General features: G+C 40.7%; 2 protein-coding genes across 2 annotated transcripts; both read right to left on the bottom strand.

The window, feature by feature from the left end:
• Positions 1–21,366: 21,366 nt before the first annotated feature.
• Positions 21,367–88,927, bottom strand: SYCP1 (synaptonemal complex protein 1). The gene is made up of 32 exons (XM_077839332.1): positions 88,820–88,927; positions 86,695–86,779; positions 86,454–86,500; positions 85,044–85,208; positions 84,407–84,474; positions 84,123–84,196; positions 81,956–82,014; positions 79,118–79,187; positions 77,234–77,307; positions 76,124–76,232; positions 74,121–74,215; positions 72,653–72,840; positions 71,584–71,651; positions 70,335–70,396; positions 67,726–67,842; positions 65,871–65,975; positions 58,064–58,167; positions 54,736–54,853; positions 54,393–54,459; positions 52,321–52,406; positions 50,247–50,309; positions 49,479–49,541; positions 48,922–49,026; positions 47,798–47,860; positions 45,606–45,722; positions 38,665–38,775; positions 37,666–37,758; positions 36,550–36,624; positions 34,906–34,965; positions 22,097–22,240; positions 21,599–21,685; positions 21,367–21,510 (listed from the first exon to the last, which is right to left on the bottom strand). Exons 1-32 carry the CDS (start codon positions 88,925–88,927, stop codon positions 21,367–21,369), a joined length of 2,994 nt encoding a protein of 997 aa, XP_077695458.1.
• Positions 88,928–92,669: 3,742 nt separating this feature from the next.
• LOC144278096 (bile acid receptor-like) lies at positions 92,670–106,351 on the bottom strand. The gene is made up of 10 exons (XM_077839267.1): positions 106,261–106,351; positions 101,357–101,722; positions 97,780–97,920; positions 96,943–97,082; positions 96,730–96,834; positions 96,506–96,605; positions 94,709–94,837; positions 94,133–94,252; positions 93,837–93,950; positions 92,670–93,475 (listed from the first exon to the last, which is right to left on the bottom strand). The coding sequence occupies exons 1-10, from the start codon at positions 106,349–106,351 to the stop codon at positions 93,237–93,239; spliced, it is 1,545 nt and encodes a 514-aa protein (XP_077695393.1). The 3' UTR covers positions 92,670–93,236.
• Positions 106,352–106,994: the final 643 nt, after the last annotated feature.

Below are 106,994 nucleotides of genomic sequence, written 5' to 3' on the forward strand. Positions count from 1 at the left end.
GATCCAAAACATGTCACATAGCAACAGCCCAGTTCTCCATTTACATGGACATGAGAAATACAATACAATTAAGATTAACTTGACTTTGGTGAGCACACAGTGAGTTGGGCAGGAGGAATCCAGTTAGCCCAGACTAGTGCCAAGCTACTCCACTCGCTGGCACATTAGGTTGTGTCACTGCCATGACTTCAGACTGCAGTACGTGTCTCTTTGTTCTGGGTAGTCCTTCAGTGATACCATAATGTCAGAAAAAACACATTTTACTCCTCCCACCTCATTTCTCAGGGTCTCTAGTAATGGGTTTCTTTATATAACCTGCCAGGAATTAGGTATCACTCTTTCTGGCTTAAGGGTATTAGTGTAGTATTAATTGTACTCTCGGTAACATCTGTCCGTGCTGCCTCAGCAGTAAAATTATAATACTGATATTTTGCTACTATTACTATTTAACTCTTTCTTGTCCCGATATAATTAAAATGTAACTAGATATACTGTTTGTATGTGTACATATATTTTATACAGGTGAGTGTATGTGCATAAAACTAGTCTCAGGGAATAAGTTCCTGCCTGAGAAAATCTAATATTTACAAGCATGCACAAGGAGACTGGAGTTTCTATTGAGATCCAGAAAGGATAGAAAAGGTCAATGCAAGAGAAAACATACTTCCTCCAAAATGTGGTAAGGGGGAGATAAAATCCAGTGAGATGCAAAAACTGCATAGACACCTGTCCTATCCAGAGTCCCTCTTCCAGTCCTGCATAAGTCAAAGCACTGGCAACTGACACGTCACCTTCCCAGCATACCTGCAAAGGGTGCAGTTGGGGAACAACTAGTGCCTTTCACCCACAGATCTCAAAGTCCTTTACATATAGGACCCCAGGCTGTTGGGGTTGTGCTTGTATCTGTTGGTCCTGACATGAGGAACCCAGTGGATAAGGAATTAATGTGCCCTCACCATATTACATGCTGTTTATATTTATCATGAGCAAACAGAGGACACACCCAACCAAAAAGGTATACACTAAGTACTTCAAAAGGGGTAATTTTCCAAAGCTGAAGAATATTATGAGAGAAACCTTTAGACACAAAAATATGAGTGAAGATTGGTAGTTGCTTAAGAAGAGTTCATTACATGTCCAAAAGAGCCACAATTCTACAATCACCAAAGAGGAAAACTTGGGGTAAAAGCCCATCCTGGTTTAGAGGGGAAATAAAGACATCAATTAAAAATATATAAACAAATGGAAAAAAGGGAAATCAAGTAGCAATCAATTTAAATTGGAAGTAATAAAGTGCAGAAAATAGATAAAGGAAACGAATGAAATCAGGGTAAAATCCCTTGCTGACAGGGCCAAGGACAACACGGAGGAGTTTTTTTAGTATGGAACAAAAGAAATCCTAACAATGGCGTAGACCCATTCCTAGATGGAGACAGTACATTTGTTAATAGCAATGCAGAAAAGGCAAAAGTAGTCAATAAATATTTCTGTTCTGTATTTGGAAAGAAGGATGATGTACTGGTATCATATATGGAGGATTGAGTACTTTCCAGTCCATTAGTAACTGAGGAGATAGTTAAACAGCATGTATTAGGGATAAATATTTTTAAATCAGCAGGCCTCAATAACTTGTACCCAAGAGTCCCAAAAGTGTTGGCTGAGGAGATCTCTGGCCCGCTAAAGTTAATTTTTAAATAAATCTTGGAATACTGGGGAAATTCCAAAAAACTGGAAGAATGCTAATGTTGTAGCAGTACTGTAGAGGTCAAACAAGAGGATCCAGGTATGCAGTAACCTGGCTGGCTTCACAGCAATCCTGGGAAAAATAATGGAAAAGCTGATTCAAGATTTGATCAATAAAGAATTAAAGGATGGGAATCTAGTTAATCGCAGTCAATATGATTTTAGGGAAAATAGGTCAAATCAGGTTTGTTTGGCCTCATTTTTTTATGAGATTATGAATTTGGTTGATAAAGGTACAGTAGAATCTCAGAATTACAAACACCTCAGGAATACAGACTGTTCATAACTCTGAACAAAACATGATGATTGTTCTTTCAAATTTGCAACTGAACATGGACTAAATATAGCTTTGAAACTCTACTCTCAAGAAAAAAATGCTGCTTTTAACCATCCTAATTTAAATGAAACAAGCACAGAAACAGTTTCCTTACCTCGTCAAATCTTTTTTTTTTAAAGCTTCCCCTTTACTTTTGTAATAGTTTACATTTAACACAGTACTGCTCAACACAGTATCTGCTTTCTTTCTTTCTTTCTTTCTTTTCTTTTTGGGGGGGTCTCTGCTGCTGCCTGATTGCATACTTCTGGTTCCAAATGGTTGACCAATCAGTTTGTAACTCTGAGGTTGTCATAAACATACAGCTAAGGGTAGCATAAAATCCCTTCTACATTCTGATTAACAAATTAGCACTATACAGTATCAGTAAAGCAAATGTTAACTGAATTAAGAACTAATTGAACAACCCCAAATAGTAGTAGTTGTAGGCCTTTCAGGAACCCTTGGTGTACCTAAAACTGTGAACCAAAGTAAGTCTTGCGAGAATAGTAACACTAGGTATTAGCTAGCAATGTAAACACATTTTTGAGAGGATGATACAGGAACACACATACCTTTCAAGTAACTGCATAAACATATTCTTAAAGAGAATGGTACAGGAATACACAGAGCCCACATAAAATATGGAGGTAATGACAGAATAATGGATGAGGATGTTTTGTTTGAACTATAAAGGTACAAGTGCAAGGATAGTAACTAATAACATCTGGAATGTAATACGTAACTTGTTTGTATCATTGTATAAAAGGAGAAGTCATAGGAGGGGCAGTTTTGTATTGTCCTAGGGGACAATATTACATTGATTAAGCAGCTACCTTGTCACTCGCATCCATTCATTAGTGAACCTGCAGCTTGGTACGTGGGGCTCTGATACTGTGCCTTATTGACAATAAACCTTTGCTGAGCCTTCGCCACTGAACCGAGCCTACATTCCTTCTTTAGGAGTAACCTGAGGTATGCTCCATTAATAATCTATGCTGGTGCAGAATGCACAGATGCTCCAAGAACAGCAGCATTAGCAACACTAACAGTAGTTGTCAGTTGGGTATCGCCATCAGATGGAGGGTGTTTCTAGAGAGGTTCCAAATGGATTTGTCTAAGCCTACTGCGTTCTACAGTTTCATCAATGATCTGGAAGTAAAAGTAAAAAGAACCATTACTGATAAAATTTGCAGATAACACAAAAATTGGTGGAATGGCAAATAATGACAAAGACAGGGCAGTCACACAGCATGATCTGGATCACTTGGAAAGTTGGTCCCTTTCAAACAAATGTGTTTTAATATAGCCAGATGCAAAAAGTCAGAAATCTAGGAACAAATGTCTCCTACAGAATGGAGGACTGTTCCTGGAAAGCAGTGACTCTGAAAAGGAGACACAGTGGACAAACAAAGCAACCTAAGTTCTCAGTTTGACGCTGTGGCAAAAAAAATCTAATGTGACCCTTGGATGGAGAAACAGGGAGCAGTGAGTAGGAGTATGGAGGTGATTTGATGGCTCAAAGCTAAAGCCAGAACAATTCAAATTAAAAATAAGGCATACATTTTTAATGGGGAGAATGATTAACCATTGGAACAAACTACCAAGGAAAGTGGTAGATTCTTCATCTCTTGATGTCTTTGTAACAAGAATGGATGCCAAACACGTTATTGGTCTCCATACAGGGATAATTTGGTGAAATTCTTTGCCCTGTGTTATACAGACAGACTAGATAATCTAATGGCCTTTTGGGCTTGAACTCCATGAATAAATTCAGTGCTACAGGGAGCCATTGCACAGAATCTGGCATGGTGTATGAAGGCAGTGGAGCATAATTCATCACTATGCCTGGTGATATTTCTGTGGTACATTTGTTCATTGCAACTCAATGTCCTGACTAGTGACTTTTTCAGCCTTGCCACCATTGGGCTCAATTCTCTGCCTGTACCACTGAGGTACCCGAGGCCTCATCAGACAGGATATAAGTCTGCTGTTTTCTCCAGTGACTTACATAAGCCATTAAACTGATGGTGTGCAGCCTTCCCTTGTGCACTGGACTGTGTTCCCTTTCACCCTGGGCCTCTGTCTAAACTTGGGGCTCCTCTCACTGCAGCTAGGTCCCTGTCTGACTGCCTTGCTGATTCCTACCACTATGGTCTAAGAGCATTTCCTTAAGTTCACAAGGCTGCTTTTGCAAGTGTCTCTCTGAATAGTCCAGTAGAATCCAGAGTTCACTCTTAAAACTCCTATTGATCCATTTCTCCTCCTGACCCACTGTTGACCTGGTGCCTGCTCAGTTATACAGATTCTCAATGTGCCACTGCAGCCCTCGAGCTCTCAGCTGCATTCAGTGACAGTCAGTCACACAGTGAATTATTTATCTCTAGCCTTTCTGCTAACCAAAACAATTAGTTCTCTGACATCAGTAATCTACATTTTCATGAAGTGAAAGCCGTCTGTGCTGCTGCTACACAAGAAATGTTATGGGTGATCACAATGGAAGGAACCAAAAAGAGGTAAAAATATGTGGTTTGGTATGCAGGATTGTCAGAAAGATTCTGGTAGGCCAGAGACATTCTATACATACACTGGCATTCACTGAATCATTTGACAAGGATCTACAACAGAGACCAATGCCTAATGTCAAGATAGAGTCAGGAAAGAGAATATCAAGTGGGAGGAAGGAGGCAGATGGAAAGATAGCTTAACAAGAGGAGGCAATGATGGAAAACTTTGTAGGTGTTATGAGTGGGCTAGCCCATACATCTGTGTGAGTAAATCTGTTCTTACTACTACATGCAAGATTCTGGGTTTTGGAATTTAAAAAATCTCCATGTTTGCAGATAATACTGGAATTGGAAACAAAGCCAACATTTAGGAACAAGGCAGCTAGATCCCAAAGTATTGGGATAGTTTAGGTGATTGAGCGGAAGAAAAATGTTAGGAACAGGACCACAGTTATGGTGCAGGAATCATTGCCAGTATCATCCCACTGCAGAGCTCCAGTGACAAAGGGAAATAAGATCCTAGCAAAGAGATAGACACATTAGCTTTCACATTTAAAATGTTTGTGGCTGATGAATTTTCAAAGTCCATTTGTCCATCGCAGGCTCTCAGAGTAATCTCTTCTAATGTTTCCTTCTAGCTCTAATCTTTTGTAATCAAAGATTCACAGATCACAGTTCTGCTCCTCCGCTTCCAGGATTAGCTGCAGTATTTCCTTACCAAACAAGGATTTCAACACTAATACTCTCTCTTCGTTGCATAGCATATGATAATGATCTCCATTTAGATATTGAAAATATAACATAATCCGCTTAATTATTGTTGTTTATACAGAACAGAGCACTGTGTGCAGCCAGAATGACAGGAACTGAGGTTTTAGCCTTGTCTACCCAACTTTTCCATCACTGATCACAACTGTAATTTTAGTATGTATTTAGAACTGCTATCAATAAACCATTCTTGCTGCACATGAATCTGTCCTAAGAGAAGGCTGAGTCTGTGAAGTTCTATTGCTCTTATGCACTAATCTCAAGGTACTTGCAGTTTGACCCCCTCTCTTCATAAAAGCCATTGAAATTCAGTGGAATGTGTCCTATCTTTGAGTATTTTGTGTGCACATGTGTTTGGGGAGGAGAGGACACTACACCCCTTTCTGAAGGGCAAGCTGGAAGTACCAATGAATGTTCATCTCTCTTTCAGAACTAGAAATCAGAGGCAGATACAGGTATTGGAGGCCAGGATTGCCCCTTACCCTTCTATCTGCTGTCTTGCCTTCAGATACAACTGGGAATCTTGCAAAGAATGACTGCAGAATTTATCCCTGAAGCCTCCATCTAGTAGTCTGTGCTTCCTCTCTTTATATTAACCACCTAACTCATTCTAAAGTTGGGACTCATCTGTAATTGGGTCTGGCCCATGCTTCAGTTGCAACAACATGGGTTAATTAGCCTGGCAGACCCACACTAACCATTTCACTAACTGTGGGGGGCATATACCCCATCACAATATGAAAAAGAGCAAAATTCCCCTGAGAGAGGTTTCTTGACTCCTAAGATTACAACATTTATTTATTGTAGAATTGTTAATCTGTGATGTCCCTGAGTGATACTTTCATTAATTTCCAACTCCCTGTCTAGTCAGTATCTCATACTTGCACTACTCAGCCTTATTATTTATGCTGATTCGTTACAATGAGAATATAATTATATCTATTAAAAATGGGCAATTACATGTTTCAATGGATTAGAAACACAAGAATTCCTAGACTGGATCAGACTGGGGTCCATGTAGTCCAGTCCCATCTCTGACAGTGACCAACACCAAATGTTACAGAGGAATGTGCAAGAAACCACTTAGTGGGTAATTAGGGAGAAATCTGCCCATAGGTGAAGCTTCTTCCTAATCCACATTAGTAAATCAAAAGGAAGTATATCTAATGCAGAAGTCAAGCTGTGGAACTCTTTGCCAGAGGATGTTGTGAAGGCCAAGAATATAACAGGGTTCAAAAAAGAACTAGATAAATTCATGGGAGGTTAGGTCCATAAATGGCCATTAGCCAGGATGGGCGAGGATGCAAAACCATGCTCTGAAGTGGTCCTAGCCTCTGTTTGCCAGAAGCTGGGAATGTGCAACACAGGATGGATCACTTGATGATTACCTGTTCTGCTCATTCCCTTTGAAGCACCTGGCATTGGCCACTGTCAGAAGACAGGATGCTGGGCCAGATGGACTATTGGTCTGACCCAGTATGGCTGTTCTTAACCCGTGTAATGCAACTGTGGATGTATTCTGTATCCATATAAATGTCTAATCCCTTTTTATCCTGCTAAGATCTTGGTTTCAATGACATCTTGTGGCATTAAAAAGAAAAGGAGTACTTGTGGCACCTTAGAGACTAACCAATTTATTTGAGCATGAGCTTTCGTGAGCCACAGCTCACTTCATCAGATGCATACCATGGAAACTGCAGCAGACTTTATATATACACAGAGAATATGAAACAATACCTCCTCCCACCCCACTGTCCTGCTGGTAATAGCTTATCTAAAGTAATCGTCAGGTTAGGCCATTTCCAGCACAAATCCAGGTTTTCTCACCCTCCACCCCCCCACACAAATTCACTCTCCTGCTGGTGATAGCCCATCCAAAGTGACAACTCTTTACACAATGTGCATGATAATGAAGTTAGGCCATTTCCTGCAATAAGTGGCATTAAGTTCTACAAATTATTTGTACAATGTGTAAACAAATTTCTCTTTAATTTTGTTGCCTTTTAACAAACTAAAAAACAAGCTGTTGAACAATGGAAAGTGACAGGTTTCAGAGTAACAGCCGTGTTAGTCTGTATTCGCAAAAAGAAAAGGAGTACTTGTGGCACCTTTGAGACTAACCAATTTATTTGAGCATGAGCTTTCGTGAGCTACAGCTCACTTCATCAGATGTATACCGTGGAAACTGCAGCAGACTTTATATATACACAGAGAATATGAAACAATACCTCCTCCCACCCCACTGTCCTGCTGGTAATAGCTTATCTAAAGTAATCGTCAGGTTAGGCCATTTCCAGCACAAATCCAGGTTTTCTCACCCTCCACCCCCCCACACAAATTCACTCACCAGCAGAAGAGTGAATTTGTGTGGGGGGGGTGAGAAAACCTGGATTTGTGCTGGAAATGGCCTAACCTGACGATTACTTTAGATAAGCTATTACCAGCAGGACAGTGGGGTGGGAGGAGGTATTGTTTCATATTCTCTGTGTATATATAAAGTCTGCTGCAGTTTCCACGGTATACATCTGATGAAGTGAGCTGTAGCTCACGAAAGCTCATGCTCAAATAAATTGGTTAGTCTCTAAGGTGCCACAAGTACTCCTTTTCTTAATGGAAAGTGAGTGTCTTAGAGCTTTGGAAGCACCCTATGCCTTTCCCTCTGTAACAATTTAGGCATGCTCCATTTTTAGGTTACCTATGCCCCATGAACTATTCTGAACTGAAATGCAAATACCAACATTTATTTGAAAAACTTCGTCTACAAAATAATATAATGGTAGGAAACTTACATTACTGTCTCTGTAAAATAAAAACACCAACTTTTATTCAAATTGGGTTTTATTATAAAATAAGTAACTTTCCAAACTTGTCTTCAACCTGCTTTGCTAAATGTAGTTGTTAACAAACATAGCAAAATATGTTTTGCTTTGGCCATTCTGGATTTCATGTGTTTGTTTCAACTGGACTGCTGTTCACAAGTTGTTTTAATTACAATCTGTTACGTGAGATTTCAAGGGACATTGTGAGAGTCAAAATTTGCCAGTCATTTTGTAGCATGTCAGCCCTTTATCTATCCAAATCTATCCAGGTAAGATTTTTTGCCACTGCTTTTCAGGTGCCACAGTTTGACCTAAACTACCTGGGAAAACAAAAGGTCCTCTTTTCCACTTGTACTGTGAATGCAAAATGGCACGTTAATGATTTACCTACCTGTGAGTGTTGCCAAAACGATGATTATTACGTTCAGTCAGTTAATAGGCTTGAGAAGATTTAGTACTTTATTCTAGCACAGGTAAGGGATGTTCTCATAAATCAGGAAGGGGACTCTAGTGGTAAGTTCATTTTTCCTTTTCTTTTGCATCCAAGATATTAATAGTGCTACTGTGAGAGAGTGAGCCAAGAGCAGTGGCCTTTTTGCAGGAAAGTTTTTCAGAATGAAAAGGGCTGATTTAGTTCCCGAATCCAAGGTAGATATATGGATGAAACCTGCCCCCAAAAAGACTTCATGCTCTGTGATAAACTTGTGTTTCTCCCAGAGAGCTAGCATATGAGATGGATAAAGAGAAGAAAACAGGCCGTGAGAACAGGACACTCACTCTGGGGAAAAACCTACCATCACTGACACTGTCCTAAACCCAGAGTTGTTCCTTTGGCTTCAGGATCAGAGACAGCAGAACTTAGCCCAATAAGAGAACATGCAGTCAAATCTGCTTTTTACTTCCAGCCTATAAGCACCAGCTCACCTAACGATTCTGAGACTGATTTTCTTTTATACTAAATATAATTTATTCCCATCTTAAAGCCCCTTCATGCTATCAATGGTGTAAAGTGATCTTAATGTAAATGAGAATCAGGATTTTCATCTCTGCATCTTCTTCAGAGTAACATAGGAGTGAAAGATGGAAAAGACATTGCAGATCATCAAATTCACATCCTTCCCCACTTCTGAATTTTTACTGTTGATCTCCAAGAAATGCGAATCTAAAGACACAGGTGATTAGAGAAAAGGAGAAAGCCGAGAAATCTGCTTCAGCTGAAGAAATGGGCAGTCAAGAATTGGGTCGAATACTGACACTCACAGGAAGGAAAGAGCCCCTGGAGTATAGCAATAATGGAGCTTCATTTTTCCTGGGTCTTGTTTTATTACTTTCATTTAATTCCTGTACCTTAATTTTTTTTTTAGTCCTTTTGTATTTAGAAGTTGCATTGAGTATTATCTTTGTTCTGGGTTTAATTTGTCCTTTACTGTAACTATAGTTTTCAGAGTAGCAGCCGTGTTAGTCTGTATTCGCAAAAAGAAAAGGAGTACTTGTGGCATCTTAGAGACTAACAAATTTATTTGAGCATAAGCTTTCGTGAGCTACAGCTCAATGCATCCGATGAAGTGAGCTGTAGCTCACAAAAGCTTATGCTCAAATAAATTTGTTAGTCTCTAAGGTGCCACAAGTACTCCTTTGTAACTATAGTGCATGTCTGACAGGTTTTCTAAAACTCACTATTTCTGATCAGAGAATGGTATTGCTATTAGCAAGATTTAAACACCTACACCACTTCTGAGGGAAAACATTTGAAGGGATTGCTACATATATTCTTTACAAGAGTCTAAAATTGTCTCTAGGTCTGCAAAAGCTGCTTTTTAAAACTATTGTGAAATTAAGTTATTGGTAACTGCTAGCATGACACACATACCTCCCTGTAATGTGACCTTGCTAGATTCATAAACAGGTGAACCCAACCCTAGTGCAGTTATCCCTGACTAATCGCAAAACTCCACTGCAACTCCACTGGTTACCATAGAGACATCTCAGTGTTTCACCCTGCCCTCAACGGAGTGTATTCCGGAGTCTGAATAAACAGGAACATGCTACAACAGTGTATCTGTTACTCGGAACTACCTGCAGGTACAAGTGCCACCGTGTTTCATAGGTGAGGTGAGTTCTGAAAGTATTATTTTGATAAAATTTGTTCTGATTTAATATTTCCATATGGCATTTAAAAATTCCACTTATTTTGAATACTAAAGCACAGAATACAAAGTGTGTGGAATGTAACTGCGTCATTAATGTCAGCTCACAGCTACGACTCACCTGGAAGTACTTGGACATGCTTGGTTTGCACTGTAGTTTTAAGTTCCGAAAGTGTTTGATATTTCACTTGGAGTCTGTAAATTTGGGGTTTCTTTGCAGTTATCAAGATAACTTGTTGGTTTGACTTACAATGTGTAGTGTTGTGTCAGGTACTGTGTCAACTCTACTTTATTCTATTGTTTGACAAAACCAAAATAAACAACTGATATCTAAATCCCAAAATACTGGCATTCTGGGCTAAAGCAATAAAAACAAGCTAATAATTTTGCAATAATAGGTAATATTCCAATTTTCCATGCTTAAAAAAAGGCTTGTAGGTGATCATAGAAACTACAGTGATTGACATTTAAATATTTTAACAGGAACTCATGGTAAACACAGAAACTAGCTGAGTACTGCAAACAATTTTCCATTAATATTCATTCACACTTGTAACAAAATTGGCTTCAGCTGTGTTTTCCTTCAAACCTCCTCCCCCCAGCTTGTTTTCTGCAAATCTAGAAAATAAGTTCACTGGTAACAGTGAATATAACTGACAAGAACATTTGCAGAAACCGTAAATTTTAAGTGAATATTGCAGAATATTTGCTTTAACTTCACACCTTAATTCATTTTAACTTTACTACCTTAATTCATATTTACTTTCCTGAGTGTCCCTGTGTAGATAAGCAAGCCCTCAAATCCCAAGTAATAAAGCCCAGCTACTGTCACAGCCATCACCCAAAACTCCTGCAGGAACTAGCCCACAGGTACTAAGCTAATCTATTTTGCTTATCTTCATGGCTTTGTTTGTTTGTATATTTGCACAGAGAAGGGTAAATCTTCAGCTGAGCAGAAAGAGTGAGAAGCCATAATGGATGGAACACAACTTGCATGTGTCAAGCTCCTTTTGATTTGTCATATAGTAGTGAAGTTTTCTGTTCAGGCTGCAGATCAACCTCCCCCTGTGAACGAAGTCTTGCAAACAGAAGCAGCATCCAATGAATCTGGAAAAACAACCATATCTAGAAGCATTGTAATGTCCACCATTTCAGATAAAGAAGCAGTTAATACAACCACAGTGCAGAATATAAATGCCAGTTGGAATACAGTTATCGTGCCAGCAAAGATAACTAGTTCATTGGCTTTAACAAGTTTGTCACATTTTGCACGAAGCACTCTACATCCCCCCAACACAGACGCTAGCAGTCCTTCAGATATTACTATTAGATTCAACACTGTTGTGACATCACCTACAGTTTCAACCTTTAATCAAGCAACTGATAAAGATTCTAATCCCAGAATGTCCTCAGTCACATTGAAACCAACAGCTCAGTCTTCTACAGCCGCACAACTACATACTAGCAAAGCTTTGGATTCAGTTCCTATAACACAGGCTTCAGGTAAGTGTCATTAGATTCTATGGCAGCATTTCCTAACCTGCGGTGTCAGACTAGTTCACTGTGTGCACCCAGCTGCTGGAAAGAAGCAATGGCATCAGGCATTGGGGTTCATCATGTACACACAACAAATGTGTCAATAAGTATCAGGATTGGCTGCTTTCAGGGCACCAACATTTCCCCCCCCCCCCCCCGCCCCGCCGAGCTTATGTGTTCAGGGCCCCAGGCCCTGGGAACAGACCATCAGCTAAAGTTTCTCTTCTCTGTTCCCGTGAACTCAGTTCAGCTGCAAGAGCTATCATTGGATGCCCAAAAGCGTGTAACTTCTGTTGAGTGGAGGACTTGAGGAGGAGTCGTCTTTCTGGGAGGAGAAGGAAAAAAATTTTTAATGGAAAACCAAAGATTGAAAATTACACAGAAAAGAAAAAATTCAAGATGAGAAGGTGGAAACCAGAGACAGGAAAGGACAGAAACAAAGAGACATGCTGAGCCAAGTTGTCAAAGAGTATGAGAAAGAGGGCCACCCATGCCTTCTGAAAAGTAGGCACAGGTTGATGGAACACATATTGGGGATCTATGCTAGCAACATAACAAAGACAAATCATCACGTAAGCCAACATTTTAAAGTGTGGTGGCTTAACGTTAGATAGCTATATCCTTTTTTAGGCCCTTACATCAAAATGACCTGATTTTCAGAGGGCTCACCACCCACAGTTCCTATTGCCTTCAGTGCAAGCTGCAGGTCCTCAGCCTCTGTGAAAATCAGGTAATTTTAATTTAGGCACTTAAGTATGGATTTAGTTGACTAACTTTATGTACCCTGATTTTATAAATTTTGACCATGTGCTATATCTTTGATCTGCTGTCATATATTTACAGTAAACCTGGGAGGTTCAGACCCAAACTAAAACATTTACTTTGAAAATTCACCACAACAATAATAAAATAACCAGACTTTACTACAAGACTCATTTGAATAAACACAGCATCTTGGGTGTGTTGCTGTTAGGTTGCCCCATGGCAGCTTGGAGGTTAAGGCAGTTCAAGTCTATTTTAGGGAGGTTTTTTAACAGAGAGGTTAGAATTTGAATCCGTCTCTTTAATACTTAGCACATGAAAACCTTCTATATTGCCATACTGAAACCTAAAGATTGAGATTTGTTGTTTTTGTAGCTGTGAAATAAGAACAACTTTCTAAATGATTTTATTGAAACAGGAGGAATTCATCTAAGGAATTCAGAGGCCATTCTGATCATTATTTTCAGCAGCATCCTCACATTTGCTGTTCTAGCAATTGTCATATGCAGTCTTGATAAGTACAGGAAGAGAAGAGCTCAGTATTCCCATCACCCACTATATGACACCTCTTCTGAAACAGGTTGGCATATTTTTAATAAGATGTATCATATAAACACATGTGCATTCTATATGTGCACATTACAAATTGTTTATTCAAGGCAACCACTTCCCCCAGTAATGAAAGGCAGCAACCCCTGAGGAAGGTGGTAACTTTTAACACTGTAAAGCAGTGGTTCTCAACCTATTTACCACTGTGAGCACATATGCAGCTCTCTACATGTTATGTGGGCTTCATCCACACAATATATATACTATCTGTGTGGCCCTGAGGATGTTGCACGGGCTGCAGCTATGTGCTGATTGGGCTGCAAGCAGCCCGTAGGCCACGGCTTGAGAACCACTGGTGTAAAGTAATGCTACACAATGGTCTAAGTGCCAGATCTTCAGTGGTTGTAAAGCAGTATCGTTCCAAATATTTCAGTGGAAGTACACCAATTTACACCTGCTGAAGATGTGACTTTTGTGCAGAAACTGAGAACTTACCATCTTTTCCAATTACAAGTGGGGGGAGGGATACCTCAGTGGTTTGAGCATTGACCTGCTAAACCCAGGGTTGTGAGTTCAATCCCTGAGGGGGCCATTTAGGGATCTGGGGCAAAAATTGGGAATTTGCCCTGCTTTGAGGAGGGGGTTGGACTAGATGACATCCTGAGGTCCCTTCCAACCCTGATATTCTATGATTCTATGAACTGTTGTCAACAATTAGGCAGGCAGGTTTTGAACCTGGAATTTGACCGAGAATGTATATTATTATACTTAAAATTTATTTAGGTGTTTGTTTTGTTTAAATGAAATTAATTATGTTAAATGAAATAGCAACAATGAAAAATCCTTAAACACAGAGGGCCAGATTTCCAAAGGTATTTAGACACCTAACCTGCCTAGGGGCTTTAAAAAAACCCATCAGGCACGTATCTGCATCTTTAGATGCTGCTTAAAACAGCTAGCCAAATTCAGACTGGAACCACAATAAAAACAGGGCACTTTAGTTTTACTGCAAGATAAACTAGAGAGGTTGGCATTATTCCCCCATCTGGCATTGACCTCACCTAGTTTATCTTGCAGTAAAACCAAAGTGCCCCATTTTTACCGTGTGTTTATATCAAGATAGCTTTAGTTACCCCAAGGTAAAACAACTTTTTTGGCAGTAAAAACAAGGCCAAAGAATGCATGATACGCACACCCACCCAAAGTCAACTTTGGCACCAGTGCTTCCACAGCAGTAAACAATATTTGTCATTTATGAAAGCAAGAAAGCATATGGGTACCATGGGCCTTTTGTTACAGAATCTTGGCTTACATCCCTTGGAGCATATTTCACTTAATGGAAGGCTTACAGTTTCATAACTTTAAATGAAGTGGGAACTGAAAAGACAGCCAGTGACAGTTTTGACAAAAATCTGGTTGTTAATCTTGCCACAGTGTATAATTAGAGAGAATCTTCAGAGCTGCTGATGATATTGTAACAAGCCAAAGAATCCTTTGTACTGGCACACTATCCTACAAATAAATCTGGAAATCTTCCAAGATATTTATTTGTTTAGCTTACAATAGGACGCATTAATGAGACAGTCCCCAGAACAAACTCTTTTTATCTCTAGTCCTTGTTTTGTATCATTGTTGTGTCTTCTACTGACTATAGCAGTGGTGACAAATGCAAATGAGACAACACCAGCAACTTATTTTTGGATAATAAATTTGATAATTCATTTTATCAGAATTTTGCATTGGTAATTAGGGTCACTTACTGAAAACAAGTAATTATTTAGTATCTGGAGGTACACTGGGGTTATCGTTTTCAAACTGTGCCTATCTCTAGTTGGTGAGATGCTTTAGAGATCAGGTTCTGAAAGGCTATATCCTTCCAAGAACTAGTTAGGTGGATTAACTTCACAAAATAAAATGTTGTATAACAAATGTATAATGTGTATGTACTTCAGGTATAAATTAGCTGAGTTAAAGGAGATGAATCACAAATATGCCTAATAAATTGATGTCAACAGACTCACTAATATAGATTTGAATTAAAAAGCCATTGACAGAGAATCATCCAAATATTTCTTTGTATGGCTAATACATACAAGCATTGGGAAAACGACAGCTAGAGATATGCTTGTGCTGATTATACTTCTTGCAGATAATGGTAGAATAATATAATTTTCTTGAATTGAATGGGACTGGACAGATAACACAGATCTGGGATAACCAAGCAGAATTTAGTCTAAAAACTTAAATAAAAATGCACAGGAAAATGCATCAATGCTTCAATAGTTAAATGCTTCAGTATTATAAATTATAATCTTTAAAAATATTCTATTTTCCTGACTAAATGGATACAAATAAACCCGCATTTCCATGTAATAACAGTAATATTTTTGTACTTACTATAACATCTTTCATGGACTATTGAAAGGGCAACTGGCTGGCAATTAAGGATTTAATAAAATCCTGTATTAATATGACACATCTGGGTGGTCTCTCACTCAGGTCTTGACTGAGAAAATATTCCCTGTTAAAACATGTGAAGATTTGTCAAAGTACTTCTACATTTATCATACCCCCTCTTTTTTAATACCACTCACCCAAAACAACCTGGCATTCTTTCAGTGTTTTCTGGTACTTCTATTACTTCTTTTATTAAAGGTTATTTTATTAATATTCTGATCAGCTTCACAATTTGTTAGAAACAGATAATTTCTACCACTTTACTACCTGAAGAATGCACAAACCAAAACACAGATTATAAAGTAGATTCGCCAATTTTTCATTTGCTATTTTTCATTTGCCTCCTATGCTGTCTGGATTAGTGCCTGGAACAATGACGCTTTTTTATGTTTCCATTTTTACTTTAACATATACAGTCAATCCACATATACACAAAATAGTAGTACAATGTGAATACATCTTTTCACAGTGACGATTTTAGGCCTCGTGATTTGCTTGAATATGCTACATTTCTCCCCACAGTACTTTAATAATGCTTTCAATATTTTACAGCTGACATATACACTACTCCAGACGACACACTGATGATATCAGGAGGACTATATGATGCAGCAAGGGTTTATATCCCCAATATGACTGTATTGGACGATGATGAGCTTCAAGCTGAATACTTACCATTTGGCTCCAGACCTGGGAAGTTCAGACTTGAAATTTTATCTGGTGAAAATGAAAAAGGACATTCCCCAACCTTTGATAGATTTCAGCCACCACCACAACACTCATAATGTAGTAATAATGCCAGTAGTATAGAGCAATCTCTTTAATTAGTTGTAACATTTGTTTTTAAGTAGCATTTTATTACAATATTAATAATTATACTAGCTCTTAATCAATAGACCTTAATGCACTTCACAAAGGAGGCAAGTATTGTTATCCCCATTTTAATGATGGGGAAACAATCACAGAGCGGTGAAGTGACTCACCCAAGGTCACCTAGCAGGACTGTGGCAAAGCCAGGAATAAGTCCCAGGTCTCCTGAGTCCCAGTCTACTGCTCCATACTCTGTGTATGCCACTCTTCCCCACAGCTTCAGTTTCATGCCCAATATACTGATTAATATAATGCTACTTGTATATGTTCGGTTATACATGCTCAGTTATACTGAAGATATAATTTATTTCTCATATGAAGTCTCATTGCAACACTGGATTAAGCCTTTCACCTAGGCAGGCAAGCATTCAAATTCCTGGTATGCAGAGATATAGCAAAAACATGAAAATGTTTAGTAAAGGTTAAACATGGATTTTAAATCTTAATCTTACTGCTGCAAAATTTTGAAATGCATGGATTTATAACTGGGTCATAAAAGAGATGGGCCAACCACTATTCTTAGTTCCCTAGCAAGCTCAGTAAGTCATTAAGGTTCACATTTTAAAATGGGCTCTGAATTTAGGTACCACTGTTGTTGAATAGATCAAAAATGGCAGCACTCAAAACTTGAAATTGGCTGTTTTGAAATGAAATGGTAATTAATAGCAGATACTTGGAGCCCTGGGTGAAATCTGGGCCCCATTAAAGTCAATGGCAAAACTAATAGGGCCAGGATTTCACATCTTATATTTAAGAGGGAGGAATTAATTTTTTGTTGCAAAGCAGCTACAGATGTATCAATACTAATATCCATAGATGGTTTTGACTGTCAACAAACTAAGTGATTGCAGGGGAATAGCTGATTTTGAGTCACAGCCCACATACATGGTTCTTAAAGTAATTAATGTATTTGGCAAAGGTGAAAACAGAGAGTTTTACAGTATTTAGAGAGAATAGTCTCTGGTAAACAGCTGTTGGCTGTGTTATAAGAGGTTCTGTGCATTGCCTTCTAATATATCTGTTAAAAATATACATACTGAAAAAAACTAGAATAGAACACAATATTCTGTGTTTGTGTCAAATCACTACTTTCCTGTAAAAAAAGAACCTGTCTACAAATGATCCTGACTACTCAGAAGCTGCGACACCCCCTATATTCCAGTCACAATATTCTGAAGATATTTTGTACATCTTTTAAATCCTCCTCTGTTAAATGTTCATCTGCTTTAGCTATATGCACTGGAACAGTTATGACATAAGCGTCACTGCTCAATAGCCAATATATCAGGACCAAAGTTTGTAGCCTAATTTCTAGACACAGAGTGAAATCATGATCCCAGTGAAATCAATGGGAGTTTTGATTAACTGCAGACAACAGCAGCATCTTCCTTGCCACTCAGGCCCATGACCCATGTGTTGTATTTGATTCAAACCTGTCTCTAGGTCCTCACAACCAGGCTATGTCTAAAACTTGCAGATTCTTTCTGCATAACATCTCTAAGAGCAAGTCTATACTGGCAACGCTGAAGCGCTTCCGCAGCAGTGCTTTAACGTGGCTTGTATGGGCACAGCACAGCGCTGGGAGAGAGCTCTCCCGCAGTGCTCTAAAAAATCACCTCCACGAGACCTGAGCGAGAAAGTTGCAACGCTGTAAATTGCCAGGGTAGAAAAGCCATAAGACACAGACTTTCCTATCCACCTTCACAGCTAAAACTCTGGTCTCGGCTCTCATCATCTTCCATCACAATTAATGCAAGAGCCTTCTCTCTGGCCTTGCCCTGCTCATATGCATTCAGAATGCTTCTACCAATATCATTTTCCCCTAGCCCTTCACTTTCACCATGTCAACTCTCTCTTTAAGAAAAGGAGTACTTGTGGCACCTTAGAGACTAACCAATTTATTTGAGCATGAGCTTCCGATGCATCCAATGAAGTGAGCTGTAGCTCACGAAAGCTCATGCTCAAATAAATTGGTTAGTCTCTAAGGTGCCACAAGTACTCCTTTTCTTTTTGCGAATACAGACTAACACGGCTGTTACTCTGAAACTCTTTGCATCCCTCCATTGGCTCCTCCTCCTCTAAAGCATCAAAGAAAGGCTACTTGTCTACACTTCACAGCCTATCACCACCCTACAAAGGAGGTGGCAAAGTCTACAGATGATACAAAATTACTCAAGATAGTGAAGTCCAAAGCTGACTGCAAAGAATTACAAAGGGATCTCATACGCCTGGGTGCCTGGACAACAAAATGGCAGATGAAATTCAGTGTTGATAAATGCAAATAAATGCACATTGGAAAACATAATCCTCACGAAAGCTTATGCTCAAATAAATTTGTTAGTCTCTAAGGTGCCACAAGTACTCCTTTTCATAATCCCAAATATACATACAAAATGATGGGTTCTAAACTAGCTGTTACCACTCAAGAAAGACATCTTGGAGTCATTGTGGATAGTTTCCTGAAGCCATTTGCTTGATGTGCAGCAGTCAAAAAAGCTAACACTGTTAGGAATCATTAGGAAAGGGATAGATAGTAAGACAGAAAATATCAATGCCACAATATCTTAATGCCACCCATACCTTAAATACTGCATGCAGTTCTGGTCATCCCATCTCAAAAAAGATATATTAGAATTGGGAAAAGTACAAAGAAGGGCAACAAAAATTATTAGGGGTATGGATCTTCCATCTGAGAAGAGATTCAAAAGACTGGGACTGTTCAGCTTGTAAAAGAGATGACTAAAGGAGGATATGATAGAAGTCTATAAAATCATGAATGGTGTGCAGAAAGTGAATAAGGAAGTGTTATTTACCCCTTCACATAACACAAGAATCAAGGGTCAACACAAGAACCAGGCAACAGGTTTTAAAAAAAACATAAGGAAGTACTTCTTCACACACTGCACAGTCAGTCTGTGGAATTTGTTACCAAGGGATGCTGTGAAGGCCAAAAGTACAGCTGGGTTCAAAAAAGAATTAGATAAATTCATGGAGGATAGGTTCATCAATGGTTATTAACCAAGATGTTCAGGAACTCAGCCCCATGCTCTGGGTGTCCCTAAACCTTTAATTGCTAGAAGCTTGGACTGGACAACAGGGGATGGATCACTCAATCAATGCTCTGCCTTGTTCACTCTCTCTGAAGCATCTGGCACTGGCCACTGTCAGAAGACAGAATACTGAGCTAAAATGGACCATTGGTGTGACCCAGTATGATGATTTTTACGTACTTATCTCTCATTCACTGTTGATATATTGGTTCCTGCCTCTGATCAGCCTATGATACCAGCCTCCATACCACACTTGTTAAATGTTCAAACAAGCACCTCTATGCTTTCTCCCATTCTGCTCCTCAGTTGAGGGGGGGAGCTCCCCATAAACATCCACAAAACTACTGAATTATCTTTTCAAGCCTTCCTTAAACTCCTCTTTTAGGCAATACAACCGCCCCCCCCCCCAAAAAAAAAGCAATACAAAAAAACCCTGACAACAATTAGGTTGCTGATGTGCTGAGACCACTGCCTATCGTTCTGACCATGTACTCACCTGTTTGTTTGCCTTTCTCCATCTATTTCTTGTCTTATACTTAGAGTATAAACTATTTGCAGGCAGGGATCATCTTTTTGTTCTGTGTTTGCACACTGCCTGGCATAATGGAGTCCTAGTTCATGACTAATGATGCTAGGTGCTATGATAATACAAACAAACGAAAACTAATAGTAAGAATTTGTAGATACGAGTTAAATCCTGGTCCCAGTGAAGTCAATTGGAGTTTTACAATTAACTTCTATGGGGCCAAGGTTTCATCCAAAGATTTTTAATTTTCCCTGATATTTGTGGATCTATTTACGTTCAGAGATCAAATTATTTGCCTTTTTTTCCCTGAAGTTTTATTTTTAGGCTTTGAAGCCTCTGTACTATTTTTGGAGCAACTGAGATTAATCAAATACAAAAAACATATATTGTTTTAAGTTACTCTGTGCAATTTTTGTAAAAAAGGAAGTTCTCATTAAATGAAGAAGGTGTTAGTCCTGACAAGAATAATTTGGATAATTCTCTGCTATCTTAATATGAGTAACATTTTTGCTTTAAGACCTGTTTGGTGCTAACTTGACTACTGATGAACTCATCATTTTATGGATAGGCATTTAGTGTAACACTTTCTTGAACTTTTTTCAGATTAACCGTTTAATGACATTTGGAAAGTGTGTTCATAGTAATCTGAAAGAACAAGTCTACATATAGCATTTATTATAAAACTAGATTCCTGAAAAGCAAAAGAAATAAGATTTAAATCAATATTGTTAGAAGTTCAACACTTAAATGTTTCAATACTGTTACAAACTGAAAAACAGGCTACTGCCTCAACCAACTACTTTAAAAGAATATTTGTAAAGAAAAGATCAAAAGAACAAAAAAAGAAGTAAATTCAAATATAAGTACTCAATTAAGTGAATGTAGTTCAACAATCTCAATAATAATAAAACAATACTCTTATGGATAAGAGACTGCAAAAAAGAAAGTAAATTTTAAAAGAACAAAAACTGAAGTTATTTAAATGACTTCAAACAATTTTGCAACATATTTTTCCATTTTAACACACCATACATTATTTTTTCCTATCAATTTTCAAAACATAAATGGGCCAAATTTATTCCCAGGTTTATGTTTTATGATGGTGTAAACTCAATGTGAAAAGTCCTCCAGAGGAGGAGGCTGTGGTGGAACAAAGTAACCACAATGAAATCAACAGGAGTTCCACAAACATAGCTCTTCCAGGATTTAGCCCTAAACCAGTAATATGCTGCAAGTGTTAACTGTGTAGGATTAATACATTCTACTGTAAAAGATTTTACATGAACAGAAAATTCATAACTGATTGCTCAGGTTTAATGTTAGGCAAAGAGTTTTTCAGCTTCTTTCATTTTTTTTTTCCTGTCCATTTTAGAAACTGCAGTCCATCCAGTCTCTCGCATCTTTCTCATAGCTGTAAGTTTCAGTGCAGCACCAGGAGACTTTATGGTTGACAGACTTGGTATCTAAGAACAAAAGTAAAACTATCCATTTATTTTTGTAACAAAATCTTTCAAGTATGTAGTTTGATATGAAGTAAAGTTAAGAAGATACCTTTTTTGGTGTCATAACACATAAGCGAGAAGCTTGAGGACAATTTTTGTACAGCTTTTTAAACATTTCTTCCTCTGAGACTATGTTCTTAAATGAAAAAGAACGTTATATAGTCAAAAGACATCAACTATATGTTTTCTATGCTACCATATTTATTAACATTCCATCATGAAAAAAGAATGTTAAAAAATTACTACAGATCCTGATGAATTCAACAACATTCAGTCAAATTCCAGAGATATTAGAATTTAGTGCAATTGAAACGATTAACTGAATATAGAATAATGTTTCTGTAGACATGCCCTGATCATGTTCTAGAATTATTGATTATGTACACAAACGAACAATCTGAGTTACTTCTTAAATATACACACACATACATATTTTTATTTTGTACAGTATATGATATCCCTGAAAGGTAGACACACATTCTGAGATACGGCAAAGAATGTATACAGAATAAACAGTGATAGGTGCTATTCATTTTGAAATTTTTACCAGGAGGTCATTGTGTTCTGAGCTATCGGAGTGAGTATCCAGCTCTAAAAGTACTTTTCTTTTTTTCTTCATGTCTTCTTCTGAAAGTGGATTCATGCTTTCTCTTTGCAATTTATATTTTGGAGGAGTCTTCACAGTATATGTCTGGGGGGAAAAAAAAACAACAAAACATTTAAGATTATGTTGTTACACTAATTTCATAAATAGAGGACCAAATCCAGAGCAGAGTACAGAGTCTGAGTTGTATCGTGATCTGTGGAATTGGAGTCAGAGGGCCCATGTTTTCATGATCTCTCCTCCATAACAGGTACTCCTGTAAGGACAAAGACATTAGTGAGACAGAGTGGACTCAAGGAGTCGTGAGAGCCACAGTGGCACAAAGTGATCTGAAGAACAAGAGCCATCTATGAACCAGGAGACAACACCCAGAGCGAGCGTACAGAAATACACAAATTATCACATAATGACAGAGTACCATCCGGAGGTCACACCAAGAGGGCAGAGACTCGAAAGAGAGAGCGAGTTTGCTAGACTTGATAGCAGGGAGACAGAGATAGATCACTTCTGGTGTGGCTGCCTCTTGAGGAGGCCAAACTATCTCAAAGACTATGCAACCAGAAGATTCTGTGGTAAAGACAAGACTTCAACTCAACTATGTGCTAGCAACCTCTGGTCCAGGGGATACAGGATAGGGGTCTGGGTATCAATTATTTATTTTTAATGATTATATTAAAAATTAATCATAATAAGTGGAACTGGAGTCAGAGGGCCCATGTTCCCTGCAGGGATTGTTATGGAGGGGACACCAGGAAAACAGGGAATGAGAGGAGTTGGGCTGGAAGCAATGAGGTCACATGGACAAATCAGTGCTTAGGGTTTAATAAAGTTCCACTTGTTCAACTTAACCTGCATCATGGGTGGCGGCTATCGCAGGCCAAGGGAGGCTGAGCCTCCCGAAACAGCCCTGCATGGTGGTCCAACCCATGCTCTGCCCCCAGTCCCCTTACTGCTGGCACTCCTCCCCCATGGCTGGGCTGGGGTGAAGAGGGGGAGCAGGCTGCGGCCCGGGACTCTGAGGCTGCACTGCCCACCCACCCCCAGCACTGGAGTGCTGGGGGCCACGCTGCCTGCCCACCTGGCACTCTGGGGCTGGGGGCCATGCCACTGCAGCACTCTAGGGCTCAAGGATTTCCCTACAAGCCCCCTAAATTTCCCCAACACCCCCACAGTTACATGGAGTGTTGCTAATTTAGTCGTTGGTTGGAAATTTGAATAGATAAAATAATATACAGTATATGAGAAAATACTTGTACCTGAGAAAGCATAATGGGTTTGAAAAGTATGAACAATGTCAGTGCATATGTTTCGGCTATATTGGCCTACCTAATAATTTCAAATTATGATTTGTAAGCCAGGTCTCAATGCACTCTCCCCTGACAGCTAGTAATGAGCCAGGGGTGTGTGGAAAGGCTTCAGGACCAGACTGTATTTACACGAACACACCTATTCTGCCTAGGTATCCAGCAAACAGAGCTGTGTTGCCCAAATGATCAATTTTGGCTGGTGCTGGGTTACAAATCACATTAGTATTGAATGTGGGGGTCATGAAATGTTGTTATCCTTATTGTATAAGTAAAGGGCAGCAGAACTGTACTTAGCCTGACTGATGAGGGGGTCTCCCTCAGTGCTTACTTTGTGCTATGGCTTGACAGGGCTGAGCCCCAGCACTCTAGGCTTTGCAGCTCATAGCCCTGGGACCTCTGGGCTTGCCACACCAGTTATGAAAATAACAAATTGCTTGAGCCCCAGCACCTCTTCCATTACAAATTAAACACTGGTCGCCCTCAACTGAACTGCACTCCCTAAGCAGGAGGTTTGGATGTCATATTCTAGTGAAGAGAGAGCATGATGGTGAGGCACAGGTGTTTTGCTTGGTGGTGTGGACTCTGCCTAAGAGCCACTATTTGACCTGCCCTTCTCTCCTGTTTAGAGATAGAACTGATTAGGCTCCCGTGGCATGGTGAACTAGGTCTGGAGGCCCCCTGCTGGAGGCCTTGTGGCCCTGAATCATCCTGCACCAGTATATAGCAGCAAGAAGTCCTCCTGGCAGCCTAAGGTGGCTGCAGAAAAGCAGCCAATCAGAGGGCAGCTGGAGCGATCAATAAAGGGCCAGAAGGGCCACATAAAACACAAGTGCAGCAGAGCAGAGCCTCCACTTGCTGTGTGGAGCTTGACTAGGGAGGGCCAGGTGCCTGGCTGGCTAGACAAGCAGCAGGCCGCAGGCAGCTCACTGCAGAGAGCTCACCAGACAGAACTCAGCCCAGCTAAGGCTGCCAAAGACCAGGTGCCTGGCTGGCTGGATAGAGTAGCAGCAGGACCATGAAAAGGCCAGTGCGGGTAGGCTAAGCCCAGGGGGACTGAGCTCAGGACCTGGCCAGACCAGGATAGAGTACCAGACTGGTTTCAGACTGAGCCCAGGGAGGCCTGTGAAAAGGACACCAGCTGAGGTTACCAAGATGGGCCCCAGCTGGGTGGATGAAAAAGGTAGAGCCTCAGGGAAGAAGCCTTTGAGCTATGGTCTCATACCAGGGCTGAGAAAGAACTTGGACTGTATACCCCGGAAGGGGGGGACAGCGCATGCGGCTCGGCTGGAAGGCTGAGGTGCCAAAGACCATCTGAGAGAACCAGCGGCCAGGGGGTGCTTGTGAGGGCAGGCACCAGCCTGACGTAAGACCAGAAAAGAAAAGCAGGCTCACACCTAACCAAGAGAAAGAGGGCCATCCGGGAGAGATGTGTGTTTTCAGGCACTATTGGCCAAAGAAAAGGGGGCGTCGACCCTGTTACAGCTCTATAGAGAATCTTTTGGTTTGTTAAGTGACCACTAGAGCTGAAATCACTGATAATCAGGTCTAAGTGCTTAGACCTGCAGTGGCATAGTGTTTCTGTGGAAGAGACAGCCCAGCCTGTATTAGCAGCAAGGTTTCCCCACTGAGAGCTGAAATCACTGAGAGCTGGGTGGAACCTCGAGAGACCGACTTGCAGAGGTCACAGTGGCAGGTGGGCAGCAGAAGGTGATGGTACAGGGACATTGGGGACAGAGTGGCAGAGTAAACAGTGGCGTGACAAACAACAGTGGCCAGAGCATTTGTTTGTTGGACTCTGTTTTAGTGACTTCACTCACGAATGCTAGATTTGTGACTGGGAAACTTATATAAATATACGTTTCATAGGCCAAGATTTTTAAAACGCATTTTTTACCAAGGTCTTTATCTCATATTATCACTATCTCAAGAGGTTATCATCCTGGGGAGTTTCTGTACTAAACTTTATTATTATAATTAATTTTCATGTAAGAATGGCCATATTGGGTCAGACCAATGGTCCATCTACCCCAGTATGAGGTTACTCCCCTTGTGCAGTAACTGAGGTTCTTCGAGATGGTTATCCCTGTGGGTGCTCCACTTTAGGTGTTTGTGCGCTCCAGCGCTCTGAGTCAGAGATTTGCAGTAGCAGCGCCTGGCTGGCCACTCCGAGCAGCTACCCAGCGCATGCAGCCAACCGCCCCCCCAGTTCCTTCTCTACACCAGAGGATCGAAGACAAACTCCGAAACAGAGAGGAGGATAGAGGGTAGTGGAGCATCCACAGGGACAACCATCTCAAAGAACCTCAAGGTGAGTAGTGTCCCTGTGAGTGCTCCACAGGGGTGTAGAGCAGTGCCCCTCTTTGGAGGGGAGGAGCTTCGGAGTTAGTTAATGCACAATAGATAGCACCGATCATCCGAAGTAAGCATCAGCAGCTGAGTGTTGCTCTAAGGTATAATGTTTGGAAAAAGCATGGACTGATACCCAGGTAGCTGCTTTACAAATTTCAGAGATAGGTACGTCTTTGAGAAAAGCTATTGATGTGGACATAGCTCTGGTAGAGGGCATGTGAAGTCCGGAAGGAGGTTCCAGATCATGGTTTTGATAGGATAATCTGATACAGTTAGAGATCCATTTTGAGAGTCGCTGTTTGGAAATGGTTTGGCCTTGGGAACGTTCTGTTGTGGATACAAATAATTGGGATGATTTTCTCAATATCTTTGTTCTTTCTATATAGAACGCAAGTGCTCTATGAACATCCAGCATGTGAAGGGACGCTTCCCTGCTGTCAGCATGCAGCTTAGGGAAGAATACAGGTAAGTAGATGTGTTGGTTGAACCGGAAGAAGGAGGCAACCTTGGCTATAAATCTGGGATGTGGACGTAGGATTACCTTGTCCTTGAGGAATATGGTATAGGGTGGGTTTACCATTAGGGCACCCAGCTCTCCCATCCTCTTTGCCGACATGACCACCACTAGGAAGGTGACTTTCATGGATAAGTTTAACAGTGAGCAGGTGGCTCGAAGGGTTTGCCCATGAGAGTACGGGGAACAAGGTTGAGGTCCCACATAGGGGTCGGGTCCCTCAGTGTGGGATAAGAATTCTGTATGCCTTTGAGAAAGCGTTTTGTTCGGGGGGGAAAGGGGGGCCAAGACAGTGAGTCCATCTACTTTAGAGTGGTAAGTTGTAATGGCAGATAAGTGCACTCTGAGTGAACTAATGGAAAGGCCCAATTTTTTGAGCATCAGCATGTATTCGAGTATTGTGGGTTGTGGTGCCAATTGTGGGGTAACTTGTAGGTCTCTGCACACATATGGAAAAGCGTTTCCACTTGTGCGCGTATGATTTTCGCTTAGTGAGTCATTGGCTGTTCAGTAAGATATCCTGTACCTCCCTGGAACAGCATGCCTCTAGGTTCGTCATCCATGGATTAGCCACGCCTTGAGATGGAGAATTGGAATGTTGGGGTGGTGGAGGCGTCCCATGTCAGTAGGTGATGCACAATGGGAAGGATCTGTGGCGGTCTTGTGGCCATCTGATTCAGGTATGGGAACCACATTTGTCTGGGCTATGTTGGTGCAATTAGGATTACTCTGGATTTGTCCTTCTAGATTTTAAGAAGTATGGGGCTCCATAGTGGAGTTGGGGGGAAGGCATACCTCAAGAGGGCTTCCCATTTCATGAAGAAGGCATCCCCCAGGGAATTTTGTCCAAGTCCTGCCCAGGAGCAGTATTGTGGGCATTTGGTATTGTGGGATGTTGCAAAAAGGTCTATTGAGAGAAAACCCCATTGCTGGAATACAGTTTTCAGGATTCCTGGGTCCAGCTCCCATTCGTGCATTTGCGAGAAGTTTCTGCTTAGGTGGTCTGCTGTGACATTCTGGCTTCCCGGAAAGTAGGCTGCGATGAGATCTATGTTGTTGAAGATGCACTATTCCCAGAGGTGAACTGCTTCAGTACAGAGCAGGTAAGATCAGGCCCCTCCCTTGGTGATTTATGTAAAACATAGTGGCCAAGTTGTCCGTGAGGATCTGGACAGTCTTGTTGCACACCAGGGGCAGAAAGTGGTGGCATGCATTTCGAACCGCCCTGAGTTCTAATAGATTTATGAGGAGGGTGGATTCTGCAAGGGACTACCAGCCCTGGATGGTATTCTTGGACAAGTGTGCTCCCCATCCCACAAGGGAAGCGTCCGTGGTGATTGTTACCAATGGAGTGTGTCATTGAAACGGAACACCTGTGCAAACATTCGTTTGTTTTGTCCACCAGGTGAGTGAGTCTTTTACCAAGCTGGGCATTGTCAGTCATCTGTGGATGGAGTACATCTCGTAGGTCGAGGACCGAGAGCCAACCTCCTTTCTCCAATGCCGGAATTATGGTTGCTAGAGTTACCATCTTGAAGCTCTGTGTTCCAACAAACTTGTTTAGCTTGCACAAGTCCAAGATGGGCCTCTATCTGCCTGTTTTCTTCTGGGTGAGAAAGTAGTGTGAATAAAATCTGCTCCCCCTATGCTTGGCAGATACAGGTTCTACAGCACCTAGTTGCAGGAGGTGGTTTACTTCCTGCTGTAACAGGTCCTCATGAGATGGGTCCCTGAAGGGGGATGGGAAAGGGGCGTGGGTAGGCAGGATAGAGGCAAAAGGGATATAATAGCCCTTGTGTATAATTTCCAGAATGCACTTGTCTGATGTAATGGCTGACCAGACCAGGTAGAAAAGTGTTAGGTGGTCCCCACCTGGAGGGCTGGAGGTTATGAGTAACTTCAGCAGCGGAGTATGTGGGGCTCTTGTGTCCTCGACTAACACTTCTAAATGCTTGTCTGGAAGTGGATGGTTGAGACGTTGATGATTGCTCTGGGGCTTGTCAGTGTCTCATCTGACATTGTTTGCAGTGCTGGTCATAATCTCTGAGAGGTTGGGCATATGGGACAGTGCGGAAGCGTTGGGTATAAAATCTGCCCTGTTTCTTTTTGTTCCCAAGGGGATTTATTCCTAGGGTTTCTTTATGTGGCACGGGAATCCTTGAGAGTTTGTAAGGTTGCATCTGTGCCTTCCATGAATAGTTTTTGACCTTCGAAAGATAAGTTCTCTACTGTTGCCTAAACTTCCTTGGGGGAAGCCTGAAAGGTGGAGCCAGGACGTCCTCCACATGATTTTGGATATGGCGATGGAGTGGGCTGCCGTGTCAGTGGAGCCCAAGGAAGCCTGTAAGGCTGTTCTGGCAATGAGGGAGCCTTCTGTTATGTTAGCTTTATATTGTTATTTTTTAATCTGTTGGAAGATGTTCAATAAAAGTTGTCATTTGTGCAAAAATGTTGCATGTGTACTTGGCTAGTAAGGCAGAATAGCTTGCTATGCGAAACTGAAGGGTCGCTGAGGAACAGGCCTTCCTGCCAAAGAGGGCTAGGTGTTTCCAAGCTTTATCATAAGGGGTGGTCCTAGCCAGATGTTGCTTTCCGCTTTGAATAACTGCCTCCACCACCAATGAATTAGGGTTAGGGTGGGTGAACAAAATCTAGGCTGGGACGTAGTACTTCTTGTCTGATTTTTTAAAAGAAGGTGGAGCTGTAGCTGATGTCTGCCAGACAGTTTTTGCTGGATCCATGATGGCAGCATTGATGAGTAGTACAATCTTGGCAGTAGGAGATGTATGGCGAATATCTGTCAGCTTATGCTGTATCTCCAGCAGCTCTGCCAAAGAAATGTCGAGGGAGTCAGCCACTCATTTAAATAATTCCTGGAAGGATTTAAAGTCATCGCCTGATGTGGGAGAAGGCGGCATTACTGTTTCGTCAGGAGACGAAGAGGAGATGTGGATGGGTGGGATGGTGTCACCATCTGGTGGCTCTTTAATTGCTTCTGCTTCCTCCTCGAGAGCTTCTGGGGAAGCTGGGGCAGAAGGTGAAGGTGATCTCTGTGATCCTGGTATTCTGGACCTGGATGGGTTGTAGGGCTGTATGTTCTGGGTTGTGTATAACGCCCAGGGGTCCCAATATGGCCAGTTTGGTAGGAGGACCATGAGGGGTGCACCCATTGCGGAGGTTGCCATGCTATGGACTGCTGTCGTGAGGTTCCAGGTTCGGCTGAGGAATGGTGAGGGGTGTACATTCCTGTCCCCACTTCCTCCTCCTCATTGCTGGAGAGAGGAGGGGCTGAGCCAGCAGGGGTATTAGTCAGGCTTGGCCCTGGTCTGGTTGGGGTACCATCAGTATCGAAGAGAGGCATTCCCGGAGTAGACGTGATGAAGAGGTCTGCCTGGCTGGCTAACTGCTGTGGCACAGGTAGGCTCGGTGCCGACAAAGGAGGCATGCTTTCGTTCAAAATCACTGTGATTGCTGCCGGTGCTGTAGACTTGCTGCAATCTATTAGTGCAGCAGGTGGTGCTATTGCGCTGCTTGGTGCTGAGGTAGCAGGCTTAGCTTTGTTAAATGTGCCTGCCTTAGAGCTAGACTGTGTGGGGTCTTGTGCTCCTTGGGCCGTCCCAGTGCCTCTCGGTCCAGAGCTCTGAGTGCTGACAGTACCGGAGCAGATTTGGCGGTCGGAGATCGCCTTTACTGAGGTGATTCTCGCTGAGGTGAGGAGTGGGACCTCTGGGACTGGGTCCTTTGCAGCTGTTTTTTGAAGAGGATCCCATGTCCGATGCCACCGCGGGTGAGTGCTGGCAGGGAGGGGTCCTGTGCTCAGGATCAGAAGCAGGTCGAAGGGATTTCTCCATCATCCTAAGTTTTAACTTGAGATCCCTAGCTTTTCTAGTCTTCACTGTCAGCTTTTTGCAGTGGTGGCACTTCTGTGCGACGTGTCTCTCTCCCAGACAACAGACACACTGCAAGTGACCGTCTGAGACTGGTATTGACAGTCTACAGGTCAAACAGCGTTTAAAACCTGGAGAACCAGGCATGTCAAAGAGGCTGTTCACAAAGAAGGAATGGGAATAGTCCCTTCCAAGTGCCTCTGGGCTGTGAGGAGGATTTCTGCCAGAGGATGGGGGGAGGGAGAAGGGGGGGGGGTTTCAATAGAGAAAAGATGAAGGAAGAAGTAAGTAAATAAATAAAGGATAAAACTACAAGGGTTGAAGTAAAGGAATAGCAAGGTTTTTGAAGGTGCTTTTGTTGTTCCGAGCGAAGCCAACGGCAGTAGAGAAGGAACTGGGCGGTGGTTAGCTGCACACGATGGGTAGCTGCTCGGAGCGGTGAGAGACGGCTGCTGCGCGTGCACGGCCAACTGGGGCACTGCTACTGCAAATCTCCAACTAGAGGCGCAGCGGTACACAAACACCTAAAATGGAGCACCCATAGGGACACTCCTCAAAGAAGAGCCTGTCTTCTGACAGTGGCCAATGCCAGGTGCTTCAGATGGAACGAACAGAACAGGGAATCATCGAGTGATCCATCCCCTGTAATCCACTCCCACCTTCTGGCAACCAGAGGGTAGGGACACTCAGAGCACCGTGTTGCATCCCTGCCCATCCTGGCTAATAGTTATTGATGGACCTAACCTCCATGAACTTATCTAGTTCTTTTTTTAATCCTGTTATCATTTTGGCCTTCACAACATCCTTGGCAAAAAGTTCCACAGGTGACTGTGCATCGTGTGAAGAAGTACTTCCTTTTGTTTATTTTAACCTTGCTGCCTATTAATTTAATTGGGTGACCCCTGGTTTTTGTGTTAAGTGAAGGGGTAAATAACACTTCCTTATTCTTTTTCTCCACACCAGTCAAGATTTTATAGACCTCTATCATATCCCCTCTTAGTCATCCCTTTTCCAAGCTGAAAAATCCCAGTCTTTTTAATCGCTCCTCATATGGAATCTGTTCCATACCCCTAATCATTTTTGTTGCCCTTCTCTGTACCTTTTCCAATTCCAATACATCTTTTTTGAAATGGGGTGACCAGAACTGCACACGGTATTCAAGATGTGGGCATATCATGGATTTATACAGTAAAAGTGGAGGAGCTTGGTTTGCCAAACTGATCAGCAGAGCCAATACTGACAACCTACATGAAAAGGCTGCAAAACAGCATGTCTCTGGACTGCATCAACATGCAGAAAGCCTTATAAGCCGGTCACTGTCAAAGCCAATTTTAGAAGTACTTAATAAGGCTGTTAAGAATGTTGGAGATACAACTCTGTTTATGTGAACTAACACGGCTGTTGCATCATACTTTCTATTTAAGCAAGAGATACCACACACTGCAAAGTGGAGGTTCAATGTTAAGTGCATTGTCACTTGTTAATCCTGAAATTGGACACTGGTTCCGAACAAGACTGGCAAATGCTCACTATCTTTCTGTAAAAAAAACTCAGCTGACTGTCTAGAAACATGGGTTGCAACAGTGAAAGACTCGGCAATTGAACAAGTGAAGAACTCTCTCACCATATTCAATAAATGTGCATACGTGGCTGATAATGCACCAGTGCAAATAGGCATTAAGTATTAAATTATTGCGTATGTTATCTTGATGTCCGTGGTAGGCCAGTAGATGCATTCTAGATGTTCAAGTTATAGAATATACATCAGCTGCATCTGTGACATCTTAGAAAAGTTAAACGCTTGTAAACTGAACCCCAAACAGATGGCTGCTTGTGCATTTGATGGTGCTACAAACTTCTCTGCAAGACACAGTGGAGTACAAGCTTTGCTCAGAGAAAAGTGTAACCCTAATCTCTCCTATACACATTGAAGAGGCCATCTCGTCCAGCTAGTGCTAGTACAAGCTGCAGAATCTTCAAAAGACATTAAAAAGCCATATATTTAATGGCTTTGTTATACTCTTTTTTTTCCAGCAAGAGTCCAAAAGGACTGAACATCTTGGAGACAAATAGAAGATACACTGGGACTGAAGTTCAAATTAGTCCAACCTGGGAAAACCTGCTAGCTTTCTCATGAGCGATCTTTGGCTGTTGTCTTAAAAATGACTGAAACCGTTATTACTGGCTTTGGAAAGTATCTACCCAGATAGGCCAGATCTAAGTAGTGAGACTGGTGGACTACTTTTGTTACTAAGTTCAAAGAAGACTATCACCATTCTCTTTCTTGTAAGTCTACTGTTAAAACCACTTGGGTCATTAAACAATGCCATCCAGGCATCTGCTACAACAGCAGTAGATCTCTGTCCAGCAATAGAAGCTAACCTTGGATCAACCAGAGAGATATCCATTGAACACGTACTGGAAGAAGCAAAGACTTTAGTCCAGAAGTTGACTAATGAAGGCACTTATATTTACTCCTTAAGTGAAGAGGACAAGAAGTATTTATTAAGACAGCTGAAAAAGTACACAGACTTGATTCTTACAAATCTACAATAGTGATTTCTGGATTCTACTAACTTCTACATAGCTATTACAGATGCCTGTCTTATAAAACACCTACAGTTGTGTAGAGTGAGGCGCTATGAGTAATGGGGCTGCTATGTGATCAAGACAGAATAGAGAATTTTGAACAAAGAGTGGAATATCATAGGACGAACGATATTGTGGTTCAACCCAATCTTTGTGCTTTGTTTCCTGGGATGAAAGAAGTAGGAATTCATCTCTTGCTACTCCCAGTCACAACAGCTACAGTTGAGAGTTCTTTTTTCTCATTGAATAGAATTTTGTATTCTGAAAGAAGTCGCCTTCTGCCTGATCATGAGCATATCATGGAAGTAATAGACACACAAGACAACACCAAAGAGTTGTGCAAAATTACAACATGAAACCAAGAAGGATGTAGATGTAGTGCTTCATAGTAGGCTTGAGTAGCCAACTTTAATTTCTGTGGTGATTTTAAAACATGAGTTAAATCAAATAAAATGGTCGTGAAACATTTTTCAGTTTTTACTATGGTGCCATACAGCCCACCTTCGCCCTCACAGTCCTACCCTTGTCAGCCCTCACCCACCCGGATATTCCAGGGCTGCGGGCTGCGCGACTGGCTGCCCGGCATTCCGGGGCTGGGGGCCGCGCTGCCTTGCCCGCTCGACTGGAGCTCTGGGGCTGGGGGCCGTGCTGCCCACTTGCCCCCAGCAGTCTGGGGGTGGGAGAGCTGGGAGCCGTGCCACCTGCCTGGTGCTCCGGGTTGTGCCACCAGCCATCTGGCACTGGAGATGCCACAGTTCCCACCTGCCTGATGCTCCCGGGTTGGGGGTGCTCAGGCAACCTGGGGCTGGGATGGGGAGACCAGGGGTGGGCAGGAGAGGGGCTCTGGGCTCCCCACTTTGTACTGCAGAACTATACCATGACCACAGAAGAAGGGTCTGGATTTACCTCAGTGTGTACAATATGAATACATAGTTAACACTTAACAAATAATTATTCAGAAGACAGTACGCTAACACTTAACCACTTTGTTCTCCTTCATGTTTATTATTTATTAATTATTATTATGGTAAAATTAAATATATTCTAAATTTGTCAGAAGAGGAGAAAAGGGTTTTAGATTTCTTTTCTAAATAGTAGATTTTATTGTTGATTTTAAATTCTTATAGATGTATTCAGCATAAAAAGTTGACCTTAGTTATTTACATATTTGAATTCTATTAGTTCAAATGCTGTAAAAAATGCATGTGGGTTTCTCACATTTTAGAAAGAGCCTATTTTATGGCTATGATATAACAGCCATGAACACTGCATGGCTGTAATAGCATTACAATCTAACTTTATTTTTATTTTTTTGGCGCTGTTTACTAGAAACATTTCTGCTGTGCAGGACACACAGCACTTTTCCACCAAGATTGTCAAAAAAACTCTTGTGACAATAATTAAATAAAGCCTCACAACAGCCCTGTAAAATGGGTTTTGCTAGCCCTATTTTACGGATGGGTAGACTGAGGCAGAGATGAGTGAACTGACCTGTCCACGATCACACAACTAGCAAGAGTTAGGAATAGAATTTTGAAGCCCTGTTCCTTTTTCAAAAACTTATTTTCCCTAAATATCCCCCAATATATGCACATGAAAAATACTCTAAATTTTTTTAACCTATGCTTTCTTTAATCAAAAGTGAAAAAGTGTCTCTGGAGACAATTAGATCAGCATGGGCCCTTAAAACAGAGTGAAAGGTGTATTTTCAAAAATAAAAAAAAATAAAAACATGGAAATAATATACTACCCCATAAGCAACAGACCTTTAATGATGGAGTGACCAAGACACTTTTAGTAGGTGTCCAAGAAGACATTTCTTTGTTTTCCAATTTGTTCTCTCTAAAAGATGTGAAATTCTGGGATAATTTTTTTTTTAATTAACTGATGCAGAGGCAAGCGTTAAACTGGTTTTAGGAGTCTCCATAAAGGATGTTTGTATTGTCTAAAAATAACAGTAATAAATTAAAATATATTAAAAATCAACATCATATTAATAAATGCCAACTCGCCAACATTTTCAGTTAGTATGAAACCTTAGTTTCATTATACGTGCCTGCTAACACAAATCATAACATTTTATAAAAATCAAAGTAAAAAAGCCACCTTATGCTTTTTTTCTTTTTCAGGAACTGCATTTTCTTTTGCTTCTCTTGTAAGCTTTTCCTGTTTTAAAAAAAAAAAAAAAAAAAAGTAGTGTAATATGTAGTAAATGCTCTATTTGCAAATATATTTTAGCTGAATATATCTTCTGTACAATTATGCAGTAGTACACATGTTCAGCATTCAGTTATAAACACACATCATAATATACGAGCAGCATTTAATTAAATTTCAGACTTCAGTAGATATTAAAAAAGTGGAAACAAGAATTAACACACTTATCTTAATTATATATGGGAAAGGATACATCCCTTACTGTCCCTACATACCCAGTTTTCATTAGTGTTTGTTTTTGATTTATGCAGTAAGACTTTTTTTATTTCAGACTATCTTTCATTCATTTACTTTTATGGAGTTCTGCCACATACGGAGTTTTGTCCTCTACAGAGTCAGGTACATATTCTGTCAAATATTTGTGATCCCTTTTATTCACTAAGGGCTTGAATCTGCAAGCACTTAGGCTCATGAACAGACCCATTAAACAATCCATTCACAATTACACAACATGAATAGAGAATTTATTTGCACAAGTAATCTACTGAACTGCAAATAAATAAAAATCACAATCTGTTTGTAGATAATTCATGAACTAAAAAAAGAGGCTAAATTCATGAGATTATTTGTTGCATATTGTTTGGCCAGTTCTGGTCTTGTGCTAGTATGAGTCATTTAGCAACAAATTCCATGAGAGTGTTTGAGGTTGTAATAAAAGGTAGTGTACAAGCTCAGCAATCTGTTTGCTAAGATTCAGACCATCAAACATTCCTCCGACAGTTTGTATCTGGATAAGGAAAGGCTAAAATGTCTGTGTCCAAAACATAATTTCATTTTTTATATGCCTGTACTCTTGTGTAGAAAACTTCTGTAGAGTTGCAACTGGATTACTTCAGAGGCCAAAGGTGAAATCCTGGACCCACATAGGTCAATGGGAATTTGACTTAAATTCAGCTAGGCATGCTGACTTCAGAGCACATCAAGCTCTTGAGAGCAGAGTGAGCCTCACTACAAAGTTTTGCCAGCATTGCTATGTGGGCTAGGAGTGTGAAAAAGTGAACCCCTCTACCTGACATAGCTATGCTGGCAAAACCCCCAGTGTAGACACAACTATACTAACAGAAGAGTGCTTTGTCAGCATAGTATCAGAAGGGTAGCCATGTCAGTCTGTATCCACAAAACCAGCGAGGAGTCTGGTGGCATCTTAGAGACTGACATGTTTATTTGGGAATAAGCTTTTGTGGGTAAAAGAAGAACTGAAGAAGTGATTTTTTACCCATGAAAGCTTATGCCCAAATAAATTTGTTAGTCTTTAAGGTGCCATTGGACGCCTCGTTGGTTTTGTCAGCATAGTTAATGCTATTTGGGGGACGTGGTGTTGCTATGCCAGCAGGATTCCTTTTGCTAGCATATCCTGTCTCCAACAGGGGGCTTTGCTGGCATACCTCTGCCAGAATATCTATACCCCCAAGGCCTCTTAAATGTACACAAGTCCTGAGAGAGAGGAATCAACCCAAATTTCCTTCATAGCACTAAACGATATAGCCACAGCGCTAAGCCAAAAAATTTTAAATGTAATGCCACAAGACATACCTTCTCTTTAATCTCTATTTTAACCTGCTCCTTAAGGGATAACAGTTCACTTTTTACATGAGATAGCTCAGTTTCCTAAAAATTACAATCAGATAAGAGTTAATAATTTTCTGTTACATTGTAAAAGAAAATAGTTTTTAAAAACTCACATAAATGTATCTGTCATATACTACTATACTGTTCAACTTTACATTATTTTAATGACAGAAATAATTCTAAAAGTTAACTGTGGGTACCTTCAAACACTTAGCCATTTACAGGCCTATGGTTAAGTTGGATGTTTTGAAATAATGGAGTTTCCTATCTGAGCAACAGGTATGTTCAGCATGAATGAGTTAATTTGTAGACTTGGATCAACCCCTTCCCATGGAAATACATGTGAAAAAGTCCTGTAAGAAGGAAATCATAGAATATCAGGGTTGGAAGGGACCTCAGGAGGTCATCTAGTCCTACCCCCTGCTCAAAGCAGGACCAATCCCCAATAAATCTCCATGAGAAACCCCTCACTGGGTTTGAGGGGGATGAGGATCTGAGGCTACACTGTCAGAGACTCCTCAATGACTTGGTGACTACTCTCAGGACCTTCCCCAAAATGAGGTTTTGCCAGGTAAAGGAGGGGCACAGAAAAGTTAATGCAGTCATAGGCTAGGAGGTTGTTATTATTTTTTTCAACAGATCAAGTACTATTGAGAAATGTATCTATTAATATTTGGACAGGACAATTCAAGTCAAGCAGTTTTTCTCTCGTTATTTGTGGCATATTATTACCAGGAAAAAAATGGCACACTGTTTGATACAAAAGTTCCTTAATCAGATAGAGTGGTGAAAATATTCAGAGGCCATCAGGAGAAAAGTTGACAGGGAAGTACACTTACTTACATTTCATTTCAAACACTTTATACTGTAACACATACAAAAATAATAATAATTAAGTACGGTGCACAGAAATTGGGGGGCTAGCCTTCATTGTACAGTTCCAGAATATAAAGTACACATGTAAAACAGAGAAAAAACAAACAGTAAAAAAGGAAAAATTGTTATCTAGTTATGTCAGTCATCTGCAGCTGTTTCTTTTAATTTTCTTGTAGTTATTCACTATTAAGGTTTAGCTCTTACCAAGGATTGCTTTACTGACATTTGTTCTTGTTCTTTCATCTTGCAGAGTTCTAATTCTGTATCTTTTTCTTCAGCCATTTTATCATATTGATGCTGCATAAAAAGAGTCATGTGGATAAGTGTGATAAATAAACATCACTTAAAAACAGCTAGTATTCATTCTTTATTCAGAAGTTACAAAAGATTACTAACTTCGTTGGACACAAAACTAGTTTGAAGTTTCAATGATACATATCTTAACTCTTTCTACAGATGCTACTCACACTTTCTCTCTATACAATAATACTCTGTGGGGCCATTTAAAAGCATTTTATGTCCTCAGTGGGGAATCAAATGTACCTGTGTGGAAAGGCTGGTTATACTGAAGCAAGTAACATTTATGAACATATCCACTTTAAAAAGAGTGGTACAGAGTGCTTCACTAAAGTACGTTAAACTGAACTACGCAAGATCACTGAAAGGTTAGAGGCCTTACAAGAATGGGTCCGAAAATTAACACCAAAAGAAAACCTGGGGTGGGAGAATGGGACCACAAGGAATCTGAAATGCCAGAAAATCCTTCCCACAGAACAGGCATGGGAACTTTCAGAATTCTAAATGATCATTAAGGTCCGTATTTCCCTTCTTCCATAAAAATGTATAGAAATGTAATACCTCAGTATTTGCAACCCCCAGAGCAGCTCTAGGAGAGCTGCATCTCTGCCACAACTAGTACTACAGTATTAGAGATGGCCAAATGCTTCAGTTACAAGTAGTATTAGAATTTCTGCTTATCTACATATTTAGGAGTTAAGATAGTGAAGAAATGCTTCCTGTCATTGATGTATTTCTTGTTAGATGTGAAGAAACTGAGCATATCTCCAGCTTAATTTTCCAAGATCAGTGTCCTTATAATAAAGCTCCATTTCCTAGTTCCTAATACTTGTGGTTTGTGCAATTTTACTGATTCCAGACATAATGTCATGTATTGTACATATAAAACTAGCAAAATCATTGTACCTTGTGTTTTTCCATAAGTGCTACCATTTCAGCTATCTTGTGCTGACATCGAATATCAATTTCTTTCTGCAATATTACTGCTTCATCAGCTATTAACCTCATGTTTTCTACCTGTTAACAACACAGTATTTTCTTCTAATTTGTGAGCAACATTGAATGCAATATTTTCACGAAACCCCCAAAACTACATGTAGTTTAGTTTTTGTTATGACAGTCCAACACTTAGCCCTGGTCTACACTAGGACTTTAGGTCGAATTTAGCAGCGTTAAATGGATGTAAACCTGCACCCATCCACACGATGAAGCCCTTTATTTCGACTTAAAGGGCTCTTAAAATCGATTTCCATACTCCACCCCTGACAAGTGGATTAGTGCTTAAATCGGCCTTGCCAGGTTGAATTTGGGGTACTGTGGACACAGTTCGACGGTATTGGCCCCCAGAGCTATCCCAGAGTGCTCCATTGTGACCACTCTGAACAGCACTCTCAACTCAGATGCACTGGCCAGGTAGACAGGAAAAAAAACTGCGAACTTTTGAATCTCATTTCCTGTTTTGCCAGCGTGGCAAGCTGCAGGTGACCATGCAGAGCTCATCAGCAGAGGTGACCATGATGGAGTCCCAGAATCGCAAAAGCGCTCCAGCATGGACCGAACGGGAGGTACGGGATCTGATTGCTGTATGGGGAGAGGAATCCGTGCTATCAGAACTCCGTTCCAGCTTTCGAAATGCCAAAACCTTTGTCAAAATCTCCCAGGGCATGAAGGACAGACGCCATAACAGGGACCTGAAGCAGTGCCACGTGAAATTTAAGGAGCTGAGGCAAGCCTACCAGAAAACCAGAGGGGCGAACGGCCGCTCCGGGTCAGAGCCCCAAACATGCTGCTTCTATGATGAGCTGCATGCCATTTTAGGGGGTTCAGCCACCACTACCCCAGCCGTGTTATTTGACTCCTTCAATGGAGATGGAGGCAACACGGAAGCAGGTTTTGGGGACGAAGAAGATGATGATGATGAGGTTGTAGATAGCTCACAGCAAGCAAGCAGAGAAACCGGTTTTCCCGACAGCCAGGAACTGTTTCTCACCCTGGACCTGGAGCCAGTACCCCCCGAACCCACCCAAGGCTGCCTCCTGGACCCGGCAGGTGGAGAAGGGACCTCCGGTGAGTGTACCTTTTAAAATACTATACATGGTTTAAAAGCAAGCATGTTTAATGGTTAATTTGCCCTGGCATTTGCGGCTCTCCTGGATGTACTCCCAAAGCCTTTGGTAAAGGTTTCTGGGGAGGGCAGCCTTATTCCATCCACTATGGTAGGACACTGTACTACTCCAGGCCAGTAACATGTACTCGGGAATCATTGTACAACAAAGCATTGCAGTGTACGTTTGCTGGCATTCACACAACATCCGTTCTTTATCTCTCTGTGTTATCCTCAGGAGAGTGAGATATCATTCATGGTCACCTGGTTGAAATAGGGTGCTTTTCTTCAGGGGACACTCAGAGGAGCCCGTTCCTGCTGGGCTGTTTGCCTGCGGCTGAACAGAAATGTTCCCCGCTGTTAGCCATGGGGAGGGTTGAGGGGGTAGCCACGCGGTGGGGGGAGGCAAAAATGCGACCTTGTAACGAAAGCACATGTGCTATGTATGTAATGTTAACAGCAAGGTTTACCCTGAAAGAGTGTAGCCACTGTTTTATAAAGTGTCTTTTTAAATACCGCTGTCCCTTTTTTTTTCCTCCACCAGCTGCATGTGTTTCAATGATCACAGGATCTTCTCCTTCCCAGAGGCTAGTGAAGATTAGAAAGAAAAAAAAATGCACTCGTGATGAAATGTTCTCTGAGCTCATGCTGTCCTCCCACACTGACAGAGCACAGACAAATGCGTGGAGGCAAATAATGTCAGAGTGCAGGAAAGCACAAAATGACCGGGAGGAGAGGTGGCGGGCTGAAGCCAGGTCTGAAGCTCAAATGTGGTGGCAGTATGATGAGAGGAGGCAGGATTCAGTGCTGAGGCTGCTGGAGGATCAAACCAGTATGCTCCAGTGTATGGTTGAGCTGGAGCAAAGGCAGCTGGAGCACAGATTGCCACTACAGCCCCTGTGTAACTAACCGCCCTCCTCCCCAAGTTCCATAGCCTCCACACCCAGACGCCCAAGAACGCGGTGGGGGGGCCACCGGCCAACCAGCCACTCCACCACAGAGGATTGCCCAAAAAAAAAGAAGGCTGTCATTCAATAAATTTTAAAGTTGTAAACTTTTAAAGTGCTGTGCTTAAAGTGCTGTGTGGCATTTTCCTTCCCTCCTCCACCACCCCTCCTGGGCTACCTTGGTAGTCATCCCCCTATTTGTGTTATGAGTGAATAAAAAATGCATGAATGTGAAGCAACAATGACTTTATTGCCTCTGCAAGCGGTGATCGAAAGGAGGAGGGGAGGGTGGTTAGCTTACAGGGAAGTAGAGTGAACCAAGGGGCGGGGGGTTTCATCAAGGAGATACAAAGAGAACTTTCACACCGTAGCATGGCCAGTCATGAAACTGGTTTTCAAAGCTTCTCTGATGCGTACTGCGCCCTCCTGTGCTCTTCTAACCGCCCTGGTGTCTGGCTGCGCGTAACCAGCAGCCAGGCGATTTGCCTCAACCTCCCACCCCGCGATAAACGTCTCCCCCTTACTCTCACAGATATTGTGGAGCACACAGCAAGCAGTAATAACAGTGGGAATATTGGTTTCGCTGAGGTCTAACCGAGTCAGTAAACTGCGCCAGCGCGCCTTTAAACGTCCAAATGCACATTCTACCACCATTCTGCACTTGCTCAGCCTGTAGTTGAACAGCTTCTGACTACTGTCCAGGCTGCCTGTGTACGGCTTCATGAGCCATGGCATTAAGGGGTAGGCTGGGTCCCCAAGGATACATATAGGCATTTCAACATCCCCAACAGTTATTTTCTGGTCTGGGAATAAAGTCCCTTCCTGCAGCTTTTGAAACAGACCAGAGTTCCTGAAGATGCGAGCGTCATGTACCTTTCCCGGCCATCCCATGTTGATGCTGGTGAAACGTCCCTTGTGATCCACCAGAGCTTGCAGCACTATTGAAAAGTACCCCTTGCGGTTTATGTACTCGCCGGCTTGGTGCTCCGGTGCCAAGATAGGGATATGGGTTCTGTCTGTGGCCCCACCACAGTTAGGGAATCCCATTGCAGCAAAGCCATCCACTAAAACCTGCACATTTCCCAGGGTCACTACCCTTGATATCAGCAGATCTTTGATTGCGTGGGCTACTTGCATCACAGCAGCCCCCACAGTAGATTTGCCCACTCCAAATTGATTCCCGACTGACCGGTAGCTGTCTGGCATTACAAGCTTCCACAGGGCTATCACCACTCGCTTCTCAACTGTGAGGGCTGCTCTCATCTTGGTATTCATGCGCTTCAGGGCAGGGGAAAGCATGTCACAAAGTTCCATGAAAGTGCCTTTACGCATGCGAAAGTTTCGCAGCCACTGGGAATCGTCCCAGACCTGCAACACTTTGCGGTCCCCCCAGTCTGTGCTTGTTTCCCGAGCCCAGAATTGGCGTTCCACAGCATGAAACTGCCCCATTAGCACCATGATGCATGCATTGGCAGGGCCCATGCTTTCAGAGAAATCTGTGTCCATGTCCTGATCACTCACGCGACCGCGCTGACGTCGCCTACTCGCCCGGTATCGCTCTGCCAGGTTCTGATGCTGCATATACTGCTGGATAATGCATGTGGTGTTTAATGTGCTCCTAATTGCCAAAGTGAGCTGAGTGGCCTCCATGCTTGCCTTGGTATGGCGTCCACTCAGAAAAAAGGCGCGGAACGATTGTCTGCCTTTGCTCTGACGGAGGGAGGGGCGACTGACGACACGGCTTACAGGGTTGACTTCAGGGAGCTAAAATCAACAAAGGGGGTGGCTTTACATCAAGGAGTATTTCAGGCAGGACTTCACGGAGGGTTCCAGTGAGAAATGGTGCACCTAAGTTATTGTTCTTATTGGAACAAGGAGGTTAGTCTGGCCTCTGATTGATACATGGCTAGATTTACCTTGCTGCACCTTCTCTGTGAGTGTGACCTAGAGGAATGAGTCCCCTAGACGGGGGGGGGGGGGGGGGGGGCAAATGAGCACAAAACAAATCTGGTCTATTTCTTGTTTTGATCCACTCCATCTATCTTTTACATCTTTGGCTGGCAGCAGACGGTGCAGAAGGACTGCATGCCATCCACATCTCAGGGCTGCTCGGCAGAAGATGGTACAATACGACTGCTAGCCATCCTCATCTCTTGCCTGCCTGGCAGAAGATGGTACAATACGACTGCTAAGCAATCCATATCACCTGCCTGCTCACCAGAAGATGGTTCAATAGGACTGACTGCAGGACTAAAGAGAATGACTTGATCAAGTCACTCCAAATTTAGTCCCTGCGCCCATGTCTGCCCAGGTGCTCCTGGCCGACGTGGCCAGGAGCACCTCGGACATGACGATGACGGCTACCAGTCCTATTGCACTGTCTGCTGCCACAAGGCAATGGGTTGCTGCTACTGTGTAGCAATGCAGTACCGCGTCTGCCAGCACCCAGGAGACATAGGGTGACGGTTACCTGAGCGGGCTCCATGCTTGCCGTGGTATGGCGTCTGCACAGGTAACTCAGGAAAAAAGGCGCGAAACGATTGTCTGCCCTTGCTTTCACGGAGGGAGGGAGGGAACGGGGGCCTGACGATATGTACCCAGAACCACCCGTGACAATGTTTTAGCCCCATCAGGCATTGGGATCTCATCCCAGAATTCCAATGGGCAGCAGAGACTGCGGGAACTGTGGGATAGCTACCCACAGTGCAACACTCCGGAAGTCGACTCTAGCCTCGGTACTGTGGAAGTGCTCCGCCGAGTTAATTCACTTAATGCACTTAGAGTATTTTCTGTGGGGACACACACACTCGAATATATAAAACCGATTTCCAAAAAACCGACTTCTATACATTCGACCTAATTTCGTAGTGTAGACATACCCTTAGTTGGGTTTCCATTAGCTCAAAAGCCACTTTGTTCTTTATATGGTTCACTTGCAGTGCCTGCATTGTTGCACAGTTTATCTTTAACTGTAAGACAGGCAAAATTTTGTGGCATCAAGTTAAAAAAATAAAATAAACGAAGCTAAAAATATATTTAAAAAGTTAAAATACTATATATACACACATGAAAAGAAATGCTTTTTTCAGTGGACTTGTCTGACCATTTTTGTATTTTTCTCAAATATGAAACCACAGCTATTCATTTAATGAAATACACAAGATACATTTTGAAGTTATTCTAACAATTACAGTAATATGGATGGCATGAACCACTTGATTTGGAGTATTTTCTTCTTTGTGATATTATAATCTACAGTACTGAAGACTAAAAAATGCCTGGCTGCCCTGCAAAAATCTGTAAAACAGATATTTTAAAATCTTAGTTTTTTCACTCTCATTGTATTTCAGTCTGGTACTTTCTAGAACAAAAAATTCCTGTGCAATTAGTTTTAAAAATAACATTTTTCATTTTAAAAATTCCTGTACTAAAATGCACATTAGTTGAAAGGCAATTTCACAAACTAAGGCCTACATTTTCAAACCTGGATTCCTAAACTGACGCACTAAATCCTAGCTTTTATTTAGGTGCCTCACTTTAGAGACCCAAATATGAACGTTTTCACTTAAGGACTCAATGCTGAAAGCCTATAAATCACCAGTATTCATAGTTCACACACAAGCAGTTCCACTGACTTTTTCATGGCACTGGTCAAACTCCCCCTACTAGACATTCACCAGGTGCTGCGTTTCGATCACCACACTGGATCCATGTGCTCTTATGCTTCCTGAATCTGAACACAGCCCATGCATTCCCTGTCTCTTACTCTGGATCTCTAGGCACACTTTCAGGCTACTAATACTCTGCAAACAACCCATCTGCAAGCTTAGACTCCATGGTCCAACTTCCTAGGCCCTGAAAACTAGCACTGGCTCCCCTAGGCTCCCCGGTATCTGACTCACACACCTTCTCAGAGCTCCAACCTTGTGGGCACTCTGGTTTAATTTCTCTTCAGGGACTCATGATAGTTGAAGCAAACACACACAGGCTTTGCAACAGGTATTGCTAAAGTAATTACTTTTTATATTAGCACAAAAGAAATTCAGATCGTGCAAAATAAAACATCTATATGCTATTCCCTGTCTCAATTTCCTCACCTGTTTCAGTTTCCTCCTCAGTGTTTTCTGGGATTTGGTTAGAGTCCTCTAGGGTGTCCAGGACACCCCCCCGCTGCCCATCGTTTCTCCTCCAAATCATGGAGTCTCTCTCTCTTTCCTCATGCCGGTTTCCTTTGACCTTGACTGGTCCCCCAAAGTCAAAAAAGTCCTCTCTTCTTCCAAAACCATGTGTCTTTGTTCCTCTCTCTGCACCACGCCTTCTTCATCTGTCTGACCCTCCCCTCCCAGATTTTGTGTTTTTAAAAACTAGCACTAACATCTTGGTACTTTGTTTTGCTCTTTGGGGATTTTCCACTTTTCAAACCCACTTGCAGAGAAGTTAGAGAAAACTGGTTCTCCAAGGCTTCAGCCATCACATTGTCCAAAAAATGGTCCCATTTGAATGGGATCCATTCACATTAATGACTTAATTTGTTTGATCTGTAACTTCTCCTAGCCCTTGACTGACTGACTTCAAATTGAGTGTTGGAGTTACACATACAATTCATGATTTCACATAGAAGTAATAAATTGTATATAGACAGCTTCCCCATATGGCCACGGGTGTCCACAGGACTATAACATGTGAATGGAGTTCAGGATCAGCTCTAAATAACTTTAGAGAGCACGTTAAACATTGGGTAAATATCAAATTACTCAAATGAATCCAAAGAAACAGTACATTTTAGTAATTCTTACCTTTTCAATAAGTTTTTCTTCGGTTATGTTTTTTGCCTCGATTTCTTTTTGGTAGCTGTCAACTGTTTCTTTATGTTGCCTACTTACATTTTCGAGCTCTAGTTGTAATTTATTCACCTTTTAAAGGATAAAATCATTTCAATTAAACATTCAGGATTAAATTTTAATATATGTTGATTCATTTAAGCGGTTATTACCTAACCTATACTGGAGATACAAGATGAGGTAATATCTTTTATTGGACCAACTTCTGCACTGGGACAGTTTACCTTCAAGTCAATTTTTTTTTAAACAAGGATCTGAGCTATGGCCTTTCACATTTTTTCCTAATTACTGGGAAAATAGCAACAATAATTTCAATTAAATCACCCCCTCCAATGGAAAAACCATATGAAAAAGGAAAAGTGAAACGTAATGAGTTTCAACTAATACTGTCTCCAAGACATCACCACCTAAAGAGGGGGAAGTTTCTGATTACTTGAGAGGAGCGGGCCCCCCCAAAGTGTACATGATGTCCTAAAATTCACAAGAAAATAAGACCATGCTTGCTATTCCCTGGAAATTCATCCACTGGCATTATGACTTCCTCCCAGAGCTGTGCAGCCACAGAATAGTCTTCCATTCCTGTACTCTTCCTGTTCTTGGGGGGGGGGGAAGATTTGCTATGGAAAGCAGGGCTCTGCAAGGAGTCTCCATTGACTCCCATGCCACCTTTGCAATCCCCATCCTGCGTACTCTTCAGCCACAGTCAATGATCTAGTCCTGTGGTTTTTTTATAATTTCCATTTAGAATAGCATTGATTGAAGAACAGGGAATTTTCCTGGCCCATTAGTCTTAGTAGGTTATTATTATTATTAATAGTAATCTCTATGAAAGGAACTGTATTTGTTCAAACATTCTTTTAAACTGCTGATTTTGCTGGCAAAATGCCTGGAAGAGGCCAACAATTTGCATGTTTGACTGAGAACTGACTTCAGTGAAACCATGACATGAATTAAAAGGGTGCACCCTAGTAAAATTAGTTTATTCAAAATTAAGTACTTAGAATATTTAAACAACAGCTCATATTATGGCAGAAACAACTTATCACAAAAATTACATATAACCAGTTAATATGCATTTGAATAATTAGGCTAGAGAGAAATTTCTTGTGCTACTTTCAGTAGATGCTAGAGAAAAGAAGTTCAGAAGGAGAAAAACCATTTATATTATTTTATTCATTTTAGTAAAGCACAAGGATATTAGTAATTTAAATAATGTTATATTGCTGTCAAAGTATGTAACTATATCTTTAAAATTGTTGTTGTAGCCATGTTGGTCCCAGATATTAGAGAGATAAGGTGGGTGAGGTAACATCTTTTATTGGACCAACTTCTGCTGGTGAAAGAGACAAGCTTTTGAGCTACATAGAGCTCCTCCGCAGGTCTGGCTGACCTGACCAGCTACAATGCGCACATAAAATGCTCATTTATGAACAAATCATTTGTGGTTTAACCCTGCTCAAGTCAAGTCAATGGGACAACTTCCTTGATCTGAATGATACAGAAGCAAGCCCCGAATAACTTTATATTTTCCAGGAAAACTGAACCTGACAGAATTAAAAGTAAAGAGAGATTCTGAACTCCCAAACTCCTATTTGCATTTGAATTTTGTTGCTGACCTGTATCTCTGCAATGAGCCAAACTAAAATCTAACTAAAAATGTGCTTATCTAGCTATAAAGGTTCTTATGTGGTCACAGACATTGTAGTATTGGAATGCTACATCTGAATATTGCAACCTGGGCCAACTTCTAATTAAAAGTATTAACTAATCCAAAAAAGATAATACATGCTTGGGTGCTTGCAGCACTGAAAGTCTGACTACCCTTGAAATCTTGTCCTAGAAACAGTGGATACAATTTCACAAATTTCTTATTAAAGGTTTGATTCAGTGAGGTGCAGAGCATCTCCTGTAAGATTCTGAGAAACTTCAATCCTTACTGATTTCAATGGGGAGCCGACAGTCTCCAATATATCATAGCTTGATACAAGATGCTGAACATTTTGGCCCCAATCCAGCAAAACAATTAAACTTGCTTAATTTTTAAGCACAGAAGTAATCTCATTGACTTCAATGGGACTGAAGGACAGACTCATGCTCTTCAACTACTTGTCTTTCACTTTTACAAGAAATATTTAGTATACACCTACCTTCTCTTCATAAATACTGGATTGCTTGCTTTCTGCTGCAATATTTTTTTTCAACACTTTATTCTGTTAAAACCAAAATGAAGACTAAAGGTATGCATTTAAACATTTACATTATTTTATTAACATACTGGAGTATTGCTTTTCAGTAGCTAAAATTAGTATAAAACACAGGGCAAATTGAGGCGGGGTATCTTCAGCTGCCCATTTACAGCAGTTTTCTGCATACTGTGTACTGCCTCACCAGCACACAACAGTCAGAACTGGGACTAAAGATTGATCCCGGTACCCTCTCCTTTAAATTTTTTTTTTCTCCACAATCCATGTCCCATATCAGGCCCTCTAAGACTTGTGCATTGAAAAATCCTTCCTGTGGAAGGAAAGCTCAAGTACCAAAAACCAGTTGGAGAACACTTCAATCTCTCTGGTCACTCGATTACAGACCTAAAAGTGGCAATACTTCAACAAAAAAACCTTCAAAAACAGACTCCAACGAGAGACTGCTGAATTGGAATGAATTTGCAAACTGAATACAATTAACTTAGGCTTGAATAGAGACTGGGAGTGGATGGTCATTACACAAAGTAAACACTACTTCCCCATGTTTATCCCCCACCCCCCATTGTTCCTCAGACGTTCTTGTAAACTGCTGGAAATGGCCCACCTTGATTATCACTACAAAAAGCTTCCTCCCCCACCCCCGCCCCGCTCTCCTGCTGGTAATAGCTCACCTTAAGTGATCACTCTCTTTACAGTGTGTATGGTAACACCCATTGTTTCATGTTCTCTGTGTATATAAATCTCCCCACTGTATTTTCCACTGAATGCATCCGATGAAGTGAGCTGTAGCTCACGAAAGCTTATGCTCAAATAAATTTGTTAGTCTCTAAGGTGCCACAAGTACTCCTTTTCTTTTCACGTACCTCAATAAAACTTTTTTTTTTTTACCCTTTGTGGACACTGTGGAAAACTCTCCACATGGTTCAAGGTTCATGTGAGCAACATGGGTGGAAGAAAGGAGGAAAAAGCAGGATGCAGAACATCTCTGCCTCCTGCTTGTTGAACTTCCATGAAAAAATTAATACAGGCCCAGGCTGCACTGCAAAGGAATCTCCAGAGGGCCAGACCTGATGCAGTGATACAGAGGCTCCAAGCAGACGGCCCAAGTTTCTGGATGGCTTTTCTACAAGGAGACAACTCTGCCCCCTTGTAGGGTGAGATAGGGGAAAACTCTGTGAAAAAACCTTCAATGAGATTTTCTCACAAAAAATCCACTCCCATGGCTTTTAACAATCTGAGCTCAGATTTTTATTTTTCTGTTTTTCCTGATAGATAATTAACACAACTCAAGTGTTTATTTAAAAGTATACTGATGATACTGTGTATCAAATACAAAATAATCAGAATTCATTATAAATATATTCTTTCTACAGTTACTTTTCACTAAAGTAGACCAAGTTTTACAATTAAAAAGAACCATTTTAAAGACCAAACTTTCTTTAGATTTGACCTGAATTAAGACTATCATAGAAAAGAGAACCAGTTATGTAATCTCATAGACATTTGCAAAGACTCCACACCTATTTAAAATCCTACCAGAGACTGAACAACAGTATTGCTCTACACAAATGCAGCTGGATTTCTTGTGTTCCATGTTCCTGTAACTTTAAAAAATTCTACATACCTCTTGCTGCAGTTCTTCGTTGTATTTGGTTTTATTTTCAATCTGTTTCTTTAAATTGTTAAACTAAAAACAGAGAGATTTCAAACAATGAATCATTGCAAAATTATTTTTAGAATTTGTTAATTTATTTGATTGATATTTTAAGAACAATTGCAATTGTCTTTGCATAGGTCCCAATTCAGTAAGGCACTTAAGCATACTCAACTTCAATAATGTGATTAACCTCACTGATGCTCATTGGAACTATTCTTGGCCCCAACTCAGTAAAAACACTTAGTTAAACACATGCTTAAAAGTTGTACTAAATAGATGCTTGAGCATGTGCTTAACTATAATCACATGCGTAAAACCCACCGATTTCAATGGGACGTAAATTACAAGCTTACGTGTTTTGCTGAATCAGGATTTAGAGCACTAAAGCTGTAATGGTTTTGATAGTCTACTGCTAGCTAGTAAAACTGTAGTAGGACAGCCCAACAAAACAGGGTGACCAAATGTCCCAATTTTATAGGGAAAGTCCCGATTTTTGGGTCTTTTTCTTATATAGGCTCCTATTACCCCCCACCCCGTCCCGATTTTTCACATTTGTTGTCTGGTCGTCCTACATCAAAAGCTGTAATTAGAGCAGAGCAAAAATTTGTAATATGGAACCATAATCACCTCTTTTCTGTTCACAAATTGTATATGAAATACTGCAGCTAATGCTTATAACGGAAAAGAATTTTTGAAATTCTCTCTAGTTCATAGTATAATAGTACACTCTCATACCTTATTTTCTAGCATCTTCAGTTGCTTTTCTTTTCTTGAAATTTCACTTCCAATGTTTCTAGTCTGAAATACATTATTTTAAAATCTGGCTAAACTATTATTAGAAATTTTACCACAAATTGCCCCAAAATATGCAGCTAGTTTTCTTCTGCTATTTATTTATACTTACAGAACAAGCAAGCAAATATCCCTTGTTCTGGGAGTCTTTATCTAATTTAATTTCACAGTAGAACTTCATAAGAGACTGTTTAGCATGCTCCAAGATATATTTCTATGCACCAGAAAACATAAGAAAATAAAAGTCCTCCACACCAGACATACCAGTATTAAAATCTCATCTAACCCACAGACAACCATGGGTCACATTGGTCATTATAATCATTCAGAGACATACATATGGAAAACATGGGAGGTGTTATGCATGATGAAAATTACATTCTCTAGATCTTGTAGTTAAAGGCAGGTCATTCAAAGGTATAGGGCCTTGAGACAAACTTCTACAGACAGGAAGTGGGAGACATTTTTCCCTGATGGATCACTGTGTATTGCAGATCTTACAATGTAAGTCTATTGGTATACTTAGTAAAATGCTAACAAAGAGCTCGTGGAGACTTCAGAATGAAATGAACAGTAAGACAAACAGCTAGGGGACACCCCTGTTTTGAGGTGAAGATCAAAGGGATAGTCCGGTACAGCTAGTGATGCAGAGAAATTCTGGCATTCTTCAATCTGTGAAGACAAGGCACCAGCAGGCTTGATCTTCTGAAAGGTCCTGGTTGAAAATGCTAGGGAAAGACTTTGGGTAAGTTATCCTATAGGAGACAGAGGAATGTCCTGTGAGTTAAGAAAGAGAGAACCTGAAGCATGGGCCTAGTGCAAGGCCTGAGGTCTCAGCCAATGTCAGCAAAAGTTATGCTATGAGCAACAGTTAGGCCCTGTCAAAAGCATATGCTTGCCTGCAAGTCAGTGTCCGGTACACGATCTCGGCACCAATATTGCTACCATTGCTAAAACACAATGAATATGTAAACACATTCCAGCAGGCCAGTACAAGAACACTCCAACCCAGCACATGATAAAATGGTTTGACAAAAGTAATGAATAGTGATGTTCTGTCTGAAACATCAGGAAACAGTACAAGGGGGAGATAACAAACATGTCATGAAACATGTAAGGTGATAGATAAGTTGTCTACCCCAGGCTGTTTGTCTCAGTCTATAAACGTTGGGATACCTCGCTTTTAACCTTCGTCTGGCCTAAGGGGCACTGGAAAATCCATTGTCACAGGCATACGTGTTAGTGTACCTGTAACTATTGAGCCAGGGCATTAGCACTGTGCTTTGTTGGCAATAAACCTGGCTGGGTGCCTTCGCTACTAAACTAAGTCTTGTGTTTATTGGTCAGTTCGATCAGAGCCTGCTGTATTGGCTATCTGGACAAAGCCAGTGCAACATGCAGGAACACACACATGCAGCCAAACATCTGACAAAGTATAAGCTCTAGAATGCATTTTATGATTTTGTTTTATCTGCAAACATATGTTTCCAATATTCTGATTTTGTATCATTTAAATCTCTGTTTGATAATAAACTTATTCTTGTTTTCACTATAAATATATCTAAGTGCTGTACATTAAGTGGACTGGTGATCCTGAATTAAAACTCTAATTTGGTGTGTATTATTCCTTTTTGAGTAGCAAAGCTGAGTTCTGTGAACATGGAACAGGGGCTGGGCAGTCCAGAGGGACATTCGGAGGACTTGGGGATTGGTGTGTTCCTATCACTAACCTGCACAGGGTGTGCAAGGCTTGAGGAGTCCTGGAAGGTAGTGTTTGCATTGTCAGAGGCCAGTGCAGTCAGTGAGCTGATCCACAGCAGGTACTTTCTCACTCTAAGGGGTAGGTAGGTGCCTCACAACCCTGGGTACTCATAGAAAGCATCACAACCAGCCTGTTCCTACACAACTATTATTTCCTACTCGCCATCATCTATTTCCTAAGGATACCTTTTTTGGCTCAGACATTTACTGCTATAGCTTTTTCATAATAAGATATAGCACTGTATATATCCCATACATTTTCTTCACTTTCATCCAGTTTAGTTTTAGCTTCTTCATCTTTCTTTTTCATCTTCTCCTTCAGAGACTCCAAGTCATTTCTAAATACCAAATTAATAAGTATTAGTAAATAATTACTTTTAAAATGAAGATTTCTTTCACTGCTGCTAAAAATTTTTTTAAAAAAATCACAGCTTAGCTCAAAGCTAGAAAGGCAGCTTCCTTTATAGCTAATATTAAGGGTGCTTTATGCCAGTCTTTGAAGATGTCCCTAAAAGGTACAGGGCAGTGGCGCAGACTTTCACTTCTGAGCTGTATGTATTTTTCACAGACCTAGAAAGTCCTATGCATACAATAAGTTTATCTATCTACATTATTTTAATTCATCTATCTCCATAATATCTAAATCCATATTATGGAAGGCAGATTAAACAATGAGACTTGTCAAAATATACAACACTTCAGATGGTAAAATTTAATAAGAATCCTCTTCTCCATAATAATCTCATTTTTTCCACATTTAACTAATAACTTTGTATATGCTATTTTCTTTAAATTTCCTCTATAATTAAAGGGTTTTTCTGAGAAAACTGAAAACTCAAACTTCTAATGTCTTAGATGAAAATGAATGATGCAGTATAGCTCTTGGTATAAACTGTGCAACAATTACAAAAAAAGAACATAACTAACAAATATAAAGTGGGAGTAAATTATTGTCATAGCAATTTTATGGCTCTGTATACTGCCAGAATAGTCTTAATGTAAATGAGAATGTGACACAGAGGCAAAGGGGCCCCTGTTCTTTGCAAACAATTCTCACCTCAAACCTGACAAGCTTACTACACTAAACACTTATCTTGCAGAATATTTATCAAAAAGTAACACATAAGGTATCTACAGAAAACACTTATCTTGCAGAATATTTATCAAAAAGTAACACATAAGGTATCTACAGAAAACTCATGACTTCTCAAGACTCATAAGCATTGCAAGATGAATGTGTGGGTAATATTTAAGGAACTATATGGAAAGTCTGCTTTTTGGACTTGAAGCAGAAGTTCATCACCAGAGGATAAGTCTCCACAATGGCTCATCTGAGGAGGTCAGAGTTGTGAACATGTCTTGGTTAGCCAGTGACGTAATGCAAGGCTCAATGAAGCCTTGCTTCATCCCAAGACTTTCAATGGAAAACCATCAGACACAATCACAAACAATCAAAACCACTTGGAGGTAAAAAAAGGAACATTACAACAGACAGAGAATCACCCTGAATGAATGAATGAAGACAAAAGACTGTTTCAGTATAACACAGAAGGGGAAAGGCACTTGGTATTCTTTCACTGAGGAGACATCTTGAGGAGGGTGCTTGATCTCACAAAAAAATTGGAGCGGTGTTCCTTTGAAGCCAGCCAGCTCTGCAACGCACTGAACTTTGGCGGGGAAAAAACCTACTTTATTAGATTGGAAAAGTAAATATTAACAAGTGTAGACCTAGGTTAGTGTTTTATGATTTAGTTGTGACCATCTGTTTCCAATACTCTTATTTCTAGTAGAATTGCTATCCTTTCTTACATAGGTCTTATTTAATTTTATTACAAAGCTGTATCTTCTGGAGGAGGAGGGTTTAAGGTAAAACTGGTAAACTGGAGTATGCTCTGCCTTTGGGGACAGAGGATCTGGAATTTCTGTGAGTAACCAGAGTCAGGGACTGGATATCACAGCGAAATGCTCCAGAGGAATTCATACACAACCGAAAGGACCTGGCAGAGCCTGCAGGAAGGGTGCTTGCATGGCTGACAGGCCACCCAGTCATCACAGGCAAGACTCTCCTTTGTTATCTCCTCCTCATCAGGAAGGAGGGTAACAAGGTGACTCTCAGTCCTGGGTGCCCCAAAAATCACCAGAGAGAGAGTAAGACCCATTACATTAACATACAGCCTGAAAACAAATATATTAATCTGAAGTCATAGAAGCCAATGCGTAAACACATATATATCTAAAAAAGGATAACTCCAAAATCTAATGGTAAATAAATGAATCAAGACTTTTTCTAAGAATATGCTACTTATATTTTTGTTTTTCCTTCCCTTAGCTGGCCGTTTGTTTCTTCAAGGTTTTCTATTAGCTTCTTAGTCTTTTCTTCTTTCTTTCTGTTATCCTAAACAAAGATGCATACAATCAATTATTTATTTTGAGTGAAATTCAATCTGTGCAGTGACAGATAGCACAAAGTAGTACATATGCTTTCATCTAGTCCTCTGCAAAGGGTGAATTTCACCATTTGTATTTTAAAGTGCAAAAATTGTGTTTCAAAATTAACTAACATCATGAAAATGGTCCTGTGTCATATTTTGATATACCATATGCTTTAATCACATTTTATTTTGAGTAAGAAGTGTCTTCCAAAAGAAGGTAAGTTTACTTCTCAACTTGCCTTATGAACTTCTTGTAGTTTCTTGAGCTCAGTGACAGTATCGCTTTTCTTTTGAGATATTTGTTCTTTTTCTAATAAAAGTTTACTGCAATTCATATTTAGTTCCTCATTCTGTATCCTATTAAAATAATTGGGAAATAAGAGGAATAATTTATTTGTATTCTCAAATTCCCTTTCAAATCAGATCATGACGAAGCTTCTTGAACACTGGGTAACTGAAACATTGCTGACTCACCACTGTACAGTTAGTTTTTGGTTATGTAAATCCCTGCATGCTGGCTGGATTAAGAGGTGGCAGATTTGCCTAAGAGTACAATTATTTTTCAGTGACTGTACAGAATGCAAATCTCTGTGCCCTCAGGCCCTGATTCTACTAACTGCCTAGCATGCTGATATAGCTATACATTTAAAATGACTTTGAACTACCAAATTATGTACACAGCTAGACTATGTAACCATATGTTTTTATTGCTGTTATCTTTGTCCTCCTCCCACCATGTGTTACATACACTTAATATATCTTGTCTTAAAAAGCGAACATCATTCGGGGATGTATTTGCAGTAGAGATATCAAGCCAGATGTGCTAAAGATTCGTATGTCCGATCACGCTTCAACTACCATTCCAGAGAACATGCATCCACGCTGATAATAGGCTCTGCTCGATAATGATCCAAAGCAGTGCAGACCGCTGCATGTTCATTTTCATCATCTGAGTCAGATACCACCAGCAGAAGGGTGATTTTCTTTTTTGGTGGTTCAGGTTCTGTAGTTTCCGCATTGGAGCGTTGCTCTTCTACAACTTCTGAAAGCATGCTCCACACCTCATCCTCTCAGATTTTGGAAGGTACTTCAGATTCATAAACCTTGGGTCGAATGCTGTAGCTATCGTTAGAAATCTCACATTGGTACCTCCTTTGCATTTTGTCAAATCGGCAGTGAAAGTTTTCTTAAAAACGAACATGTGCTGAGTCATCATACCAGACTGTTATAACATGAAATATATGGCAGAATGTGGGTTAAACAGAGCAGAAGACACACAATACTCCCACGAGGAGTTCAGTCTCAAATTTAATTAATGCATTATTTTTTAACGAGCATCAGCAGCATGTCCTCCGGAATGGTGGCCAAAGCATGGAAGGATACACAAATGCTTAGCATATCTGGCACGTAAATTCCTTGCAATGCCAACTACAAAAATGCCATGTGAACGCCCATTCTCACTTTCTGGTGACATTGTAAATAAGAAGGGAGCACCATTATCTCCTGTAAATGTAAACAAACTTGTTTGTCTTGGCTGAACAAGAAGTAGGACTGAGTGGACTTGTAGGCTCTAAAGTTTTACATTGTTTTTGTTTTTGAGTACAGTTATGTAACAAAAAAATGTACATTTGTAAGTTTCACTTTCATAATAAAGAGATTTTACTACAGTGCTTGTGTGAGGTTTATTTATTATTTTTACAGTGCAAATATTTGTAATCAAAAATATAAAGTGAGCACTATACACTTTGTATTCTGTGTTGTAAGTGAAATCAATATATTTGAAAATGTAGAAAACATCCAAAAATATTTAAATAAATTGTTGTTTGATAGGTTAGACATTAGGAAAAATTTCCTGATAGTAAGGGTAGTTAAGCATTGGAACAAATTATATAGGGATGTTGTGGAATCTCAGTCATTGGTGGTTTTTTAAGAACAGGTTAGACAAACACCTGTCAGGGATGGTCTAGAAAATACTTAGTCCTGCCTCAATGTAGTGGACTGGACTAGATGACCTATGAAGGTCCCTTCCAGTCCTCCATTTCTGTGATTCGAAATAAGACTATAAAATCACTGTGACAGGCAATGGATTCTTCTAGATGTTTCTACACTGCACAGCTTGTGGAGCCCTGATCCTGACTGGGGCCTCAATAGAATAACAGGGTTGGAAGGGACCTCAGGAGGTCATCTAGTCCAACCCCCTGCTCAAAGCAGGGCCAATCCCCAACTAAATCATCCCAGCCAGGGCTTTGTCAAGCCTGATCTTAAAAACCTCAAAGGAAGGAGATTCCAACACCTCCCTAGGTAATGCATTCCCGTGCTTCACCACCCTTCTAGTGAAAAAGTTTTTCCTAATATCCAACCTAAACCTCCCCCACTGCAACTTGAGACCATTACTCCTCCTCCTGTCATCTGCTACCACTGAGAACAGTCTGGATCCATCCTCTTTGGAACCCCCTTTAAGGTAGTTGAAAGCAGCTATCAAATCCCCCCTCATTTTTCTCTTCCGCTGACTAAACAATCCCAGTTCCCTCAGCCCCTCCTCATAAGTCATGTGTTCCAGTCCCCTAATCATTTTTGTTGCCCTCCGCTGGACTCTTTCCAATTTTTTTCACATCCTTCTTGTAGTGTGGGACCCAAAACTGGACACAATACTCCAGATGAGGCCTCACCAATGTTGAATAGAGGGGAAAGATCACGTCCCTCAATCTGCTGGCAATGCCCCTATTTATACATCCCAAAATGCCATTGGCCTTCGTGGCAACAAGGGCACACTGTTGACTCATATCCAGCGTCTCATCCACTGTAACCCCTAGGTCCTTTTCTGCAGAACTGCTGTCTAGCCATTCGGTCCCTAGTCTGTAGCGGTGTATGGGATTCTTGCGTCCTAAGTGCAGGACTCTGCACTTGTCCTTGTTGAACCTCATCAGATTTCTTTTAGCCCAATCCTCTAATTTGTCTAGGTCCCTCTGTATCCTATCCCTACCCTCCAGGGTATCTACCTCTCCTCCCAGTTTAGTGATTATACTAATAATCTCTCAGGTTATCTAAAGTGGGTCTCCAGCTGTAAATACTAATACTAGTATTAGTCTAATTTTAAAATGCACAGATAAATACAGTAACACTGTTGGGGGGGGAGGGGAGAAGAGGAAGGTGGTAGTCCATTCAGGTTTTACATTACTGAAAAATACTCTGAGCAGAAGGGGAAGGAATTGAGGTATCAGCAACAATTGCACCTTGATTTCTCTTTTACAAACTTTTGACATTTGTTACAGCTTAAGCAGTTTTCCAGGGTTCTTCCTAAAGACAACCCCTTTCCATACGTAACGCTTCCCCCCTTTGTGCTCTGGTACCAATAAGAGGGAGAGACAGCAGAGACAAGTGTGAAGTGAGAGATGCACAGTAATTGCAAAATAATTGTAATTATTTTGTTACATTGTACAAATTACAATTGTACAATGTAACAAAATAAACCTTACATTTTTCATTAGAAAACAAATCACAGATTTTAAATATGCATTAAAAGGAGCAACAACTTTAAAGGTAATGTAATTAAAAATAAAGTCATACATCTCTTTTTCAAGCTCTGCATTCAGTACTGTAATCTGTTTTAAACAATTTTGTTCATTTTCAACTGCACCAGTTAACCGTACTTCCAAATCACGTACTTCTTTCTGCAGAAAAAAATGTCACAAGTGCTTATGCATTTATAATATATAGTTTCTGAATACTGCTGCAAAGAAACAGACAACCCAAAACTTCATAAACCAACCTATGGACAGCTGTTAGTCAGATTACATTTATATAGCATTGTATGGACTACTATGATATTAAATGTTTGCATTAAAATATTTCATATAGCTACACAAGACAAATCCTCTCCCTCGTGCATAGCCTGTGTAACTAGGCTGTAAGTGTTTTGTTTGAGTGCATAGATGGGCACATGCACTCCTCACAAATCCAATGGAAGTTTGGGAATACAAGGAATTCAGGATAGAGCCTTCAGTGAGGAATACATAAGATGTTACTAGGATGTATATGCAAGGGATGTGCTACAAAGAGGAGGGCAGAGCACACCCGCACATCCCTTCATTCCATCACCAATACAGAATCCCAGAGAAACAGGAATCCATAATAGTTGGAAAGGGCAGGTCATGGAATCCTTGTGGACAATACATGTCAAAGAAACACAGTTACTGTAGGGTAAGTAACCATTCTTTCTTCTCTGACAGACTGGCCACATGGATTCTCCTCTTGGTGACACACAAACAGCTACCCATTTGCTTGGTTGATGCTAGTGGGAGTCCTACTTAGATAACGTCAGGAATCTTCCAACTGTGTGGACTAACAAGCTCTGAACAACATCATACTGAAAACTGGTACTCCTTTCATAAATGAGCTGTTTGAAAGACTGTTCTGCCAAGGTCTTTGCAAAGTTGGACCTCTGCAAAGCTTACAAGCTGTTAAGGATCTGGGAAGGAGACTACGTTCCATACCAGGGCTGGCCATGTCAAGCATCTGATCATGCCGTTTTGCATTGTGCAACACTCCCGGCAACCTTCCAGCATTTCTTTAATGACATCTTCAGGGACAAGCTGGGCAATTTGTCATCATTTTTCTAGATGACATCCTCATTTTCTCTGAAAGTCAGTATCTTCATTTTCATCCCGTGTGCATTGTCTTGGAGAGACTCTGCCAGACCTCTACGCAAATCAAGAGCAACGTGAGTTTGATAAGGATACAATGGAATTGTTGGGATTTATTGTCTCACGCGAGGGACTCACCCTGGACCCCCATAAGGTGGCAACAGTATCTGAGTGGGCCACTTCCAAGGATGTATGCAATGACTCCTGGGGTTCACCAATCTCTTCAGGCAATTTATTAAAAGGATTCTCTAACATTGGTTGCGCTCATAACGGTGATCCTACGAACAGTGGCCTGGTTTGCCTCGTCCACAGAAGCTCAGTTGGCTTTTGATCAACTGAAATCGGCATTCACCTCAGCACTGATTCATGCAGATCCTACAAACCATTTATGATTGAGGCTGATGCCTCAAATTTTGCCACAGATGCAATACTATCTCAATACGTGGGCAGCTGCAACCAACTCCACCCCTGTACCTTTTATTCTCAGAAGCTAACCCTGGTGGGAAAAAAAATGATATTTGGGATAAGGGGCTATTGGTTATTAAGTCAGCTTTCAAGGAATGATGACACCTCTAGAAGTAGCCCAGTTCCTGCTCAAAGTCCTGACAGACCACAAGAACTTGGAATACCTATGGATTGCTAGACTTTTTAACCATTGCCAGATCCACTGATCTCTCTTCTTTTCTTACTTTGCCTCTGTTGTAAGTTATCACCTGGTGAGAAGAAATGGAAAGATAGATGCCCTCTCCCACAAAGACAAATATCTCAAAGCAGGCGATGAGTTCTCTGCCACCATGCTCAAGACGTCCAGCTTTGTCAACAAGATTACTGACAACTGTCTGATGTTCTCCAATGACATGTTCACAATCCAGATCCAACAGAGCCTGAACGATGTGGGTACCCAACCTGACTCAGAGTTCCGACTACAAAATGGCCTCCTCTACCACAAGAGTTGTATTTCTGTTTTGGAGGGATAAGTTAGGCTTCAGGTATTGAAACTATGTCACAATTTGCTGCCTGCAGGTCATTTTAGCCAATTCAAAGACCTGGGATCCAGTTTCAAGGAGCTTCTGCTAGCCAAGACAACAAGCTTTCATCAAGAATTATATAAGGTCCTGCGACCTCTGCACCCATACCAAAAACCCATGATCAAGACCCTTAGGTCTCCTCCAACCTCTGCCCACACCTCCAAGGCTTGGTCTATTGTATCAATGAACTTCACTGAAAACTGCCACACTCCCCAGGGACACCCAATAATCCCGGTTGTCACTGACCTCCTAACAAGAATAGAGCTCTTCATCCCGTTCTATACTGTTCCTACTGCATGGGAGATGTCTTGGCTCTTCATGGAAAACATCTTCTGCAACCACTGGTCACCAATGGGCATAATATCAGACCAGAGTCCCCAGTTCAGGTCCTGATTTTGTCAGGAATTTCTCAGACTCCTTGGCATCAAGTCTCTCACCTCGTCTACCTATCACCCAGACTAATGGGCAAATGGAAAGGGTCAATCAAATCTTGGAGCAGCATCTTCACTACTTCCTGAGTTACCACTAATGTTACTGGCTTCCCTTGCTGTGCTATGCCAAATTTGCATAACAAAGCATTATATTTCTTGATGCAAAATAGTCCATACTTCACAAATTAGGGCTTTCACCCTTGTTTCCATCCAAATTTACTTGTGAGTTCCCAGTACGGCAGCTGCTGCAGATTCAGCCTCCCACCTAACTTGCGGCTCAAAGAACACCTGCAATCTCCTAAAGAAGCCCCAGACCGAGATGGTCAAGCTGCTGCCAATCTGGACGTAGGGGGAGAAGGTTGGGCTCTCTGCCCAGAAACTTAAATTGAGCTGATCTACCAAACTAGACTACCTATATCTGAGTCTTTCAAGATTACAGAACCGATGAACCCAGTGACCTTCAGGTTACAGCTGCCCAAGACCCTGAAGATCCACTCATCCTTGACATCTCACTTTTAAAGCCTTACAGCAGGAACCCATACCCAAACCACTCTAATCTGCCACCCATAACAGTCTGCAGACGAGAGGAGTATTTTGACCATTGAATCCTCAACTCTCAGCAAGTTAAGGAAAGGCTCCAGTACCTGGTGGACTGGAAGGTTACAGGCTGGACAAGCAGTCTTGGTAATTGGCAGAGAACACCCAAACCCCAGACTTATGAGAGTTTCATCGGAAGTACCCAGAAAAAAACAGGCCCCAAGGAGGCGCCCTTGAGGCAGGGTCACTGTCAGGAATCAGGGTCTGCAGCAGAACCAGTCTGTGGTCAACCTAACAAGCACAGCTGGCCTGTACTAGGCTGCCTGACTGGGACAGCAGACACTGTCTGAGCTGTAGAGGAATGAGTTCTAATGAGACTAGGTGCATTTAACCTGGTTGAATCATAACATGTCCCTATGCAGCTGGAGACCCACTTTAGACAATCTGAGAGATTAGAGAGTTTGCCCCTTTACTCTATCAGCAAAGGCCACAAATAATCTGTGTTTCTCTGAATGATTCTGCCAATGTAAAAAGACAGGGCTGTTACCGCATCAAGTGTGCAAAGTTTAACTTCATCTGCATTGAGTGAGACTCGTGGAAGAAAAATGAAAGTCAGATAAATTGGTTCCTCTGGAATTCTGAATCAACTCTAGGCAGGAACTTTGGACAAGACCTGAGAGTACCCATGTCTGTATGAAATACTGTAGAAGGGGATGTGCCCCGAGGGCCTGAATCTCCCCTATCTTTTGATGTGATGTAATGTAATGACTACTAAAAAGGCAATCTTCACGGATAGGTGGTATAGGGAACAGGTTGCTAAGGGAAGACAGGGAGGTCTCCCCCCGCCCCCCATCAGCCCTGTTAATAACATATTGAAGTCCTGACATGGAGTTTTCTACTCACTGCTAAGGCACCTCCTTGTGGCTTATCTGGGGATTAGCTATCAACCAGTCTGACACCACCTCCTTCAGTTGCTTGCCCCATGGTCAGTCTTGCTCTCTCTCGCTGGACTCAATTGCTCCTTCTTCACGACTCAGGGTGCACCCTCTTTATGACTTGGCCCTCCAGCTATAGTTTTCCTCTGTCAGGGTATCAAAGTCCCTCTGGACTAACTGTCTGAATCAGTCTTCAGCACATTCTGGGCAGTGGAGCCACCGCCCCAGTAGCTAGTAGGGGAACATGGGTCAGCCCACTACTCCACGTTCCAGTCCAGGGGCCTTATGTCTAGCAACCATGGTCTATGCAATCTGTCCTGGCACTGAATAGGACCATCCCCTCAGATGGCAGATCTTCAATGGTTGCTTGGACCTCTTTGGGTATAAACAACGCCTGCACCCAAGATTCTCAGCACATTGCGATAGCCATGGTTGTGGACTGGGTGGCCATATCCAAATCATCTGCCTTTCTCTCACTTCATCCTTCAGTTCCCCACTGTAGTCCTGTAGTAACTTGGAAAGGAATTGGGGTCAAATTTTCCCACACCAAGAAGCTGTACTTCATGAATAACACCTGGTAATTTGCCACAAGGAACTGCAAGAAAGCCAAAGAGTATGCCTTCCAACTGAAAAGTTTCTTTGGATTCTTGTCCTTTGGCAGACCTTATTTTCTCTTGTAAACACCAGAAAGAGTGACCTTCGGATAGTGTGTGCACAGAACTGCTTGAGCCCCTTCACTGGTACTCAACCTACTATGAAGTAAGAGGAAGTGAGGCTCATTTATTTCAAAGCGCTTTGCAGAATATAAACTATCATTAATAGGTAAGGCAATTATTGTGGACAGTACATAACTCAAGATGTCAAATAGTTTATGGATATGCTTTTGGATTACATTTGTTTTGACAGCCCAGATATATGCAACTTCAGACAAGAGTTCCTGGAATACCCAAAAGTCATCCACTGTTGGCACCAGGGCCAGATTGATAGCCTCATCAGGTGAGGAAGACAATTCCCTGGGCATTGAGGGAAACTGCAGCGTCTCCCTAGCCTGCCCTGTTGGCTCTCCCTCCTGCTCTTTCAGTTCCAGTGAGGAAGCCCTCGCTATCATTGACAAACAGATAGCAAGATCTCCTCCTCATGGCGGCTTTTACCACAGGGAGTGACTCCAGGCCCCAATATGGGCAATACAGCCATGGTGGCATCTCATATTGATACTGTCTAGGTTGTGGGTGGTCCATTCATTACCATCTTGCAGAGGGCCAGATACTGATTGTCCTTTGGATATCTCCTAGGGTATCATTCCACCTTCTCTGAGGAGGACTTGCTGTAGAAGCCAGGAGAGAAAAAGGAGAAAACCTTCTTCAGGAATGGCGGTGCCATCAGGTGTGGGTCCAGCAAGGATGGTGCTGGTACCAAGATTGGTGCTTGAGTCAATGTTGGGAGGCACAGTGAAAGTGAAACCATCAAACCTTGGTGCCTGAAATGATTTCTTAGTCAGTGTCATGGTCGGGGCTTGAAGGTATCTTGGTGCCAAAATAGATATAGGGGCCAAAGTCTCTCTGGCTTTCTTTGATATTGGTGCCCTGCCACTGTCTCTGGAACTGGAATGCCTCAGTAGTAGGTCTTTGAACTTAGAGTCCTCCTTCCAGGGAACCCATGATGTTCACTGATGCAAATGCAGCTTCAAGCGCTCTGTGCTGGATTCAAAGTGTCCTGGGTCTCTCTCTTCCAGTGTCAGTGCCAAGGAGGTCAGCACTGATGTTCCTCTTCGAGTGCTTGTTCATGTCGGTTCCAAACAGGTGTGTGCACGTGCACAGTAGCCAGAAGATTTTTCCCTTAGCAGCTGCCGTAGGGTCAGCCTGGGCGCCCCCGGAGTTACACCTTCATGGCGCCCAATATAGAGCGCTGTTGACCTGCCACCCCCTCCTTCTCACCGCCAGTGATGGTAGCTGGAACTTCCCTGGCTCTTGCTCCAGCAAATGGCTTAGCAGCTCGACTCTCGTTGTATTCTTCTTGTTTAATCAGCTTAGTTTGTTACCTAGTTAATTAGTTAATTAGTCGTAAGTTCCGTTACGGGGTTTTTCCCCCCAGGCTTCCCCCCATTTCTTGCCACACCGGGACATGCCGTGATTCCCGGGTTTCAAGACCTGCAAGGACTACGCAAAATGCATGCCAGGGAGCAAAGTCAGTCCCCAGACTCCCGACACTTCAAGGTGCAGCGTTGCCTCGGTCCTCGTATTCCGAGGCTTCCAAGTTGGAGTCGGACTCGAACCGCTCCGACTATAGTGGGAGCAGAAAGTCATCCTCCAGGCACCATAGGAGGTCCCGACAGTGGGCCTCTCAATGGCAAAACCCAGCTCGGTTGCCCTTCTGGACTCCATGGGCTTTCCTACAAGCCCAGGGTTGGAGCCAAGGCTCTCGCTCAGGTGCTGCTTCAGTCGTGTCTGCTACCTTTGTCCCACCACGTCCAGTGTCTGAGCAACTACCTCTGGCATCTATGCCAGCATCTGAATCAACATTGCCGACGTCGGCACCAACATTGGCAGCCCCTTCGGCAGTGCCCTGGGCTCCAGAGGTGCCAGTGCTCAGGTCACGACGCCAACAGCGGCCTTGGCACTGACTGCGGCACTGGCTACAGCACCAGCCCCTACTAAGGCACCAATGCCGTCATCGACACTGCCTGCACCGATGTTGACAACCACCATGGTACAGACACACTACTTGACAGTGCCTCCTGCACTAACCGGGGTGGGGGTGGGAGGGCGATGTCAACGCTGGTGCTCTTCTCGGCACCAAGACCAGACCAGACAATGTCCCCACTGGCTCACAAGATCCCTCGGGCAGGGATGGAAGGGAACACCACCTCCCTTAGTGACTTCCTCCTCATCTTCCCCAGAAGAAGCACTCACAGATGTTACCATCACCTCAGCCCTGGAAGACTCCAGGATGTTGCAGCAATTGCTCTGCCGGGTCCCACAGGGTCTGGGCATTAAGGTGAAAGAAGTTACAGATGATGCAGACTCTATGGCAGACATCCTGCCCCCTTCAGGCCCTTCCCATATCGCCTTACCGCTAATTAAGACCCGACATGAACAACACATCTCAAAGAGCAACAGTTATGAGAAGGTGAGTAACTGTTCTTTTGCAGTACTGGAGTACCCATCGGTGCCAGTGTCAACTTTCTTCCAACTCTTCTCCCTGCTGGAATCAGAAGTGTGCCGGGTTGCCAGGGCACTTGCAGAGGAGAGCCTCCTTAGTGCCTAACAGGACATATCTTCTCCTGGATTTTTAAATGTAATATATGTAATGTAAAAACTCATAAAAACATTAAAATGGTGATACTGGGTCAGACCAATGGTCTATCTAGCCCAGTATCCCGTCTTCCGACATTGGCCAGTGCCAGATGCTTCAGAAGAAATTAACAAAGCAGGGTAATTATGGAATAATCCATTCCATCATCCAGTCCCAGCTTCTAGCAGTCAGAGAAAGATTTAGCAACACCTGGAACATGGCATTGCATCTCTGACCATTTTGGCTGATAGCCACTGATGGACCTATCCTCCATGAACTTATCTAATTCTTTTTTTAACCTGATTATACTTTTGACCTTCACAAAATCCACTAGCAATGAGTTCCAGAGGTTGACTGCATTGTGTCAAGAAATACTTCCTTATTTTTATTTTAAACCTGTTATTAATTTCATTGCATGCACAATAATTTCTGCAAGTCACTAATCAGGATATTCGAGCGCATTATATCAATAAGATATTTCTGAGAAAAAAGTCACCCTTTCTACAGACCTCTCTGATTTGAAGACTATCCTTCATCTCTTTTTCTCTCTTTTGTAATTTCACAATAGTGATCTCAAGATGTTTCTTTTCAGATAAAAGTCCTTGAACTTGTTCCTGTTTAAGAACATTGAGCTCAAAATTTACAAAATTAGGGCTTGGACATATAAAGAATAAGCTTAATTGGCTAAATTCAGCCCTGGCAACATGGGCATATTTTTAAATATAATTTCTAATTACACAACCAAATGTAGGACCATAAGTAACAGTGTGTAATAAATACATATACATTGCAACCAAGTTAGACTGCATTAATGATTTGGGGAATTTGTCGATGTAGATTTATTAATTCTAGTTGATATTATAAAGTTGTTCTTATGAAACTGTTGTATCATGGAATGTGGATGTGGCATCCACCATTTTCTGGCAGACCAGGAGCAATAGTCATTCATTAAACCTAAAACTGTTGCCTATTAAGGTGGAAACACCTTGGGCCAACAGGTTGGCAGAGGCTGGGAAAAGCTAGTCCCTACATCTCCTCTCGAGAGAGGGGGAGTGGAAAATCCCCAGTAGCAAAGGAACCAGGTATTGTTGGTGGCCCGTATAACATGAGTGACAGGCTCACTGAGACAAACAGGAAACTTTGACAGCAATGAGGAAGAAATTGACTTGCCTTCACCGGGGGAGGGGAGGGAGGAGCTGGGAGGGTCCAGTTTAACTGTGGAACCAGCCAAGATCAGAGAAAGTTAGCTGACCTAGAAAGGCTCTGTAGTGACAGAAGGATCCCAGACACCCCAGAGGACTCTGCCCAAGCCCAAAAAACTCTTCAAAGTGGTAACAAAATTGAGGCAAGGAAAACACAAATACATGTGTTTATTATTTCATCTAAATCTGCCTCTCTCTCATATGCTGTTACGTAAAGAGTAAGTGTTGTAGAATCCTGTAAAAACTCTGTTTGATGGCTTTCACTATCACATGGCCCTGAAGGGTTAAACACAGAAGGCTAACACATTCAATAGGATTCTAGGAAACAAACAAGAGCTGCTCGGGAGGCTTGCAGGAGATGGCACTAGTTTCAGGAGATATGCATTTGGACCATAGCATCCCCACTGCCAAGAGTTGTCAGACACAAGATCTGCACTTGGAGTGTATGCCTAAAGGCCCAAAGCCAGGGACAATGCTAACCACCACCCAGCCCCAGCAAGCTAAGGGCACGTGGGGTTCAGTATTTACATCCCCTCACTGCAGTGTGTCAAGTGCCTAGCACGGGAAGCTTAACCAGATCTGTAACAGGGAGTCAGTGCTGCCCGAATCTAGGATTCACAGGGCCTGGAGTTGGCCCTAGGGTGACCAGGTAGCAAGTGTGACAAATCAGGGCACTCTGAGAGGGCTTGGTGTGTGTGTGTGCATATAAAAGACAAAACTCCTAATATTGGGACGGTCCTGATAATATTGGGAAGCCTCGTCACCCTAGTTGGCCCCTCGGCCTGTTCTAAGGGGAAGAACGCTCCCCACCTGATCGAATGATGTGGGATACAACTCCAGTGAGGGAACTGTGGCAACTAGGGCCCTGAATCCTTTCTATAGCTTCAGACCCTTGAAGGTTTTGTCTATAAAGGGGCACTTGCACTGCCCCAACAGGCACTGCTATCTATAGTTTGCCAACCTCTGCAAGCTGGGCGTGTGCATCACTATAAATGGGAATCTTATTTACTGGCGATTCTCAAAGAAAAGCATCTTCCCTTGGGTGGCGGTGGGGGAAATCTATAAACAAAAAAATCTATAACTTTTGAAATAGCTAGTTCAAGAGGTAACAAATAAAATGAAATTTTAAGTACAATTAACAAGAAAAACCACATGGTCTAACCTTAAACTCTAAGTGGTCAGAGTCCCTAATTTCTCTCTCTTTTATTAATATCGTTTTTTCTGATTGTTCACACACTAACTGCTGCTCCAAATCTTTTTGAAGTTTTACTGACCTCTCCTAAACAGTAAAGGAAAACGTTTTAACATGTATCTTACAGTAAGCTGAGGAGATTTATTAAATATATGGGTTATTTTCAGTCATATTTTTATACAACAAAGAATACATACTACTCCCTCTCCCCCATCCTGCCCCATTCAATGTCAATGCTAGACGTGCCTCCCATCCCATGCCTGGGTAAACCCCACAGATGACGGAACGCAAAGGGGACCATGAAATCCACTATGAACCATACTATGCCAATCTAATAAAAGTGAAGAGTACTCAGATAATACAGTCATAGGCACCAGTATAAGACTCTACTGGATTTAAGGAATTCATACTGGCAGTGTCACAGGGTGACTGGCCCCTTGTAAGAGGGGATGGGGCCAGGTCCACCAATGCCCTAATTAATTAGCTCTTTCCCAGCCTGAGGGGATGATAATAAGAGAATTGGCTGACACTTAATGGACACATGGGCCTTAGAAAAGAGCTGAGGGCTGGCTGGCAAGGCAAGAGGCCAGGTACTCCAGGGGAACCAACCTGGGGAACAGTGTTCTGTACCAGAGAGACTCAAAAGTAGCCCAGAAAGCAGCAGAGAAGAGTGTTCAGAAAATACGCTGAAGAGAAGCCCATGAAGGGCAGAAAACAACATTTTTGTTTGTATGGACTTTTAGTAGGACTTTTGCTACCCCAGAAGGTGTTGTTTGTGACTTGATCAGAGGGCCAAGCCACATCTCCAGCACCAACTTGTGTATGTAGAGTTTAAAGAGGCTCTGAAGAAGAGTGAAACGGAGGCAAAGTACTACAGAGCTACCCCGGGCAGGCAAGGGGTGCTGCCAAACAGACACACTCTGTTAGAGGGTCAGCACTAATTCCTGAAGGTACTTCCCTAAAGGGAAATACCTAGTATGTGTCATTCCCGTCCATGATGATTCACTGGGGAGAAGATTGATAGAACTGCAATTCCTTGTTATGCCTGACATACAGGAAAAAATAATGCCTCGTAGGGAGAAAATGCAATTCCATTGAAGTATTTCCAATGGGAATTTCAAAAGTGTCTGTAAACACCCACAAAAGGCTCACGCCACTTCCCGCAACCCCACAACATGTCTGTAAAAATGGGAAAAGTATACAGGATACCCTAGTGTGAGCGCTTTGATGAAAGACTGTCTATGCTTCAAGCTGGAAGGTGTAAATACCAGCTTGAGGAGACATATACACTTTAGCTATGATCATACTAACATGCTAAAAATAGAAGGCAGCCATGGCAGTGCAAGCAGCTAGTTGCCTTGAATATATAGCTGGCCTCTTGGAAAGGTAAGTAGTTGGAGTGGCTAGCCCCACCTGCTGCTCATGCCACTGCAGCTACACTCTATTTGTATCACATTAGTTTGATTAGAAAAAGCACGAGTATATCTCGAGTTGAAATTTATACCTTCCAGCTCCAAATGTAGACATGCCCTTTGTTAAACATAACATTCTCAAAAATCTATAGCACTTTGTGTGAAGTTAGAAGTTTAACAATCCATACTGAACACCAAAACAGACAGTCGCTCTAAAAGAGCTTACGTTCTAGTTTTACTAACTAAAAGTTACAGAAAAAACAGACCACACTGGGAATCCCAGAAAGTGGCATTAAAAATATTTTTTTAATTATTATTGGAACTCATTTCACACTTCAGCCTCAAATGTAATGTCAGAGGAGTTCAACAGGGGTAGGAGTTTGCAGACATCATGGAAGAAATTAGTATTTAGAAAGGTATCTGAATGAAGACAGGGTGAATGCTTGGCATACCAAGGCAAGGTCATCCCATCCATAGGAGATGGCATGCGAAAGGATGGAAGTGCAGAAGAAAATGAATAGGGCATCAAGGCTTATTTCATAGCCATACACAGGAAACAAACATAAGAGATGAAGTCCAAGACGTAGGCTGTGGTGGAGTCGAGGAAGGCCCAGGCAAAGGAGAACCAGAAGTAGTATTCAGAGACTTCAAAAGAGATGAGTGAAATAGTCTAAATCAGTGGTTCTCTAACTAGGGGCGCCGCTTGTTCAGGGAAAGCCCCTGGTGGGCCGGGCCGGTTTGTTTACCTGCCGCGTCCGCAGGTTTGGCCGATCACGGCTCCCACTGGCCGCGGTTCGCCGCTCCAGGCCAATGGGGGCTGCGGGAAATGGCACAGGCCAAGGGATGTGCTGGCCGCCCTTCCTACAGCCCCCATTGGCCTGGAGCGGCGAACCGCGGCCAGTGGGAGCCGTGATCGGCCAAACCTGTGGACGCGGCAGGTAAACAAACCGGCCCAGCCTGCCAGGGGCTTTCCCTGAACAAGCGGCGCCCCTAGTTTAAGAACCACTGGACTAAATGATCGGTTAGAAAGTTAAGTTTAGTGGCAGCTTTTGAACAGATTGAAGATGGTTGATATGGGTCCCCAGGAAGCCTCAAGAATGGACGCTGGACCGCAAATGAAAAATAAATGTCTTTAGACTATTAACATCTAGGACAATTTATATTTACCAAGGCTTCTGTCAGATCTTCAAGTTGTGTTTCTTTGTCACTTTTTAGTTTGGACATCTCTTCTACAGCAAATACAATGTAAAGATAATACAAAATGGATACAATTCTCTATATTAATATATTATCAACATTGTTTGCCCCCTCAAAAGCCTTTTAGGCCCTAATTCAATAAAGTACTTAATTTTGTACTAATTAGTAGCTTTATTGACTTCATTGGCACTGCATGTGCTCAAAATTACGAAATATACTGAAGTATCTTGCTGAATCAGGGCCAAACATATTGCCTTTTTATTTTTAGTTTCAAGTCATGAATGAAAATTAATTTATATTTTACCACTGAACATATTTTTCTATGGAGTTAAAAAAGACACTGGCCCAAATCCAGAAATCTTGACTCAAAGCTATATTCTTCTCTAAATTATATATTGGTAACATGACTTAATTGAAAGCTGAGCTGGACAAATATTTCAAAAAAGTATTCGTGAACATATATTTCAATAAAAATTAAATCATTCACTTCAATGGTATTCACAACCCTTCTTAGGTTTTCCACAAACACACCTATAAGTGAATTGTTGTTTGCAAGAATGTACAGAGAAAGCTAGTTTTAGAATACTTATGCAAATGTCTGCTTGCACAAACATTTGGACTGCAAGTGTTTACATGGCTATCCTGAAATCTCACTGATTTCCCTCCTCCTGTTTAATAAAAGTTGCAGCTATTCAATCAGGAAGTAAATTCCATAGTACTGTTTTTTAGACACCAATCACATACCACAAATAATGATTGCTAATATTCAAGACAAACAGTTCACAAAATACCTTTTGGCTGAAATATTTTTGCATAAGGCAATTATGAAAAAAAATTATATATATTATTTATAAGAATATGAAAGTAGTGAACATCTTAGGGCCAGCATTCCGGATCAGTTCAAACTCTGCTTCACAAGGGATCTGGGAAAAGGGAGAAAAGGCAGTTTATGTTGTCATCTTTCTACTTCCTCAATCCTGGAACTGATCCTCAGTATAATTTAGAGCAGTCTAAAAAAAAAGACAGGCACTCATCAACATTACACGACCAGAGGATCTCCCCACATTGATCATATACATACTACATTATGAATCAAAATACAAGACATTGGAGTGGGTATTATACAGATAATACCAACCTTCTCAAAGAACTAATACTGATATTTTTACCTGTAACCAGCTCTTGCAAAAAAATTCATTCCTTTTTCAGCAAATCTTACCCAATTCAACAGATTTATTTTGGAGCTCTGAGGCAAGTATTTCTGACTCTTCTTCAAGTTTCTTCAACCTATTTAAAAGCATAATAAAAAACAATATTTTTCCATGTAGGATTTAAACTAGAAAAGTAAGTCATATTTCTATTGGAAATACAATATGTCTATCTGCCTGCTAACAAGCAGATAGGTAAATATATTACACATATAGGAAAGTAAGCTATGAGAAATTTAAGTACCAAACATTCTATCAACATGTTGCTTGAATAGCAGGCATAATAAAATTAGTTAAAAATAAATTGATAAAAAGATACATTCCCAAAATGTAGATTTTTTTTTAAAGTAAATGTTACGTTTTTTCAAAAACATCATGTCCAGATTTTACCCTTAGACCACTATGAATCTGGAGTAATCATAGAAAAGTCAGTGCAGTTACTCCAGACTTACACCAATTTATGTGAGAGCCAGTTTTAGCTTCATATCCCCTGAATTTCTCATAACTTCTACTAGTGACATGACATTACAGTGCAATGCAGTCTATCTCCTGAAAACTCCATTACAAGAACTGAATAAAATACCCACTTTATAGACCAATTTCTAGTTTTGCTGAGATTAATTTTGATTACCATCAATTACTTCTTGCAAAAAACCCCGAACATTTTAATGACAAATGAAATGAAAGAACATTAAGTAGCACTAAACAGTAATACTATTATATACCCACTGAATGTCCATATCACTACATTTATTATTATTGAACACTTCTAGACAGTACTGCCTACAGGTCCCAACTGAGATTAGGGCCACACTGTGCTAAACACAACACACACACAGTAAGAGGGGAAAAAAAAAAAAAAAAAAAACGGTCCTAAAAAGCTCACAGTTTAGAAAAAAAACCCAAAGGATGTGAGAAAGTAAGGATGATACTTTACAGGTAGAAAACTGAGGCACAGAGATTAGGTAGTTTACTCAAGGTCACACAGAAAGATCTGGGAACTGAACACTGTTTAGTGCCTTAAATCGCAAGATCATCCTTTCACTCTCATCCTTTCACTCTAAATATAAAAACTTTAACCTATTATTTTGTTCTCTTTTCAGCGACTCTTTCAAATTAGAAACAGCAATTTCAAATTCTTCAACCGCTGATGCATGCAAAGCCCTAGTTTCTTTAAGTTCTTCCATTTGTGCTTCTTTTTCTACAGTGACTTCAATTAAGGTTTTCATTGCAGTCCGTAATTCGTTTTCTAAACTCTTCTGAGCAGTCTAAATAGAAAAGTGTAAAAAAATAAAATTTGTTGTAAATATGTGTAAGACATTACCCGCCATATTCTTCATGGAAATATGGATGTGACATATCTGAAATGTACTTTATACAAGATGGCTCATGTAAGGTGTCACCGGGAAGGTTATGATTTATTGAATGTGTTTATCCAATTTGTATGCATGTATTATTTTTGTATCTGAAGCTGGGAATATTGACCATGTCTCTGTATTTCAAATGTGCTACATTGGATGAGGCCAAATAATGTTAGTGGCTTACTGAAGACAATGCATACAATCATAAAGATTACCTCAGGAACTGTGTACAGCAGAAACCTCTCAGAGATAGCTCTACACAATGGGAACTGTTTGGCCCAGGTCACAACAAAAAAGCTTTCCAGCAAATGGGGGGAGAAGAGGGGGAGATGTAAAAGAGGGACAATGACAACATGAGTGACCTCACTCTCCCTACAACAACACACCTGAAAACACCTGAGGAACAAAGACTGAACTGTGGAAAGTGCTGGTCCCAGGCTGTAAGGATTTTTAGCTTGTGTAAGAAAACCTGCGAAAGCCAAGGCAACTTGTGCCTTAAGAATCTGCCAGCCTGTTTATCACTCAGGGTGAGAATTTGCTAATTTGTATCCTACCTATCTAGTGTTAGGCTCAGTTTGCGGCTTTTGTTTATTTACTAAGGTAATCTGCTTTGTTCCATTTGCTATCCCTTTAACCACTTAAAAATCTACCTTTTGTACTTAATAAACTTATTTTGTTTATTATTAAACCTAGTTTATGTAATTTCTAAGCGGGGGGGAAAGAAGTTGTGCACATCTCTCTTCACATTGAGGAAGAGGGCGGATTTTTATGAGCTTGCGCTGTGCAGATTTTTCTAAACAGTGCAAGACAGTATTATTTTGGGTTTATCTCCCAAAAGGGATGTGGACGTGAGTGCTGGGGGAGTCCTCTCACACAGAGCTGACTTCAGTCTGGCTGTAGCTGGGTGTGGCGCGACCTGTATGTGTGTGCTGCAAGAGGCCGGGGAGCATAATTCAGCAAAACAGGGAGTGGGAAGCCAGGCTGGGGAAGAAGGAGAGGCTCAGTGAAATCCCCGTACATTAGGCGACATCCCAGAAGGGGGGTCCAACTCGTCACGATGTATAGTAGCAAGCAATTACAATTCATGGTTCAGATGAAAAGTACTGACAATTGCTTCTACAAATTACACATCTACCTTATTTATATTACATTTTGATTTGAAAAAAAAAAGTTAGATCAAGTCATACCTCTGTTTTTTGCAGCAAAACTTTAGCTTCTTCCAGTTCTCCCATCAAATGTTCCTGTTTGCTCTGTGATTCTTTTAACATTTCTTTTTGTTGTTCTAAATGACAATTGTTACAGATAAGATATACACTAATGTTTCTAAACATTATGTCATGTACCAAATAAATTTGACTGTACTCTACAATAATTTGTACAATATATGCCACTTAAATAATTTATCTCTCTCAATGGTTTAAGAGAGAGACATGAGAGAACACTGCATACATATCACTTTTCATTATGTAAATATAAAATGCACGGAGTACTTAATAAATAGATATTATTTATAAAGTTTAATTAATGTACCCATCCTAGGCACAACATGGTATATATAAAAAAAAAAAATATATAAAATCTTACAGCCTTCCAAAATAAATAATTATTCCTCATCTACTCGATGAATTAGGACTCTCTCCACAATTTTACAAAGCAAAGGAAACAGAAATAACTTAATTACTGATAAAATGATATAATTTTATGTGTCAAAATCACTGAAAACATACCACTATTTTTAAGAAGTATTTAATTTAATTAAAAGCGGCTGATTAACAGTTAAGAAGACTAAGTCCTTTCTTTGCCCTTTGCAAGTTTCACTCAAAACACTCATTGACATGTCTCAACCATGAAATGGAAGGCCCCTTCTAAAAGCAGTTCAATGTCCAACTCCATTCAATCCTCTGCCTTTTGCCTGCCTACAAGGATGTCAACTCTAATGCCATCTGTAAAGGTATTTTTTGGAGATGTGGAAACATGTCCAATAGAGAAGAGTGAAAACACCATTTATTTCATTGGCTGCTGAACAACTGCTGGAAACTAACAACTTTCAATAACCAGTGACCTAGGGTGTTCTACACACAAAAATTGTACCCTTTTAGCTATATTGAGATAGTTAAAATGGAACTCCTCCCACAGTGTGGATGTAGTTATACCAGTATAACTTATTCCTACAAGGGAATAAGCTATATTGGTATAACAGTGTCCACAGCAGCATTAAAAAAAAAAAAATCACACCCCCAAAACAAATGCTTACATTGGTACAAAAATTGTGTGTCCATTATACCGCTACAAAAACTGCTGGCGTATCGAGACAAAAACAGTCTACCATGCTGACCAACATTGTGTCTGAATTTTCTTGTTCTCTCTCTCTCTCTCTCTCTCTCATCAATCTATCTGTTGTCTCATTTTATACTTAGATTATGAATTTTTGGGAGCAGAGACTATCTTTTCTTTTGTTTGTACAGCACTTAGCACAATAGGGTCCTGGTCCATGACTGGGGCTCTTAGGCAATACAATAATAATAATAATAAATAATTGTAGACCAGACCCTAGAAATAAAAGTTTGAACATACTGTTATGGCATAAGGTGCTAACGGTTTGTCCATTAGGGTGTCATTGATCTATAAGCACCCAGATACTGGTTAAAGAGATTGTGTGGATTAAAGCACTGGTCTGTCTGGCAGTTACAGCTTTGAGACTCCTTTGTACTGAGAAGCAGGTGAACAATGCCAAGGCTCACTTTTCCACGCCATGTGGTCTCAGTGAGTAGCCTTGGACTAAGGGTTTCACAGGTGTGGAAAAAAAGGACACAGGAATTGTTTAAAAGAAGCTGGGTTTGTTAGCAATTTGAGACCCTCCCTGGAGAGCAAGACAACTGCTTCTTAGGACTGCGACAGGGGCACCTTACCTGAGGTTTCTACAAAAGGTATCTGCTTATCCGAAGTTTGTTACCAACTCCATTCAACCCCTAACTGCACTTGTGTATATTTTATAAACAAATCACACTAACAAAATACCCAATTCCATTTCACCCAATTTCTGCTTCAAAACAGGAAAGTGATCTGCAAGTCCCCAAATTCCACCAGTGCTCAGCAAAAGAATACCACCACCATGATCAATCTCTAGCTTTTCTGTCTCTTGCACTATTACAAATAATGCTATTTGGATTATAGCAATTAAAATTCTTACTTGTTGCTTCTTCTAAATCAATAATCTTATCCCTTGACTCCTGCAACTGAATTGTGAGGTCTTTCATTTTATTGTCTTTTTCACCACTTTGTACAGTCAGAACTGATAGCTAATGAAGTGAAGAGCAATTACAATATATAAATAACAAGGTCTAGAAAAGACTACTAGCTTCATATTGTTTTCACATTTGTACATTATATGCAGGATTAGGATTTCATTGAATAACTGCAGAAAAATGAATACAACTCAAGAAAAAAAATACGGCGGCATTAACCAAATGTCCATAAAAAAAGGCAGTGCAGTCTGGAGACAGCAGATCTGCCATCAAAACTAGACTGTAAGTTCCAACAGGATGGAGGTGTAGAAACTTATATTTAGGGAGAATGGAGTATCCATTCAGACTCAAGTAGTCTCCTGCTGTCATTTCCTACACTTACACCAGTGCCTGGTCAGACTGATTGCCACCTCCTCAGATCCATTCTCCCCATGAACCAACAGGTCCATCTTCTGACCCTTCTCAAATTAAAAAAATTAAAGAAATAAAACCTTCTTTCCACACTATTGATTACACTCCTAATACCACCACCACACGGTTCCACAACTTGCCCACCTTCCTTGGCTCCCTTAATACCATGACAATACCCTATTCCCTCTCCTAGTCTCAGTATTCCTCTAGTCAGTCGCTGGTCTGATCTGTTTCCTGATCCTTCCTCCCAGCTTCTACATCATTCTCTTTCCCCCATCTCTTCTTCACCAGCAGATGTGGAATGAACCTTGCTCAAATACAAGGACTGTCAGAACTCTGTATTTCTTTTATGGTGTTTTGTGGGGAAAAAAATAATGGCATATAACTCCCATTAACATTTTAATTCAAACAATATAAAGCAAGAAGCACACAATTTAAATATCACTTATAATAATAACTTTCATCCTTCAAAAGTACAAAATCTTTTACAGACAACAAAGCACCTTTTAAGAACTATTTTGTTTTTTTCTGCACTCCAACTAAATTAGTCAACAATAATAAAATCAGCTGATATTTTTGCTCCATATAATGCAAATTATATTTCCAAATAAAAATGTACAAATTGGACTTTACACTAAACAAACCTGCTTTTCCTTGACATCTGTCTCCATTTTGTATTCTTTTTCAAGCTGTTCTACTTTTTCTGCTGCTTCTTTTACTTCAGAAATAAAATGTAAATACTTAGTAGTTAAACTAAACATACTTCAAGAAATCAAATATAACTGTCATTTTAGAATATATGTATATTTATATAGCTTTGTCATTATAGATTTACTGCTGAGGTATGTTTGAAGCTATGAACTATTCAGAGAAAATATTTTTTGCAATGTCTCTTCCCATTTTACATAATATTGGAATAAATATGTGAAGTCAATGAGAATTTCATGTATAGAAATGATGCAAGGCTGGGCACTTGAGTGTAAATAAGCAAATAATGAGCCCAAATTTTTTGCTGGTATAAACCAGTGCAGCTTCATCATATATCAAGAAGGCAACTACAGAAAACAAGCAATGCCACTGTGGGCTGGGCTCCATAAGAAGAAAAACAGTGTCTGCAAAATTCCTATGGTGATAGGTACTAATACAAAACCCTAAAACAGAGGTAAAACAAGAACAAAGCTGACTGGAAAATAAATGTATGCAGTGTTGTTGTATCCATGTTGGTCCCAGGATATTAGAGAGACAAGGTGGGTGAGGCAATATCTTTTATTGGAGCAACTTCTGTTGGTGAGAGAGAGAAGATTTTTAGAGCTACACAGAACTCTTCAGGTTTGGACAATGCACTATATACCCCAATAACAACTATGTGGGTGAAACAAGACAATCACTATACTCTCAAATGAACTCTCACAGAAAAATGATAAAAGACAAAACACAGTATCATAGAATCATAGGACTGGAACGGACCTCAAGAGGTCATCTAGTCCAGTACCCTGCACTCATAGCAGGACTAAGTATTATCTAGACTATCCCAGACAGGTGTTTGCCTATCACTTGTGCGTGAACACTTTTCACAAAGCGATTACTTTGTATCTGACCTTTAAGTCCTTATCCTCATTGGAAACATGCCTAACACCTTCAAAGAACGAACCTGAGAGCTTAAATTCAGAATTTTGCTAGATTCTAAAAATCATGGACTGAACAGAGACACTGGATTTATGGCTTATCACAACAATCTATAAAGTACTTACCCACCCAATAACTGGGTTGGTGTTAACAGGCACTTCAACTTCAATGGTCCCTTGAGATGTACGTTAACTTCTTATGCTAAACAATCTGTCACAGCTGGTAATTAGATGAACCTGTGACTCTGAGTACTCTACTCAGACCTGAAGAGGAGCTCTGTGCAGCTTGAAAGCTTGTCTCTCTCACCAACAGAATAAAAGCTATTACCTCACGTACCCTATCTCTCAGGTGAATAAATGTTATTTTCAAGCTTTTAGAGCAGTGTTTCTCAACCTGCAGCCTGCTTGCAGCCCAGTCAGCACAGAGCTATGGCCCACGCGACATCCTCAGAGCCACAGAGGTACTACTGGATGCGGCCCACAATGGTAAATAGGTTGAGAACCACTGTTTTAGAGTATTACAGATATACAGGTTCCAAACCTACTCCCACTAAATTAACAGGAGTTTTGCCATGGACTTTAAGGGGAGTAAGATTAGGCCAAATGAGTACAAAGAATGGATGAGAATCTCTTTTATGCCCCTTTTTAGAACCTAGTTGACCTTCCTCAGGAATTGTTGCCATATTGTAGAACCAAGTTATGCTGTAATAAGAGCATCTGCTCCCCTTATTACCACATAAGCATGTCCTATAGACATTCTTAACAGTGTGCCTATAATTCATTGGTTCTAATAAATCCCATCACTCCTGCCAAAAGTGCATGTTATGATCTCCAAAGATCAAAGAGATCGTTACATGTACTCTGTATATTATGAGTATTGTAAACATTAGGTGGAATTCTTACATTTAAAACACATTTCCAATCTGGAGTTCTCTGCTTGCACATGAAGTTCCTCAAAAGCCAATATCATTCTCTAAAAAATAAAACATAGCAATAAATGTTCAAAAACAAATGATTTCCTATAATGAAAAAGGAATGTACATACCATTTAAAAATATGCAGTATTATAAGCCAATGGTAATGTTTCCAGATTAAAAAGTACTTTGTTAAAGCAGACAGCTATTATTTTAAATCAATATTATTAGAACAATTATTTAAAAAATTAGAAATTGAAGTAATCCCATACTTAGATGGTAAGCTCTTTAGAGCAGGGACCATCTTTTTGCTAGCTATTTGTACAGTGCTTAACTTAATGGAGCCCTGGTGCACAACATGGGGTGCCTAGGTGCTATCACAGTACAAATAATAAATAAAAGTCAAAGGTTAAAAAGAAACATTTAAACTTAACTATTTTAATATCAAATTCTCTACCCCAGATAAAAATTCCTCTCCCTTCTCATTGACAAATATTCAAAATTCTCACTATATTCCCACTGAAGTTCAAATGTACTTTGCAAGACTCTACTGATGGTTTTACATTTTGTTTAAAATACCAAAAGTCCAGACAAAAAATGGTGTAAAAGAACTTAATACCTCCCTCTTATCCCTACTTACTCCTCTGTTCCTGCACAAAATATATTAAGGGTTTGTCTACAATACCACTTAAGTTGATGTAACTTAGTTGTTCAGGGATGTGAAAAAGCAACCCCCCCGAGCGACGTAAGTTACATCGACTTAACGTGGCATCTACACCGCACTATGTCGGTGGGAGACACTCTTCTGCCAACATAGCTTCTACCTCTCGCTGAGGTGGAGTAATTATGACGAAAGGGGAGTGCATAGTGCGATAGCGTAGACCAGCCTTAAGACTAAATTTTCACTCTACTTACTATGCTGTACTGTACTTAAAACTGGTGTATATTTTCAATTCATAGAATCATAGAATATCAGGGTTGGAAGGGACCTCAGGAGGTCATCTAGTCCAACCCCCTGCTCAAAAGCAGGACCCATCCCCAATTAAATCATCCCAGCCAGGGCTTTGTCAAGCCTGACCTTAAAAACTTCTAAGGAAGGAGATTCCACCACCTCCCTAGGCAACACATTCCAGTGTTTCACCACCCTCCTAGTGAAAAAGTTTTTCCTAATATCCAACCTAATCTCCCCCACTGCAATTTGAGACCATTACTCCTTGTCCTGTCCTCTTCCACCACTGAGAATAGTCTAGAACCATCCTCTCTGGAACCACCTCTCAGGTAGTTGAAAGCAGCTATCAAATCCCCCCTCATTCTTCTCTTCCGCAGACTAAATTCTTATGTCATGATACAATTGTATTGCACCTTATGTTTGTAAGCATGTTTTGTATTAATACATGTATATATTTTTCAAATAAAGTTCTTTATGTTAAAAAAACCACCACCAACTGAATAGAACAAACTCTTATCATTATATTCTTATCATAAAGACTTGGGCACTCAGCACCAGCAGCTGCCCATGTGACAATGGCAGGGAATGCTGTGGGAATTCTTGTTTTATTTTTATGAACAATCCATGTGACTCAGTTTTACTTTGTATTGTTACCCACTAGGTACAAAGAGGTTAACTTCTCCCCAGGGCACAGAGAAGCAAGACATAAGTGGATGTCACCCTTGAGACACAATGGGAGACCCAATGACTGAAAATAAACATTTAACTGTCTGGGAGATAAGGAATGCTGCGTCTATAAGGTGCAACTGGAATGGTTTTTAAGACTAGCTGCTGCCCAGAGCAGAGACACAGGGTCAGAGAGAGTGAGACTAGGATAGATTCAAGGATGACATGGAACAGTGCGCAGTTGTTTTCTGCCAATATAGACTCTGTTAAGTTTTCCATGATGATCTAAGGACCCTCAAATGCTGTATTCCAACTGACTAAGAAATGCTGGCTTGTTTTGAAAAGGCTATACTCTGTCACTGCAAATACTGGTTGTATTGCTCCCTAAAATAGTGGAAGTTTCTAAAAGGAGTCTGAACTTGTTCAGACTTGCTGTAGAGCCACAGAGAAAAATCAAGAGTGCTGGCGCCTAAAGGCCTAGCCTTGGAGTTATACAACTGTGGGTCTCACCCTTGTAAAAAGCAAAGGGCTTGGCAAAAAATAGGAATACTCCAAAGAGACCGTATAAAGGCTGGGGCTATGAGGATCCAGGGGTTTGGGTCCTCAGTTTTGGCAGGTTTACAACTCAGGTTTTGGGGGTGGGGGTGTGTTACAATCCTTTGTCACCACCAGTGAAGACAGACAAAGCAGTATCTGATTGTCTCACACCCACTACTTACACCAGGAAGTGTCCCAGGCAGGGCTGTCCAAGCAGCTGCGCAGACTCCTTGATGTTGCCGCAACAGACCCCACTCTTATCTGGTTTCTGCAATCTGCATCCAACCTGGTTCCTAGTTCCACGCCACTCTTGTCCTGTTCCTGATCCCTATCTTGCTCCTTCCCTCGCTCCTCAGTTCCTGCCTTGTTCCTGATCCTTGCTTCATCTCTGGTTCCTTCCCCTATACCTTGTTCTGACTAACAGCCCTATCAATCCTGTCTCTGATCCCCAGCTTGTTTTCTGGCTCTGCACTCTGACCTGACCCCCAATTACGTATCCTAGCCTCTCCTATTAGGTCGGACCACCTACATCCCAGCTCCTAGCAGGGGCACTGACCCTCCTGTAGATCAATGACAAATATGTTTTGTATTTAAGAAAATCTCAGCATTCACATCACCTCAATTCAGCTGTTTAAATTTATAGTATTTTGAAACCTCTTATAATCAATCACTTACCTCAATATTATTATTAAGTGCCATATATAGATGTCTGGTTTCTTCTCTTTCATGTTCATCTGTCAATATAGAAATATTTTGAATAAAATTTTACTTTTAAGATATGCATAATATACAAGGGCATATTAGATTGTACATATGATTTTAAAAAAAGTTTTGCCCAAGCATTTCAGTACACAGTGCATCAAGAATTAAAGCACGGATATGGTGAGCCTGCTTTTTCTCGTCATTTTACCAAAATGTCTGCAAAAATATTGTTGGCAAATGTTATGCAATGCAGAAAAAGTGTATTCTCCATCTAAGTAGCATTCCAGATCAGTTTACATGGTTTCATTCTGAATTCCACTTCTTCCAGACAGAATGGCAGGCTAGATGTAAATCCAGGATCAAAAAGTATAAGCATATTATCATTTTTTTATTATTATAACAGATGTGGACACATCAATACACAGCGACAGCAGGAATATCAAAGATGAGTTGATAATTCCTTGAGTAGCCCCACTGAAATCCACTCTGTTTCATTGAGACTACTTGAGGAATAAGGTGGTCAAGTGATATGGTCACATAATTAAACATACTATTAGTGCCGCAAACAACTAGATGTTTCTGAATCGAACATTTATATATATTTATTTACTTCATGGATTGCCCCCTCAACCTAACCATTGTTAGTTGGCCAATTTCCAATAACTATCATGGCAGAAATGACTCTTGAGAGATTTGAGAGGGTAGTTATTTTAAAGATAAATTCAGGAAAGGTGTTCCATATGTAAGAGATGGCATAGAAGAAAGTGTGAAGACACTTGTGAGAGAAGCAGTCAAATGGACCATCAAGTCTGACATCATTGGTAAAGACAAGGAACCATGAGGCTGATGTGATAAATGACGAGAACAGATAAATAAGATGAGGCAAAGTTGTGAAAGGCCTCGAAGGTGAGAACAAAACATTTGAATTTGATGTAACAGAAAACTTGGTCAGCAAAGAGATCCAAAGAGATTTGTGTGATATAGGTAGTGCAACAGGCAAAGAAGATTATCTTAGCATCTTCGTTTTGTACGGACTAAAGAGGGATGATGTCAATGTTTCAGCTATGTGAACAGAAAGAAAATATCTTATTTTAGAAATGTTATGAAGAAAAATACAGGAGGATTTGTACGTGACCTAGATGTGAGCACAAGGGAGATAAGAGAGTCTAAGTTAATGTGACAGTGTGACCAACCACACCGCTGTGGTAGCTGAGCACCTTACAAAAATGTCATGGGTTCCCCATATAGTGTAATCAATACTGATTTTTGGTTCTGCCCTGTCTTCCATTACTGTAGAAGGAAGAAAATATTTTTGCATTTTTATCATTGTGGGAACGGTATGATGCAAGGTTTAGTCTTGCATTTTGTCCTACACAAGGCAAGATGCAGGTCATTCTCTTCTCTTGTGAAAAGCCATGAGACAACTGTTAAACATCTGCATCTTGCACTTAAGACTTTCACCCTTGTAGCTGACAATGTGCTCCTCAGGAACACAGCGGTCATGAAAGATAATGGTCAACAATGGGGCTACTCACAGTAGTAAAGCTAAATGTGTAAATATGTACAGGATTGAGGCCAGAGAAACAGAGCAACTCTTCAGCAGCATGGATCCAGCAACTCTGAGGGTTTTGAAGATTAACCCAGATAAAATCAAGATTATAGTTCTAAAGTCCCAATTCAGGAAAGTACTTAAGCACATGCATAATTTTAAGTACTTAAATTGAATTTAATGGGACTATTACACGTATGCTTAAATACCTTCCTGGATCAGTGTCTAAATGGGTAGCCAATGTAATGTAAAAAATACTAGGGCGATGCACTTATTTTGTTCTGCATTGTTTAGGAATCAAGCTACTCCAAACAGGTCAATTTTGCTTCCGATGAATATGCCAAAGAAAAGGTTGGGAGACAAATGTATAACCCTTTAACAACCTTGTTGCCTTTGGGTGAAAAAAACTCTGAAATTAAGAACACAAAATGAATAGCTATTAGGTCTATGGCTTATTTTCTCCAGAAAACTTCATTTTAGTGAGATGAGCCACGCACAACTTATTCAAACTACACTAGAATCCATGCCTGCAGAAAGAACATGCAGCAGTGTGCATTTACAAATGTAAAACAATATCTAAATACTATTTACATTTGTTGGACTTCTCTGTGGATCGAGCACAGGTTTCCTTGAGCAGATTACACAAACGTCTTGTTGCACTGTTTCTGAAAGAAGAAAAACCTATTTTATTATTTACATAATATTACAGGGGTGCATAGTATTTTGCAGATATAAAAATGACAAGGTCCTTGCCTTGAGAAGCTCTGCAATCTACCGTCTTTCTTGAGTGCAGTTAATTATTCAAAATTATAAATAAAAATGTGAAGTGTTCACTATGAAAAAAATTTCTATAATATTTTATTCATATTACTCACTCTTGTAGAAGATCTTTATTTTCACATATCTCATCTTCCAATTTCAAACTTAGTTTTTCATTTTCAAACTAATTTTATAAGAGATGCACATAAAAAATTAGTTATTCAAAATACAATTATCTTGCTTCATTTCTTTTCATACCTCACCAGATAATATATTTTATGTGCTGTTAATTATACCTCTTAATTTCTCTCTGTGCTGTTATTTCACTGTGACTGCAATATTTAACTCTGAACCATGTTTTGTGATATAATTTGTATGAAGGGGGAACAAACATATCAAGTTTCACTGTACTCTTTTTACAAGTTACAGAGAAGCTTCATTTCCACGTGTTAATTACATTCTTATTTTTTTTGTATATTAAGTCGCTTTTTTCTTTCAAAAAAAACATTCATTATTGAGAGGATAAGTTTTTACATTTTAAAATTAAAAAATGAAGTTTTGCTTGTAAAAAGGTGAAGCTGTTGGATCAATTAGACGGTCAAATTTTTTCCACAAGATGAATTGCTTAAAATATTTTTGTGAGCTGTGAATCATTATTGATTAAATTATATTAGAAAGCCAAATTATATTTGTTTACTCAGAAAGTTTTTATTCTTAAAAATATATTTTGAAGTATCCTAGACAGAAACTTGCCTGTAACTCTTGAATAGCTTTACGTTGTGCTTCAATAATCTTTTTATTTTCTTGCAACTTTCTCTCCTTCTGCTTCAGTTCAGATTCTACCGTCACTTTCCACCTCTTGATCTTTTCAGCCTCTTTGTAGAGTTTTGAATAAAGCTCATGCATTGTCTCTATATTCTATTGAAACAGGTTTCACAATTTAATCTGAAATGCTGTTTAATTAAAAATATTCTACACACATGTCTCTTAGAAATATCATAAGAATTTGTATTTCTTTAATAAATTGCAAAGCAAGCTGCTCTAGGGATCAAAGTTTAAACTGATTAAATATGGTAGCACCATTGATGCACTATTCTGAATGCTTACAGCAGCCACTAAAAACCACTATGTACCAATTTGTTTCATGGAATAAGAAACAACAAAAAATGCATAATTACAACACAATACAAATAAGGGAAAATTCTCCTAACATCTTCAGATCTTCTAACATAGCTGAAGGCAAATCCTGGCAGTCATGGATGATTACTCTGGGTCAAATCCAGGTCCCACTAAAGTAAATGGGAGTTTTGTTACTAATTTTATTAGGGCCAGGATTTCACCCACTAGGTTTCCCATACCCAGACATTGGGAGTGAAACCAGTAGGACTCCAGAGAGCATATCCAAGAATTCCTACATTTTTTCTGCAATAAAGGGACTTTATGTGCTGTTAATGATATCAGTCAATTAAGAGCTCTAAAAAGAACTGTAGAGCACCACACAAGAAATTGTAGATTAATGGTCTTAAGCAGCTCATAGAAAAGGGGAATCGGTTCAGACACAAGGTCATATTTTTTCTACTCTTTAAAAAAAAACCTCAGGGGTCACCAAATTTTATCCTCCTTCTATGGCTTCACCAGGGATTATTACAGCATGATTGTGCTTTATTAGCTGCTAAGGCTAAAGAAGTGCAGTCCAAGTGGAGATGGAAACCATGAGACCCACAAGAGGAAGCCCGTTCGATCTGGAAGGGTGTGGCTGTTGTCAGGGTGCTTCTCATGTCAGGAATGCTAACTGCTGTAAACTTTGCTGAGTGTTGGGATAGAGCGCAGCAAAACAGCACTGAGGAAAATGGGCTGAAAGTACAGTACTGTAATACAGCTTTTCAGTAGTTCATGCTAGTAAATTATTTGGTGTTGCCATAGATTGTACTATGTATAAGTGGAAGGCTGTCTAATGGTTAGGGTACTAGCCAAGGACTTTGGAGACCAGAGTTCAATTCCCTCCTCTGCCACAGACCTTCTCTGTCATTCAGTGTCTGTGCCTTTGTTTCCTCATGTGTTAAAATACTACTTGCCTACCTCATAGGAGCATTGAGAGGATAAATACATTAAAGATTGTGAGGTGCTGAGATACTAGATTCACAGTCTGTACACTTAACTGACCTCTTCTTCTACCCCAGGCAAAAAATTTATTTTCTGTGAAACAGGACCTGAAAAAGATATTTTGATGAATATTTTTTCTAAATAAATTTGTATAACATATAGTATAATAGCTTAAAACTAGGCAAAATGTTACAATATTTAGAAGTGTCTTCTTAGAAGACATTAAAAAGTGTATATAACTAGAAACTTAAATTTAAAGAGACCATTGTACAAGATGATGTAATACCCTTTTTGGCCTTACCTGGATCTGTGACTTCACCATGGCTTGGTGTACTTGTCATTACAAAAGGCAAACTAAAATAATCTTCTGTGCACTTGTTAAAAACCTAGAAAATTTTAAAAATTAGTTTGTTAAGGTATATCTGAAGGCTGGGAGTGCCAATCCCAGAACAATACTATAGTTAAGGCTCTGTTCAAAATTTATTTTCCATTCCCTGTAACATTCTCAGAAAACATGCGTGATGAAATTTCACAACCTAAATCTTACCTTAGAAATCAATTTTTCATTTTTAGAAAATACCATAGAAATCTCATATGCTTTTAAAAACTGAGCATATCTGGAACTGATCAGTACTTGAATAAGAGACCCCAATGAGAAAAAAGAATATGTTGAACTTATGTATATTTATGCAACAGACAATTAAGTGTGTGCAGGCCTCAACTAGTACTACTGACTGACAGAACATGAAATAGTTCATAATCCAATTGTTTTCAGTGGGACTATTTGTCAAGTAAGGTACTATTCGGGGTAAATAAGGTTATCTGAATATATCCTAAAATTTTATAATCCCTGGATAATTTTCTGTATTCTAAATTACCCACAATAGACTTTGCAATTTTAATTTCTCGCAGGCTGAATATCTATATTTTTTTTTCGGTCATTGTTCTCAAATTATTGTAGCTTTCTGTAAAACAGAATATTTGGGGGGGGATGAAATTTTTCATTCTTGTTCTTATGCCAAATATTACCATTTTTGGAAATTCTGGTAACATTATTTTTAGTTGTTTTGACTTATAGTTAGGCTTGGAAGGATATTATCAGTAAGCATCAATTTCAGCATACATACACAAACCAACTAAAAATATTTCCACCTATAATAATCAACATTTACAAATAGGCAAAGTAAGAAAAATGCTCCTTATTTGTTTGATTTAAGGATTTTGTATATTTCTACATGATAATAATGTTTTAATGGCTATAAATCTTTAACTTCTTGAATTTCAACATCTACTGTGACTAAATATTTATTAACCCTTCAGTTTCTCACAACTGAAAATTTAAATCTATAAAAATTGAAAAAAATGCTTAAAACTAATTATTATCCATCAAAATTATTAAAAAACAAAATACCAAATTCTGTCGGGGCTAGCTACAACCGTAATTCTCCCTGCAGCTTTCAGAGTGCAACAGATGTAACCTTCCAGATACACATACACCAAATAATGCATGGGTTTTCAACCTTTTTCTTTCTGAGGCTCTCCTCTCCCCACTCTCATGCTATACAAGTTCCACGGCCCACTTGTGACACTGCAACAGTTTTTCAGTAGATTAAAAGCCAGGGCCAGTGTTAGGGGGTAGCTAGCAGAGCAATTGCCCAGGACCTCACACCACAGGGGGCCCCGCGAAGCTAAGTTGCTCCGGCTTCAGCTTCAGCCAGGAGCATCGGGGCTCAGGATTCAGCTTTCTGCCCTCGATTCCACTGGCCCTGCTCTCTAGTTTATTTTGGCAGAGACCCTGAAACCTGCTCACGGCCCCATTGGAGGCCCTGGACTCCTAGTCGAGACAGGGTTGCCAACCCTCCAGGATTATCCTGGTGTCTCCAGGAATTAAAGATAATATTCAACTAAATTTTATGTCATGCCATGAAACCTCCAGGAACATGTCCAACCAGAATTAGCAACCCTAGATGAGAACCACTGTAATAAAAGTACTTCAATTAGGAAGGCCTAGAGCTTCAATTTAGAAGTTACACTACACTATAAGACGACAATATTTCTCGACAAGGTCCTTGAACTGGTCTCCAAGAACAGGACTTCGCGGAACAGCAGGCGGGTCTGCGCGGCCCTTCTGACATCGAGCTATGAAAAGGCAGAGCCGGGTTGGAAGCGCCTTTACCGTACTGCGCTAACGTTAACCCACAGCCCCGGCGTGGGGAATACAGCTGGCGAGAGACGGCCCCACCAGTCGCGGCCGCCCGCCCGGCCGCCCCGGGGTCCCCACAACACGCAATCCCTGTCCGCAGCAGGAAGAGGAACGCGGGCAGGCAAAGGTCTCGCCTTTCGTTCGCGTCTGAATGTTCTCCGCACCGACACACAGCCGCGATCGCTGCGCCGAAAAGCCGCCGTTTCATCCGTGCCATGTTTACCTGACAGGCTCCAGCGCCCCTGGCGCTCGCCTGAGGTTTAACAGCAGACACTTGGCTGCTGCTCAGCCTGGGTGGCACGAACAGTGTAAAGGGCTTTTCTTTTTCCATTTCCCCAGGCCCAGCAGCACGAGAACCAGGCTCTCCAAGGCACAGGGACCGCCACCCTTGAGCGCCGCGGTCAACGGCCGCGCGAGCCAGAGGGAGGCGAAAAAGGCGGGAAGCGCGAGCCAGTCCTGAAACCTGTGGGCCGCGCGCTGCCTGCGAGGCGCTTCGAAGGGCCAGGCCGGGGGGCAGCTGGCCAAAGCCGCCTTGCGCGCGGGGGAAGGAGAAAAATCAGGCCGCCTGCTGGTTGCGCGGGGACAGCGGAGAGGGCCGGGACGGGCCGCGGGGGCTGCGTGGGGAGCCCTGGCCCAGGTGCTGGGTGACGCGAGTCTGGCCCCGGGCGTGTGGAAGCTCATCAGGCTGTCAGCCGGCGGGGGACGGCTCAGGTGGACACACAGGTGGGGCAGGAGAAACAGGGACGCCCCCTTCACAGCTCAGCCTTGTTTGGAAACAGACTGACCCCGAGGCTGGGGGCATCAGGGTGCTTCCTCGGGGCCGGCCCCCAGAAGGGTGTAGTCTCCTGTGGCAGGAGGCGTTGAGATATAGCGGCCTCCTCTGCTCCAATATGCACTGTCTCACAGCAGCTCCCCTCAGGGAAAAGGGTGCTTTGAATACCTGCCAGCCTCAAACCTTCTCCCTGGGATCTCAGGCTTACTTGGTGCAGCTCAGATATCATTTGTCATTATCAGTAATAATTCTTCAGGCAAACTTCTGCTCTTGGTAGTACTTGTGTAAACCTAATGCCTTCCATGCTATGCCAAATAGTGTCTTGGTCTCTGTATTTTCTTAACTATCTGAGTTGCACCTGTCTTAAAGACTACTGGCTTTGCACAGGTGCTATGGAGAGAGTAATTTCATCAGTGTGCTATTACTGTGATAGTGCATAAGGAGGAAAGAGCCCAGTGGATTTTTAAGGTGAGATATGACAAAAAAAAATCTAACATGTACACCTCCCCTGTTTACTTTTATCTAAACAGCAAACTTGAGTGGGACAGCACTGAAGGTGATAAACATGGAAATCTCCACCCCTGCTTGTTACAGACCTATTTTTCAAGATAGTACTACACTTTAACTTGCCTTTAAAAATAGCTCTTTTGTACTCACTTTATCAGACAAGAGAGGGAGAAGAAGAAATGGAAACTGGGATAAGGAGGAAAAGAAGATTAAATTAGAAGGAACAGCTCCCTTCACTCATTTTCTTTTATCTCCATTTCCTTTTTTGTCCTAATAATCTCCACTTGGTCTGTTCTGTTTCACCTGTTCCCTTCATTCCTTTAGTTTAAGGCTGTGGTGCCTTGTAAAGCTTTACGTATTCTCCTCTCCTTTTAGTCAGTATAACAGAGCGTAGGCCACAGTACAGTCATACTTGATGCACATAGCTTACAACTGTATGTGGTTAAAGCACTCATTTGACTCTTCCTAAATCCGTACAAAATGTAAGTCTCAAACTCTATAGTAAAAAACACTAATAGCATATAATTTCTGAAAAAACAGGATATCTTAAACTTAAGTTTTGTATTAAAGATAAGATACTTTTGGTCTGTGTTCACTATTTGCATTATAATTCAAAAGTGATGAAAGATCCACAGGTGTGAGACAGATTGAATCAAACCATATCTAATATATGAAAGTATTCATACATGGTTTTTAATCTGCCATATGAAAATATTTTAATGACAAAATATAATAGGTGCTCATTAACATTGCCAAAGTATTAGCATAATCTTGAAAACATTATCAAAGCGAGTAAGCTGCCCCTTAAATATCATGAAACTTTACTGAAAAAGACATTCCAAAATGAAGCTAGACATGTGTCTGGAGTAAAGAAAATGATTAGGTGCAATAACAAACTCATTGTGGGAGGAGATGCACACCAGCTGCCGGATCCTCTTTCACATTTATGATGTTTTGATTGTTTAAAAAAACAAAACAAAACCACCCTACCTCTTAGTGGTGTTTTTTTTTTTTAAATAATAATCCTGAGATAAAACTATTTGAAAGTTCATTCTATGGTGAGAAATGTTTAATGGCTGTGTAGAATGTTTAAAATACATAAGATTTTATTATAGTCTTCTTTATATACACATCATATCTTTATTCCTACCTTTTTAGAAAGATAGGAAGCACTACCAGACTGAATGGGATTCTACCCACACAGTTGTGGGCAGTGCCCACTGTGTGACTGGATGTACATTTCCAATGGGTGCATGTAATTTTCTAAAACTATTAAAAAAAAATACCTCAAAAAGTTATTCCCCCTTTATAGGCTAGATTCTGTTCACCTGTGAGGTGGTACATCAGTGCAACAGCACCCCCTCAGGTCAAGCATGACACAGCACTGGGGCTTACAGTCTAGCAGTCCTGATGCCCAGGAGTCTGAAAACATAGAATCAGAGAATATCAGGGTTGGAAGGGACTTCATGAGATCATCTAATCCAACCCCCTGCTCAAAGCAGGACCAATCCCCAATTTTCACCCCACAGCCCTAAATGGCCCCCTCAAAGATTGAGCTCACAACCCTGGGTTTAGCAGGCTAATGCTCAAACCACTGAGCTATCCCTCCCCCCCAAACCTTTCCTCACTCGCAAGTTTTTCAGTATGGGAACCCACTCCACAGGGTTCCAGCTCTGATCCCTAAAGCTAGATAAGCAGGATCAGGATTCTTCAACGGACAGTGCTCTGAGCTCCTTCCTATCTTTCCCTGGATCTCTGCAGGCTCTCACCTGTTGGTCAGTTCATCCCCTCCTGAGCTGTTGTCTTTGGAGAGCTCTTTAGTAGCTTGCTGGCAGAAGCTCCTTTCTCTGGCCTGCTCACTCCTCTGGCAGCCATCTCACCTTTCTGCTTCCCAGCACTTTTATCCTCCCAGCTGCTGTGAGGCTGCCAATCAGCAGTGGCTAGCAATGCTTGTAATAACCCTTTGGTTGCTAGCCTAGCTTGGGGTACATCCACCCCATGACAGCCTCACATAAGTAATTCTATTGATTCTGAGTAAGAGAAGGATGATTTCACTCTTCATAGTATTCTGCCTCCAACATAATCTATCATGATGCTATGTCTGATGCAGGAAAAGCATGCTGCTGGAGTCCTTGCACCCATTAAGGAAATGAGATTATATAGCCTATGCTGGAAGATGGAGCATACTCTGGAACAGCATATGCCAGCAGTAGAACATTGATCTCAACCCCTTCAGAATGTGACCATTGTTGGAGAAAAGTAACATTAATTTCTACTGTATTTCCATTTTATTTTATGATGTTGTACAACAAATGAATTTGAGTGCCTGTAGTTGGGACTGGTGTCTTGAAAAAGAATCCTCAAATGCATATAGGAATCTTCTACCCCATTATAGTCATGATAAATGTAACCGAGAATTCAAGCATTAATGGGGAGTCCTTATGACATTCTCCATAAAACTTGCAATATGGTTGGTAGGAAAAAATACAGAGTTAAATCCTGGTCCCACTGGAGTCAGTTGGCATTTTGGTATTGACTTCAGTGTGGACAGGATTTCACGCATAGTAGGTAAGAAAGAAGGCGGAGGGGGCGGGGGGAGACCTATATTGCTGAAATTGAAAAAGTATATTGTGCTTATCTGCTTTGGAGAAACCATTCCAGAGTAATTCATGTGTAAAAATAATCCTGCCAGGGTCACATTCAGGTGACAAATAATTTATGCACTCAGCCTTCAAGATTTTAAAAGTTTTAATAACATACTTGCAGTGTCCACTTGAGCCACTGTATCCTTTTTCCTACTTTTTCTGGGGCCTTTTGGACCCACTGGATTATACATTTGTCAAATTTCCCAACATGGTTACATAATTCTTGCAAGGAAGATGTTGCACAAGTTGAACAGATCCCAGGAAATTAACTTTTTAGTCTAATGGCACGACAGTATTAGAATCATAGTACCTAAGTAAGAGCAGAATACAACTTTGCATGGATGATTAGATTTTTTGTTTGTTTTTAAATGAAGGATCTGCTACTGTATTTTTTCTGGGGACTCAGTTCAAACTGTGAAACTGATTTAAATCCTACTTCCCTCCCCCCCCCATTTGTAGTAATAAAGTTTAAGATAAATTTTATATGTTTTATATTGGATCACTTCAACAGAGCACGACTTCTGCATCCAATTTTTGTTTAAAATATAGATTACTACAGATAAATACAATATTTGTTGAAGATGCTGCAGCCATATAAAGTAAGTGAAAATTTTAGTATATTTTTATAAAAGTAAGATGTTTCTGAACAGTGTGCATTTCTGCAGCTTTAAAGAAAATCAGCCATGTGTGTAATAACAGTAATATAGGTAAGGTGTTCAGTGCAAATCCCAAATTTCACAGAGTAAAGAGGTCAGTTTGGGGTCTTTTGTCCTCCACATTACTAGCACTTCTGAATGGTTATGATTGAGGGTCCTGAGTTCGGTAAGCCTCCCTATGAGGCGTGCAAAATGCTGTGGATCTTCTGGATGATAAATTTTTGAATATTTGTACAAAATACCTAAAAGGGGTTCTTGGAGTTTTTCCACATGTTGTTTGTTTTTTAGGAGTGGGCGATCTGCAAAACAACAATAGTATATTAATATAATTTGGGAACCAAACTTGCTCACTTTATTTTCTATGAGTACTCCCATTAATTTTGGTGAAACTACTCATTTGAATGATGAGAACAGGATTTGACATAAATGAAAGGCATAAAATGAAATACAATGATTAGGAAAACTGAACTCAAGAAATATTATACATTGAGGAAAAATTATACCAAAAAAACAACCACATAATTAGTTACACACTTTTCGCTTCTTAGGACAGTGGCTTGAGCATGTTTTATTTGAAAGTGATCAGTTAATTTTTTTTTTTAAGTTTTTTAAAAAATTGCACATGTAACATAATCAATCTTCATTAATCTGAAAGTTTACCTGAAAAAAATATAGTAGTTGCTACAAGTAGGGCATATTCCGTCTCAGTCACGTTAAGTTCTCCCATGCTTCTGTAGAAGTAAAATAGCGCAGTGATAAACTCCTCGGTGATACCTTCAGAAATGAAATCAAGCTATTGAAAAATCAATCCAGGAGCAAACTTGTGTTACCATTGTCAATTCATTTTCTCAAAAAAAACTTGAGTAATTTTAAAATACTCAAACTATTTAATCTCAAAATTATTCGCAAATTTAGTAAAAGAATGATCATTCTTGAGGTATTGAGAGCTCATCTACCTGTGGTAGTTGTGGAAGTTGGACTCTCTTCACTGTGAGATATTTCCATGGAATAAATAGTACTTTTATCAAGGTCTTGAACATGACAATACACAGCATGATCAGAAAATCTTACATGACCTAGAGCAAGGGAAACAATATTAAAAGTCCACTTTCTGCTTTTAACTTTACCCTATTTAAACATTGGGTTGCAAATGTTTTGCAAATGGGTCCTAGACAAGGGTGCACTATTTGTAAATCCAATACAGGGGATACACAGTACAGTTAAGTTCACATACCTCCCCACCCACCCAATACTCTGTTGTATAAACATTCCAGAAGCTCTGCTACCTCTTTGGGGCTAATGAGAGGCAAGAAAGGATCCATTTTATTGTTATTTGTTGGGGTCTTCTAAAAAAGTGAAGGGTAGGTGGACATCATCATCAAAGCTATTATAAAAAACACCCTTCTATGCTTGAATGACAAACCCATTTAGGTGCAGTGTCCAGAGGAGCCAGGCTTGCTGAAAAAAATAAGTCAACAAATACAAAACTGTTGTTTGAATTCACACAACTGTTAGCATTAAAACTTACTTACTTTCACTCACTGATGATTGGCATTCATTAACTCTTTGATTATATATCTGGGCTGAACGCAAAAACATTGCTTCCACTGTTGAACCTTTTAGCAATGCAATCTGGTCATCACTCGCTAAACTTTCAAATCCTGTAGGGAAGAATATTCAGTAAGACTCAAAATTAGGGGTTACTGTTTGGCCTCAGGCTACCAATATAAGTTACCAAAAATTGGGAGAATGATCACTTTAGATAAGCTATTACCAGCAGGAGAGCGGGGTGGGGGGAGAAAAAACCTTTTGTAGTGATAAACACCCATTTTTTCGTGGTCTGTGTGTATAAAAACATCTTCTGTATTTTCCACAGTATGCATCCGATGAAGTGAGCTGTAGCTCGCTAAAGCTTATGCTCAAATAAATTGGTTAGTCTCTAAGGTGCCACAAGTACTCCTTTTCTTTTTGCAAAAATTATTAGTCTCTGGCTTTAAGAGACAGTAGGACCCGTAGTTGCATCAAAGGCAAGATACTTACACCAAGCAGTAAAGGAGCAATCACAGCTAGCAGTGTCTTGTGGTCTTTCTAGATATTTTACATTTACATAGGAATTGACATCATGGATCAGACCAGTGATCCATCTACTCCACCATTCTGTCTCTGACAGTGGCCAATACTAGAAATTTCAGAGGAAGGTGCAAGAAACCAGTAGAGAATTTTGGAATAACCTGCCCTGCAGCCTGAGGGCTTATATTCCTATACATTTGTTATCTTGTCTGGTGTAACTGTGGATGGTTTGTTTAGCCACAGACATGTACTCCCCTCTTGGTCTCCTACAAGAGCAAGGGGACATTCAGTTAAATTGCAAGGATTTCTTAATCCTGATCAGCGCAGGTTTACTTAACGTGGCGGTAAACATTCCTGTTTTTCCACGAGTGCTACCACCAGTGAAGCTGTACCAGTGCTAGATAATTAGTGTGAAAATTCCTGCTGTAGACAAACCCAATATCTTTTGACAATGAGTTCTACAAATTAATTGTACACTGTGTAAAAAAAGTATTTCCTTTTATCGGTTTTAAATGTATCACCTTTCAACTAAATCAAATGTTCCCTTTTTTTGTATTATACGAGAGGATGAATGGGAGTGCCCGATTTGTCTTCTCACACCATTCATTATTTTATCTCTATAGTGTACCTCTTATTTTTGACACAAAGTAACTTCACTTTTTGCTGTGACATATTGAAACAGAGTTCAGACAATAAGATGAACAACAGTTCACTTGAGACAGCATTTCTAATTGTACATTTTTGAGAAAATATGGCTCTATTCTCACATATTGTATATTATCCGATTTTTTTATTTGGAAAAAAGGTTGTGAATTGTTCTGTTATTGAAGCTAAATGTGTGTCATACATGTTGAGTTGGCTTCTTGAAAGAAAGAACAGGGAACTGTTTCTTTGTTTTTCAAATGCTAGCGAATTAATGGCCTTCCTATTTGTCATTTGCAGGGTTGTTGTAGCTTTGTTGGTCCCAGGATATGAGAGACACAACATGGGTGAGGTAATAATTTTTAGTGGACTAACTTCTGTTGGTGGAAGGAACAAACTTTTGAGCTTCACAGAGGTCTTCCTCAGTTCTAGGGAAGATAACCAGAGTGTCCCTAATTATTAACATTTGCAAGTAAAATTAATCAGTTGACTAGTTTCTGAACTGTATATCTTTTCTCAGAGTACGCATGCCACATAGATAAATGTCCTTCTTTTAGAGTAAGGCTAAATTATACTGCTTGTGGTGAAGAGTTTGTTAAATTATTTTATAAAGTTACCTGGGAGTCTCTTTGTGAAATCCACTAGTACTTGCACATGAACAACTGCTGTCTCTGAGAGCCTCAGAAAACTCTCTTCAGGGTTTGCAGTTTCCTGCAGCTGAATAAAAGAAAGAAAGATTATAAACATTTGGTATTGCCAAAATACACTAATATTATATTAATTTTTAATATTCTAGCAATTAATATCTTTGTATTGTGGCCTGTGCATTCTGAACACGTACAAACTTCTTTGCTTCCTCTAGGGGAATTGTATATTTTTGATGGGCTGCAACAATGTGATCAATAAGTTGATGTTCCACTGGAGTAAGTTCCATCCTCCCTTGGATCTTTAAAAAAAAAAAAAAAAAATCAGATAAATGACAATACATGTGTGTTAAAGTAAAAATAATGTGTAACAATGAAAAGATACATTTTAAATAGGTAAAATCTCCCACTTTTCCAGATCTAGTTGTGGATGAAACATGCTTGCTGTTTACTCCCTCATCTTCCACCTTGATGCTACAAAGGAAACTGCTCTTCTGCTTGAAATTCTTTCGGAGTCGTTTTGATTTACACTGGACTTCAGTCAGCAAACCTGTAAGATATATAATTCTAGATCAAAGTACTTGTTAAAGTTCAAATACCTGTACTGTTCAAAACAAGCCCTTGTGTTATTATGCAGACTTTATAAAAGTCTGGCACGTCGGTAGCTTATCACCTATATGGAAAGCAGCTTCCTACCTATGAATGTTCTCAGCTAACAGGTAGTTCCAGGTTCTGCCTATGATAGAGGCAACATAATGAGTTTTGTCTGTCAATTCCTATCAATAGCCTAGATGTGGGCAGGGGTCAAACAGTCTGACGTCACATTCTCTTAACCTAGACTCTGTGCCATATGAACATAAGGGTTTCTCATGAAGAATGAGCATGGGCAAAATTTCTTTTTTCTCTTTTTTGTAACATGAAAGAATATTAAACACGCTTATGGAGATCAGTCACAGTTCACCACCTTTAGATATCTCTTGTTGGCAATTTCATAGACCCTTCTGTGATTCAGTTAAGGTGCCTGACACAGCAATTCTAGATCATAAGTAAGTCTGCATCACTTTAGAGAGGATATTTCCCAAATACTGATGGCCAATATGGGTGGAAAGAGGAATACCACATATTCTCTGAACCTAGGAGAGGACCCTCCAAAGTTAAAACTTCCTAAAGCAAAATAAAGAAACTGGCTTTGAAAAATAGTATGCCAGAGAATTTGTTGCAGTTGTAAGGAGCAGTGGAGCACTTACATTCTGCCAACATTCCCACAGCCTTACACTTCTTCAGGCGACACTCCTGACACTTCCTCCGCATGTACATGTCCATTTCACAGTGGCCACCATTCTTGCATCTGTATATTGCATTTTTGGTAATACTACGTCGAAAGAATCCTAGAAACAAGATATTTTGGATGATGGGAAGGAATCTAAGAAATCTTTGTAATTCCACTCTCAATTATTTAAAGAGTTACTGTATGATGTTTCTACAATGAAAGGATCAGATGGTTAGATATTAGACTGATGACATTTTAATTCTCATTGATTATGTTCATTGCTGTTTTATGCCTAATATTAACCAGTGCTTGACCAAGGTAACTCCCTTTCTAGTGACAGGCACCTTACTAATAAAAAGAGGATCTATTAAGAGAGGCAGGAAATCAGCATACCTCCCCAACCCCCCATTTTTAAGTAATGGCTCAAACCATATTCCAAGTAGGAGGTCTAACCAACACTAACACTTGACACTGTAGTTCCAAGAAAACTGAAATGAGCAAAATAATATAGGCCTGTTAGAGGCTGAGAACACAGCAAAGGCGACATGTTTAGCGACTTGGAAGAGGGGTGAACACTGAGGTGGCAAAGTTTGCAGATGATGCAAAATTACTCAAGATTGTTAGAATCATAGAATATCAGGATTGGAAGGGACCTCAGGTAGTCATCTAGTCCAACCTCCTGCTCGAAGCAGGACCAATCCCCAACTAAATCATCCCAGCCAGGGCTTTGTCAAGCCTGACCTTAAAAACCTCTAAGGAAGGAGATTCCACCACCTCCCTAGGTAACCCATTCCAGTGCTTTACCACCAAAGCAGACTTCAAAGAGTTAAAAAAGGGATCTCACAAAACTGGATGATTGAGGAACAAAATGGCAGATGAAGTTCAGTGTTAAAAAGTGCAGAGTAATGCACATTGGAAATCATAATCCCAACTACACATACAAAATAGGGTCTAAATTAGCTGTTATCACTCAAGAAAGACATCTTGGAATCATTGTGGATAATTCTCTGAAAACATCCACTCTGTGTGCAGCAGCAGTCAAATAAGCTAATAGAATGGTAGTCGGAACCACTAGGAAAGGTATAGATAATAAGACAGAAAATATCATAATGGCACTGTATAAATCCATGGTACACGACATCTTGAATGCTATGTGCAGTTCTGATTGCCTGTGATGGGGTGTACTCCCCACTCCAGCTTTGAAAGAGTTGAATTAGGCCAGGTAGGCCCAATCAGTTAAGATGCAACTGTGTGGAGGCTGCCAATGAGAAGGAAGCTGTGAGGGAACCGACAGGAGTCCAGCAACAGTGTGGGAGGCAGCAGGGAGGAAGCCTGCAGTCTCTCTCCCTGAAGCAAGGAGAAGGAAGGGGAGATAGAAACCCCTGAGAAAAGGTTTATCTAGTAGACTTAACAGAGAGGAGAAGGCTGATGAAAGAGAAACTGAAAGAAGCATGGTAGGAAGTAGTCCAGGGAAGTCCAGACCTTAACTGCTCACTATAGGGCACTGAACTGGAACCCAGATTAGAAGGCAAGCCTGGGTTCCCCTACCATTTACTGCAGAGTGGTATTGCTAGGGGGCAGTGAATGGAAAACTGTCTGAGTCACTGCAGCAATGATATAGTCAGGGAAGCGGGCATAAGGACTACCTGACACTGCTTGTGAAGGGGGACATTGACAGACTCCCAGAAGGGGAAATCACAGTGTATCCTAGTCACAAAGCAGCCATACTGTGACTCAGTGAACAGGAGAAGAGCCACAACAGTGAAAAAGAAGAAAGGGGGTGATTCCCAAAATTGCCAGTAGGGGATACCACCCGGTGATGAGTAGACCACCCTGTGACACTTCCCCCTCTCAAAAAAGATACATTAGAATCGGAGAAAGTACAGAGAAGGGCAACAGCAGTGATTAGGGGTATGGAACAACTGCCATCTGAGAAGAGATTAAAATGACTGGGGACTGTTTAGTTTAGAAAAGAGGTGACTAAGGTGAGATATGATAGGGGTCTATAAAATCATGAATGGTGTGGAGAAAAATGAATAAGGACGTGTTTTTTATCCCTTCACATAACACATGAACAAGAGGTCACCCAATGAAATTAATAGGTAGCAAGTTTAAAACAAAAATAAGGAAGTATTTCTTAACACAATTCACAGTCAACCTATAGAGCTTGTTGCCAGGGAATTTTGCGAAAGCCAAAAGCATAACTGGGTTAAGAAAAGAATTAGCTACGTTCATGGAGGATAGGTCCATCACTGGCTATTAGCCAAGATGGTCAGGGATGCAGCCCTATGCTCTGGGTGTCCCAAAACCTCTGACTGCCAGAAGCTGCAACTGGATGATGGGAGAGGGATCCCTCGATAGATGCCTTGTTCTGTCCATTCCCTCTGAAGCATCTGGCACTGGCCACTGTCGAAGGACAGTATACCAGGCTAGATAGATCATTGGTCTGACCCAATATCACTATTCTTATGTTCTTATGAGTGCCACACACCACTTTGTAGGGATCGCTTTGGCCATTGTCAGAGCTGTATTATCTGGTTCCTGAGAAATGAGTTGGTTTCCATGAAAAAGGAACTTTGATAAATGCAAAATCGCAGTGATCCTCAGGGATCCAAGCCCAGCAGAGAGAGAAAAAACACAGTAATACATAGGCATTATGAGCCAAAAGTCACCACCTGCATAAGCAGACACAACTTTACTGAAGTCAGCTAGGCCCGAGAGTGATGTGTAGCACTGTGTGAAATCAATTTTCACCTCACATAATGTTTACTATGAAAATAGATATTAATTAAATTCCACAAAAATGTGAAACTGGGACCAGTATTATAATATATTATCTGTTTCTGATAGCTTCCACAATGTGCTAAGCACTTTTCAAATGCAAAAGAGTGCACGGTCCTTGCCCTGAACAACTTAGAAGCTAAAAGACAAGCAGGCAGATAAAAGATAGAGGAAGAGGAGTAATATGGATGAAATGGTCAAGGGGGTAGTTATCCATTGCAACATATTGCTTGAATAATATTAGCTTTGTGTGTGTGTTGTATGATAGAGTTCCAGAATTTTCCCAACCTATAGTTCTCACAGCAGCAATAGATCTCAAGGAGAGATTTTAATGTAGTGAGGGTAGTGGTCGAAGACTTCTGTATGCAGTGGGAGCAGCAGGGAGGGAGAAGGGTGGAGATTTTTTTTTGACATACCTGACAAATGAGTGGATGAGTCTGGCATCATTGGTGGAACAGAGGAGATGGGGCAGCATGTAAAGAGACAAGGGTAGATAAGTACAGAGGAGTTGAGTTATGTAGATACTTGAAAGCAAGGACAAGAAGAGGAGTCTGATGAGCAGAGAAGGAGCAGTCAGTAGTGGGATTCAAAGGGGAGGATCCCATAAGTTATTCCACTCTTCAACTAGACTTCAGCTGTCCTCCAAAATGTCAATTGAAAATTAACATAAATATGTTAATTTAAAATTGCACATGTGGAATTTCAGCATGCTGCACTGATTAATATGGGGCAGTTTTCTTTCAAGTCACAAAATAAAAGTATTTCTCCCTTACCTTTACAGCCTTCACAAGTGAGCGCATTGTAGTGGTATCCCGAGGCTTTGTCCCCACATACAACACAGAGCTCTTCCTGACCCTTCATTCGCAAGGAGGAATGACTTAGTCTTGGCCTTTTTAGTCCATGATATCCATCATCATCATTATTATGGGCAACCATGCAGGAAGGCTGGTTTAATTCACAATTACTGATTATGTACTGCCCATCACTGTACTGAGAATCCAGGCTGTATGTGTTGTATTGTGACTGGGAAGGTTGTGACTGTAACACTGGAGGAAACTGAACAGTTGAATACTGGCAGTAAGGAGTAGCCTGAAAGTCTGAGTCTTGCAGCTGATAATTGATGTGCTCTGGCAAAACATCTAGATAACGAAAAAAATGAGAATGAAACAAAAAGGTTGTGGAAGAATTTGTGACTTCATTTACCTGAAAATATTAAATTATTTTTATAATGTGTCAATATTAAGATAAATTTTCAGAAGGGTAGCTTCACTTTTGCACCTAAAAATTGGTGTCTGCAATTTTTCTTAGTAAATTCTTTTCATGTGTTTGGTCAGTGTCATATTGTGGGCTACTGGAATCCTGTAGATAGTTAAATTGCAGGCAATTCAGGTAGTGAGAGTTTGGTGTACTCAGACTTATGCCTGCAGTTCATTAATGATGACTAAGGTTGAGCTCCAGAAAAGAGACTGGGTGTCAGTCCAGCAGAAAATTTACCCCTAAATAAACAAACATTTTAAGAAGGGAAACATTTTTGTTTTGTATTAAAAACACATTCCAGGTACACTATATGAAAATGAAAAAAGGATTAACAAGTAGAGAAGGACATTTCAGAAATTCCAAAGGGTGACATATTTTACCATCACATACACATCTCAAAGCTGATATTCAATAGACCACAAATGCCAGAACATGTTTTATTTAATATTTCTCTGTGTAACCCAGATTTCATATAGTCATACTTGCATTTTCAGTAATATGTTTGTACAGTGTTGTGATAGGAGTTGTTTTTAGTTATTTATCATGCTTGCAGTTGATCTAAATATGAAACAAAATGTACAAGAATCACAGAAATGTAAGGCTGGAAGGAACCTTGAGAAGCTATGAAGTCCAGCCCTCTGTGCTGTGGCAGGTCAAAGTAAACCTGGACCATCCCTGACACGTGTTTGTCCAACATGTTTTTAAAACCTCCAATGATGGGGATTCTACAACCACCCTTGGAAGCTCATTCCAGTGTTTAACTACCTGTATAATTAGAAAGCCCTTAACATATATGAAGGCTTATCAGGTGCCCACTCTGTCTTCTTTTCTCAAGACTAAACATTCCCAGTTTTTTAACCCTTCCCAGCATGGTCCCCTGCAAATTTTATAAGCATACCCTCCACTCCAATATCCAAGACATTAACAAAAATATTGAATAGTACTGAAGCTATTACTGCCCCTGCAGGACCCCACTAGATACGCCCCCCTACCCCCCAAGTCTGACAGCGAACCATTGATAACTACTCCTGGTGTACATTTCTGCACCCATCTTATAATAATTTCATGTAGACCACATTTCCCTAATTTGTTCATGATGGTCACATGGGACCATGTCAAAAGTCTCACTAAAATCAAGATATATCACATCTATTGCTTCCCCCTTATCCACTGGGTTAGGAACCCCATCAAAGAAGGTTTGGCATGATTTGTTCTTGACAACTCCATGCTGACTATTCCTTATCCTATTATCTTCCAGATGCTTACAAATTGATTGTTTAATAATTTGTTCCAATATTTTCCAGGTATGAAAGTTAGGCTGATTAGTTTATAATTCCTCACGTCCTCCTTGTTCCCCATTTTAAAGAGAGATACTATATTTGCCTTTCTCCAGTCTTCTGGGACTTCACCTGCCCTCCAGGAGTTCTCAAAGATAATTGTTAATGGTTCTCAAAAAGAAAAGGAGTACTTGTGGCACCTTAGAGACTAACAAATCTATTTGAGCATAAGCTTTCGTGAGCTACAGCTCACTTCATCGGATGTATTCAGTGGAAAATACAGTGGGGAGATTTATATACATAGAGAACATGAAACAATGGGTGTTACCATACACACTGTAAGGAGAGTGATCACTTAAGGTGAGCTATTACCAGCAGGGAAGCGGGGGGGGGTCGACATGGACCTTTTGTAGTGATAATCAAGGTGGGCCATTTCCAGCAGTTAACAAGAACGTCTGAGGAACAGTTGGCGGGGGGGGGGGGGAATTAACAAGGGGAAATAGTTTTATTTTGTGTAATGACCCATCCACTCCCAGTCTCTATTCAAGCCTAAGTTAATTGTATCCAGTTTGCAAATTAATTCCAATTCAGCAGTCTCTCATTGGAGTCTGTTTTCGAAGGTTTTTTTGTTGAAGAATTGCCACTTTTAGGTCTGTAATCGAGTGACCAAAGAGATTGAAGTGTTCTGCGACTGGTTTTTGAATGTTCTAATTCTTGACGTCTGATTTGTGTCCATTTATTCTTTTATGTAGAGACTGTCCAGTTTGACCAATGTACATGGCAGAGGGGCACTGCTGGTACATGATGGCATATATCACATTGGTAGATGTGCAGGTGAACGAGCCTCTGATAGTGTGGCTGATGTGATTAGGCCCTATGATGCCATGTACATTGGTCAAACTGGACAGTCTCTACGTAAAAGAATAAGTGGACACAAATCAGACATCAAGAATTATAACATTCAAAAACCAGTCGGAGAACACTTCAATCTCTTTGGTCACTCGATTACAGACCTAAAAGTTGCAATTCTTCAACAAAAAAACTTCAAAAACAGACTCCAACGAGAGACTGCTGAATTGGAATTAATTTGCAAACTGGATACAATTAACTTAGGCTTGAATGGAGACTGGGAGTGGATGGGTCATTACACAAAGTAAAACTATTTCCCCTTGTTTATTCCCCACCCCCACCGTTCCTCAGACCTTCTTGTCAACTGCTGGAAATGGCCCACCTTGATTATCACTACAAAAGGTCGTACCCCCCCACCCACTCTCCTGCTGGTAAGAGCTCACCTTAAGTGATCACTCTCCTTACAGTGTGTATGGCAACACCATTTTTTCATGTTCTCTATGTATATAAATCTCCCCACTGTATTTTCCACTGAATGCATCCGATGAAGTGAGCTGTAGCTCATGAAAGCTTATGCTCAAATAAATTGGTTAGTCTCTAAGGTGCCACAAGTACTCCTTTTCTTTTTGCGAATACAGACTAACAGGGCTGCTACTCTGAAACCTGGTAATGGTTCTGAGATTGCTTCAGCTGGTTCCTTAACTACCCTAGGATGAATTCCATCAGGCCCTGCTGACTTGAATGCATCTAGTTTATCTAAATATTCTTTAACCTGTTCTTTCCTTTTGTTAAGAATGTGTGCATATTTCAGTACATTATGTATCATGTTTCAGTCTACTTTTCAGGCCTGATCCAAAGAGCACTGAAGTATCTTGAATGACTTTTTGCCTTCAGTGGGCTTTTGATCAGGACTTTAGTGTTCACTCATCCTTAGCCAGATACTAACTTCAATTATATAGTCACACTGGAGCGGGAGCAATAGTCATAGGGCCTTTACAGTATGTCTGGAATAGTTTAATGACACCTAGACTTTTAACCTTTGTGTACCAGAGGATGACAAAAACTGCTCCATGCAACCCTGGGATAAAACTGATGGTCAGCATATCACACTGAATGCACAGATTTTTGTGTCTGAATTATTTTAATGAATTTTGAATCTCTCTCACTGGATATTTCAGATTCCAAGGCCAGGAGGGACCACTGTGGTCATCTAGTCTGACCTGTACAACAAAGGCCCTGGAGCTTCCCCAAAATAATTCCTAAATTCCATATCTTTTAGAAAAACATTGAATCTTGATTTTAAAATGTACAGTGATGGAAAATCCACAGTGACCCTTGGTAAATTGTTCCAGTGGTTAATTACCCTCACCATTAAAAATTATACCTTATTTCCAGTCTGAATTTGTCTAAGTTCAACTTCCAGCCATTGGAACATGTTATACCTGTCTCTGCTAGGTTGACTAGTCCATTATCAAATATTTGTTCCCAAGGTAAGTACTTATAGACTGTAATCAAGACATCCCTTAATCTTCTCTTTGTTAAAATCAGCAGATTAAGCTCCTTGAGTCTATCACTATAAGGCATGTTTTCTAATCCTTTAATCATTCTCATGGCTCTTCTCTGAACCCTCTCCAGTTTATCAACATCCTTCTTGAATTGTGGGCACCAGAACTGGACACGCTATTCCAGTAGGCGGTCACACCAGTGCCAAACACAAAAGTAAAATAAGCTCTCTATTCCTATTTGAGATTCCCCTCTTTATGCACTCAAAGATCACATTAGCTCTTTTGGCCAGAGCATCACTTTGGGTGTTCATATTCAGCGATTATCCACTACGACCCCCAAATCTTTTTCAGTCACTGATTCCCTGGATAGAGTCTCACATGACATCCGGTAAGTATGGCCTACATTCTTTGCTCCTAGATGTTACATTTAGCAGTATTACACCACATTGTTTTCTTGCACCCAGTTTACCAAGCAATCTAGATTGTGACATGTCCTCTTAGTTATTTACCACTCCCACCAATTTTTGTATCATCTCATACTGTATCAGTGATGACTTTACCTTTTCTTTGAAGTCATTAATAAAAACGTTAAATAGCATGGGGCCAAGAACTGATCCCTGTGGGAGCTTACTAGAAACATACTTGCTTGATGATCATTCCCCATTTGAATGTATAAGTGCCAAGATCTTCAAGGTAGGCACCTTTTGTAATAATAAACCAAAAGAAAAGAGTAACTGCTGCAGACAATCTTTCCGAGTTTTCATAATACTTTCATTTTGCTTTACTCACCATAATATTGAATGGGTTCAGCAAGACAGTACCCATCAGATACAGTTACAAAGGTATTTGCCATACTCTGCTCCAGCTCCAACTGTTTCATTCACTTTGGTGTATGATGGGCTTTTAAGAAGAAAATCTGAGGAAGTAGAACATTGCCTGTTACTTCAAAAGGCAAGACTCGGCCTTTCATTAGAAAGAAGACAAACATTACTTCAGAAAGAATTGTGGGAGGCAGGTTAAACAGCCCTGAACAAAAAGAAACCTCTCCAGAAAGTGAGGCCATTTGCGAATTATGAGAGAAATTCAGATAGGTAGAAAGTCACTGTGAGTCTACATTTCAGACTGTGTTGGTGCTAATGAACAGGGTTGAGGATTCATTATAAGTCTTCTCATGTTGTTGATTTTACTCTAAACTATGTTCCCATCCCAAATAATTAGACGAGGATTAATATTCCCCAACACTAATCTCATAGTTAGCTGTGGAGTTGCTCTGAAGCCACTACTGCAGCCTAAAGTCTGGCGCGAAATGATTGTCTGACGTTGCTTTCACGGAGGGAGGGAGGGCCTGGCTACATGTACCCAGAACCACCCGTGACAATGTTTTTGCCCCATTAGGCATTGGGATCTCAACCCAGAATTCCAATGGGTGGCAGAGACTGCGGGAACTGTGGGATAGCTACCCACAGTGCAACGCTCCGGAAGTCGATGCTAGCCTCGGTACTGTGGAAGCACTCCGCCGAGTT

The sequence above is a fragment of the Eretmochelys imbricata genome, chromosome 21 (genome assembly GCF_965152235.1).
Source record: "Eretmochelys imbricata isolate rEreImb1 chromosome 21, rEreImb1.hap1, whole genome shotgun sequence".
NCBI classification, from domain to species: domain Eukaryota; kingdom Metazoa; phylum Chordata; order Testudines; family Cheloniidae; genus Eretmochelys; species Eretmochelys imbricata.

Excerpts from the sequence above, each read along its gene's own strand:
- SYCP1 (XM_077839332.1), bottom strand. The coding sequence starts at position 88,927 with ATGGAAAAAGAAAAGCCCTTTACACTGTTCGTGCCACCCAGGCTGAGC. Across the intron at positions 52,407-54,392 it reads TGAAGAAACAAACGGCCAGC|TTAGAAATGACTTGGAGTCT; the intron begins TAAGGGAAGGAA and ends TTAATTTGGTAT. Across the intron at positions 38,776-45,605 it reads AAGAAAAACTTATTGAAAAG|GTAGAAAACATGAGGTTAAT; the intron begins GTAAGAATTACT and ends TGTTGTTAACAG.
- LOC144278096 (XM_077839267.1), bottom strand. The coding sequence starts at position 106,351 with ATGAAACAGTTGGAGCTGGAGCAGAGTATGGCAAATACCTTTGTAACT. Across the intron at positions 94,838-96,505 it reads TTTCACAAAGAGACTCCCAG|GATTTGAAAGTTTAGCGAGT; the intron begins GTAACTTTATAA and ends TCTTCCCTACAG. Across the intron at positions 94,253-94,708 it reads CCAATCATCAGTGAGTGAAA|GTCATGTAAGATTTTCTGAT; the intron begins GTAAGTAAGTTT and ends CCCTTGCTCTAG.